A 124,014-nucleotide genomic window follows, 5' to 3' on the forward strand; every position below is an offset into this window, starting at 1 on the left:
GATTGAATGTGGCCCCTATCAAAATTCCAGTGACGATCTTTACTGATGTAGGAAAAAACAGTACTAAAATTCATAGGAAAGCACAAAAGACCTTGAAGAGTCAAATGATTCTAAGTCAACAACTACAGACATACTCAAACATCCATGTTTACAGCTGCTGTATTCACAACAGCTAGGAAATGCAACCAGCCTAGATATCCATTAATAGAGAAATCAGTAAAGGAAATGCATACATATACACAATGCAATTTTATTTAGCCTTAAAGAAATGAAATTATGATATTTACAGGAAATGGAGAGAAAAAGACATCATCATGCTGTGTAAAAGTTCAAAAAGACAAATACAACATTTTCTCTCTTATACAACAAGAAAAAAAATCTATTTTTTTTTTTTTTTGTTGTTGTTTTTGAGACAGGGTTTCTTTGTGTAGCCCTGGCTGTCCTGAAACTCTCTCTGTAGCCCAGGCTGGCCTCATACTCAGTGATCCACCTGCCTCTGCCTGCTGAGTGCTGGGATTAAAGACGTGCACCATCACCACCTGGCCAAAGTCTAGGTTTTTGTATGAGTATGGATGTGTTGGGGTGGGGGACTAAAAGGGGCACTATGAGAAGGGAAGAAGGAACTTTAAGGGGTACAGAAGGCAACAGAACACAGGGGACATGGAAGCAGAAGGGGGTGACTGGGAAGAAGGGGGTCAGCAAGAAGACGGGGACAGAGGTGGGGGGATAGGAAGAGGTTATTGTTGTACCCCTGAAGATGCCATAATAAAGCACATCCCTTTGTCTAACTTACACAAATCAGCAGCACTCCAAAGCCTGGCAAACAAAACACCAGACGGAAGGAAAGAAAAAAGGGAGGAAAAGAAAAACTGGTAAAAGTTAACACTCAGCTCCAGCTTTATTCAAAGAGTAAGACTTTCCTTGTAGAAAACCTACGATTTCTATCAATCAGATAATAGTCTAGTAAGAACAAACACATCTGCACACAGTGGCCGTGCTAAACAGATCAGTGCACATCTAACTCCTGTGCAGGTCTGAACAGGAGAGCCTACTGCTCACTCATTGTGGGTGAACTTCCCACTGTATAAACCAGCCTCTCACAGGAAGTGGTTCTGGGTTTCAGAGTAACTTTAGTGTACATTTCCTGATCGTGGGGGGACAGAACTGCCTTTGTCTGTCACAATGCCTACACTTGTAGCTGTGAGGCATTTTGCAGGTGTTTTTGTCTACCCCAGAGTTAAATACACACGGAGACATAATGAACACAGGTTAATTCCAATCTTGTCAAACTATAATTATTCACTCTTTCTCAAAATCTTCTGTGTTGTGACTCTTTACTACACCCTTTCCCTTTACTTCATCCAGATTTCTACAAAAACATCTGTAGCATTCCAGGGCCATGCACAGGCCCCTTTCTGCTGAGAGAAAGTCTTCCTTGCTATTCTGGCTGCCGTAATCCAGGTTCTCACCCTCTTCAGCCTTCATTGAAAACCTGGCTCTAGTCTTTTTCCTGAGTAATATTATTAAAATATCTGTTTACACGTTTCTGAGTTACCTTCCCTTTAGATTGCCGGCTCCTTAAAGAGCATTCCCATACTGGTTTTCTGTGTTTCTCATAGACCCACACAACACATGCAAGTGTTTTGGTTTTATATGTACGTTAGTATTTACACATTTTCTAGGACCGATCTTTGTTCTTTGTGGAGACGTGGAGCAGGAGGTCTCAGAACTCATCCGCTGACTCAGTGTCCCAGCTGCAGGACAGCAGCTGTTCATCCTGAGGGAACTCAACTTCAACATCATACACAAAGCTGGGGTCATCCTTCCTCTTCTGGTTTTTCTCAAACAGTTCATCCATGATGCTCTTCCTTTTGGCCAGCTCCTTGTCGTCTAGTTTGTTCAGGTCTTCCTCGGGGTCAATGGTTGTTTCCCGTTGAATCTGCTCCATCGTTTCTGCCAAGCTCTGCCCCTGCAAGTAACCGCGTAAAAAGACGAACAGCTTCTCCAGCTGTTTCAGGGACACCTGTTCTAGGTAACTCTTGTGCCGTGGATTATTCTTTAGTTGTTCAGCAGCTCGGGTGCAATCTAGGGGGGAGAAAAGCATACATAGATCACACAGATCATACCTACCACAAACTACTGTAAGGACTAAGACAGACCAAAACCCTGAGATCACTAGCTCCAAGGTAGCCAACTAGCTAAAGAGGTTTATGGAAATCGATTATTATTCTTTAGAATTCTTTTACAAGTAAATTGAGTTTCGTAGGATATAATCATGTTGTTATGTAGCAGTTTATTTATTTATTTTTCTGAGATTAAAACATAACAACCCGGTGTGGGGGGAAGGGGAGGGAAGAGGAAGAAGGGGAAACTGTGGCCGGGATGTAAAATAAATAGATAAACAAATAAAAAAAGAAAGAAAGAAAGCTTAAAAACAAAACAACAACAAAAAACAAAACAAAACAAGCATTCCATCCTATAGGGAAGCTCCTTCAGACAAAAAGACAATGATTCAGAACAACTCCAGGGAATCCCTAAAACTGAGCAGATTCACTCCATCCTTCCTTCCTTAGAATAAACAGGAGTGCCCAGGGCCACTCCTAGGGAGCCAAGCTGCCCGAAAGGCCCTTGAGACCAGCCACACCCCTAAAAGAAACAAAACCCAGCGCAGCTGCCTAAAAGAGGCTCAAGCCAACTGGGTCCACGCAAGAGGACGACGCTCTCCCGCCTGTGGAGCAGCCTGCAGGCTGCGCAGTGAGCGCCAGGTCTGTGAGTGCCAGGTCTGTGAGCGCCAGGTCTGTGAGCGCCAGGTCTGTGAGCTTCAGTCACTCGTGCCGGGTGTGAGGGATGTGGCTGTCTTTGAGTCATTTCTGCTCCTGTGAGCAACCCCTCACCCATATTCCTGTAAGGAACCCTCTAAAGCTCACTGATTCACCAGACTGGACTTCAGTGGTATTTACACTTTGGTCTGTCATGGGCTCCCTATTTGAGATACACATAAATATGCTGTGTCTCCTAGGAAACACTTGTCACACAGCACACACACACACCACGCACCCGCGTGCCTGTAATCCTAGCATTTGGAAGAACTGGGAAGACAGACTGTCTTAGGCTAGCCTGGACTACTTAACTAGATCCTGCCTTATAAACAAAACACACAACTGGATGGTATGGTGGTGCATGTTTATAATTGCTTCTCATCTCAGCATTAGGGAGGCTGAAGCAGGAGGATATTCATGAGTTCATGCCAGCTGAGGTGACAGAGAGATCCTGCCTCAAAAAATACCCCAAATAGCTGGCTGGTGGTGTCACATGCTTTTAATCCCATGCCTTTAATTTTATATGTATGTGTACCATGTGTGTGCAGTACCAGCAGAGGCCACAAGGGGATGTCAGATCACATGGAATTGGAGTTAGAAGATAGCTGTGAGCCACCAGGTGGGTGCTGGGAATTGAACCCAGGTCCTCAGCAAGAGCAGCAAGTGCTTGTAACTGCTGAACCATCTCTCTAGACCCTAAATAAAACATTTTAAATAAGTAAATAAACCTAGCTTTGGTATGGAGAGAGCAATATGGATTTTTTCTTTTTTACTTTCTTAACTAAAAATTACTTTGGGGGATGTTAAAAACTTTCAACTGAAGAAAATGTCAAAGGATGAAAAATGCCATAATTTTTATTTATTTTAGAGACTCACTATGTAGCTTTTTCTGGCCTAGAGATCACTCTGTAGACCAGGTTTGGCCTTGAACTCACAGAGATCCACCTGCCTCTGCCTCCTGGGTGCTGGGATTAAAGGAGTGCATGCCTGGCAAAAAAAATGGCATAGTTTTTAAAAGGCAGCCATGTGACACTAATAAAATGCTGTCTACAAGTAAAAAAACCTTTGGAGAAAGAGAGAAGGAAATTTAGTATTATTAAACAGTAGTATATCATTTAATTTATAACTATTCTAAAATAATAAATCACCAATTCTTTAACTGTTAAAAAGAATAGATTAAGAAACTCTTAGTCAGGGCTTCATGACTGTGATAAAACACCATGACCAAAAGCAAGTTGGAGAGAAAAGGTTTATTTGGCTTACACTTCCATGACATAGTCCATGATTGAAGGAAGTCAGGAAAGAAACTTAAACAGGGCAGGAACCTGGGGGCAGGAGCTGGTGCAGAGGTCACAGAGGAGTGCTGCTTACTGGCTTGCTCCCCATGGCTTGCTCAGCCTTTCTTATTCCACCCAGGACCACCTGCCCAGGGGTGCCCCCCGCCCCAGTGGGCTGGGTCCTCCCACATCAATCACTAACCAAGACAATGCCCTCAGGTTTGTCCACAGGCCAGTCTGTTGGGGACGTTGTCTCAATTGACATTCCCTCTTCCTAAACGACTCTAGCTTGTGTCAGGCTGACATAAAAATACCAGCACAGGAACTGAAGTTTATAAACAATAAGTGATTTCATCAAGGTAACAATCTAGTCCCTGATAAAGTCATGATTTAAACCTAAGTTTAACTCTGAAGAACCTCTCATTCCATTGCACGAAACTAAAAACCTCTCTCTTCTCTCTCCCTCCCTCCCTCCCTCCCTCCCTCTCCTTTTCTCTCTCAGTGGGGACTGCATCCAGGACCCTGCACATGTTAGGTAAGTGCTCTACATTCCATCCCCAACAGAACTTTTATGTATGTATGTATGTATGTATGTATGTATGTATGTATGTATGTATTTTTTGAGACAGATTATCTCAAGTTATCCAGGCTTGAATTTTCAATTTTCCTGTCTCAGCCTCTTTAAAGTGTTTGGATTATAGGTATATGCCACTATACCTGATTATGTCAGGCTATTTTTATTAAGTGATTTAAGAATATTTAAGACAGGAGGCAAGGGCTGGAGAGATGGCTCAATGGTTAGGGGCACTTGCTGTTCTTGCAGGGTTCCCAAGTTCAGTGACCCAATCAGGCAACGCACAGGCTTGTAGCTCCAGCTTCAGGGATCTCATGTCCTCTTCTAGTCCCCGTAGACACCACGTGCATGGCAAACACTCACACAGTCACATATACATAAATACATAAAAATAAAGTTAAAAAGAGAGGCGGCGAGATAAAACAGGGGTACCTGAGAACTTGGAGAAGTTTCGGACCGGCATGATGCGCTGGCGACTCTTTCCTTGGGTTTCGTTGTCATATATTAAGATGATGGCTGGGGGCTGGAACCTAATTCCGCATTTCTTGGCAACACATTTCATTTTCACATAAAATTCAGGGTAAGCTGAAGGAAATCTGATAAAAATGGGATAGCTGTAGAACAAGTTCCAGAAAAAGGCAGGCTGAATGGAGCTGGGTATTGAATATATCTGCCTTCTCCTTCTCCTTCTCCTTCTCCTTCATGGATCTTAGCCCCAGAACTATTGGCCCAGCTAACAAGTTCAAGACTTTGAGGGCCTCCTGGGAAGTTCAGTTTGGCCCAGGCTAGCCTCGTTTGTTGGATCTCTGAGTCTCTGCTTTTTTGGGATGCAGGTCGTTCCCACATGAGTTAGGCAATGCCATTCGGTCTGGACCCCTTAGTGTACTTCATTCTTACCAGAGATTACGCGGGCACCTGAGCCCAGCAGTCGACCTACAGAACCATTTGGATTTTCAGGTAAAGGACGTCTGAATCACCTCTGTCAATAGCAAGGTATTATGGTCCTTCACACTTTCTCCTTTTTTGAGTCAGTGTCTCATCTAGCCCCGACTGGCCTTGAACTTGTTATGTAGTGGAGGATGATCTTGAACTTCTGATCTTCCTGTCTCTACTTTCCCAGTGTTGGAACTATAGGCATGTGCAACCGAGCCTGGTTTCTGGGGTGCTACAAATGGAGCCCAGGGCTTCATGCACACCAGGCAAGCACTCTGCCAGCCAGCTACATCCTCAGCACTTTCTTCTTTTAGATAAACATTTTATACTGAGAGGTTCACTATTGTTGGTTGTTTTTGCTCTTTTGAGGGGGCCGCCACCCAGCTCCCAAATAAATCACACGGAGGCTTATTCTTAATTATGAATGTCTGGCCTTAGCTTGGCTTGTTTTGCTTAATAATTTAGCCAGCTTTACTTAAATTATCCCGTCTACCCTTGGCTTCGGAGCTTTTCCTTTTCTATTCCTGTATACCTTTCTTTGTTTCTTACTCCGTGGCTTGCCATGTAGCTGGGTGGCTGGCCCCTGAGTTCTCCTCCTTCTCTCGTGCTCTTCTCTTCCAGATTTCTCCTTCTATTTATTCTCTCTGCCTGCCAGCCCTACCCATTTCTCTCTCCTACCTTGCTATTGGCCGTTCAGCTCTTTATTAGACCATCAGGTGTTTTAGACAGGCACAGTAACACAGCTTCACAGAGTTAACACATGCAACATAAACAAAAGTAACACACCTTAAAATAATATTCCCCACGACAGTTCACTAGACCAGATCTACCACCCCTTGTACTGTCTTAATTCTTTTCTTCATCAAGAGGTTATTTTTAAAATCATTACTTACCATCTATCTTCCCTGTTAGTCTACTTGCTCTAGGAAGTCAAGAAGTGTGTCCATTTTCATTAAGTTCTTAGCTCATATCTGGAACACAATAAGGGTAATACTTAACGCTGTGTATTAATACAAACTAAGGTTCCTATACATTATCCCGGGGCATTGGGGCAGGAGTTAGGTGCTGTTTGTTACACATTGTGAAATAATATGAAGTACCGTAAGCCGTTACTAGAATTGTTAGTTTTGGGTTGCAGCTTCTTTCTGTGAATGATTGAGACCATGTGGGGCAGTGGTTCCACAGGCCCTTCTCTTACTCCTCATAGCAGCCCCTTTCCTTGTAATTGGACAGACTCAGATTTCCTTCCTTTACTGTTTCTCTGAGGATACTGTAGAAGAACCACAGCGGAAAACAGCCATCATGAGCACTCCAGCCAGCCTGCACAGGCTTTGGAAAGCAAGGGCACACCAGGCCCAAGCCTCAGTGAGTTGTGGTAATCCTATGTTCGCCCAAGCCAGAGGGGCAGTAACCCTGGTGGCTCAGCAGCGGGTCATTAAAAGGCTTTCCAAATGGCCTTTTCCATCCTGCTTTTGATCTTTAGTATTAGCAGACCAGACTGAGCTATCAACACAAAGAAGACATGGTAAAATGGGCACACTCATAGCAGCCTCCTTCCTGGCGGTAGTAGTCGCAGCCCCAAGAAGACAATTGAAGGTTCCAGAGAGTAGGTAACTGTGGTGGTCTGAATAAAAATGGCCCCTAAAGGCCCATAGGGAGCGGCAGGATTAGGAAATGTGGCCTTGTTGGAGTAGGTGTGTCTTTGTTGGAGGAATTATGTCACAGATGTCTTCCTGTTGCCCATGGATCAAGATGTTGAACTCTCAGCCGGGCGGTGGTGGCGCACGCCTTTAATCCCAGCACTCGGGAGGCAGAGCCAGGCGGATCTCTGTGAGTTCCAGGCCAGCCTGGTCTCCAAAGCGAGTTCCAGGAAAGGCGCAAAGGAACACAGAGAAACCCTGTCTCGAAAAACCAAAAAAAAAAAAAAAAAAAAAAAGATGTTGAACTCTCAGCTCCTTCTCCAGAACCTTGTCTGCCTGCATGCTGCCATGCTTCCTGCCATGATAACAGACTAAACCTCTGAACTGTAAGCCAGCCCTAATGAAATGTTTTCTTTTATAAGAGTTGCCAGGGTTGGGGATTTAGCTCAGTGGTAGAGGCGCAAGGCCCTGGGTTCGATCCTCAGCTCAAAAAAAAAAAAAAAAAAAAAAAAAAAAAAGAGTTGCCATGGTCATGGTGTCTCTTCACCGAAATAGAAACCCTAATTAATACAGAAGTTGGAGAGGCAGGTGGATCTCTGTGAGTTCGAGGCCAGCCTGGTCTACAAAGCGAGTTCCAGGAAAGGCGCAAAGCTACACAGAGAAACCATGCCTCAAAAAACCAAAAAAACAAACAAACAAACAAACACACAAAAACCCAGAAGTTGGTACCAGGAGTGGAGTATTACTGTGATCGGCCTGACCAATGCTTTTGTTTGGAGGAATGTGGACTCCAGATTAGAAAAGCAGGTGAAATCTTTAAGTAGGGCTTAATGGGCCATCCTAGTAGGAACATGGAAGACAGTGGTGCTGAGGTGATTTGAACTGTGGGGACCTGACTCAAGAGGTTTCAGAGAAGAATTTTAGTATGTAGCCTAGAGATTGTTCTTGTGATATTTTTGGTGAAGAATGTGGCTGCTTTTTGTCCTTATCTGAAAAATCTGCCTGAGGCTAAACTGAAGAGTTTTGGATTATTTGTGTTAACAGAGGTGTTGGAGCCCATTCGGGTTTCCTGGTGGCTTTACCCTGAAGGTCTGCATAGAGGATGACTGGACCACAGGCCTGGGTGCAGGTGTCTGAGATGTCTGCACTTGGCTGTGCTGGGGGGAGGTCCACCCCTTGGCATTTCTATAAATACCCTAGGGCAGAGACAGGATCTAGGCCCTCCCTAGGCTATCATGTGTTTTCTATCTGTTTCTCTCCCCTCTATCCGTCTAACTAATATTTCCTGCTGCTCCTACTCCAGAGTACCCTGGGGAAAAGTGGGGGTGGGATGGCCCCCCCCACAGAGGAAATATCCAAACAGCCTAGTATTGAACCTGTTGTGTGGTTACTAGTGTTCACTCTTAAGAAGATTTATAATGAAAAGCAGCAAGCTGAGCAAGGAAAAACACAAACTGTACAGTTCCCGGGGAAAAGGGGCACCAGAAAGTGGAGGGAGCTAGGTCCTGTGTTCAAGGAGATGAACAGATTAAAGAAAACCTGATGTTAGATGGGATAAAGGGAGTAGATACCTCAGGGCAAGATGCTACCCAGTTAAACTTCCAACTGGTGAAAAGGAATTAAAGAAAATCTCAGAGCCTGTGTGGTGGTGTGGCACTCCAGAGGCAGAGGCAGGCCGATCTCTGAGTTTGAGACCCTTCTAGTCTACAGAGTGAGTTCCAGGACAGCCAAGCGCAGGCAGACTTCACCAAAACCAGAAGGCTGGTGAAGATGTATTTGAACGAGGGGGTCATGTTTCTGTCCCAGGAAGCAGCAGAGCCTGGCAGCTTCAGCCATGTGGTTCTGGGTCAAGGAAAGAAGAAAGGGGTTATGGAGTCCCCCCACCCCCACAGGACTAAGGAAAGCTGCTGAGGCCAGGCATGTGTCAGGAGTTTCCTTACATGGAGGACCTAGAGGCCGTTGCATGAAGCTGTGAAGGAGAAGCCTGGATTGCCTTCGAGACCCCAAGATGTGGAGATGCCAGAGCTGTGGGACACCTGCCAAGGAGAGCTGCTACCAGGAAGGGGAACCAGCCAGGGAGAAAGAAGTGTGCTGCAGTCAAGAAAGCTGAAAGGAGTTGGAGATCTGAAGAGCGTTTTGTCATCAGATATTGAGATGTAGTTTGGAGTTTGCCCAGCTGGTTTTTGGTCTTGCTTTGGTCCAGTATTTCCTCCCGAGCCTCCCTTTCCTCCATTTTGGAATGGTAATGTATATCCTGTGCCATTATAGGCTGGAAATATGTGATCTGTTTTTTTTATTTTGATTTCATACGGGATTATAGTTAAGAGACTGCATGAATCTCAGAAGAGACTTTGAACTTTGGACTTTTTAAACACTGTTCAAACTGTGATAAACATGGGGACTTTTGAGGTTGGACTAAATGTATTTTGCATTACATTATGGCTACAAGCCTGTGGGGGCCAGGATAGGGAGTAGCACTTTTAGGAGGTGTGGCCTTGTTGGAGTAGGTGTGTCGCTGTTGGAAGAAGTGTCACAGATCTCTTCCTGCTGCCTGCACATCACGGTGTGGAACTCTCAGCTCCCTCTCCAGCACCATGTCTGCCTGCACGCCACCATGCTTAATGCCATGATGATAATGGACTAAACCTCTGAACTGTAAGCCAGCTCCAGTTAAATGTTTTCTTTAAATATTAGAGTTGCTGTGGTTGGGAGGAGGGAGGACAGGGGAAATCTGTGGCTGTTATGTACAATGAATAGAAAATCTCTTATTAATAAAAGAAAAAAGAATTCTGATAATTGAATCAATCTGTACGTATTTGTCAACCAGCACATTTTTTTTTGTTGTTAAAAAAAATCTGTTGATAAAATAAATGTATGAGTCTCTGAGAATATTAAAAGAAAAAAAGAGTTGCTGTGGTCATGGTGTCTCTTCACAGCAATAGAAACCCGAACTAAGACAACAGCTAAAGCAGAAACACAAGAGAGCAGAGACAGCAGAAGCGCTGAGGCCTACGTGCTGAGGAGTTTCAGGGGGTTTCAGGCCTAAGGGCTTAGGGTTCTCCTACCCTAGGCCAACAGCAATAATATGAACCATTGTAGGAATGGAATGGAGAATCTCAAGGCCCCCAAGAGCTGTAACTTAGTTCTGTTGGAGAACTATAGACATACTGTTTAAGAAATTGATATCATTTATATTTGTTCATTATAGAAAAATGGGGACAAAAGGGGAAGAAAACATGAACTATTCACCTAACTTCTTTTTTTCTCTAGCTCTATGTATACACACATACATACGCACACCACAGTGTATTTTTATGTCATAGGATTTCCTGAATTAAAATGCAAATTTTATGGTTGCCAAGTAGATTTGTCATACAGGGCCATAATCTGTATTCTCACCCCTACTGTTAGATGCGAGAATTTTTAACTCTTAGGAGGTTAGTCATAGTAAGAGTTGTTTTTCATACTGCTGTGCTCTGCCTTTGATCCGAGTCAATGACCAGATATTACTCCCAGCTCACCTCATTAAAATATGATGTTAGCATACTTTCTAAAAAGTACTACTAAACACACTATATGGTCCACAAACACAAACCAATGGCCACACTTGTGAATAGAATTGACAATAATGTAGGGCTCTGACTATAGAGTTTTCCTTTTTATTTATTTTTATTTTATTTATTTATTTATTTATTTATTTATTTATTTATTTATTTATTTATTTATTTTTTGAGACAGGATCTCTCTGTGTAACGTCCCTGGCTGTCCTGGAACTTGCTCTGTAGACCAGGCTGGCCTCGAAAGCACAGAGATTCTCCTGGCTCTGCCTCCCGAGTGCTGGGATTAAAGGCGTGCGCCTCCGCCGCCCGACTTACTTTTTCTTTCCGGGGATCAATGACTGTGTTCTCCACAGCATCTAAAGAGGTACGGATTTCCCAGAGCACAGACCCGACTTTCCCTTCCTGATGTCCTCACTAGTGCAAGGCGACCGACCCTTCTTACCCGAGAGGAAGTACAGGAAGTGCACATCTGAACAGCAGTGAAAGGGTTGTTTCCATCCAACCGCATTGCACAGAGGGGCGCTTATATCGACTTTGAGGCGGAGTGGGGCCTGACGCTGCAGGAAGAGGTCACAGCCATTCTCTACAGGGGTAACCATGGGGTGGACTCAGAGGCAGCGGGCACAGTCCGCACGCATCCGGCTGTGGACCGGAAGCGGGCCTGAAGGCGGCGAGTGCGGTCCCAAGACGGCGCGCTTGGTTTCCACGGCAACAGCGCGAGCACGCGGACGGCGCTTGCGCAGCTTCTCGCCCCGCCCCGCCCCGGCTGGGACGGCAAGGGGCGGGGCCGAGTGCGGGCTTCCCGGGGACCTGGGGGTACTCAGTGCGAGCGCTCCGTCGGTCCTTAGGGGACTTGCGCGGGGAGCGCTGCGTCCCAGTCATCGGGCCGGCGGGGGTGCGCGCTGCAGCGGGCGCAGACTCCTTCGGCCACCGCCGCTTGTCCCGCGCGCCCCGCCCGGGCGTCGGCGCTCCGGCGTCCTGGCTGCCGGCGCCCTGGCCTGGCTGCTCCTCTGGGCGGCTGGGCTGGTCGGCAGGCTCGCCGCGGACCTCAGCGATGCCCCCTTCCACTCTGGTAAAGGGCCGGGGGGTGCTGAGGGAGCGCGCGGAGCTGGGGCGGAGGTGGGGAGCACCCGTGGCGTCTCAGCCCCGCGGTTTGCCGAGGTGTTACGGGTACCAGGGGCGGGAGGAGGGTAGCAAGCAACAAAAGCCGCGTGCGTCGCTTCCCTCCCCGTGATCTTTGCTCGGGATTCCATCCCGGAGGTCGGAGCCGGGCTTTGACCTTCCGAGGCGGGACTGGCCACACTGTGACAAAGGTACTAAACAAGTCCAGCCACAAAGTGTCTTGGGATGCTTAGGGTATCCCTGAAGCTGCTTTCTGCTGGCTGAGAGGCCAGGGAACCCTTGGTGTCCCAGGAGGTGTGAGAATGCCCAAACAGTGCGTAAAGGTGAAGCGGTGAGCTGGTGTGTTGAGTGACAGGCTTTTAAGGGAGATGCAACACACACACACACACTCACTCACTCACTCACTCACTCACTCACTCACTCACTCACGTCTACTCCAGAAAGGTAGCCCTTTGTACACAGCTGTTAAGTGATGAACTAGGACCTAGAACCAGACAAGCCAACTCCAGTGACGATATTCTCAACCTCCATGATGTACTACTTACTGAAAATAGATTTATATGTAGCTCAAACTGCTTACATTGAAAAATTTTACCTTGCTGTTAGATCCTTAGATTTTTCTAGCAAGTAAAGTATATTCTAGTAGTTATTTTCTAACTATTTAATGTTTCTTTTAATATGTTTAATTTTTAACATCTTGATTTTTTTGTAGGTATAAGGGCCACTTGTTCTGAAATCATTTTGAGGCAAGAATTTTTGAAAGATGGTTTCCACAGGTAAGTTGCCCATTGATTCCTACTTGTATTAAAATACTGGCTCATAATTTACAGCAAGTAATTGATAGTTGAAATATAGATAAATTGAAAAATTGTTTCCATTTTTGTTTGTTTTGAGAAGGGGTCTCATATAGTCCAGGCTGGCCTCAAATTTGTTATGTAGTTTGGAATAACCTTGACTTCCTTGATCCTCCTCCTCATTCAAGTGCTGGGATTATAGGTGTGTGCCACCAAGCCCAGATGCTGCTGCTGCTGCTGCTGCTGCTGCTGCTGCTGCTGCTCCTCCTCCTCCTCCTCCTTCTTCTTCTTCTTTTTCTTCTTCTTCTTCTTCTTCTTCTTCTTCTTCTTCTCCTTCTCTTCTTCTTCTTCTTCTCTTCTTCTTCTCTCTCTCTCTCTCTTCTCTCTCTTCTTCTCTCTCTCTCTCTCTCTCTGTCTCTCTCTCTCTCTTTCTCTCTCTCCCTCTCTTTCTCTTTCTCTGTAGACCTGGCTGTCCTGGAACTCACTCTGTAGACCAGGCTGGCCTTGAACTCAGAGATTCACCTGCCTCTTCCCCCTTAGTGCTGGGATTAGAGGTGTGCGCCACCACTGCTTGAGACAAAGTATTGCTGTATCGCTCAGGGTGGCTTGGAACTTAAGATGATCCTGCTGACTCAGCCTTCCAACTTGCTGGAGTTATAGGTGTATACTATGATTCCTGGCTTATTTTGCTTTTATTATTATTAATTAATTGTCTTGTTTTTGAAAAAAAATCACTTCTCAGCATTTTGTTTATGATCAAATATATTTTGCATTTTATTTTTCTTTTTGTAGAATTTTGCTCCCGGAAAGCTAATTCCAGACGGATAAGTCCTTTCTCTTCTGGCTTATTCTTGACTTTGTTGTGTGTGTGTGTGTGACCTTTTGCTTTGATAGCCTTTGTCTCCAGTGACTGTATGTGACGTGCCTTGGTGTGGTTGTGTGTGTGCGCGTGTGTGTGTGTGTGTGTGTGTGTGTGTGTGTGTGTATTTCCTGCTTGAGGTTTGAGGTTTGCTGAGCTGCTTGGATTTATGGAATCATGGTTCCAGGGTGGGGAGCGCGCGTATGCCCCCTCTGCGTCCTTCTCTGTCTTCCCTGGGTACCACTGAAGCAGCTCCTAGATTGTACGCTTTATTTCGAGGTCGCTGCTTCAGTTCCTGCTTCCCTGCCAGTCTTTTTTTTTAATTTTTATTTCATGCACATTGGTGGTTTGCCTGCATGTATGTCTGTGTGAGGATGTTGGATCCTCTGGAACTGGAGTTCTGTGAGCTGCCATGTGGGTGCTGGGAATTGAACTCAGGTCCTCTGGAAGAACAGCCAGTGCTCTTAACCACTGGCTCTCTCCAGCCCCCACCTGCCAGTCTTTTCTTTCTGTTTATTTTTCTTTTTTTTTTTTTATTAAGAAATTTTTTTCATTCGTTTTTACACTATTTTTCTTCTTTTTATACTCCAGTTTTCATGTTTTTCTGTGGCTGTCTCCAAGTCATCGGTCTTTTATTACTCAATGTTTAATTGCTTTTAATCACACATTTAAAATTTTTATTTTTACATATTTTGAAGTTACAGTCCAATCTTTAAAAATTAAAAATGAAGTTGGGCTGTTAAATGGCTCAGTGGGGTAGAGGTGCTTGCCACCAAGCCTGATGACCTGAGTGGGAGCCCCGAGACTAACATGGGGGAAGGCGCGAGCTGACCCCCACAAGGTGTCTTCTGACACTCAAAGGTGAGCCATGGCAAATACTTTATAAACACATTAAATGTTTTCATTAGATTTATTCATTTTATTTTAGGATCTTTTGCCTGCATGTATGTATGTGTGTCACTGGATCTCCTGGAACTGTTGTGACCCACCATGTGGGTGCTGGGAATCAAACCCAGGTCCTCTGCAGGAGCAACAAGTGCTCTTAGTCTCTGAGCCATCTCTCCTGTCCCATATAAAGACTTTTAATGGTCACCTGCCATTCCATTTCTTTCTTAACATCATAAAGAAAAAAGGTTTCTTTGGGCTCCTTATTCTGAAGGTATAAGGTTTTAAGTCAGGGTTTCTAGTGCTGTGGTTGAACACTTGAACCAAAAGCAACATAAGGAGGAAAGGGTTGATTCATCCTAACAACTCTCTCAGGTCCCGCTCCATCACCGAGGGAACTCGGGCAGGAACCTGGAGGCAGGAACTGAAGCAGAAACCATAGAGGAGTGCTGCTCACTGGCTTGCTCCACATGGCTTGCTCGTGTGCTCTCTTGTTCTATACCATTGTGGCACCAGCCACAGTGGGCTGGGCCCTCTCACATCAGTAGGTTAAAAACACTCCCCCATAGACTTGGCCTACAGGCCAGTCTCATGTAGGCATTGTCTCAGTCGAAGTTTCCTCCTCCCATCTGACCTTAGCTTGTATTAATTTGACAAAAACAAACAACAACAACAAAAACCCCCAGAAAACCCTAACCAGCCCAAAAGGCCACACCTGCTAGTGGCTTTCTTGCTGACCAAATCTAAAGGTAGCACAGGACATCACATGACAAGGCAGAAAGCAGCAGGTCCACGCTGGCCTCTCTCTGTCGACGTTTTTCTGGTGGTTGCTCATGTTTTCTTGGCTCTTGACGTGTGTAGTCATATTTGATTGATCGCTGAACTCTGACATTTGTAGACTTTGTTTTCTTCCTTTCAAGATTGTTGGGCTCCTCCTGCTGCCAGTAAAGGTTTTCATTGATCAACTTGATCCTATAAACTTGGTGTTTGTTTAGTTCTAAAGTTACAGTGGTCTTTGCTGTGGGGTTAATTTGTCTAAGTCGTCAGTCACCCTGTTGGGGACTTCCCTGATGCTTCTGTTTATGTTTTGTTTGGTCAGAACTCGAATGCTTTCTGATCATGCATGAGATTTGGGAATGTTTTACTTTTCAGCTCCTTGGTCACTTTTTTGTTCATCTTCTGGACTTCCTATTTACATTTAGCATTTGGTAAAAACAAGAAATTTCTAGTTGGATTTTTTTAACTTAAAAAAATGATTTTATTTTTCTCTCATACCATACATCACAACAGCAGCCCCTCCCCCCCCATTTATTTTTAATATATGCTCCTTTCTGGATTTAGTTCTGTGACTTCCTAGCTGCTTCATTCTCTGGCAGCCCATCTTGCTGTTTCCCTAAGCTGTGCTTGGGTCCTCTCTGCACTGTGGTCCAGAATTTGCCTCTGGACAGAGCTGGGGCAGTTACACATTTCATTTCATATCATTGTTTTGTTTGTTTTGCGATAAGATCTCACCAAATAGCCTGAGCTGGCTTTGAACTTGGAGAGATCCTTCTGCATTGGCCTGAGTGCTGAGATTGTAAATGTGTACCGGCTCTCCTAGTTTATAATCTGTTTTAAAATGTGTGTACATGAGTACGGTTGTGTGTGTACCTGTGGGTATGTGTATGTGAGTGCAGGTGTGTGTACCTGTGGTATGTGTATGTGAGTGCAGGTGTGTGTGTACCTGTGGGTATGTGTATGTGAATGCAGGTGTGTGTACCTGTGGTCATTTGTATGTGAATGCAGGTGTGTGTACCTGTGGGTATGTGTATGTGAATGCAGGTGTGTGTGTACCTGTGGGTATGTGTATGTGAATGCAGGTGTGTGTACCTGTGGTCATGTGTATGTGAATGCAGGTGTGTGTACCTGTGGGTACGTGTATGTGATATGTGTATGTGAGTGCAGGTGTGTGTACCTGTGATCTGTGTATGTGAATGAATGCAGGTCCTTGAAGAGAGACATCTGACCCCCTCTAGCTGGAGTTACAGACTGTTGTAAACCACCTGGCATGGGCACTGGAAACTGAACTCAGGTCCTCTCAGAGCAGCAACACTCTCTTAACCGTGGAACCATCTCCAGACCTAAGTTCATTTTTTAGATGATTATGAAGTAATTGCTCTTTTTCGACAGTGCCAGTACCATTGTTGAAAAGACATTGGTTTCCTCTCACATTATATTAATTCTTTTCTTGGAAATGTTAATGCATGTGTGACTACTTTTGGGTTTTATTCCTTTCTATTGATCTCATCTGTGGTGGGTTTTTTTTTTTTTTTTTTCCTAAGACAGGGATTCTCTGTGTAGTTTTGTTGCCTGTCCTGGATCTCTGTAGACCAGGCTGGCCTTGAACTCACAGGAATACGCCTGGCTCTGCCTCCTGAGTGCTGGGATTAAAGACATGCGCTGCTGCCGCCTGGCCTTTATCTGTTTTTACATTAATGCTGTGCTATGACTCCTGACATGAGTTATGAGACATCTAATGGGTGATCTCTTATGGTATACGTATTTCATTTGACATGATAATCTACTTTTGGACAATGAATTTGAAATACAGTATCTGTGCTGTTCTGGATGTAATGTTAATCTATCTTATTTAATAACTGAGTGAAGAGGTTTACTTTAAATGCCCTTATCTTACAGAGACCTGGTAATAAAAGTAAAATTTGGAGAAAGCATTGAGGACTTACAGACTTGCCGGCTCTTAATTAGACATTACATCCCAACAGGACTTTTTGTGGATCCCGTATGAGCTGGCTTCATTACGAGAGAGAAACGTGACACAGGTACAACTATGGGGTATTTAAAGAGAAATTAATACAGGAGTGCTGGGATTGGATTAAGGTAAAATGGTAGATAAGACAACATTGTAGTTTAAATTCTGTTAAAGTTTCTAAGTCCTTTTTTTTTTTTGCAAATGAGTAACGATTGTCAGGATTAAGCCAACTAACCCCAGGTAGTTGAATGCTTTTCATTGGTATCAAGTGACTAAGGAAGTTTGTGTGTGTGTGTGTGTGTGTGTGTGTCTCTCTCTCTCTAAGAAGATTAAGGATTGATAAATAGTGCTCAGCTTTGTTACCAGGAAAGACACGCTGGCTTCTCGCTTTACTTTTTAGTGTGTATGTGTGCTTGCATGTGCCTGTGTACCCTGTACGCGCACGTGCGAAGGCCACAGGTTGACATGGCATGTGTTCCCTCTCGCTCTCCCCATCTTATTTCTTGCGGCTGGGTCTGTATTAGTTACTTTCCTAATGCTGTGATAAAATACCAGACCAGGACAACTTATAAAAGAGATTTTAATTGGGATTATGGTCCCAGATGTTGGAGTCTGTGGCAGCTGCTGGAGCAGCAGCTGAGAACTCATCCATAAGCAGAAGGCAGAGGCACACCGCTGGGGTTGGGTGGAAGCTTTTGAAACGGAACCGCCTACACCAGGGACACACCTCCAGCAGGGACACACCTCCTAACCCTTCCCAGATAGCCACCAACTGTCCCCAGGCTTGTACCACCACGCCCAGCATAACAACATGTTTCTAAAGGAAGTAAAAGATAGCAAATTAAAGAAAAGTGAAAATACGCCCTCACAATTAGTAGGCTGATAAAACTACTTAGGAAGAAATTCATAGCCCTAAGTGACTAAGAAAGTAGAAAGATCTGAAATAAATAATTAAGGATCTGAGCTTGGCAGTGGTGGCGCACGCCCTTTATCCCAGCACTCGGGAGGCAGAGGCAGGCAGATCCCTGTGAGTTCAATGCCAACCTGGACTACAGAGTGAGATCCAGGACTGTTACATAGAGAAACCCTGTCTCCAGAACAAAACGAAAATAACAACAACAACTAAGGGTCTGGAGAGAAGGCTCAGTGGGTAAGAGCACTTGCTATACAAGCATGAGGGCCTGAATTCAAGTCCCACAACCCATTAATCCAGGTGCTGATAGCAAGCGTCGGTAACCCAGTGCCTCTGTGGGGAAAAGAGGGGCAGAGAGGGGAGCATTGAAGGGATGGATGCCCGGAAGCTCCCAAGCCAGCGAAGCCACCATAGCAGTGACCCAAATAAGTTGGGAGGCAAGGACTGATCACACGCACCACACGCACACGCAAGCACGCACGCACGCACGCACGCAGACAAAGAAGACTTCGACTTCCTAAATGCTGGGATTATAGGTATGTGTCACCATGTCTGGCTTTAGTTTTAACACATTGAATTTTTATTTGTCTTCGTTTTTTGAGACAGAGTCTGTGTAGCCCCGGCTAGCCTTGAACTCATAGAAATCTACCTGCTTCTACCTCTCAAGTGCTGGAATTAAAGGCATACACCACCATGCTGATCTCTTAGCACTTTTTAAAAAACACCTAATTTTTATTTTATTTTTTAAAACTTTTATTTTATTTTTAGTTGTGTATACATATGTGTGTGTGTTGTGTGGATATGTGTATGTATGTGTGGGTGCCTATGGAGGCCAAAAGAGGAATTAGATCATCTGGAGCTGGAGTTATAGGCAGTTATGAGCTGACCAACATGGGCACTGAGAACCAAACTCAGGTCCTCCATAAGAACTCTTAACCCCTCACTGAGCCGTCTCTCTTCTCTCTCTCTCTCCCTCCCTCTCTCTCTTTCTCTCCATCCCTCTCTCTCCAGCCCCTATTTTACTTAGTGTTGTGTGCAGGTATGCATGCCACGGCACACATGGAGAGAGCAGAGGACATTTTTTTAAAGATTTGTTTATATTTTTATTATTGATAATTATATATGTGTCTGTGTGAGTGTATGTGTGTGGGTATCCACAGAGTCAAGAAGAGGATGTCGTCAGATCTTTTGGAACTAGAGTTCACAGGCATTTTTAGCTATCCAGTGTGGACACTTGGATTCCAGCATTGGTCTAGAAGATGGAGAAACACACGCTCTTAACCACTGAGCCATCTCTTCAGGCTGGTGGAAAACCTCTGGGAGTCAGCTCTTTCCTCCTACTGTGTGTTCCAGAATTTAAAGACTTGCATGGCAAGTCCTCCTATCTATGGGGCCATCTCTCGGAGGTTTAAAGAAAAAAAAATGTAATTTGTACAGGGCGGTGGCACACACCTTTAATCCCAGCACTTGGGAGGCAGAGCCAGGCAGATCTCTGTGAGTTTGAGGCCAGCCTGGTCTACAGCGCAAGTTCCAGGACAGGCACCAAAACTACACGGAGAAACCCTGTCTCGGGGGTGAGGTGGGTGGGTGGTGGGGGAATGGATGTAATTTGCTGGTTGGGAATGATGGTGGATGGTGCATACCTATAATTTTAGCACTTGGTAGGGCGAGGCAGATTTTCAAGTTTGTGGCCAGCCTGAACTGTAGAGTAAGTTCAAATCCAGCCTTAGCTAAACAGTGAGACACTGTGTGTGTGTGTGTGTGTGTGTGTGTGTCTGTGTGTGTGTTTGTGTGTGTCTGTGTATGTGTGTCTCTGTGTGTGTGTCTGTGTGTGTGTCTGTGTGTGTGTGTCTGTGTGTGTCTATGTGTGTGTGTGTGTGTGTGTGTCTGTCTGTCTGTCTGTGTGTGTGTGATTTGTTTGAAGTGGTTAAGTGTTGTTCAGTGGTAGATCCCTCGCCTAGAGTGCACAAAGCCTGCTTTTGAGCCCCAGCACCACTAGAATGAAGTTGTTTTTCACCTCTCCGTCATATCCCCGCTCTGGAAAGTTGCTGACCTTTGCTTGGCTTCCTGCCCGCCGTGCTCTGTCTTACTCACTACCATTTTACTTCACCAGAGAACAGGAAATGGCCAGGGTGATGCCAGTCATTTTAACCTAACCCAGGCTAAATGGTTTCTGTCCTGGTTGTTCCCTAGTTTACTTTTATTATCCGTGGATCATATCCTGTGTCTTCTGCATACAATTGAGGATGAAAAGGGAATGGAAATAGCCTGTAACGGGAATACACTTGATGTTTCTGCCTATTCATACAGCAGTTTTTGGGTTTTACTTTTGTATTTTATTTTATTTCTTTTTTATTTTTCTTCATTAGTATTTTCTTCTTGATTGATATTTGTTTTCTCTTCAACAGGCAGTGATGGTGTCAGAAAACTTTAATATAGAAGCCCCCAACTATTTGTCCAAAGAATCCGAGGTCCTCATCTATGCACGACAAGATGCACAGTGCATCGATTGCTTCCAGGCCTTTTTGCCTGTGCACTATCGCTATCATCGGCCGCATAGGAAAGATGGAGACACCCTGATTGTGGTCAACAACCCAGAGTTACTGATGTACTGTGACCAAGGTGAGGGTTGAAACGAAGAGTCGAGGTGTGGTGGCAGGCCTTAGTCCAGGACAATACGGCAGAGGCGCCTTCCTCGGTCAACCTGTACTGAACTGTTGTAAGACAGGTACCTCTGAGTACCACCTAGGTTAGGAAGTGGAACTTTACAGGCCTGTAAGGTGGCTCGGCAGCCAAGGCGCTTGCTGGGCCTGACCAGCCGCATGCATGATCCACAGACCCACATGGTGGAGGGAGAGCTCAGCTCCTGCGTGTTGTTCCCTGACCTCCATATGTGCAGGGTGCACATGTGTGTGTGTGTACACACACACACACACACACACACACACACACACAACTGTAACAAAATATTTTAAAAGAAAAACAACTTTTCCACCTACTCTGGCAGCTAGCCCATGCGTTCTGTCTCTATTACAGTCTCCTCTTTCCTTTGTAAGGCTGACTGACTTTCCTGACTTGAACACTTGCTTCCTCTCTGAAGGTTTTTAACATTCTGTGTATGTTTGTGTGTCTCTGTGTGGGTATGTGAATCTGTGAGTACAGTGCCCAGGAGCCAGAAACAGGTGTCATATCTAGAACCAGAATTAAAGGCAGTTGTGAGTCACCCACCATGCATGCTGGGAACCAGGTTCTCAGGTTCTGTGGAAGAGCGAGAAGTGTTTGTGATCTCTCAGCCTTCTTTCCATCCCCAACCCTCACTTCTTTAATGGGCATGATTCTTTTTGGGGGGCAATTTCGAGATAGGGTTTCTTTGTGTATCCTTGGCTGTCCTGGAACTCACTCGGTAGACCAGGCTGGCTTCCAACTCAAGAGATCCACATGCCGAGTGCTGAGATAAAAGGTGTGCTCGGGGCTGGAGAGATGGCTCAGAGGTTAAGAGCACCGGCTGCTTTTCCAGAGGTCCTGAGTTCAATTCCCAGCAACCACATGGTGGCTCACAACCATCTGTAATGAGATCTGGTGCCCTCTTCTGGCTTGCAGGCATACGTGCAAGCAGAACACTGTATACATAATAAATAAATAAATAAATTAAAAAAAAAAAAAGTGTGCGGCAGTACCACCCACCTGGCAGTGAGCATGATTCTTTTTTTTTTTTTTTTTTGGTTTTTCGAGACAGGGTTTCTCTTGTGTAGTTTTGCACCTTTCCTGGAACTCACTTGGTAGCCCAGGCTGACCTCGAACTCACAGAGATCCACCTGGCTCTGCCTCCCGAGTGCTGGGATTAAAGGCGTGCACCACCACCGCCCGGCAAGCATGATTCTTAAATACTATAATTTTAGTCTTGTCCAGAACAACAAGAACAACAAAATGTTGTTTCTATTAAGTCTCTTTAGTTTCAAGTTTCCCTTGTATCTCTCTTTTCTTTGAAATTCTTTTGGAAGGCCCACTGACCTGAAGGTTTCTTTCTTATGGTTTGGGCCTTGGTGATTGCACTCATGTAAAACTCTTTGTTTCCTGGAAGTGACTAATGACTCCAGAGATAGGATCAGATTCATTCATGCTTGGTTCCTTTGGTAAGAACATAGGTCATACTAAGTTCTTTTATGAGTAGACATGTAATATCTGGTCATCTCTCTTTTCAGGGGAAGGGAATGAGAGAGGATCTTCCTGTGTAGGACACTCTTGTCTTAAACTTTCTTTGTAGCTCACAGCCCAGCCTTGAAAGTCTTGATCCTCTTGCCCCATATTCCTGAGTGTTGTCTCCTTTTTATAGTGATCTACCTCCCCTTTGCTTCTTTCTGTTTTGTTTTTAGACTTATTTTATGTATGAGCGTTTGCCTGCATGTATGTATGTGCACCACATATGTGCCTATGGGTGTTTGTGAGCTACCATCTGGGTGTTTGTGAGCCACCATATGGGTGCTGGGCACTAGACTTGGATCCTCTGTAAGAAGAGCAAATGCTCTTGAACTGCAGAGGCCAGTCCCTGCTTTCTGTGTTTAAAACTGGCTTATAGGACTTCGAGAGGCTTGTGCTTTGTTTCTTCCGTCCTGTGCTGGGTTGGTGGGGATACTTGCTCGCCTACACTGGTTGCGGACTTAGTTCATGAGCTTTGGGACTCACTCTGCAGTTCTGTTTTTATGTGGAGATTTGTGTAACTTACAAAACTATTCTTGCTGGGTTTGGTGGTGCACACCTGTAATCCCAGTCCCCTGGTGGCTAAGATAGAAGGATGAAGACTTTGAAGGCATTTGGACTGGGCAGTGAGCCCCTGTCTCAAAAGTACAAGAGGATGTAGAGACGGGAGGGTCAGGAGTTGAAGACCATCCTCGCCCATGCAGGGTGTTCAAGGCCGGTTTAGGTTACGGGAAATGGTTGTCAAACAAGGCTAGAAGTCCTGTTCTTTGACTGTCTCTTCACAGTGTCTCAGAGTTGAGGTCTTTTTTGTAGTTTGAGAAGCTCTTTCAAATTTTGATTCTTCCTAGTCTTTAAATGTGGGTTACTTTTAGAAAAGCTAACAGCATTGTTACAAATAACCAGTAGAGGGAATTTTTAATCTTATGTTGTCACTGGGAAGCCTTTCCTTATGAGAATATTCAAGGCTTTTTCGTTCTATTCACTTTCTTTATCCAGTCATGTTTTCTGTTCCCATTAATGACACCATTACTTGTCCTAAATAAGCTATGAAGAAGTGTTTCTCCTGAGAGAACACAGAGAATTCTGATAGTTTGTTTTGATCTGAGTGTTCTTTGTGTTAATGTTTGATATGAAAATTTATCAGGCTGTGTCCTGAAGATATGTTCATTCTTCTGAATATAATTCATATCCTTCAGAAGAGGTTTTTGAAACAATGTCTTTTTTTTTCTGAAGTGATGCTTCAAAAAAGGTAACATTACATTTTTAATGAAATCTGTTAACAAAATATGTTTCACTTCTGTGATCACGACTGCAATTCCATATTTCTTGGGCATCCACATAAGAAAGGACATCACATACCAGCATATGATGGATGTGGGTTCAAATCATCTGTGCTGTGTGTTTAAATGTTTGAATTCTCATATCCTAGCATGCATGATTCCCGGTGAAGTGCAGGACAAGCTACAGCCTTGAATCCAAATGTGAGTTTTCTGATCTCTTGTTCTTTCCCTTTTTTCAGAGTTCCCTGTTTTGAAATGCTGGGCTCAGTCAAAAGTGGCAGCTCCCTGTGCTTTGAAAAGTGAAGAGGTCTGCCTGTGGAACAGCATGCAATATAAATCAGTAAGATGCTTTATGCTGCTCTAAAGTAGCACTACCTCGATTCCAAGTCTTTCTGTCAAGGGTTAGCGTGCTGTAGTCCAATACAGAGCACTTGTGTTGTTTTAATATTGTTTCTTTGCTACTGATGGCTCCGGTGGGTAAAGTCAGTATTCTTTGAATTGGGAGCTGGTGGTGAGTGAGTCCAGGCCCCATTGGTTCAGAGTGTCCGTGTAGCGGGTATACTTTGTAAAGGTGTGAAATGGCAAAGAAAAACAGTGCAGAGCCATTCAGTTTTCCTTCAGCAGAAGATCAGAAATTTAAGGCCACCCTCAGCTGTATAGTGAGTTTAAGGCCACTCTGGGCATGAAAACCTGTGTCAGAATAACACAAAACCAAAAAAAGAACGTACTGTTTTTAGAAAAGGAGGTCCCAGGATGTAGGTTACTGGTAGAGTGCTTGATAGCATGTGAAAGACACTAGGTTTGTACCTCAAAATATAAAAATTAAAATTTAAAATGGAGAAAAGGCCAAATATGATATAACATGTCTATAATCCCAGCACTCAGGAGGTTATAGCACAAGGAATGTGAGTCCCAGGCCAGCCTGGACTACATAGGGAGTTCGAGGTTAGATCCTGTGTAGGGGACCAGCCCTCACACTTAATTACCCCAGGAACTCTTGAGGAATGAGGGATAAGAGACTTAGTTAGAAATAGAGAGAGATAAAAACACAGGAAAGACTCAGGTGGGCCTGGCTCCTTATCCACCGGCCCAGAACTTTATTCCAAAGATCTGTTTATAACAATGCCAAGGGGTGGAGCAAAAGACCTCCCCCTTGCTAGTTAGACCCTTACAAACACCTGGTAGCCAGGCCTGTGGTCCAATCAACCTCCCATATAGTCCTGCTGGGTACAGTCACTAGGAAACCTAGTGGGTTCCAACAACTCTGTCTCTTTCTTTTTAATTTTCCTTGTTATTTTTGTGTGTGTGTGTGTGTGTGTGTGTGTGTGTGTGTGTGTGTGTGTGTGTGTGTGTGTAGGTCAGAGGACACTTTTAGGAGTTAGTTATCTCTTTCTACCCAGGGTTTCTTTCTCTTGTGGTTTTTTTTTTTGTTTTGTTTTTTTTTTTTTTTTCTGAGACAGGATTTCTCTGTGTAACGTCCCTGGCTGTCCTAGAACTTGCTCTGTAGACCACGCTGGCCTTGATCTCAGATCCGCCTACCTCTGCTCCTAAGTGCTGGGTTAAAGGCGTGCGCTACCATGGCCTGGCATAGCCACCACCACACAGCAAGGGTTCCTTTCACTGTGGGTTTGGAGCTCAAACTCAGGATATCAGACATGGACAGCAAGTACATGCTTTTACCTGATGAGCTATCTTGTCAGCAAGTCCCTGTCTTTTAAGAAAAAAAAAGTTAGAATTAATGTAAACTTTTGAGTTATAAGAATCAAAGAAATAGTCTCACCATGACATATACATTTAAGTGAATGTAAGTTTTCTTGGTTTTTTTGTTTTTTTTTGTTTTTTTCTTTTGAGACAGTGTTTCTCTATGTAGCCCTGGCTGTCCTGGAACAAGTTCTGTAGATCAGACTGGTCTCAAACTAAGAGATCTGCCTGACTTTGTCTCCCAAGTGTTGAGATCAAAGGTAGGAGCCACCACACCTGACTAAGAAAACTTTTAACAATAAAAAATATTCTTTTAAAAAAGAAAAGAAAGCTGGGTGGTGGTGGCACATGCCTTTAATCTCAGTACTCAGAGGCAGGCGGATCTCTTGAGTTTGAGGCCAACCTGGTCTACAGAGCCAGTTCTCGGACAGCCAGGGCTGTTTTACAGAAAAATCCTGTCTTGAAACACACACACACACACACACACATACACACACACACACACACTTCTTTACACAGTGTATATAGATAATATCTATCTACCACTATGCCCCTCCAGCTCCCCTAATGCCACACACCCTCCCAAGTTCATGTCCGTCCGTGCCAGGGCCCCCGATATAGGGTTTCTCTGTGTAGGTTTGAGCCTTTCCTGGAATTCGCTCTGTAGTCCAGACTGGCCTCAAACTCACAGAGATCCCCCTGCCTCTGCCTCCCGAGTGCTGGGATTAAAGGCCTGCACCACAGCCGCCTGGCTTTCATGTCCTCTGTTTAAGAAAATATTTATAGCCTGATGAATCCAGTCAGTGCTGTCCATGTACACATGGATGCATGGCTGTGTGGCCATCCACAGGGGCATGAGCAACCTGCCAGTGACATGTTCCCAAAGGACAGTGACTCTTCCTCCCTTAGCAGCCACCAGCTGCCTATAGCTCCTCCACTAGCAGTGGGGCCTCAGAGTCCCCTCCCCCAACTGTGCTACAGATTTGACTGGCTTGATCTTGCACATGTCTTGTGCATGTAATTCCAGCTGCTGTGAGCTGATACAGGCAACAGCCATGTCCTGTCCAGAAGTATGCATTCAAAGCTGTCTTCCACATATTCTGGCTCTTACATTCTTTCTGCCCTTCTTCTGAGAAGTTCCTAGAGCTTTGAATGGTAGGAGCTTGATGTAGATGACCCGCAGAATTATTAAATGTCTCTGATTTTCTGTTTCTCCCTCTCCACAGATACTGAAGAATTTGACCCTGCAAGTTCCTGTGGGACTGACGATACACACCACTTTAGTGTGTTCTGTGACTCTGCTCATTACCATCCTGTGCTCTACTTTGATCCTGTTAGCTGTTTTCAAATATGGCCATTTTTCCCTGTAAGTTTTATATAGTTAGATGTTTTCTAGGAACCTAATAAATGAGATCTATTACTTTGTGACAAGAATTAACTGGCTATTTTGTCTTCATTTATTGGTAAAATTATGTTTCCAGGCAGGTCTCTGTCAGTTCATGGCCAGCCTGGTCTACATTGTTAGACCCTGTCTATAAAACAAACAACAACAACAAAATTATGTTTCACACAGGAAATTTTGGGTCATTGCTAGCTAATTGCAAAATACAGTGTTCTGTGATGTGAGCCTCAAGTGCTCTTGGGTGGTCTAGTGCAGGAGGCTTCCTCGTGTGAGATAATACTTAGAAGTGGCTGTCTTCATTTGGTATAGAATGAGTTCATTGTTCAGCTAGTTACTTGTATTTTATGTGCATCGATGTTTATGTGTGTCTGTATGAGGGTGTTGGATCCCCCGGAACAGAAGCTGCAGACAGTTGTGAGCTGCTCTCCAGGTGCTGGTAATGAACCCAGGTCCTCTGCAAGAGCAGCCAGTGCTCTTAACTGCTGAGCCACCTCTCCAGCCCCGAGTTCATTATTAGTGTCAAATTGTTCTCATTTGTGAATAGAATCTTTTAATTTACACTAAATACAGAGACACCCTTACAATTAAGAATAAAATAATTTGGGTGAAAATTAAAGTAATTTACAGTTGTTAAGAGCATTTGCTGGCTGGGTGGTGATGGCACACGCCTTCAATCTCAACACTCGGGAGGCAGAGGCAGGCAGATCTCTGAGTTCGAGTCCAGCCTGGTCTACAGAGTGAGATCCAGGACAGCCAAGGCTACACAGAGAAAGCCTGTCTCAAAAGATAAAAACAAAAACAAAAGCATTTACTGATCTTGCAGAGGACCTGGGGTTCAATTCCTGTACTCACTTGGTGGCCCACAAGCATCTTTAACTCCAGTCCCAGAGGACCCAGGACCCTCTTCTGGCTTCCTCAGACACCAGGCACACAAGTGGTGCACGGACAGAACACCCACAGTCTTCAAATTAAAACAGAAATTAAATTTCAATTTCATGAAAATACTAAAGCTACTTATATAGAGTTTCAGAAAAAATAAAGTTGGTAATTAAGTAGTTATTAATATAAGTCGGGCTAGGTGGCACGTGCCGATCCCAGCACTGGGAGGTAGAGGCAGGCAAATGTCTTAAGTTTGAGGCCAGCCTGGGCTACAGCACTGGTCCAGGGCTCTCACCCACTGAGCCATTTCTTAAGCCAATAGTCACTGTATTTCCTTTGACTATACAGATTAGCAGAGGGTTTGGGGAAAGTGAGCACTAGGACTTATCGATGAGTTTGTCAGGTGCCTCAGTTTTAGTTTTTTGAGACAAGAGCTCATGTGTTCCAAACTGGCCTGAAACTGGCTAAGTATATGAAAATGATCTGGAACTCCTGACCCTCTGCCTTTGTCGCTCAAATGTTGTAATTACACATGTTGCCACCACCTCTGGCTCAGATTGTCATTTGAAGAAATATGTTTTGGCTGGAGAGATGGCTCAGCAGTTAAGAGCACTGACTGTTCTTCCAGAGGACCGGGGTTCAATTCCCAGCACCCACATGGCAGCTCACAACTGTCTGTAATTCCAAGATCTGACACCCTCACACAGACATGCATGCAGGCAGGCAGAACACCAATGCACATAAAATAAAAATAAGTAAGTAAATATGTTTTATGAACTTATGTATTTACAAAAAAAGAAATCTTCAGGTGATTTTTTTTTTTTTAATGTGATTTTCTTTTTAAAACAGTTTTGATTTCGTGTTACACTTGGTGGAAACAAAATAGGAACATAAATGCTACAGGCTAATCAACAAACACACTACAGCTAAGGGAGGTGGTTGTCAGTGAAGTGCTCACACGCACGGTGAAGACTGAGTTCACTCCCCAACACCCCTTGAGACACTGTGATGAATGCTTGTCGTTTCAGGCCTGAGGGCAGAGATTCCCACGCCGGCCCAGACTGATTGGTGAGCCCCAGGTCCCAGAGAAGAAATTTGGCTCAAAAAGCAAAAACAAAAGTACTAGGTGGATGGCTCCTGGGGAATATCCACCCAAGATTGACTTCCAGTCTCTACAGACATGGGCGCGCGCACGCACGCGCACACACACACACACACACACACACACACACACACACACACACCTACCCTTTAGAGTAAGAATGTTGACTGGGTGTGGGTTCACACCTTTAATCCCAGCACTTGAGAGGCTGGGATTATTTTTATATTGAGTAATGGGAGATGATTAAGTGTTTATATACATATAATTACTTACTTTTCCAAAGTATTTTAGTGTTTTTATGAGAATAAATCTTTTATAATTTTACACTTATGATTTGATTTGTCATAACAACTCTTATTGAAGTCATATTTGGATTTAAATATTAGAAGAGACAACCCAGTGCTATAAAGTTAGAAAATTAGAACTTTTTTTTTTTCTTAAATTTTGGTTTCTCCTACCCCTGCCTCTGCCTTGCAAGTGCTGGGATTAAAGGTATGTGCCACCACCAGAAATCTATAAAGTTTCAACCCAATCTAGTTCCATACCTGTTTTGTGTTTTTGTGTAAGAATTCCAGGCTGGGTGTGGTAACACCTGACTGTAGTTTTGTGCTAGGGTTCTAAGTCAAAAGAAGGAGCAGGACTTTGAGGGTTAGTTTGGACTACATAGCAAGACTCTTTCATGTATATATGTATTTCATATGTATTTGAAATGCAGATATATATTTGATATAATGTGTATGATATAAAGAAAAGTATTTTTTATAGTGGTTCTTTTCTTTTTTTAAAATTTGTATTTATGTGCATTGGTGTTTTGTCATGTATGTCTGTTTGAGGGTGTAGGTATGAACTGGAATTACGACAGCGTCAGCTGCATGTGGATGCTGGATTGACCAGGTTCTGGAGAACAGTGCTTACTGTGATTTCTTTCTTTTTTACATGTGAATATGAGATTAATAGTGTGACATTGATGGATTACTTTTTTTTTTTTTTGAGTGGGATATGACATTTATTGAGTTTTCTGCTAGAGTGGAAATAATGTTATAAACATCCAAATGTTTGTTACTATACTTCATAACACAATAAATCCAGGTGTTTTCTGCTGGGTGGTGATGGCACACTCCTTTAGTCGCAGCACTCTGGAGCGAGACAGGTGGATGTCTGTGAGTTCAAGGACAGCCAGGTACACAGAGAACTCTTCATGATGCATCAAGTGTTTTGTTTTGTTTTTTTGGTTTTGGAGATAGGGTTTCTCTGTGTAGCTTTTCACCTTTCCTGGAACTCACTCTGTAGACCAGGCTGGCCTCGAACTCACAGAGATCCACCTGCCTCTGCCTCCTGAGTGTTGGGATTAAAGGCTTACTCGACCACCGCCCAGCACAAGTGGTTTTTAAAAAATAGTAAATTCAATCAAACATCTCAATTAGATCTTTCAGAATCAAAGTAAGTTTCTTTTTTTTAATTCACAATAATACTTAAATAGAATTTAAGAATTGAACGCAGAAATTTCATTGGTTGGTTGGTTGGAAAGCTGATTAAACTTCCAGCTTGCTCAAATAAAATCACAAAAAGTCACAACTGTGTCTTGGAAGAGACAGAGTCCACTGGATTTACCAACATTGGACAGCCATCAGGAATTTATAGAGCTAGGCATAGTGGCTCATGCCTCTAGTTCCAGCACTTAGGAGGCAAAGGCAGGTGAATCTCTACGAATTAAAGGCCAGCTTGGTCTGCATAATGAGTTCCAGGACAGCCAGAGTTTTATGTTTTTCTTTAGTGAGTTTGTGTTTAATGAGATCCTGTGTTATATTGTGTGTTTGTGTTTGGTGAGACCCTGTCCCAAGAATCAATCAAACAAACAAACAAAAAAAACAGGCTATTTAGATTGGGAATGGTGTTGGGGTTGATAGCTCCCACCTGTAATCTCAGCACGTAATAGGAGACAAAGATAATCAGGCTTTCAAGACTAGCCTTCACTATATAGCCAATTCAAGGTCAGCCTGGACTACACAAAACCTACTCCCTCCTTAAAAAAAAAAAAAAAAAAAAAAAAAAAAAAAAAAAAAAAAAAAAAGAAAGAAAGAAAAGAAAAAGAAAAAAAAGAGAGAGAGAATTTAGTGTCCTGAGATAATACTTACCAAGCATCCAAGACATTTCCTTTGTTGCCCTTTCTTCCCGGTTACAGATTTGTGAAGGTGTACCATGGTGCCACTGGCCTCGATCAGAGTCCAGTTCCTCATCTCCACCAGTAACAAGTTGCAAGTGATGTGGGGTGCTAGGCCTCACGTTTCAGTCTTTGGTACGTTTCCTGCCGCTTCTGATACCTCTGCAGTGAGGTACTCCAGGACGACTGCAGCTTCTGATACCTCTGCAGTGAGGTACTCCAGGACGACTGGACTGTTCTCAGCAGCAGCTGAGCCTGTCCGCAGATGGTCATTCTAGATACAGGGGTAGGTGAATGGAGGGAATTGCAAGCTGGCTTGCTCTGAGTGGGAAATCATTTTTGTCTTGGTCATTCTAGAGCAGTGTTTTTGTTTTGTTTTGTTTTGTTTGTTTGTTTGTTTGTTTTGGTTTTTCAAGACAGGGTTTCTCTGTGTAGCTTTGGTTCCTGTCCTGGATCTCACTCTGTAGACCAGGCTGGCCTCGAACTCACAGAGATCCGCCTGGCTCTGCCTCCCAGGTGCTGGGATTAAAGGCATGCACCATCAACACCCAGCCTTAGAGCAGTGGTTTTCAACCTATGGGCCTTGACCCCTAAAGACCATCAGAAAACACAGATATTTACATCATTGGATTTATAACAGTAGCAAAATTACAGCTATGAAGTAGCAACGAAGAGGAACTGTATTAGAGGGTCAGAGCATTAGGAAGGTTGAGTCCACTGCTCTAGAGTCTTACCAGGCCTTACCACTATTTCTTTTGTAATCTGAAGCTCTTTAGAAGCAGCGCATGGGACTAGTGAGATGGATTGTAAGTAGAGTCACTTGGGCACAGGCCTAACTCTGCCTGAGTTGAATCCCAGGATCGCCAAAGTGGCAGGAGAGAACTGACTCCTGAGAGAGAGAGAGAGAGAGAGAGAGAGAGAGAGAGAGAGAGAGAGAAGAGAGAGAAAGAGAGAGAGAGAGAGAGAGAGAGAGAGAGAGAGAGAGAGAATACACAAGAAAGGAAGGAAGATTTATTTATGTATGTGAGTGCTCTACTTGCATGCATGCCTGCATGACAAAAGAGTGCATCAGATCCTATTATAGATGGTTGTGGGCCATCATGTGGGTGCTGGGAATTGAACTCCGGTCCTCTGGAAGAACAGCCAGTGCTTTTAACTGCTGAGCCCTCTCTCCTGCCTCTGGAAGGAAGATTTAAAGATAAAAACAAAGCAGAGAGAAAACTAGTCAGATAAAAACCTAGATCCATACTTACCTGGCAGGGGAGATACCATGATCATGAAGGTGGTTTTCCCAGGGCGAGGCTTATCCATTGCACTCCGAATGTGCTGACCCCTGCGATTTCCCCAAATGTGGGAAACTCGACTGCATAATTTGTGGTAGTGGGGGACTGCGTTCGCGCTCTCCCCTAGGGGAAAAAAAACCTAGATCCTACTATTTACTTCTTTATCCTATGGAGAGTCAAACTGCATTAAAACTGTTTCTATTTTATTTTGTTTATATGTCTGAGTGTTTTGCCTGCGTGAATGTATGTGTACCACATGTGTTTGGTACCCATGGAGGCCAGATGAAGGCATCAGATCCCCTGAAATTGGAGTTACAGATGGTTGTGAACTGCCATTTGGGTGCTGGGAGACAACAGATCCTCTGGAAGAACAGCTAGTGTTTCTAATTGCCGAGCTATCTCTCTAGCCTTTCTAAAACCTTTATTTAATAAACTTTACCTTTCCTTAAATATGGATATGCATGTGTGTGTTTGCTCATGAATGTAGGTGTATATGCAAGTATGCATGTGTGTGCATATATATGTGTGTATTTAAGTAAAATATTTGTTTTCTTCAGTTGAACCAAATTTTATCAGTCTTTAAGTATAAAGTTAATGTTTAAGATTGTCTTATTATATAATCGAGTCTTGTGTTCATTTATATGGGTGTCAAGTACACGGAAACATTGAATGACAACACAGATTTTGATATGACTCTCATCGCCTGATCAGTAAATGATGCTACATTTGATATAAGCACATGTCTGCGTTTGGCCTCTGTAGCTAGAGTTTTCCTGCCTTGCCCACAGTCAGGACAAATCTTTGTCACCCGCCAGTCCCACAGCCGCTCAGACCTAACCAAGTAAACACAGAGACTTATATTGCTTACAAACTGTATGGCCGTGGCAGGCTTCTTGCTAACTCTTCTTATAGCTTAAATTAATCCATTTCCATAAGTCTATACCTTGCCACGTGGCTGGTGGCTTGCTGGCGTCTTCACATGCTGCTGGTCATGGCGGCGGCTGCAGTGTCTTCTGCTCAGCTTCTGCTTCCACAATTTCCTCTATCCTTCTCCACCTACTTCCTGCCTGGCCACTGGCCAATCAGTGTTTTATTTATTGACCAATCAGAGCAATTTGACATACAGACCGTCCCACAGCACTTCCCTTTCTTTTTTTTTTTCTTTAAAGGAAGGTTTTAACTTTTACACACCTCCAAAGTCAGGTTGGTATATTTGGGAATTTGGGCGTAGCTTCTCTTACTACTTCCTGCTGGAGGGGGGCGCTGTATCTTATGGGGACACAAAGAAAATTTTAGGATCATGGAGTAGTCCGTGAGACCGTATCGTCTGAGCCAGTTGCCTTGAAACGATTCTGGATGTTGGATCATCTGGGCCATGGTGTCATCAGAGACCTTTCAGGTGGTCTTGGCTGGTCAAACCTGATGTATCTTAATCTGGAACAAATCCATAGCCTCTGGCTTTCTGTGGAAACAAAAGCAGAGCCTCCTTTCCAAAGCAACATATCCTTACATCCACATTTTGAAGTCAAGGTACCTTTAAAATATACATTTTGGCATAACTCAACAGCTTTTGTAATCAAATGTTTTTCTTCAGTTACAAATATCAAAGAGAACATAATCCAGATTCTCTGTGTGGTAGCCATCTTTATGTGGCTTATTTTTTATATTAGCTTGAGCCTATTGCTTTTAATTGAGGCCTATTGCAGCCTTTTAAGCCTGAAACGGCACTGTGGCTGCTGACTCTGCCCACTTCAGCTTCCCAACATGGCAGTGGTACGTTTTCCGCCAGCTCTGGGAGCCATCAGTTTTCAGAAATAGTGGGCCTATGCTTCTTATCAAAGCAGCGTGTAGCCCAGAAACCTCTTTTTGTTTTGTACTAGCAAAAGCTAAATCCACCACGCAGCTTAATGTGCCACTTGCAGAGGCCTCATTCCCGCCATACTGCAGATCGAGCACACACGCCAGGAACCCGCCAGTAACTCAAACCGGCAGCTGCTGCTCATTTGAGAGAGACAATTAGGAAGCTGTTTTAAGCTCCGTTTTAGAATCTTTTCTCAGGTTTTAGGTGGAAACTCTTGCCCTCTCGTTGGCGCCATTTGTAGCTAGAGTTTTCCTGCCTTGCCCACAGTCAGGACAAATCTTTGTCACCCCAGTCCCACAGCCGCTCAGACCTAACCAAGTAAACACAGAGACTTATATTGCTTACAAACTGTATGGCCGTGGCAGGCTTCTTGCTAACTCTTCTTATAGCTTAAATTAATCCATTTCCATAAGTCTATACCTTGCACTGGCTGGTGCTTGCTGGCGTCTTCAATGCTGCTGGTCATGGCGGCTGCAGTGTCTCTCTGCTCAGCTTCTGCTTCCCACAATTCTCCTCTATCCTTCTCCACCTACTTCCTGCCTGGCCACTGGCCAATCAGTGTTTTATTTATTGACCAATCAGAGCAATTTGACATACAGACCGTCCCACAGCAGGCCTCCTTAAATTATCTTCCTTTGATAGATACAAGTAGGTGTTTTATATGTTCAGTCAGTTTTGTAATTCCATGTGTGGTCCTTTTTGTTTCAAGCCAAGAGAATGGATACTGCTGTCTTGTTCATTACGTCCTAGTATTTTTTCCACCTTTATGATTTATTTATCTTAGAGAATTGTGTTAGGTTCTTTTGGATGCAGAAAGCAGAAAGACAGCTCATCCCAACTAGGGGTGGCGGTAGGGATGTGTGTTAATTTGCATCTTATTTTAACTATTTGGGAGAATGCTACATGCTTTAGCAATTCGAATGAGCTTTTGCATCTCTAATGAGTTGGGATACAATGAATTTCAGGATTATTCTAGGGAAGCTACTTAAATGTTTAATGCTATTATATGGAAATGGAATTAGAGTAAAGTGACCAATATCCATGTCCCTCAGACATACATCCTAGCAGGTTCCTAGCAGGTGGCTGAAGTAGGATTTGATAAGCTACAAGAGAGTAAATGCTGTGCACCAAGTGTGCACTTCAGAATTGACCTAAGCAGTGATAGTTTGTAGTTACTCATCTTATTCTTTGCTGTTTTACCTTAATATCCCCCCCTTGGGTGTCATATGGCTCATCTGGTCTCCAACTCACTGTAACTCCTGAACCCCTTATCCTTCCTCTACCTCCCAGGTGCTGGGATTTCCAGCTTGCACCACTATGCCTGGCATGAGTTATGTCTTTCTAGATCTCTGTTGGTAGTGTTTCTGTTTTAGTTTGATGATTTAGCTACATGTGCATTTCTAAGTTTAGTTATTTCCCTCAGTACTTTCAGGTTTTTTTTTTTCCGTTACAGACTGGCACCCATGGTTGCTTGGGAAATAGAAGACTTATTGCCTCTTTGTAACAGGGTCTCATGTTATAGCCCAGGCTGCCTTCAGATTCACAGGTGTGAGTCACTGTGCCCAGAAGAAATCTGGTGTGAATTTAGTAGTTGCTCATTGGTAGAGAACTCTTTGTTTGGGGTTTTTTCCTGGTCGCTTTATCTTTGGTAGTCTATAGCTTCACTCCCCTCTCCATAGTAGCAATAAAACCCTAGAGATTTTCAAGGAAAGCTGGTATTTTAACCTCAACTAACATGGCTTCATTCACTCTGCTTTTCTCTTTGTTTTGGGGGCTGAGCCTGGGGTTTGGAGAACTACCAGAGGGGCATTCTTCTCTAGTGACAACTTACCTATGTTTGTACAAGGGTGTCACATTCCAGCAAGTGCTCATATGTTTGACAGTGAAAGCACTTCAAGTTATCTTGAGTCTTTTTCTCTGCTCTTCATAGCAGTTTTTCTCGAAACAGAGAGCATTTTCTAGAATCCTCTTGGATTCACTCTCCCTAGTTCAGTTCCCTCTCTTTTTTTTGGGGGGGGGGCAGGGTACAAGTGTGGAGGTTAGAGTTCTCTTCTACCGTGTGGATCCTGGGGAATGCAACTCAGGTGCTTAGTCTTGGTGATAAGAACCATTCATTACCTGCTGAGCTATCTAGCTGTCTAGCTGCCTGATAAGTATTTTTGTATCCTTGGCACTAGGTTTCTCTGCTGACGCAATAAACCATATCAAGCCGAATTAAAAGTCCAGGGTTAATGAGCCAAGCACTCTCTCAGGTGACTCTCAAGCCCCTCAGAAGTGAGGGGGGTGGAATCACATGGCAGGTCTATGGACCAGAGCTTAAATACCCTGTAGGCTTGGTCTTGAGCAGCTCTGGGGAGACGAGCCATGGCTTGTCCGGCTTTCAACTAACACTGCTCCGCCCCCCTTTCCTCTTTTTTTTTTTTTTTAAATTGAATTATTATATGTGATCCAGGCTGGTATTGAACATTTCTGCTTTAGCCTCCCAAATGCTGGGATTGCAGGCATGCACCATCGAATCTGACACTCTAATGAGCTTAAAGGGTAACCAGGTAACATTACTCCTCTGCTTAAAATTGTTTAATGGCTTCTTGAAGTAAAGTGCACACTTCTTACCATATCAATCCTGTCTGCAGTGAGGTTTGTTTGCCTTGGTTTTGTTTGTTTTTTGAGATGGGGTCTTGGTTTGTAGTCAGCCCCAAACTCAGATTCCTCATCTTACCTCAGCCCCCCAAGTGCTGGAATTGCAGGTTTTCTCCATCATATCTGTTGTACTCCAGTGCACCGTAATATACCCATCTTGCACCAAACTGCAGCTACACAGATCTTATATATTTTTGTTTGTGAGCCTAACTTTTAATGGCTGAGTCTTCTCTCCATCCCTACATGAAGCTGAGGCCTGAACCCAGGGCCTTGCGCTTGCTAGACAAGCGCTCTACCACTGAGCTCAATCCCCAACCCTATGTGGGTCTTCTTAACTGACCTTGGCATTCCTTTTCCTTCCTACCTGTAATCCTTTCCTTTATGTGTTTCTGGCTCTCTCTTTCTGTTTTCACTTTAAATATCACCTTCTCTGTCCAAAGTAATCTCCCTCAGTTTTTTCCCTTGTAACATATCAATACTTTGATTATTGTTTTCATTATTTATAAACTTTACAAAGACTAGGTAAAGTGTGTCCATCCTTGAATCCCTGGTACCTAAAGGTGTCTTTTATAGGCATTAGACACTGACATAATTGTAGAATAAGAATACATAGATTAACTCCTCCGTTGATAAAATACAGAGGTACTTGTCTACAAATAGGGAAGACCTTATTTAGCAGCATAATCTGGTTTACTTTGTAGGTTAAAAAAAGTTAAGTAGTGAGTGGGTAATTCTCAGAAACAAAGATCCTGTATACACAAACATATATGGATCAGATGTTCTCCGTCAGCATCTTCAGTAGGCAAAACGTTACTGCAGACAATGCAGAATGCTGAATTAAATGAGGGACAAGCTTTCTGTAATCCCAAAACGACCTCCCCGCCCGCCCCTCTCCAGCAAATGACTGGACTACGGTTCCCAGCAGCCCTGTGTGGGCCCGCCCCTCGGGGGGTGACGCCACGGGTGGGGGGCGGGTCCGTGCCCCGGCCCCGCCCCCCGCCCTGCCACCGCCCTCCCCCAGGGTTGTGGCCACGCGCAGCGGCAGCGGTTGTTCCGCTTCCCCTCCGGCCCGGGCCGTCGCCATTGCCGAAGGCTCCTGCCCTCCCCTCCCTGGCCCGCGGGGCTCCGCGCCTCACGGCCCCGGTAGCGACGGCCGCGCCCCGAGCCGCTCCCCTCGGCCCTGCCCTCCTGCCTCTCCGCTGCCCAGCGCAGCGCTCGCCCGCGTCGGCCCGGCAGCCCGCCCCGGGTCGGGCGGAGACCTTCCTTCCCTCTCTGGTAAGTGCGGACTCTCTCGCCCGGGCCGGGCCGCCGCCCTCCTCCCGCCTCCGCGGCCTGGGCCCAGCGGGCCGGGGCGCAGGCACCTGCGAGCGGGCCTCCGGCTGCGGGCGGTGGCTCATTGTCTGCGCCCGGGCTCTCTCCTCTGCTTCGGCCGGGAGGAAGCTCGCCGGGCTGCGGGGACCCCTCTCTGCCCGGCCCCCAGCCCGGCCGCCCTCGCCCTTCTCTGCCGCGGCGCTGCACCGGACAGCTCGGGTTTGTTCCTGGATGGTCCCCTCCTTTACCAGCTGCGTTCACCGCAGCCTTGTGGCTCCGGAGTCCTGCCGCGAGCCCCGTAGGTTCCGTCTGTAAGCTCTTCCTCATTCTCCACATCAGGAGAAAGTTTTGCCGGGCTCCGGGACCCTCTGCTTAAGAAGAGAACTTAAGGATCTTCTCATAGTTTTTGCTTGATCTTCGGCCAGGAGGTGAATATTTGCTTCTTAAGGTTAACTTGGGTTGAGGTTGGCTTTTCACCATGTTTGGCTGTCTGAAACACGCGCGCCCTCCTCACTCACAAAAACGTTGCCGCAAATAACTTAGTGGACGCAACCTTTTGATTAGTTCTTTAGAGATCAAGTCATCCAAGACAGAAGTGTGTGGAATAATGGCTGTTGTGGCTTGATGGGAGGTTCTCCCTTATCCTTTATCTTAATTTAATAGGAATAGGTAGAGTGGGAGAGATTTGTTTCCTCTTTGATTTTAAAAAAAAAAAAAAAAAAAAAAAAAACCAACTCCCATTGATAGCAGCCAGATTCTTCTTTACAAGTGACCTGCAGATCGTCTGTCTTTTCATTTCTAACCATTTAAAGTCAACCAAACCGGTTAGGCCCAGAATTAGACGAACTGTGTTTTGGATGAAGGTTGTGCACGTCACGTTTTTCCCCTGCCGTTTGACTCTTCCGCTCATATAAGTAGGCAGGATATTGAAATAAATACACAAGAATTTGCTCTGGGGATTTTTTTTTTTTTTTGGTAGAGTTATCCGAAAGAATACTATGAATAAAATTAGGTTGGGATGAAGGCAGTGAATAGTAATTTTTAAAGCAGGTTAGGGCATGTCAACTCTGCCAGAAGCTCAGTGGCATTTGTAGAACATTCTTGCCCATCTCTACCCCAGCTTTTCAGTCGGGTGTGTGTGTGTGTGTGTGTGTGTGTGTGTGTGTGTGTGTGTGTGTGTGTGTGTGTAAAAGGGAAGGCCCTCTTCATTTTACACCCATCCTCTGCCTTCTTTCTAGACAGGGCCTCCTCATTCCTGCCCAGCCTGGCCTGACACTTCCTAGGAGGCTCAGCCTTATGTGCTGGGCTTACGGGTGTGAGCGAACCTATTTGGCAGCCTCTGCTTTTAAACCGTTCTAGAGATTAATGAGCCAGGAACATTATTGTACATTTACATCATGGAAACTGAATTTCATGTTGCTTAGATAGCTAGGTAGGTAGGTAGATAATCATTTTAAAGTAACTTTTGGATTTTGGTAAAAGAGGTTGACCTAAATTCAAAATGTTTTGTTGTTTTCACTAAATAGTCTATCATTACCTTTCCCTCTACTAAGCTGTGGGGAAAAACATGGCTTAGTACTCGGTACTGTCATCCATTGGTTCTGTCAGTTGTTCTTGCGTTAATGAGATGTCTTGGCATGAGGGGTTTAGATGTAGAAGTGTCAGGGAATGAAAGTACCTTGAGGTCAGCTTCTGTTTTTTCTCGTTTTTAACCCCTTGTACTGGATTGAACCAAATCCTTCCCTATGATGCTAGGTAAGCACTCTATCACTGAGCTACAACCCCAGCCCTCTTTAACTTTTGAGACAGTCTTGAACTCTGTTCTTCCTGTCTCAACCTCCCTAGTATCTGGGGTTACAAACCTGCACCAGCAGAATGGCTCATTTCTTTCCAAAAGCAGGTGTCTGTTTATTTTTCTTTTGAGATTGGCTCTTTCCATGTTACCCAGGCTTGTTGCAAACTCTTGGACTCAAACGTTTGTCTTGCATCAGGCGTCTAGTAACTGAGATTACAGGTGTGCACCATTGTGGTCGGCAAGCAGACATTAAAAAAAAAAAAAGTATTCTTGGATATTTCACTTCTCTTGGGGTCATGATTCCAAGTTTACCATCAGAGAAAAAGAGATTAATTCTTCTGGACCTTGTGTTATATGATACCAACACTGCAAACCTAAATTCATGAAGTAGTTTTTAGTTGATGTATGTCTGCTAAAGGAGTAGGGCTTCTCATATTTCTTTGATCTTTATCGTAGGCAGGTTTCCAAGTAGACATGATGAAGGGTAGTTTATATTTCAGTTCAATTACATGTTTTAAATGAGGGAACTTAGAACTTGTTCTGGTTAGTTAAGGATAAACTTTGAATTATACTTCCACAGAACTCAAGAGCTTGTATAAGTAGCCAAGTATATAGCAAGTAGGTGTGGTTGAATCCTTACTATCATTACCATTATTGATTATTACAGTAATAATGTTCAGTATGCATTTTTTTTGGCTTTCTGAGATTTCTGGTTTTGGTTTAAATTGGACTGTGGTTCAAGTCTTGAGACTAGATCAGGTTCCCCCACACACACCCACCACTCAAGTGCTTCTAGTTACAGAATTAACTGATTCTTGTCTAATGAGAAGGAGGTTGTTACTTGCAAATTGTACTTCTGAGTTCTTGTTGTATTTGTTTTTTTTTTTTTTTTTTTTAATATTCATTGATGTTTTGTCTGTATGTATGTCTGTGTGAATGTGTCAGAAGTCCTGGAACTGGAGTTACAGATGAACTGTCATGTGGGTGGTGGGAATTGAACCTGGGTCTTCTGGAATAGCAGTACTCTTAACTGCCGAACCATCTCTCCAGACCTCCTTTTTTTATTTGTTTACTTATTTATTTTTAAAGATTTATCTATTTATTATGTATACAGCATGTATGACTGCAGACCAGAAGAGAGCACCAGATCTCATTACAGATGGGTGTGAGCCACCATGTGGGTGCTGGGAATTGAACTCAGGACCTCTGGAAGAGCAGTCAGTGCTCTTAACCTCTGAGCCATCTCTCCAGCCCCCTTTATTTGGTTTTTCAAGACAGGATTTCTCTGTGTTACAGCTCTGGCTGTCCTGGAACTCACTCTGTAGCCCAGGCTGGCCTGGAACTCACAGAGATCTACCTGCCTCTGCCTCCTGAGTGCTGGGATTAAAGTCGGGGACACTACCACCCGGCTCCTTTTATTTTTTAAGAATTGTTTTTGATGTGTATGTGTGTTTTGCCTGCATGTGTATATATGTAGCACATGGATACCAATGAAGGCCAGTAGAGAGCATCAGACCCCTGGAACTGGAATTACAGACAGTTGGGAGCTGCCATGTGGGTGATAATTGATCACCAGTCCTCTGGGAGAACACTCTGTGCTTTTAACCGCTGAGCCATCTCTCCAGTCCCCCATTGCTAACAGTTTTATTTAATAAGAAGCTCGAAGGAAACAGCTATTCAGGGTGTGTTTTTTAGTTGATTTAAATTATTTTGTTTAGTGCTTCTGGGACAGGGTCTCCATATGTAGTGTGGCTGGCCTTGAACTCATTCATGGTGATCCTCTTTCTGAGCCATCCAGGTGCTTGGATTATAAATTGAGCTACCATGACCTGTTTACCTTGATTTTTAAATGGGGCGGGGCGGGGGCGGGGGAGGACCCTTGTGTGTTGATTTCCATATTGTCTCCCTAACAGTGAGGAGGAGTTACTCCATCATGTGGTCCTCTTACTACCTGTGTTCACTGTGGATTTCTAGATCTGAGTGGGAGAGCTTAACCAGAGTCCCTGTAAGATATTTTTGCATGTGTGCATGTTCATGTGCTTTCTCTAAGAGGATCGAATGTTTTTTTAATAAACATTAAAGTAATAAACATTTTTTTTATTTTATTTCATTTTGTGTGTGTTGTGGGGAGGGACATGTGAAGGTCAGAGGGCAACCTGTGGGAGCTGGCTCTCCTTACAGTGGGTTGTATTGAACTTAGGCCAGCAGTCCTGGCAGCAGGCACCATTTACCCACCGAAGCCATTTTCCCAACCACGAGGATTTTTTTTTTTTTTTGGTTTGGTTTGGTTTTTCCAGGCAGAGTTTCTCTGGAACTCACTCTGTAGACCAGGCTGGGCTCAAACTCACAGAGATCCACTTGCCTCTATCTGCTGAGATTAAAGGTGTGTGCCATCACTGCCTGGCTTGATTTTAAATGTGCATTTTAAGGTGTTTGTTTCTGTTTTGTGGCAGTGAGGTAATGGGGGAGATGCTCTCAGATGTCTTTCTTTTGCTGGACTGCTTACACTGGCTTAGAATGCATCAGCCTCTCTTGGTGCTGGGTTTCCAGACCTATGCTGGTACCACACTTGAGTGCATTGCAAGGTGGTTTGTGGTGGGTTGTTAGGTCCTGAGGATTAAACTCTAAGGTAGTTTAAGTTTGGTTGCCTTTACCTATGAGCCATCTTGCCCACCTCAGTCTACATTTTGAGAGCTGGTGAACTGTCCTCTAAAAAGCTCTCACCCATGTAAGTTTCCTTATCTGTCCTCCCTTATTGAATGGGTATTCATGTTTCCGCTGTTGTAAAATCTTGCCTATTACACTTTTACAAAAAAAAAAATCTATATTTTATTTTGAACCTTTAATAATAATTATTTACATATGTGTGTGTATGTATTTGTGTGTGCTTTGAATGAAAATGTCCCCCATGTTTGAATGCTTTTTTTCTCTTATTTCTTTGACCCAAATCTTCAAACAAGTAGATAGGCAATAAGTATGTGTCATTAAGTAAATGTCAATTTCTTAAATATTTTTAATTATTTTAAAATTTAATTTAGTATACTTTATACAGCAATTTTAGGTGCACAGCAAAATAGAACAGAAAATATAGAGTTCTCCCCACCATCAGTAACTGTGCTAGTAAGTAGGTCTTTGATATACTTAGGATGGACCAGCAGTGACATGTTAGTACTACCCAGAGTCCAAGCTTATGTTAGAGTTTACTTGTTATATGTTGTATGGGTTTTCACAAATGTATAATAATGTGTTGAAGAAATACACACAATCATTTTATACACAATCAAAATTTTGTGCTGGCCAGATGTGGTGGTGTAGGTCTTTAATCCTGGCACTTGGGAGGCAGAGGTAGGCCTGGTCTACACAGTGAGTTCTAGTGTAGCCAGGGGTACACAGAGTGACCCTGTCTCAAAAATTATAAAACAAACCAAAAAACATTGTTCTTTCTGTTCATTCCTCTTTCCCTGAGCCGGTAGCAGGGAACTGAACTTGGGCCCTCTGAGAAACTACGAAGCCCTGCTCCTGAGTCGACCCTCTCTTGGTTCTGCCTGCCGTGTGTCCAGATGGTCCTCCTGTCTGTCCCTGCTTCCCGGTCCCCTGAGCTGTGCATGCCACACACAGCGTCTAGCTTTGGTGCTTCTGGGAATCAAACCCAGGCCGTCATCAGGTTTGCGTGGCAAGTGCTTTTACATACTGATCTGTCTTCTCAGCCCAGGACTTTGTTTTCCATTTTGTCATTGTGGTATAAATACACCTGAGGATGCTTACCATCTGTAACGGTCTCTAGGTTTACAGTGCCATGCATCATAGCACCATGGTCACACCACTCTATAGTTCTCTTCATCTTACGAAACCGAAAGTCTGTGCCTGCTAACTAGTCATTCCTTGCTTTACTTTCAGTCTCCATGATTTTGACTATGAAAGTTCATTTTACCTTTGGCTTATTTCACCTAGCCTGATACGCTCAGTGTTCATCCATGTTGTAGCATGTGTTAATGTACCCTTCCTGTTATGGTTGAATACTTCATTCTGTGTATGCACCACATTTTGCTTAACCAAAAGAGCCAAAGACCATTTGAATGGTGCAGTATGGATATCAGTATCTGTACAGCTATTTCTTCAGAAGGTCGTTCTTCCCAGAACTGGAACTGCTGGCTTGTGCTGCAACTACTTTTACTTTTCTGAGGAGCCACTGAACTGTTTGCCATGGTGGATGTATTGTTTTACATTTCTACCAGCAGCCCACAGTCTTCAGTTTCTCCACATCCTTGCCAGGTCTTCATTTTATGTTCTTTGTTTTGTTTTAACAGCAGCCATCTTTCTTGTATGAAGTATCTCGTTGTTGTTGTTGTGTTTTGTTTTTTTTTTCCTGGATTTTTGAGACAGGGTTTCTCTGTGTAGCTTTGTACCTTTCCTGGATCTTGCTCTGTAGACCAGGCTGGCCTCGAACTCACAAAGATCCTCCTGCCTCTGCTTCCTAAGTGCTGGGATTAAAAAGGCATGCACCACCACCGCCCGGCCCTCATTGTTGTTTTGATTTACATTTTTATAATTATTAGTGACATTGAACGTCTTTTTGTGTGTTTGTTGTCATTTATATATCTTATGATAATGTCAGCTAAGGTTCTTTTTTTTTTTTTTTTTTTTTTTTTTTTTCTTTTTTTTGGTTTTTCAAGACAAGGTTTCTCTGTGTAGCTTTGCACCTTTCCTAGAACTCACTCTGTAGCCCAGGCTGGCCTCAAACTCACAGAGAAACACCTGCCTCTGCCTCCCGATCGCTGGGATTAAAGGTATGCACCACCACCGCCCGGTTACAAGTCAGTTTTTCTGAGGACATAACTTTTCTGCTGATGAGGTTAATTTAAGGAGCTGTGTTGTGGCAGTGATATATTTAGTTGCATGAGAAACTTCAGTACTGTTTTTCTAAAAAAAATTCCCCCCCCCCAAACAGGGTTTCTCCATGTAGTTTTGGTGCCTATCCTGGATCTCACTCTGTAGACCAGGCTGGCCTCGAACTCACAGAGATCCACCTGGCTCTGCCTCCCAAGTGCTGAGATTAAAGGTGTGCACCACCACCACCTGGCTATTTTGTTAGTTTTTAATAGTCGTTCATTTTCCTGTTGCTGGGTTATGAGTTCTTTGTGTGTATTTCATGTAGTAGTCTTTTCTATCAGGAACGTTTTTTGTGAGTGTCTCTCCTCGTCTGTAGCTTGGCTTCTCATTCTCCTAACTAATGACTTGGTGTTCTGATGTCAGATTGTTTGGTGACTGAGTTCTGCACTGGTTGATCTTTTTTTTACAGATTGTGTTATCAGTAAAATAATTGTCCTATTCAGTATTTTTTGCACGAAATACTTAATTTTGGTATGTCTGTGATGGGGCACAGGTGCATCAGAGGACGGACTTCCTGCAGAGATCTCCCCATGCAGGTTCAATGGTTGTCAGGCTTGGCAGCAGGGCCTTACCCATCTCACCAGTCTCCCTGTTTTCTGTTTGAGAAGGAGTCTCATGCAGCCCAAGCTGATCTAGAACTCACTGTAGCTGAGGATGAGCTTGAACTCTGATCCTCCTGCCTAACCCCTTACACCTCCCTAAATGCTGGGACAACTGGCGTTACAGGTGTGTGCTATTCTGCCTGGTTATCTTAGGTTTTGTGTTAATATATTGTGTTTGTCTTTTTGATTAAGCTTTGTCTTCCTTTCCAGTTTGGTTTTGTTCTCTCTTTTAATTTACCTGTAGTCTGGTGTGGTAGCACACAGGCCTATAATGCCAGTACTTGGGAGGCTGAGGCAAGAGGATGGAAAGTTGGAACCTAGTTACATACTCATAAGAAAGACCTGTGTACAGTTTAGTCTTATTTTACTCGAAAATGGGTTTTTAAAAGTTTTATGTTTTTTTTTTTAAAGATTTATTTATTATGTATACATTGTTCTGTCTGTACGTATCCCCACAGGCCAGAAGAGGGCACCAAATCTCATTACAGATGGTTGTGAGCCACCATGTGGTTGCTGGGAATTGAACTCAGGACCTTTGGAAGAGCAAGCAGTGCTCTTAACCTCTGAGCCATCTCTCCAGCCCAAAGTTTTATGTTTTATTGTATAGATGATAATAAATGATTGCTTTCTGATGTTTATTTTACTTAATGATTGCCTTGTACTATGAAGTGACTATCTTAACATTTTTGCTTTCATTTTTTATGATACAAAAATAGTTTATTACAAGATGTGTGTGGTGGCTCATGCTTCTAATTCCAGCACTCGGGAGACTGAGGCAGGAGGATCTCTGTGAGTTTGAGATCATCCAGGCCTATGAGTTCCATATCAGCCAGGGCTACATAGTATACCCTATCTAAAAGAAAAAAGTTGCAAAGTAAATGCAACCAAAACATCTAATAATTTACATTGTCACCTGTGCTAACTCCAGACTCCTGTGTCCTTCTTTTCCTGTTAGAATTGGTGGGGGAGGGAGTGCTGTTCTGGTTCCCCAGTTCTGGGAGTAAGGAGGAAATGAGCACCCTCAGTGTGTGAACCATGTTGCCATCTGTTTTTACCCTTTGCTCTTTCGAGAGGCCCACCACCCAGCTCCCTAATAAATCACACACGGAGACTTATTTCTTATAAACGCTGGGCCTTAGCTTGGCTTGTTTTTTGCCAGCTTTTTTTAACTTTAAATTATCCCATCTACCTTTTGCCTCTGGGGCTTTTACCTTACTTACTCTATTTCTGTATACCTTTCTTTCTTTCTTTTTTCTTTCTTATTTGTTTATTTATTTATTTATTTAGTTAGTTAGTTAGTTTTTCAAGACATGGTTTCTCTGTGTAGCTTTGGAGCCTGTCCTGGAACTCACTCTATAGACCAGGCTGGCCTTGAACTCACAGAGATCCACCTGCACCTGCCTACCGATTAGAGGCGTGCACTACCACTTGAACCACTGAGCCATCTCTCCAGCCTTATTCTGGATTTTTAAGACATACTACACTCCGGGTTCGGTAGCACAACCCTGCAGTCTCAGCACTCCCAAGATTGAAGGAGAGATGGGCAGTTCTGGTCTGAAAAGAAAGAGGAAAGGGAAGACATACTGATACTTAGTCAGCTCAGCCTTGACCTTCATCCTTCAGTGAAAAAGTACTTTGTTTAGACTGTGTGGCATTACTTTGATAGGAAAGAAGCATGTTGTCCCAGTTTGCACCTCTTTGCATTGAGTGGAGCTGTGCTTCTCATGTATTTACTGCCCTTTCTGCCCTCTGCTGTGTGTGTGTGTGTGTGTGTGTGTGTGTGTGTGTGTGTGTGTGTTGTTGTCGTTTCCTTTGCCGTTTCGAGTTTGTGACCAAACTTAAGGAAAACTAGATTTCTAGTATTCAGTCCATTGTTTAGTTTTTAGTAATCTTTGTTGCTTGCCTGTTCTCTTTGAGAGCATTTTTTAAGCACAGCACTTCCTTGTTGGTCATGTTTTAGTCTGTAAGTGTGGTGCTTAGGGGGAGGCCAAGGAAAAAAGAAAGTATCACTGTGGATTACAGATTTTCTTTACACTTGCTGTTCCCTCTGAATACCTGGGAAATTCCTTCTTTAGTTTCAAAAGACGGTGTGACTTCTGGCTAATTATGTGTAGAATCAGGAGCCTTTTTCCCACCATGTCTCACTGGCCCCTGGTAGCCTTGTCTTGTTGCAGCACGATGCTATTTTCCCATGGACTGGCGTCAAAACCAGGACTAAATTTTTGCCTTATAGGATCTATCTGGCAAATGTTGTACACTAAATAAATATATTAGTGTTTTGTTCTGTATTTGTTTGTTTATTTATTTTGGTTTTTTTGACACAGGGTTTTTCTTTGTAGCTCTGGCTGTCCTGGGACTCAGAGATCCATCCACCTGCCTATGCCACCACCCAGCTGTTTTGTTTGTTTTTAAAACACAGTCTCACCATGTACCTCTGTCTAGTCTGGAACTCTTTTAGACTGGGAACTGGCCTTGAACTCTCTAAGATCCTCGTGCCTCTGTGCTAGTATTAAAGACATAAGCCACTATGACCAGCTTAAGTAAATATTTGAATGAATGAATGAATGAATGAATGAATGAATGAATAGAGAATCAATAGGAATCTTTATTCTCCAGTAGTGTCATTTAACTTCTAGTGCAAAAATATAAAAAATAGGTTATTTCTGGAAAGTAGGATAATGAGTATTCTTTATTTCAGACTCTATCCTGGGTTGAGAAGGGTTATTTTTGGACAGGTTATTAAAATATTTTAAAATAGGCTTAAGAGACCATTAAGGGAGGGGTCCTCAGGAAGACTTGCCTCAGGACATGTGTGTGGTCTCTAAGAGCATTGTAGGGTTGGGGATTTTGTAATGAATGGCCATATGCTGCTTTTATTTTGAGAATAAAACACTAACTAAAACTAACCCCTCACAAATTTGTAGTGGTTTCCTGTTGCCCAGGAACTGCAGATGTAGCTGTATTTCCTGCCACCCGCGGTGTGCCTTCCGACCTTACTGTTTCGGGAGTTAGCTCACTCCTGTTCCTCTGCCCAAATCCACCTTCTGCTGAGTGCTGCTTGGATGAGTACTTCAGAGCATCTAAGGGCCTGGCTTTGGCTTGAACATGAAGTGGTGAAAGTGTGTGAGGCTCCTGGACCTGTTTGGTTAATTATTAGGATCAAGATAAATGAAAAGTTTTATTGTCTTAGTTTTCTAGAACATGACCTTAAAAAATAGTAATATCTTCTAATATCAGGATCTTTATCATCCTAAAGACCAAAAAAGCCCATTATTCAACTCTAATACCATTGAACATAAAAATCCTTTCATCCACATTCACTGCACAGCTAATTAAATTTTTTTATTATTTTTTGTGTATGTATGTTTGTATGCTTGAGGGTACACATGCCATGGTGCTCATAAATGTCAGTGGGAGTCAGTGCTGTCCTACCAAGTGGGCCTTGGAAGTTGAACTCAGGTTGTCAGACTTGATAAACAGGTGCTTTCACTGGCTTGAGCCATCCGGCCAGCCCAGCAGATACTGTCCATTACTACTGTGGGCCAGGGACAGTGTTCAGTCTGAGTGAACAATCCTGGTAACCAGATGACTCGCTGGATCGCTGCTTGTGGGCTGTACAAGTGGGTGGGGAAGAAACATTCATTCACTGTAGTGAGTATTAAAGTTAGAAGACAATTAATGCCATGGCATAGTGACAAGCCAGTTCTTAGAGTGGGTGCTTACCGGATAGCACTGAGGTAGAGATAATAAATAGGTGATCCTGGTTTGCCCTGAGGCCTCCTTCTGGTTTTAACACTGAACAGTCCTACGACCCAAGAACTCCCTTGGATCTGGGAAGAGGGAATGGTTAGTCACCAAGCAGAAAGCCTTTTTGGGGAGGTCATGGGCAATTGTTTGAGGTGGCTGGTAGAAACACTAAAGATGGAAATACAAAAAGGCTCAAAGAGAGAAACTGAAACGATGTGCATCCATCCGGATAAAGTGACCTGGTCCTGAAGGTATCATTGGGCTTTATCCCAAACCCCTTTGAAAGGCAAATTTTATACAGTGAACCAATACCTTGTGATATTTCTAAAGTTCCTAACTGCCTTGTGAAGGATAGACTCTGGGAACCTGAGAGTGAAAAGTAATCTTGGAGTAATTGGTAGCAATGATTAAATCATAGGCTAGAGTGACTTGAGAAATCTGTTTTGGAAGATGTGGAGAGTTTGGGAATTGAAAATTAGAGCAAGATATGAAAGCTTAATGATTTTTAAAAATCCTCTTCTAAAAATGTTAATTTCTTAAAAATGGAAAAACCTAAATTTTTTTAAACTTTATTTTATGTGCATTGGTGTGAAGGTGTCAGATTCCCCTGGAACTGAAGTTACAGACAGTTGTGAGCTGTCATGTGGTCTCTGGGAATTGAACCTGGGATCTCTGGAAGAGCAGCCAGTGCTCTTCACCGCTGACCCATATCTCCAACCCCTAAATATTCTTACTTTAATTATTTTTGTCACTAAGTTGAATTTTTACTAGAGGAATAAATCTAGATAAACAGTGTCTGCCCACCCCCCACACAGACACTGTACAAAGAACTTCGACAGCCTGGCATGGTAGTCATTACTTTAATCCTAGCACTTGGGAACCAGAGGCAGGTGAATCTCTGTGATTTCAAGGACAGCCAGAGGTACAACGTGAGATCTTGTCTTCAAAAAACAAAAGCAAAGCAATAATGACATAAAATGCAGAAGGATAACATCATGAAAATGACTTTCCCAGAACCTAACAGAATCTGTAAATGGTATTGTCACTTTCTAAAGTGGAAGTACTCAAAAGCTGGGTGATACACCACTGGTGCTCCCATTTCATAATTCAAATCACTTTAGAACTGTTTAAATTGTTCTAGAAACACCTGATATGTTCTGCAGAGACTAGTTATTTTTTCATAAATTAAAAAGAATTTTTATTTTATATGTATGGGTGTTGTGACTGCATGGATGTCTGTGCACTATGTATGTGCCCATGGAGGTCAGAAGAGGGGGCATGTGGTCCCCTTGAAGTGGAGTTATTCATAGGGATGCTGGGACTTGGACCAGCTGCTCTGGGACAGCAACCAGTGTTCTTATCCTCTGAGCCATCTCTAGCACGTGTGCTTGCGTGTGTGTGTGTGTGTGTGTGTGTGTGTGTGTGTGTGTATGTGTGCGTGTGTGCGTGTGTTAGGAGGAGTGGTTTGAGACAGGGTTTCTCTGTGTAGCCATGACTGTCCTGGAACTCACTCTGTAGACCAGACTGGCCCTGAACTCATAGTGTAATACCATTTCAGAATCAGCAGAATGATCATATTGAGAAAAAAACAAACAAAAAAAACCCCAGCACCATGGAGCTAGAGAGTTGGCTCAGCAGTTAAAAGCACTTATTACTCTTGCAGAGGACTGGGGTTCAATTCCCAGCACTCACATGGTAACTTACAAACCTTCTTAACTTCAGGCATATGCGTGGTACACAGACATACATGCAGACAAAACACTCATGCTCATAAAATACTAAAATAAAACGGGCATGATGCTGCACACTTTAATCCCAGCAGTTGGGAGGCAGAAGCAGGTGGATCTCTATGAGTGTGAGGCCAGCCTGGTTTATGTAGTGAGTTCCAGGAGCAGGGTACTAGCAGACGCCTACCACTATTTTGCCTCGTGTTATCTTTCAAACTTGTAGCTGAGAATGGCCTTGAGTTCTGCTTCCCTTTGCCTCCACTCCCCAAATGCCAGAATTCCAGGCATGTGCCACCACTACTGGCTTGGTTAGTCTTCTTAATTATTGCCAGGATAAAGTGGTATCTGCTGGTAGCCTTATTTGCATTGCTGCAGTATCTGAGATTGGCCTTAGTCACATGCTATTTGATTATTATTTATTAGATTCTTATTAAGATTTATTATAATCGCCGGGCTTTGGTGGCGCACGCCTTTAATCCCAGCACTCGGGAGGCAGAGCCAGGCGGATCTCTGTGAGTTCGAGGCCAGCCTGGGCTACCAAGTGAGTTCCAGGAAAGGCGCAAAGCTACACAGAGAAACCCTGTCTTGAAAAACAAAAAAACAAAAACAAAAACAAAAAAATTTATTATAATCACTGTTTCAGAAAGTATGATATATACCACCATCCTCCTGATAGGGGGTAGTTTTCTAGCCCCCATTATTACATGTTTTATATGTCTGCATGAGTTCCTGCATGTATGTGTGAGTACCATGTATGTGCCTGATGACTCAGAAGGTCAGAAGAGGTATTGGATTCCCAGAACTGCAGTCACAGGTAGTCCTGAGCTGCCAGATGGGTGCTGGGAGTCAAACCCAATTTCCTGCAAGTGTTCTTAACTACTGAGCCATCTCTACAGCCCTGTTTATTGGCTTTCTTTGCCTTTTCATTTCTTTATCCAAAGTATATTTTAAAAATCTTTCTTTTAAATATCAGCCAGTTTCCTGCTTTGGTTCTTTTGTGTAGACTGTAGACCTATTTACTAGGACATGCTCTCTGTGTCTTAATACAGTCTCCTATGTAAAGGTGTTCTGTAATAATTTAAAGAATTTTGACTTTCATATTCAGTCTTTAGTTTGAAGTATTTTTGATGTTATGTCTATAAAATAAAGTAGAGCTCTTTCTTTGCCTGGATCCCTCTAGGCAGAAGATGAGGCCAAGGGCTTATGTAACTATACCTTATTAGGAAGTACATTCCCAGAGAACAGAAGTGTAAGGGAAGGGAAGTGAAGCCTGGAAGGAATAGTAAGTAGCCAAAGGGAAGTATAACCATTGGCTCATTGCATTGTCTCATCCAACACAGGGTGAGAAAGAGGAATGACCCACCCACAGTTAATCCCCCGTGCCACCAGATTGCATATGTATGGGTACCACATAATGTGGCAGTGTTGTGAAGTGATCATGTTGTACCTGAATGAAAAAGTTGACCTCAACAAAAAGCTGTTTCTGAGGTAGTAGTAGTTTGAGAAGATGTGCCCAGAGGATCTGAAAAGCTGCAAGTAATGCAATATCAGAAACTAATTTTGCAATGTAAAATGTTTTTCTATTAGGATGAGCTAAATGTATAATTATATATCCATAAAATTATTCTTCCAAAGCGTCCTTACTGTTCCCTTTTGGTCTTCCATATAAATTTTAGAATTGATGTTCTTTTGTTTCACAAAGGCTTCTTGGAATTGATGATGATTGTAATGAATCTATAGATCAGTTTGAGGAAAGTCTGCATCTTTACAATTTTGAGTAAATTCATAAACATCGATATCTTTCTCCACTTAGGGCTTCCCTGTCTTTCAGTATATTTCCCCCCTTTTATACATGGTGTAAGTCCACAGTTTCCAAGCCATGCCAAGACTCTGGCACCCCACTAAGTTCATAGGTACCATGGAGTATTTTTAGACTTTAGAGTTAGTGAACAAAATCTATTGGATTCAGCAGGTTTCTTGTTCTAGGAAGACTAGCTTCAACATTGGGTCATGATCTAGTTGATGTCCACGTAGTGAAGTAGCTATTGAGATGGAGGGATGATAGTCAGTGTGGAGTAAGAAAGTGAGGGTGGATGGTGTCGGAAACTGTGCCAGTGCCCACTAAACGTGATACCCGTTCAGAAATACTTGTAACTCAGAATAAAACAATGTATTGGTCTTTTTTTCAACTTAGATGTGATGCTTGTTCAAGTAAAGACTGCCTTTTTTTGTTTTGTTTGTTTTGTTTTCGAGGCAGAATTTCTCTGTATAACTGCCCTGGCTGTCCTGCAACTCTCTGTAGACCAGGCTGGCCTCGAACCCACAGACCTGCTTCTGTCTCCTGAGTGCTGGATTAGGTAAGTGGGTGTGCCACCACCACTTACCTAGGTACTAACTACCTTCTTAAGACATGAATGCCAATGAAATTGTTTTAACCACTTCACTAAAGGGATACAGTGATTGGACATTTCTTTTGGCCCATGGGCACCTTGAAGTAATTAATCCAAGATAAAAGGAACACTATGAAATGGGAATGTGACCTAGGAACTTTCTGTTTTTGATGCTGTTATGATGATCGTCTCTTTTAACTTTACTTGCATTTTATAGACAATCATTTGTGATCAATAATACTTGTTTATTACAATTTAACAAAACATTGGCGACAAAAGAATTTGGGGATAAGAATTTTAGATGCTGTGATGGTTAACATTGATTGTGACCCTGACAGATTTAGAATAATCATGACAACAAACTTCTGGGTATGTCTGTGAGGGAGTGTCTAGATTAGGTGTATTGTGGGAAGAACCACCCTAACACTGGGCACCACCATTCCATGGGCTGGGATCCCAGACTGAATAAAAAGTAGAAAGAAGCTGGAAACTAGCATTTTACTTCCCTGCCTCCTAAATGTAGCTGCAGTGTGACCAGCCGCCTCATGTTCCCGCCACTATGCCTTGCCCACCGTGATGGACTGTGCTCTCAAACTGTGAGCCAGAATAAGCCCTTCTTCTGAGTTATTTTCTGTTACGTATTTTATTACAACAGCAAGAAAAGGAGCTGATGAAACTCCAAAATACTTTCCATATTTGCCATCTCCCCACCCTACTATGTGAAAGAATACACAATACAGAGTGTTATTCAATTTACTTAGTGATTGAACAAAGGTTGACTTCGTTTTCAAGATCCAACTTGAATGGCAGCAGTTTTTTTTTTTTTTTTTTTTGGTTTTTCGAGACAGGGTTTCTCTGCGTAGCTTTGTGCCTTTCCTGGAACTCACTTGGTAGTCCAGGCTGGCCTCGAACTCACAGAGATCCGCCTGGCTCTGCCTCCCGAGTGCTGGGATTAAAGGCGTGCGCCACCAACGCCCGGCAGCAGTTTGTTTAAATTGGCTAGCATTTATTTGAAAAACATTTTCAGGTTTTATTGCCTGTGTAACACCTTGCTAGGTTCTTTTAGTTAATTCAAAGAAGATATGCCAGGCATGGTGTTACACATGTGTGTAATCCCAGCACTCTGTAGGCTGAAGCAGGCAGATGGAAAGGTCAAGTCCACCCTGGACTATGTAGGGAGCCTCTGTGTCCTTCCCCTGCAAACCTATAAAGTTAGTGTCTTCTCACAAAGAATAGAGTTCAGGAGAGGAAATAAGATACATCATATTAGGTAATGATAGTGGCAGTGTCATAGTCTAGTCAGTATGTTTAATACACAATGCAGAAAGTTCCTGTTGTGGGTGTTATTGTCTGACTGTAATGATGAGAGTTAGCAGTCACTGCTCACAGTTTTATTGAGCCACACACATTTCAGTTCAGCACCCACATGGCAGCTCATAACTGTCTGCAACTTCAGACTCGGGGGATCTGATGCCTTCCTCTGACCTCCAAGCACCAAGCATGTATGTGGCACACATACGTACATGCAGGCAAACACTCATACACAGAAAATAAATCTTAAAAAGTAGCTGTGGTCAAGCACACCTGTAATCCCAGCGTTTGGAAGATAGAAGTTCACAGTTGCCAGCATGATGGCATATGCCTTTAATCCCAGCACCTGACTTCGGGAGCTGCATGGTGAGACTCAAATGTCTCAAAAAAGCTAAGATCATCCTCCATAAATAACAAGTTTGAGGCCAGCCTGGGCTACATCAGACCTGTTGCCGAATGTATATGTCATTGGGTATTAGTTGATAGTTGTTAGGGCTCACATCTCCTAAAAAGGCTTTGTATTGTTATTTTTTTGACTCACCAGAGAGCACTAACAAATGAAGCTATGTCGCATGGGGTGAATGTAGACCACTACAATGCATTTAGAGCTGGGCGTGGTGATTCATTCCTGTAACCTCAGTGTGCAGGAGGGTCACAAGTTCAAGGCCAATTTTGGCTACAGAGCAAGCAAAGGCACAAGCATGGTGAAGTGCTGGGATTTCTCAGTGGTGGTGTTTGCTCCCTTGCACTATGCTGAGACTCACTAGTTAGGTTTTTTCATTCTTTTCTGCCCAGTGAGATTTATTTTGATTTGTCCCTGTAGACTGCAGCCTTTTAGCTCCTAGCTTTATGTGAAAGGGACTTCTATTAGAGTTTTTAAACTTAGGCAGACTGGTTTTGTTTCCTGTCCCTTCTGGCTCCCATCAAAGTAGCTTAGTGGGTTTAGTCAAACACCATTGAGAATAAGTGGGTTAACAAATGGTTTACTCCGAGTAACTTTTCACCTTGTTTGTGGACTCACTAGAATTATCTCTCATTTTATTTACTGGTATCATTTGTGCACTAAACTTTAAAAACTTTGGTTTTTACACTCATTTAATTTGTGTATGAATGTGTGTGAGGGTCAGAGGACAACACTTGAGGGTGTAGATGCCCCTTTCACCCTGTGGATTCTGAGATAGAACCAGGCCGTCAGGCTTGGCAGAAGCTGTCTTGCCCACTGAGCCGTCCCTCAGGCCCCGTGACTTGAGATCTTTGATCAGTCACGCAGACTTGTGTTTCTCTGAACCGATGTAGTCTCATTTCCCTTTGTTCTCCCCTCTTTGCTTTGGAGCTTTGCCACGTTGGCCTGATGATCTGACTGCTGTTCTCATGGGGGGGCGGGTGCACTGCTTCCTCTCCAGGTTGGAGGCCCCTGTCTGTGTGGCAACACCTGCAGGTAGTTTGGGTGTGTCTCCATCTATACGCATGCTTACAGAGGTTCTTAACGGTTGGGGTGCAGTGGTATCAGCGTATGGGGAAATTGTTAGAGTTCTGGTCAGTGTTACTACATTAGTAAGTTACTGAAAATATATAAAATTTAAGTAGAAATTTGAATCAGAATTCCACTTTACCCTGTTTTCCAGTAATGCGTTTTTCACTTGCTGTGCCGCGGTCAGCCGCAGGAGATTATGATAAATTCATTTCCACTAGTTGGACTGACTGGTTCCAGACACCACTTCTTTATTTCTGCTGTGTATTTAACTACCCCTGGTCTTCTTCAGTACACAATTGAGTGATTGTTTGTGTTTGAGGCTTGTCACAGTTAAACAATGGGCCTGTTAAAGAGTACAGTGTGTTTGGGGCACACTTTCTGTTTTGCCTACTTGTTTGTCACTGAAAAGTAGCAAAAAGTGAGCAGATTGGAAAGCGGCACTACTTATTTGCTTTCTTTTTCATGTGTCATTTTTGAGTAGTGGTAGAACAGAATATAGGGTACATTATCATTTTGTCTGTCTGTCTATCTATCTATCTATCTATCTATCTATCTATCTATCTATCTATCTATCTATCTATCTATATCTGGTTTTCGAGACAGGGTTTCTCTGTGTGGTTTTGGTGCCTGTCCTGGATCTTGCTCTGTAGACCAGGCTGGCCTCGAACTCACAGAGATCCACCTGGCTCTGCCTCCTGAGTGCTGGTGGTGTACGCCACCACAGCCCGGCATATTATCATTTTATCATGAAGTTTGTTTTGGCTTGGTTTGATCTCGAGACAGAGTCTCATGTATCTCAGGCTGGCTTCAACTCCTTATGCAGTCAAGGATGACTTTGAACTTCTTGCCTCCAACCTCCCTGTGGTAGGATGCATGCACCCCCTTGTCTGGTTTTATACAGCACTGGGGGTTGTACCCAGCCAGGGCTTCATGCACACTAAGCAAGCACTCTACCAACTAAGCTACGTCTCCAATCCAATGAACTGTTTTTGGATCTATTGTTCTTGTCTAAAATACAAGATGGAGGAATTTCACCAGGCCCTTGTTAGGCACTTGCAGGCACCACTGACCTCTGTCAGTAGAAACAGTGCACAGACAGCTGCTTTGTAGGAAGAGTCCAAGGTCCTAAGTCAGCTGTGAGAGGCAAGCACAAAGCTTTTCAGAGGTAATCCTGCTAACATGGCATGCTTTCTCTGTGTCTAGTGAACTGCTGTGTGAGAAAATGACCACTACATTCAGGAAAGATAGACTTCATCAGGAATAGAATGGTTGACGTAGTCAGTCAGCATTCCTGTCTAAGATACTATGCAAAGCCCTTGCCCTTTGGACTGAGTGAAGTGTCGGGGAAGAAAAGGACATAAATCATGACTAATTGTCACAGTTGTAATTCAGTGCCAAAAGTCATCTAGTTCTGTATTAGCAAAGAGAAAAGCATGAGGAAGGAGCGAGGATACTTGCTTGGATTCTGGTCTTAGTATTCAGTCTGTGTGCAGGTTTTAGGTAAGGCTCTTAATCTTAAGTTTTGGTGGGTTATTTCTTTCACTAATCAAATGTGGCAGGTAATGTATGTCAGAGTGGTGCACCAGAGCAAGCACATTTGTGACATACTCTGAAAGAAATAAAAGCTGTGCGATTCTGAGGGAAATAATAATGTCTGCATCTCAGGTATTCTCAAATTAGAGCTGCTTTTCTCCAAGCCCTAGAATTTGAGCTAAATTGAAGAAATAAAGATTATTTTAAATTTTAATGTGGATGCAGTTGGCTTTTTAATGTAGACAAAAGGTTTCCTCACAAAAGATCAATATCCAATTACCATTCAAAATCTTATTTACTGAGGAGTTACTTGGTTTCCTAACATACATACTTTTATATCAGAATTTATGTAAGGTAGGGATCTTTTACTGTTGTTACCTACTGTTTTAATAAGATAAAAGAGAGCCAGTGAGATGACTCAGCTGCCTCTAAGCCTGATGACCCGAGTCGGATCCTCAGGACCCACACATGGAAAGGAGCAAATTCACTCACTCAAGATGTTCTCGGACCTGCACGAACACCCTCCCTCATGTGCACACTAAATAAATAAATAAAAATTTGAAAACAAAAGTAGGGCTGGAGAGATGGTTCTGTAGGTGCAGCACTTGCCAAACTAATGTTGGGACCTGAGTTTGGATCCCCAGAACCCACGTAGAGCCAGGCATAGTGGCACACATTCCTGGTCTTCCTGCAACAAGCTGGGAGACAGAGACAGGAGAGTTCCCCGGAAGCTAGTGAGCCAGAGGGCCTGGCATGCGCAGCAGTAAATGGGACACTGACTGCTCCAGAGATGGCGGGAAGCAAGGGCCCTACCTGAAGTTGCCCAGTGACCTCACGTGCACACATATGCACACTCTCAGGAAGATGAAAGCAAAGGCGAGGAGACTTGGAGAGGCAGCTTCAGCAGCTGTCGTCAGGAGGATCGAGTTCAGACTCCAGGTTCTTCAGTGCAAGGGGGTCAGACACCTACTTTTGGCCTCCTCAGGCACCCACACACAGAATACACTCACACATGACTTTTTAAATATAAAGGACATCCTGTATATCTATACTTGTATGTAAATGAGGCTAACATTTTCACTAAGTTAGCTATGATATGTCATCTGTGTGTAACACAAATTGCTAACTGGTCTTTTTATAAAAAACAGAGCCTAATATTGGGGTGAATGCTCAAAGATCAGAGAGACAAAGGAACAAGCCACCTCTTATGTCTAGGACTCCTCAGCCTGAAAAGCTTTCCTCAGCCAAAAGACTTTAGTTCCTGTCTCTTCACACCTTTACCTGTGTATCTGAGCAGGGCGTTGCAAGGTGACAGATGGAGTCTTGGCATTACAGCCACACTGATTCTTGGGCATGCTATACATTTACCTTTATCACTGTACTTGGATCATTCAGGTCCCAAGTGTCAGATTTTCAGAGACTGACTCTTGCGTCCATAGCACACAAGTTGTTGTGCAAGTGTATATTGTATTTGAACCCTTGACTCCCTAGAATGCCGTGCTCCCTTTTCCTTGCCTATCCCATTAGTTCCCTCTGCCATTCAGACACTTTGATGCCTATGTCTTTGCCGTAGTGTAGCTCCGGAATAGTGCTGTGGTGAGCACTGGCCTTCAAGTGCCTCTGTGACATACTGACTTGGAGTCCGTTGGTAAAACCGTCAGTGATGTCACTGGGTCTTAACAGAAGTTCTTGTTCTGGTTTTGGGAGAAACCTCCACGGTTACTTTCATAATGGCTGGACAGTCCACACTCCCACCAGTAATAATCCTCAAGGGCTCCATTTGGACTCTTTGATAGCATTTATTGTTGTTTTCTAATGACTGCCATTCTAATTACTGATATTGGAATCTCAGCCTAGCTTTAATTTGTGTTTCCCTGATGGTTTATTGAGGTTGGATATTCTTTATATGTCTATTGCTGTTTGTATTTCAGATTTATTTTGTGTGCAAGTGTTTGTGAATGCAGCAGTGCCAAAGGACATGTTTGGAATTCAGTTTGTTTCCTGTCAGCTTATAGGGTTCTATCAAAATGTGGTCAGACCTGGATGCAAGCACCTCCACCTACTGAGCCACCCCACTGCTCCTGGATTTTGTTTTTTGAGAACTGTTAATTTCATTAGCCTACTTATTGATCAGGCTGATTGGTTTCTTGTTATTTAGGGTTTTTTGTTTTGTTTTGTTTTGTTTTTTAGTTGTTTGTATAGTCTGTCAGGCATGTCTGTAGCAGGAATCTTAAAAGTTCTTATTAATAAAATCAAACCTGAGGCGAGTTATTGGGGTCCATGCTGGTAGATCAGAGAGACAGAATAAGCCACAGCTATCTCACCTCCGCCGGATCCTCATCTGGTCTTGTCTCCTCAGACTGGAGGCTTCTGTGTCCTCATCCGGAATGGGTCTCAGCTGAATTACTGCTCAAAAGCCTGAAGCTTAACCAGCCACATGCTTAACCAGTCAAATGCTTAACCAGCCAAATGCTTCTAGTTTCTGGTCCTCACGCCTTATATATCTTCAGCTTTCTACCATCACTCTCTGGGATTAAAGGCTGGCTTTCTGGGATTAAAGGCGTGTCACCATGCTTGGCTATTTCTAATGTGGCCTTGAACTCACAGAGATCCAGAGGGATTTCTATCTCTGGAATGCTAGGATTAAAGGTGTGAGTGCCACCATTTTCTAGCCTTTGTATCTAGTGGCTGTCTGTTCTCTGACCCCAGATAAATTTATTAGAGTACACAATATTTTGGGGAACACAATACCACCACACATGTCCAACCTGCAGTTCATGGGCCACATGGGTAGAAAGAGACCCAAAACAAAAGTATTAAACTTAGTTAAAATATTAGGAGGGGTATGTATATGTGTGTGTATGTGTGTGTGTGTGTGTGTCCATTCGTCCCTGGCTGTTCTGGAACTCGCTCTGTAGCCCAGGCTGGCCTCACAGAGATCCACTTGCCTCTGCCTCCCAAGTGTTGGGATTAAAGGTGTGTGCCACCCCCGCCAGGTTTATTTTTCCTATTTTTGTGAAAAGTGGCATTGGAATTTTGATGATTGCCTTGAATCAGTAGATTGCTTTTGGTAAGGTGGCCATTTTTGTAATATAGTATAAATTATATTTAGTCTATTATCAAGGAAAGTCAGGCAGGAGCCTGACCATGTGGGATGCTGCTTATTGACTTGTTCCCCGTGGCTTGCAGAGCTTGCTTTCCTCTGACCCAGGATCTACCCATGGGGGAGCTGCACAGGGGGCTGGGCCCTCCCACCTCAGTCATCAGCTAAGGAGCCACCCACAGACCTGCCCACAGGCCTGTCTGATGGAGGCAGTTCTTGACTTACTTCCCTCTTCCCAGGTGACTGGTTTGTATCGTGTTGACCAAAATGAGGCAACACGCAAACAGGTCCGTTTTTATTTTGGATCATCTCAGAGCCGTTGGTTAGTTAAATCGCTTGTGATGTGTTAGTGTGAACATGTTCTTCAAGCATTTCTGTGTCTATGTAGTGGAGATTGGTTTTATTGAGACAGCTTTGTTTTATCTTTTATCATTTGTTTATCCGAATTTTGCTAATGTCCCTAACGGAGTCACATCTTCTCATTTGCAGCTGTGGTGGGGGTAATTACTGTCTGTGTTGTCGTTAACCTTGGTATTAACTGAGTGTTTGGGGGTTGCTCTCTTGCAGGCCATTTCGTAATTCTGAATCATGTCTGATAACGGAGAACTAGAAGACAAGCCCCCAGCACCTCCTGTGCGAATGAGCAGTACCATTTTTAGCACTGGAGGAAAAGATCCTTTATCGGCCAATCACAGTTTGAAACCTTTGCCTTCTGTTCCAGAGGAAAAAAAACCCAGGAACAAAATCATCTCCATATTCTCAGGCACAGAAAAAGGTAAGCAGCTGCTATAATTTCAGAAGCTTCACATTTGCTTATGATATGTTTCCCATCTTGATATCTTCTGTGGTGAATAATAAACAGACCTACGAAAACACTTTCGAGCTGGAGAGATGGCCCAGTAGTAAGGATCACTTGCTGCTCTTGGAGAGGTGACCCAGGTTTGATTCCCAACAGCCATGGCAGTTTCCCAGGGAATCTAACACCCTTTTCTGGACTCCAGCCTCCACCCACAGCAGGCATACATATGGTGCACATACATACACACAGGCCAACACCCATACACATAAAATAAAATAAATAAACCTTTTTAAAAAAGGCTGATAATAGGCACCATTAAACAGACTCTCATGGGCTTGATGGCCCAAACCCTTACTGAGTACAGGAGGATCACTTGAACTCAGGGATTCAAAGCCAGCCTAGAGGAGAACACAAACAAACAGGACTTACTCATTCATGCAACGTCTTACTGTGTAGTCCGAGCTTTTGGTCCTTCTGCCTGCAGGGTGTGCTGTCGTGCCTAGCAAAACTCCCTGGTGAGTGCAGTTGCTGGTTCAGTCTGCTTGCTACAGACAGCGTGTTTCCATTTGTGCCTTCATTTCCTGAGACCTTTATACAGCTTCCTGACATAGTGAGATTTGTGATTGCCTTAGTCTGTTTTGTGTGGCTTCAACAAAGTACCTGAGACTGGGCACTTTATGTAGGCCTGGTGGCACACACCTATAATCCCAGCACTCAGGAGGTAGAAGCAAGTGGTTCTCGATGAGTTTGAGGCCAGCCTGGTCTACATATTAAGTTCCAGTGATCTAAGACTATATAGTGAACTGTCTCAGTTCTCACCCCACTCCCTGAAAAGGTTTATTTTATCTATGCTTCTGGTGGCTAGAAACTCCAAACAGCACAACCCTAGTGTCTGATGAGGTCAGTGAAGATGGTGAAGATTCAGAAGAGGAGCCAGCCGCTTATGGGAATGTTCAAGATCCAGAAGCAGAAGAGTCAGGAGGGGCCAGTCACCCTTGGTGGGAACCTGCTTCCTGGGAAATCATTGTGCTCTGACAGCATTAATCTCTTCTGAAGGTTGTCATTGCCTCCTATAAGGTCCTTCTTAAAGTTCCAACTACTTTTCTGTACTATTTTTATTGTTGTTTGGTTGATTTTTTTGTTTTTCCTTGTGTTTAGACATTCTCTTAGAGTTGAGGCTGGCCTCAAACTCATGGAGAGACAGGCCTTCTGACTGCTGATCCTCCTGCCTCCACCTCCTAAAGAACATGAATGATTACAGGCATGCAGAACCATGCCCTGCTCAGAACCATGTACTGCTGACTGAGGATCAAGCCTCCAAGATATGAACTATTAGAGAACAAGCCATATCTAAACCATAGCAATGACATTTTTGAGGTCCATGCTCATGATGGTTAATCTCAGTTGTCAGCTTGATCTAGAACCGAGATGGAAACACCTGCCCCCTGTGGGCTGCACTGTTCCCTGCCTGGGATCCTGGACTGTATAAGTGGGAAAAGGGAGCTGAGCCGAAGGAAGCGTTCATCCTTTTTGGTTTCTGGTTGTAGTTACAACATGACAGTAAAAGAAAATGAAACTGAGACAGTGCTGGTGTAAGAATGGCAATATAGAAGCCTGAGTTCAAGTCCCAGCACCCACATAATGAAGAGAACAAACTCCCACACCACATGCACGCGTACATTAAAAGAAAACAAAGAGGCCGTGTGGGATGGAATCAGTGGGCAAAGTCCTTGTGCAAGTGTGAAGGTCTGAGTTCTGTCCTCAGCACCACATAAAAGGCCAGGTGTGCAGTGTGTGCCTGTAACCCCAGCATTGGGAGAGGGGGAGAGGGGAGGGACAGGAGGGACAGGCAGTCCAGTCAGTCCAGTCAGTCCAGTCAGTCTAGCTGGCTGATGAGCACAGTGTGTAGACCTCTGGCCTCCAAGCTATGCTCACATACACATAAAAAAGATGGACAATATAGGAGGTCACAGTCTTCTGAAATCTTTACTCAGCTGTGATTTGAAATTAAGAATGTTTCTTATTTTTCAGTGGTGATGTACCATTTTGTCCTATGTTCTGTCGTAGTCAGAAGTAACTAATGCAGCTTCCACATGTCTTTTAAGCATGTCTGTCAGGACTGAAAGTTGTGGCACACACCCTTAGTCTCATAGTGCCAGCACTGAGAGGCAGAGACAGGCAGGTCTCTGTGAGTTCCAGGCCAGCCAAAGCAAAACAATCAAACAAAATCCCAAACAGTCTGTTCAGATCATCTGTCCATTTGGTTTTTTTTTTTTTTTTTTTTTTTTTTTTTTTATTGTTGAGTTCCTCGTATACTCTGAATATTGATCCCTTGTTGATTAAATAGTTTGAATATTTTCTCCCATTCGGCAGGTTGTTTCCTCACTCTGTTGACTGTTTTCTTTGTGTTGGAAAAGCTTGTCAGTTTGATATAATCCCCTGGAATTATACCTTTTATAACAAATTCACTGAAGGGATCCCTTTTTCTTGCCTTTTTTTTTTTTTTTTTTAAATAATTGAGTAAAACTGAAATTTATTATAAGCCACAGTCATCCTAGGGACCTCCATGCTATATATATAGCCTCCATGGTTCTATGGGTTGTGGTCTGATTGTTCTTTATTTTATATCTAGAATCCACCTATAAGTGAGTACATACCATAACTGTCTTTCTGGGTTTGGGTTACCTCACTCAGGATGATTTTTTCTAGTTCCATCCATTTGCCTGCAAATTTCATGCTTTCATTGTTTTTCTCTGCTGAGTAGTACTCCATTGTGTATATGTACCACATTTTTTTCATCCATTCTTCCGTTGATGGGCATCTAGGTTGTTTCCAGGTTCTGGCTATTACAAATAGTGCTGCTATGAACATAGCTGAGCATGTATCTTTATGGTATGAATCAGCATTCCTTGGGTATATGCCCAAGAGTGGGATTCTTGCCTATTTTTTTGCTCTGTGTGAATCACCAGGAATTAAATGATAAGCAAAGCAGATGGTGTCCCTACCCTTACAACACTAGTCCAAAAGCTCGTGGAGCTGGGACTAGAACTTGTGGGTGGTGCACTTGCCTAGCATGTTGTGAGGCCCGAGGTTCATTTTGGGTGATGGATGGAGTGTCCTGTAGCATGTAATTGAATTGTGAAAGCTGACACAGTGGTAGTGTAAGATGTCTAACTAATTTGGAGTGTTTAGGAAGGCTTCCTTTTTTTTAAATATTTATTTTATGTATATGAATGACTTGTCTTCATGCACACCAGAAGAGGGAATCGGATCCTATTATCGTGTGGTTGCTGGGAATTGAACTTAGGACCTCTGGAAGAGCAACCAGTGTTCTTAACCGCTGAGCCATCTCTCCAGCCCCCTAGGAAGGGCTTTCTAAGGACATGAAAACAGAGCTTAAAAGTAAAAGGTTAGAATGAAGCAATGGTTAAAGTGTAGTCTATGCCTAGAAAAGAATCATCAGTGGCCCGGCCACAGGGTCATGGTATACTCATGGGACTGAATACAGGCCAATGTGATTTAAAAACAGAGAGGGCATGTGATAATTACAGGCAAGTGTGATGTTCACATGGAACTGCACACAGCAGAAACTGAAAAAGTGGGAAAAGATCTGGTCACAAAGGGCCTTCTGTGATACAGCCGGGCGGTGGTGGCACACGCCTTTCATCTCAGCACTGGGGAGCAGAGCCAGGCAGATCTTTGTGAGTTCGAGGCCAGCCTGGTCTACAGAGTGAGATCCAGAACAGACACCGAAACTACAGAGGAATCCTGTCTCAAAAAACCAAAAAAAAAAAACCTCAGATTTTTCTTGTTTCCTGAGGAACCATTGCAGAATGTAAACCAGGACAAGAGCTGGCCACATTTCTGTTTGAGGTACAAGAGACTGGTAGCCATACAGAAGTCAGGTTTTCTTGGAGGTCTGAGACTACTGTGGAAACTGTCAGGCTTTTGCAGGAAACTTTAGCCAATTTAGTAGTTTTAATAATGAAAATGACTTATTATAGGCTCTAGTCTATAGATAATATAGATATCTAGTGTTGAGTTGTAGTGTTCATCAGTGGAGTCAGTTTACACCCAATAATTCAGCCTGTGTGCACTTTTTATATCCGATGGGTTATGAAGATGATATGTAAACATCCTTTCTTGTCCAGAAGTTCAGTATTAATATTAATACTTGAGAATAAAGACACTTCTGTGTGATGGAACAAGTTTACTTTCACTGATTTGGAGATTCCATCACTGGTTGTTAGACTAGAAACTGAGGAGTCTTCCATTTAAGTAGATAATTGTTCTTTCTTCCTCTTTTCTGTTCTGGAATGCACAGAAGTCTCGTGCCTCATTCTGCTAAGTGCTGGGGTCGTAGGCATGAGCCCCCGGGCCCGGTCTCACATGAGGCCGTTCTTATTTGTGACTCCGGCTGGGTCAAATGAGAAAAAGGCGGTGGCCCTAAGATCCCATGTCAGCATGTGGCTCAGAATTTTACTTCCCTCCGTCCTGCAGTTACTGTTTTTAATAGGTTTAATTTAATAGGTTTCAGAAGTGATTCAAAGAAGTTTCCGTGGTCCATTATTTCCCATCAAGTGATCTGCTGTCTGTAGACATCTTAGATTATTATGTTTGACAAGCAAAAGTGGGAAGTTGACTTATTTTTTAAACATGAGTAGATTTCTTCTCCAAAGCTAGGGTGTCTTGCATAATTATTAATTTCTTCCCAATGTTGGCATCTAGAGTTGCAGCCAATCTGTAGAGCAGGTTTGTCTAGTACATGTTCATTTTGAGGCTTTCTTTCATATGTTTCAGGTGCTGTTTCTAAAACTTCGATCCTCACCCAGATGCTACTAAAATATGGCTTGTGAAAAAACAAGTCGATTAAATAGATTTTAGTTTTAGGATATCGTGTCATTCTCTTTTTTTAATTAAAAAAAATAAACACAAACAAAAGGGTGTAGTGGCCCATGCTTTAATCCCAGCACTCAGGAGGCAGAGGCAAGTGGATCTCTCTGTGAGTTTGAGGCCAGCCTGTTCTACATAGTGAGTTCTGGGACGGCCAGAACTACACAGAGAAACACTTTCTCAAAAAAAAAAAAAAAAAAAAAAAAAATTATTATAATTAAGCCAGGTGACACATGTCTCTAATTCTTGCACTTAGGAGGTAGAGGCCAGCAGATCTCTTGAGTTTGACGACAGCCATGGCTATATATAGAGAGACCCTGCCTCAAAAAACAAACAAAGATTTGTATTTATTGTGGGTGTCTGTATGCATGTACCTGCAGACTGTGGTGCATGTGTAGGGGTCAGAGGACACTTTGTGAGAGTTGTCTGTCTCCTTCCATGATGCGTGGAGATGGAGCTCAGTTATCAGGGCTGGCAGCAGGCATCTTTACCACTGAGCCACCTGGTTTCCACCGTTTTCCTTTGAGTGGACTCATATATCTAGGTACATCTCTTAGCTGCTTAATTATGTTCATGTCTTCCTATAACTTTTTGTTCTACATCACTAACATTTATGAAATGTTCTTTCATATTTTTTTTTTATTCTTCAAATCCCAAAACTGGCTGGACTTTAGATACAACAAGACCCAGGGATGTTTTTGCTTTCCTCTTCCCCGTACTTGTTTGCTGTCCTTGGCTGATTTAGACTGGACTTTTTCCTTGTGTTAGGAAAGGGAGCTTTCAACACCAGCTGGCCTTCCTTATAATCTGGTCACTGGAGCCACGATGATTTTCTGTAAGTCTGGCATAGCTCAGTCACCCTGTGATGTAGTTGGCTGGAATGTTAGATGGGGGACTGGGGCTAATGTGGCCTGAAGTTGATGCCCACCTTGGATTAGGCATCTGTCATCTTAGGTCATCTAAGGAAATGGCATTTTTTCCGGTCATACAATACACATTGGGAAATAGTGAAGAAATTCATCAGGTAACAGGAAAAAAGCCTCTGCAACTGACTTTTTAAAAAGAAGAAGCAGATATTTTCATAATACACAGGGTTTTGTTTCTCTGTCATCTTTACAAAAATGATATACAAAGTAAACTATTAGTTCATAGCCAACAAATGCTTTCTCCTGTTTGCAGTATAATGAGTTAGAAGCCCAGGGACATAAAGAGAACTAGAGGTCCTGACCTCAGATTACTCAAGTCAGTCTGGTGGAAAATGAAAGGTTGCTTATGATAGATGTAATTATGTGTTGTAGTAAAGACAACACAATTTTATGTGAGCTTAATAATTGCCTTTCCTTCTGCTCCTTTCCACAATGGATATGACCTGTCTTCTTGCCACAACTCTTGTTGGTAAATATATACACCTGGAGAATCTAGAGGAAGCATGGACATTTTGCAGAATTGTGTCAATATTAGTCAAAAAATGGTATTGTTTCCTGTGAGTGCTAGGTTAGTAGTGTCTTAATGAGCAAAGAAAAGCATGTGCTAGTGTGTCTATGGACAGATTTATCAAACAGCAGTGCAGTAGGATCTTTTTGGTTAAACATGGCATATTAACCACATTCTTAATTACTCAGATTCTTTTTAAAAAAAAAAAAAAAAAAAACACTTTGCTCTTTCCCCTGAGACTACTAAAATACAGCAAGTACTTGTGAGAAACAAGTGGAGTCAAACAGATTTGGGTTTTAAGATATTGCAATATTTTATTTTTTTATTTTAAAATATTTGCATTGTGTCTACATGCATATGCCAAACCTCAAAATCCAACTAAAGTGTCAGTTGAAAAGTCATTTGTCTTTAAAGTCACTGTGAGGGTAAAGGACAGGGGAATCGGCAGCCATGTCCAGGAGTTGTTAACAGGCGCTTAGAGGATTGCAGTGGAAAGGGACGTGCCTGCCTAAGTGGACAGAGAGACGGAGATTGCAGAGTGGCCTGTAGGAGAGAAGGGACCCCTTTCCTCTAGGAGTCTCGGTGACTCTGGATTGGAGACTGCAGGGAGGGGAGAATGGGACAGCCAGGGTAAACGAGGGGGATTGCTCAAATCTACATAGGAAGTTATCCATTGATCACACTGTTTCACTCCAGAGAGCCGGCCATACAGGTATTTTCATTGCAGATCCTGAAAGTTGAAGCATCAGAATAAAAAATGCGGATTTGGTCCAAATCATCACACAAAACTCCTTTCCTCTACTTTGTGAATGTACAGAGTACTTTTTGCCTGTCCTGGCCCTCAGACCAGACACTGGGAGGCTTTCTTCTGGATAAACAGAATGTTCTGGGGGAAAATACTTTAGATGCCCTGAGCCTCATCCTCATCTTTGATCTAGCTTGTCTCCCAGTTAGTTGTGTAATGTTTTTCTGTAAGAATGAACAGCAGAGGGTCACCAGACATCTGAAGAAAACACTTAGACATTAGAGCCCAGAACAATGGGAAGTACCAGATGGCACATGCCTGTGAGGCCTACCTGGATAACTCAGTGAAATCAAGGCCAGCCGTGGCCAGATAGCAAGACCCTGCCTCCAAGAATCAGGTAATTTTTATTAAACAAGTTTAGAAGAAGCATTCCACTTCAGGAGAAAACCAACAAACCAGAAAATCCATCTGCCAGCAAACATGTATATACAGCATAATCTTTGAGGAAAGAAGACAAATTCATGAAATAAAAGAATTTTCAGAGGAAAAAAAGTGTTCAATTTTCAGAGGGAAAAAAATGATCAAAAAATGACGAGAAATAATTCTTGGAAAATCACTATTTAAAATTAACAGAATAAATGTGATATCAATAGAAGGGTGAAAGGATTATCAAGAAAATTCTCCCAAAACAAAAAAACACTCAGATAGGAAATGTAAACAAAAACAATTATAATGTTGCAAATAATGGACAAATTAAATAGAATTCAGGAAATACATAATGAGAAACCCAGGGGCTGGAGAGGTGGCTTAGTGTTTAAGAGCACTTGCTCCTCCTGCAAAGACCTGGGGTTGGTTCTTTTTGGTTCCTACCCACAGGATGGTTCCCAACCATCTGAAACTCCAGTTCTAGGGATATCCAGTGCTATTTTTGACCCCGTGGACACTTCACATAGGTGGTGCACTTAGCCTGCATGTGTAAAACACTAGTGCACACTAAGGAAGGCTGAAGAGGTGAGCCTGCAGTTGAGAGCACTGAACACTGCTGTTCTTGCAGAGGACCTAGGTTTGGTTACCAGCATCACATCTACCTGTTACTCTGATGTCTTCTTTTGGCCTTTGAGGTTACCTGCACACTTACACATAAAACTAAATACGATACTGAGAAGATTATTATTTGATGAAGGGTTACAATAAAACAGGAGTAGAATAAGGAATAATTACTAATGGATACAAGGTTTCTTCAGGGGATGATGAAAATATGCTAGTTACATGGTGATAATATCTATGGAATTCTGAATATACTAAAATTCATTGGATTGTACAATTTAAACAGGTAAACATGACACAGGAGATGAAGGAGAATAATAAAACTTGATTCAAACGATTGTAATAAAAACATCAGTAAAGCAGGTGAAACTACATCCTCAAGGAAATCCACTTCGTTTCTGTATGAACTTGCATGTTAGGTTAGATTCAAAGGTTTGCTGGGGTTGGGGGTAAAAGTCAGGGTAGAACGTATGAGTTCCAGGTTCATTCTCCACTGAGAAGACAGAGGTAATATTGTGTACAGGTATATACTGACAGAGTTTCTCTGTGTAGTCCTGGCTGTCCTGGAACACTCTCTGGAGTCTGTAGACCAGGCTGGCCTCGAACTCACAGAGATCTACCTGCCTCTGCCTCTGCCTCCCACTTGCTGGGATTAAAGGCGTGAGCAACTACCACCCCACTGAAATTTCTTTCCTTAAGATACAGATTTCCAAAGCTTACTTTAAAAAAAAAAAAAAAAAAAAAAAAAAAAAAAAAAAGATTACCCGGGCAGTAGTGGCACATGCCTTTAATTCCAGTACTCAGGAGGCAGAAGCAGGTGGATCTCTGTGAGTTTGAGGCCAGCCCGGGCTACAGAATGAGTTCCAGAAAAGGCTCCAAAGCCACACAGAGAAGCCCTGTCTCAAAAAACCAAAAAAGAGAAAGAGCTATACATTTCTTGAACATAGACAGTCTTGGCAAAGTCTTAATAGTGGTAATCCAACAGTGTATAAAAAAGGCAATAGATCCCAGGACTGCAAGCCTAAACATTTGAAAATTGGTGTAACTTAGGATAAGCAATATGATCATTTAAGTAGATGCAGAAAAGACATTTGACATAATCCAATATTCATTTCTGATGTAAGTGTTGAGCAAACTTGTATTTGAAGGAAATGTACTAAATTTGATAAGGGCATGTTAGAAACATTGACTGTTGATACTAAACTAAAAAACAGTGACTGTTTTTACTCTCTGGATCAGTAAAACACAAAAGTTCCTGTTACCACCTTTATTGAACCATGTTGTAGACTACAGACTAGCCAGTTCAATAAAGTTAAGTAAAATACAAAAAAAAAAAAAAATTAGCCAGAGCAGCAGCAGAGGCAGGCAGAGACGTGGTCATAATAAAGACCAGAAACTGAGCTTTTACCTGCTGAGGAGTTAGTGAAAACATGGAGATTAAGAGTTTGGGACAGGGACGCCTTTAATCCCAGCTCCCGGGGAAGGAGCCATCTCAGTGGGGGACGCTACCAGAACAGATCCGAACATTCTGCCTGAGGCCAACCCAGGGCCCAGCTGCTGATCTTTCAAAACCCAACAACTTGGAGGTGTTGGTGAGATTGCCCTACTGAACAACCTGCTCAGCTGAGATTCATTCGGGAGAGGTTTCAGAAGCCTACAATCTACAGTCTGAGGAAACAAGATCAGCCGAGGAGTTGACGAATGAGCAAAAACACGACCTGAGAACACAAAAGAAGGTGCCGCCCAGCCACTGAACCAGATCACCAGAATCATAAGCCTACCCTACACAAACTGGGAACAGGTAAGCCCCCATCTCCAGACCGGCAGATCAGGTCTCTAGCCCCTAGGCCCTACCCATCAGAGTCCCAGGGACCAGACAGCTACCTTTCCCTGCTCCCCCACCAACAACAACAACAAAAAAATCAACCCCTGTGAACCTAACAACCACTGGAACCATAAGCACACCATGTACCAATTGGGAACAACTGCTCCCTGAAACAGGACACACTAACACTGATTGGACTAAGCTGCTCCGGAAGAAACAGAGCCTAACAGCACTGATTTAACTAAGAACTCCTAGTGGACCAAGACTAAAAATTAGAGCAAGAGAGGCACCTCCAGACATAGACACTGCTTACACCAAGCGGAGGAAGAGATGAGTAGACGCCAGTGCAAAAATACAGGCAACAACATAAAGACCTATATGACACCATCAGAACCTAGTGATTCTACACCTGCAAGACCTGAACATACCAAGGCAGAAGCAGCAGAAGAAATCAATCCTAAAAATGACTTTAAGAAGATGATAGAGGCCCTTAAAGAGGAAATGAAAAACTCCCTTAAAGAGAAAATAAAAAATTCTCTTAAAGAAATGGAAGGAAAAAAATAAAATTATCCAAATTAGGAAGGACATGCAAGCCTTTCCTTAGTTTACCACAGAATATTACTTTATAGAAAATCCTGTGATGCCTCAAAGCTGGGGGGTGGGGGGTGGGGAGTGGCACACACCTTTAATCCCAGCACTTGGGATGCAGTGGTAGGGGGATCTCTGTGAGTTCGAGGCCAGCCTGGTCTACAGAGTGAGTTCCAGGACAGCCAGGACTTTCACAGAGAAACCCCAGGGGCGGGGTTAAAAGTAAGTAGAAAAGATCAGTCCTGAATAAGTTTTATTTTGTATTTCCTGGTGGGGCTGATCCAGAATGCAAGCATGCTAGATGAGCACAAGCAACCTCTGAGCTGCATCCCAAACCCCAAAACTACCATTTTTAGTAGCATCAAAAATTAATAGGTCTTCCTGTGCAGAAGTATGATAAAGTAGTGGCAGGATCTGTATTCTGTCTCCCTGTACCAGCAAACATTGCTGAGAGAAATTAAAGACCTAATTTATGGAGATTTGCTGTTGGTCAAGGATCAGAAGGCAAGGTGTCAATAAACTCTAAATTGATTTATAGATTAAATGCAATTCCTGTCACAGCCCTAGAAGGCTTTTTGTAGAAATTTAAAATATTGTTAATTTCATATAGTAATGTAAAGAACCTGAAATAATTCCAGCAGATTTGAAAAAAGGAAGAAAAGAAAAAAAAAAAGGACTTAGACTGTACTTTCAGTGTTTGTATAAAGATGACAGTAATCAAGGTACCCGGGTTGGCATAATGATAGACATGATTTGAAGAGAGCAGAGCATCCAGGAATAGAGCCACAGGTTTAGGAGCTGTAGGTTAGAGGAGGAGGAGGGCTGGGGAGGAAAGGCATTGGTGTGTTTGAATTTGCACAAGATGTTATAGTGATGCAGCAAGAGTGTTGAAAAAAATTTTTTTGCAGTGGAACCATAGGAAAGTTGGGTAATTTAAAGATGTTATATTTACAAACTATAATAAAAAGGAAAGTGTAAGCCATGTGTGGTGGCTTGTGCGTTTTACCTTAATATCTATAGGTTGATACAGAAGAATTATCGTGAATTTGAGGCCAGTGTAGACTGGAGAATAAGGCCCTGTCTCAGAAAAGCAAGTTGGAGGAGGGAGAGAAGGAGGACTTCAGTTTGCTCAAGTGGCCTCTATAAATGTGGAGGCCCCTCCAGCAGGATGCAGGCTGTGTGTGTGTGTGTGTGTGTGTGTGTGTGTGTGTATGCGCGCGCACCAGTGTCCTATCATCCACTGCTCCCAGTGGAAGATTCTTCTGCAATAGTTTCCTTCCTCATCAATTTCAGGAAAAATACAAACACAATAACAAATGCCATAATTAGCTTTGTTTAAAGAGATTATTTTCTCTCCCTTCCCCCATGCCCTCTAGGAAGTAAAAAGAAAGAAAAAGAACGGCCAGAGATTTCTCCTCCATCTGATTTTGAACACACCATCCATGTTGGCTTTGACGCTGTTACTGGAGAGTTCACTGTAAGTTGACCTGAGTGGGGTTTGTTTGTGACAATAGAACAGTGCTGAAGGGTTGCAGGGATTGTTCAGTGATAGAAGCACTCACTGTACAAGTGTGAGGACCCAAGTTTAAATCCCCAGAATGTACACAACACAGAATACAGAAGTAATTGTAGTACTCCTACAGTATGATAGGAGACTAGAGAATCTGAAGGCTCATGGTGCAGCTAGTGTGGTATATAAGTTGTAAAAACAAGAGACCTTGTCTCCGGGTGGAAGACAGTGATGTCTGAGATGACATTTTTAGTATTTAAGTTTGAAATCAGTTTTTCTCTCTGGTTTTTTGAGACAGGATTTTTATGTAGCCCAGGTTGGCCTCCTGTGAACTCATTTTATTTTTGAGACTGGTCTTGAACTCAGTTGCTGTGGGATGGTCTGTATGTCAAATTGCTCTGATTGGTCAATAAATAAAACACTGATTGGCCAGTGGCTAGGCAGGAAGTATAGGCGGGACTAACAGAGAGGAGAAAAGAGAGAACGGAAGGCAGAGAGAGACACTGTCAGCCACCGCCAGGACAAGCAGCATATGAAGACACTGGTGAGCCACGTGGCAAGGTATAGATCAATAGAAATGGTTTGATTTAAAATATAAGAACAGTTAGCAAGAAGCCTGCCACAGCCATACAGTTTGTAAGAAAAATAAGTCTCTGTGTTTACTTGGTTGGGTCTGAGTGGCTGTGGGACTGGCGGGTGACAGATTTGTCCTACTGTGGGCCGGGCAGGAAAACTCTAGCTACGCTCAGCCCTCCTGTTTCTGCCTCCCATGTGCTGGGGTGATAGCTGTGGGCTAACGTGACTGGTGTTGAGCTTTTCTATCCCATGTGATTATTAGTTTTTATTTTTTCCTTTGTTGTTGTTTGTTTAAAGCAAATTCTTGCTATGATCCCAGTAAAGCCTAGAACTCTGAATCCTCCTGAGAGTGTGGGGTTACATGCTGACTGTTATAACTAGCATTAGTTGTCTGTTCTTACTGTTTTATGTTTATCATAAAAATATTAGTAATTGGGGCTGGAGAGGTGGTTCAGAACTACATAAATGCAGGCAAAACATTCATATACATAAAATAACCTTTAGCTGTGTGGTGGTGGCGCACGCCTTTAATCCCAGCACTCAGGAGGCAGAGCCAGGAGGATCTCTGTGAGTTCAAGGTCAGCCTGGTCTACAGAGTGAGATCCAGGACAGGCACCAAAACTACATGGAGAAACCCTGTCTCGAAAATAATAATAATAATAATAACCTTTAAATAAATTAGTAGTTGGATGACCTTTTTCTCTAGAGAGCTGAGCCTATCAATTATAGTTACAAAAAAACAGATACAGAGAAATGGACTTTTAGGGCTGAGTAATGGCTCAGTTCACTCAGTTGACCTGAATTCAGGTCCCTAAAACTCAAAAAGCCCGATGTTGTGCTGTGATCCTGCACTCCCAGCCTGCTTGTAACATTCTAGGTCAGTTGAAGACCCTATCTCAAACAAAAGTGGAAGCCACCTGAGGGCCACACTAGAGTCTGTTCTTTGACCACATAGTCCTTTTAAAAAAAATTATACTTTTGGCAGGATGTGGTGGTGTACACCTTTAATCCCAGCATTTAGGAGGCAGAGGCAGGCCTATCTCTGAATTGGAGGCCAGCCTAATGTACAGAGTGAGTTCCAGGACAACCAGAGCTACATGGAGAAATCCTATCTCAAAAAAACTATATCTTTATAATTCCAGTACCAAGGCACCTAAGGGAAGTATTGTGAATTCCAGGCCAGGAGGAGCTATATAGTTAAAACTTTGTTTAAAAACTAAATTAGGGTGGTGGTGCCGCTCGCCTTTAATCCCAGCACTTGGGAGGCAGAAGCAGGCGGATCTCTGTGAATTTGAGACCAGCCTGGTCTACAGAGTGAGTTCCAGGAAAGGCACCAAAGCTACACAGAGAAACCCTGTCTCGAAAAAACAAAACAAAACAAAAAACTAAATTAAATAGGGGCTGTAGAGCTGCTCAGTAGTTAAGAGCACTTATTCTTGCAGAGGAGGTGGGTCCAATTCCTACACTCACATCAAAGTTCACAACCATCCATGACATGTGCTGTATAGACCGACATATATGTGGGCAAAACATTCATACATAAATCCAAAAAAGAATAATACATTTTTTTTTTAGAAAACTTTTTTTTAGCGAAGCCTACAATGTATGTGTATTGGTTGGTTATCATTGGTCTATGAAAATGTTCTTTATCAGAGCAATTCACATCATAACTGACTTAAAAATTTCTTCTCATTAGGGCATGCCAGAACAGTGGGCGAGGCTGCTGCAGACCTCCAACATCACCAAGCTGGAGCAGAAGAAGAACCCTCAGGCCGTGCTGGACGTCCTGAAGTTCTACGACTCGAACACTGTGAAGCAGAAGTACCTGAGCTTCACTCCCCCTGGTGAGATGGCAGACAGCGGGGAGGAGGAGACGGGACAGCTGCTGTCCTCCTCTCCTGCCTTCAGAGAGTGAGGACGGGGTCTGCAGGGCACAGGGACCTCATCGCTTGCCAGAAATGGAGTAGGATGTTCTGGCTCTGTTCATTCAGTCTTTCCCTCTTTGGTGCTTTTAAATGACTGCCAGTGATAGAAGGCGCAAAAGGTCTGAATTTATAGACAAGCTCATGCTGGAGATGGCTATTGTTAGTGGGATAAAATGAAAGTTTTTATATAAATAAATGGCAGGCTTTGAAATGAAAAGTGTTTTTCTACTCAGCTGGGTGTGCTGAAAAACACCCTTAATCCCATCTGGGTGGCAGAGATAGGCAGATCTCTGTGAGTTCAAGGCCACTCTGGTCTACATTTTGAGCTCCACAACACCCTAAGATCCTGTACAAAAAAAATGCTTTTCTATTAAAAAATGGAAACTTTCTGCACTGGGAAAATGGCTCAGGGATTAAGAGCACCTGTTCTTAGAAGACCCAGGTTCAGTTCTCAGCATCCACACAGTGGCTTAAACCATTCCTAACTCTAGTTCCAAGAAATCCAGTGCCTTCTTCTGACCTCTGGGGGCACCAGACACGTGTGGTGCACATACCTGCATGAAGGCAAAACACTGGTGTACACAAAATAAATAAAATCTACGTGTGGGGTGGAGAGAAAGCAAGAACGACTAGCAGGGACCATATGGCAAATACCAGGCCAGCCGGAGCTACATACCAAAACCCTCTCTGCCTTTTGTGTTGTTCTGGTGTCTGTTTGTTTTTTGGGCTTTTTGCTGGTCATATCCTGGTTTTCTCTTTCAAATTGGTAATATCTTTTCTGTTTCACATTTAGAGAAAGATGGCTTTCCTTCTGGAACACCAGCAGTAAGTTAATAATTTATTAGTTTATGTTCTAATCTTTTTATTTTGCTTGCTAAAATATAAAAGTTAGATGTGATAGCCCATGTCTCTAACCTCATCACTCAAGAAGCCAAAGTGGTGAACTCACTGTGAGTTTGAAGGACCATGTCTCCAAAGACATAAAATTAGCCATCAGATAAATACCTATGTAGTTTTTGTTTTTGTTTTAAGTTAGCTACTTGGTTAGTTGAAGGACAGAAGCCATATTGAGTAAATAGGGTTTTGGCGGGCACTCTAAAGCAACTAAACTTTGTAAAGCCCTCCAGAGCCATGTAGCCACTTCTCCAGTGTTGCAGTTTGGAACTTGAATATGGTGACCTGGGTGGCTTACTCTCTTCTCCCCAAACCACCTATCAGTACCATTCTGAGTATGGTAAACTGTGGCACATTCTAAGTAGCTGAAACATGTCCGCTCCTTTTCTTGCTTTATTAACCTGGATCTTTAATGCCTCGAAGTGAGGTTTGTGTCTACAGCATCCGAGGGCCTTTGCTTTTGTTCTGTGAGTAGATTGCTTCCTTACAGAGCACTGTGTGTGCTTCTGTAAAAGGCAGGAATAGTACTCCAGTATACTTGAGAGCCATGGATGTAGCTCAGTGGTAGAGCAGTTGCACCATACACAGGCCTTGGGTTCAAGCCTTAGCAGAGCCGCCTCCCCACTAAAAATGATACTCACTGTATGTATTCATTTACTTTGTGATTGGTTGTATCAGATCCAGTGAAATTTATATGTTTTTAAATGAACTGTTGAAGAAAGAAACTTTTAAAATTATTTTTAAAGGGGCATCACATTTTAACCTTTTAATTTTTTTGGCTTATCCTCCTTTTTTGCTCCTGTGATGAGTGCAGCTGAATACCAAGGGATCAGAAACATCAGCAGCAGTGACAGAGGAAGATGACGATGATGAAGATGCTGCTCCTCCTGTCATTGCCCCTCGGCCAGATCATACGAAATCAGTGAGTGACTGATGACCTGCACTGGATGTTTTAAAACGTAGTCAAGATGCTTAAAGGCCCTCAAGCTTAAAATATTGTAGTATGGGCTGGGCGGTGGTGGCGCACGCCTTTAATCTCTGCACTCAGGAGGCAGGTGCAGGTGGATCTACAGAGCGAGATCCAGGACAGGCTCCAAAACTACAGAAAGAAACCCTGTCTCCAAATATATATATATATATTGTAGTGTGGAGAAACTTGGTTATTTATCAAAATGTACTTTTTGGAGCTGATGGAGTGACTCAGCAGGTAAAGGTGTTTACTACCAAGCCTGACAGCGTACATTCAATCCCCAGGACCCACATGGTAGAGGGAGAAGTAACTCCTACCAGTTGCCCTCTGACCGCCTGCTGCACATTATGGTGCATGTGCATATACACACAATAAGTAAATTAAAACTAATAAAAACTACTCAGAAAAGTAATATCTTGAGTAGGCGTGGTGGTGCCTATCCTTAATCCCAGCATGATAGTTGGATCTCTGGGAGCTGGAGGCCACATTTTAGTGAGTTCCAGGCCAACTAGAGCTGCATACTAAGGCCCTGAACCTCATCTTTAAAAGCAACAAAAAAGACAATTAACAGCTTAAAGTTAAAAGTACTTAGCCCACTGGGTTTTCCTATATTTTTTCCTCTGTTCTAAAGATCTATTTCTTTAGCTTTCTCAATATAGATAGCTATTATATCTCAAACTAAATCATTGCTGCCCCCTGGGTTATATATTTGACCTTGCTCTCAAAGACTGTATGTTTATTCAAGAGGCATTTAGTAGTGAAATTACTGACTAAGAGAATTTTAAGAGTCGGAGGAGCCTTAGTGGTGCCAGCAGTGAGAACCCGCTCCCGTACTGTCCTTCCTGCTGTGATGAGGTAGAATGTAGGATGGTGCTTGTGCTGCCCCGGGACTCCACCCCACTCAGCAGACAGAACTGAGACTGATGCAGTGGGAGAGGGCTGTTTTCTCTGAGTCAGAACTGGCTTGCTGAGAGGAAATGATCAATGTCGAGTTTGTGTGGAACTCACCGAGGGGATGTGGTTCTAGTTATTTCAACACCAAGACTATTCTTTTCTGTTACTAAGGTGTGCTTTTTATTTATTTATTATTTTTATTTTATGTGTGTGGATATTTTCCTGGGTGTACATCTGTGCACCAAATTGTACCTGTTGCCTATGGAGGTCAGATCAGGGCATCAAATCCTCTGGAACTGAGTTAAAGATAGTTATGAGCAGTCATGTGGGTATTGGGAATTGAACCTGGGTCCTTTGGAGAAGTAACTAGTGCTTTTAATCACTCAGCCATCTCTCCATCCCCACGAGTGTACTTCTTTTCATTACATTGTTCTCAGTACTTTAGATATAGTCACACTGGAATTTCATAGACCTGTATTTTGCTAGATACTTTCAAAACACATACATGCTGTGACAAAAAAAAGTTAAACATTGTTTTCCTGGTTACATGTTGTGGGGAGGTAAAAGGGTCTGTCCTTTGACTTCCTGTATCTGCCTCCTGAGTGCTAGGATTACAGACATGCGTCAGTATGCCTGGCAGTTATGTGTTTGTTGTGTGAATATACTGTCCCATTCTTCAAAACAGTGGGAAAGGTAACTTAGTTTTGCTATTTAAAAAAAAAAAAAAGAACGCATTTTCTGCTACTAGACCATCTGAAAATGTTTTTTTCTCAAGTCTCAACAGTGAACTATATTTCTACAGATTTACACGCGGTCTGTTATCGACCCTATTCCTGCTCCAGTTGGTGATTCTAATGTTGATGGTGGTGCCAAGTCTTCAGACAAACAGAAAAAGAAAGCCAAGATGACAGATGAAGAGATTATGGAGAAATTAAGTATGTAGTCTATATTTTCCCAAAAACATTTGGCCCAAAGCTGGGAATAATTGCTGCCCAGGGGAAGCATTTGCTTAGTGTGTGTAAGACCCTTGGTCCCTGCCAGCCACATCCAAAGGACATAGTTTAAAACCCTTTCAAAGGGCCTTGTGTGTAGCTTCTCAATACAAACCTATAAAAATGTCCCTTGTGTGCTGGTGAGATGGCTCAGTGGGAATGACACTTGCCACCAAGCCTGATGACTGAGTTCAGTCCCTAGCATCCACAAGGAGGAAGGAGAGAAACGACCCCCCCCCCAATTTTCTGACTCGTGTGTGTGCAGACATGTGCATGCACCCACACATGTACATACATACGAAACAAAAAAGAAACATAAAATGTTCTAAAGAGTGTGACTTTCTGTAATATGTTTCAGCATACAGTATAGGGGGTTCTTTTTCTTTGCTTATAGTCCACCATTGTTGGCTTAGGTCAAGCATTAAAAGGTAACAAGAGTATCTGTTGACAAATCTACAGCAGCTTCACAGAGCACTGACCTAGGAGTCAAGGAAAGATTCCCTGTAGCTAGTGTTGAAATCGTGGTGTAGCTCTAGTTACTGCTTTTATTCCTCCACACTTTCAAGTATGAACCTGCCTTTACCCCGGCAGTTTGTGGAATACATAATATCCTTCTCTTGGGCAAGCTGCTCCTTTCGAACCCTAGACCAGGACCGTGGCTGCCACCATTTAGTCATGACCTCCAGTTACTGCGCCCCCCTTTGCCGCAGTTCTTTTTCCAGTGTCTCACTGGGGGCCTTGGCTTTGTGTTTATAGCTTGGAGCGGTGCAGTACTTAGGTAGATTATAACTTTGCTTCATATAGTCATGTCTTACCTTAAGCAACTGACAATGCTGAGTCATTTTCTCCTGTTTTGACTTAGTAGTAAATATGAGTTTAAATTAAGATTTTTTTTCAATTTCTTGAATTTAATATTTATTTCTTAGTATATTGAAGTTTTTTTCAAAATACTCAGTTTTTCTGGGCGGTGGTGGTGCAAGCCTTTAATCCCAGCATTCTGAGAGGCAGAGGCAGGGGAATCAACCAGCCTGGTCTAGAGAATGAGTTCCAGGACAGCCAGGGCTACACAGAGAAACCCTGTCTTTAAAACAAAACAAAACAAATGGTGAAAGATGGACTGGAAGAGTTTGAAAGGCCACATAAGGGTTATTCAGTTAGCGTTTACTCATTTATTATTTCTGACAGTAAGTCATTCCACAGCTCATCACAGTCATAGGCAGTCATGGTGGCTTTTACCTGTCATCTCAGCATTTAGGAAGCTGAGCCAGGAGTACTGGTGTGAGTTCAAAGCTAGCCTGGACCACAGAATAGGTTCTGGGTTAGCCAAGGCTATCTCAAACAATTAAGAAAAGGGCTGGGGTGGAGCTGAGCTGGTAGAGTGCTTACCTAGCATGCCCTGTTGTATAACTGGGTTCACTGAGGCACCTGAAGGATGAACTTTGATCCTTTCCAGCTGCAGGGTGAATTCGCCCCTCAGGACTGAATCACCCTTGTTCAGCAAAGGACCCTTTTTTTGTTACACAAATCACAACTTTAACAAGTCAATATCCATATACCAAAGTCTTTGATCTAAGCCCCCCAGAGGGATAATGCCAGATGCAAATTCTGGGTTGTTAGTAAGTTTTCTGGGTTGTTAGTAAGTTTGCATAGGAAAATTCTCAGATAAGACTTCAAACAGAAGGTGTGGAGCTGGGGTAGCAATCACAAAAGGCAGATCAAAGCCAGGTACTAACACTCCAGTTTCAAACTGGTTATAGCTTTGTGGGAATTCTCCCATCAATGCCCTAAGATGTTTGATATCCAGCACTACATAAATGGGACAGGATGATGCATACTTGCATCCCAGCATCTGTGAGGTAGAAGTAAGAGGGTCAGAAGTTTAAGATCATCCTCAACTACTTAGTGAGTTCAAGACTAGCCTGTGATACATGAGCCTGGGTTTTGTTTTTGTCTTTACACACACACACACACACACACACACACACACACACACACACACACACACACACACACACACACACACTATACCCCCTGCATCCTGAGAACCCCATGAGTTCCAGGCTGACTAAGATAGTTGGTTATACTAAAATGTCTTTTTTTGTTTGTTTTTGTTTTTTGAGATAGGATTTCTCTGTGTAGTCCTGGCTGTTCTGGCACTCAGTCCTCAGACCTCAGAGATTTGCCTGCCTCTGCCTCCCGAGTGCTGGGTTTAAAGGCGTGCGCCACCACTGCCTGGCAAATGACATGATTTTTTTTTTTGGCGGTGGGGGGGTGGGGTGTCTTTGGAGTCTGTCCTGGAACTTGCTCTGTAGCCCAGGCTGGCCTCAAACTCACAGAGATCCGCCTGCCTCTGCCTCCTGAGTGCTGGGATTAAAGGTGTGCGTCACCACCACCTGGCTAAATGTCGTGATTTTTAAGAAACTGATTAAAATGTCTAACATGGTCTAACCAGTGGTGGCAAACATCTTTAATCTCAGCACTCAGGAGGCAGAGGCAGGTGGATCTCTGAATCCTAGGCCAGCCTGGTGTACAGAAGTGAGTTCCAGGACGGCCAGAGCTCCACAGAGAAACTTTGTGTGTGTGTGTGTGTGTGTGTGTGTGTGTGTGTGTGTGTGTGTGTTGGGAGGGGGTGTAGGGGTGTCGGTCAGGTCTAACCCAATGGAGAAGAGAAGAGTGTCACCACCTTTTATTGCTTATTTTTCTTGGTTTCTTTTCAACTTTAAAATTTTATGTGTATTGAGTGTTTTGCTTATATGTATATATGTGCATCACGTGTATGCCTTAGTGTCAGCAGCGGTCAGGAGTGGATATTGGATCCCTGGAGTTATGGGTGTATGTAAGCTATTATGTGGGTGCTGGAAACTGAACCCAAGTCCTGTGGTTTTAACTGTTGAGACATTTCTCCAGCCCCTGCTTATTTTTCTTTAGTGTTGATTGTTTAAAGCAAATTATTTTTGAAACTTGGTGTATGGAAAAGCACCTTTATAATCAGTGCAGATTATTAAAAGGAATAATTACCAAATTTTATTTACATTTAGTTTGCTTGACTGGCTTCTAATTTTTGTTTGTTTAAAATAGGAACTATTGTGAGCATAGGTGACCCTAAGAAAAAATACACAAGATATGAAAAAATTGGACAAGGGTAAGTTTGAGTCTGTTGGTTTCATATTTAGTCCTCCTAGGTATACAGAATCTTCCCTCAGACACTGAGTACTTAACTGTTCTGGGTGTTACCTTGGGAGCTTGTGTAAATACATAACACAGTGTGTAGAGATGTTAAAGCAGAACTGTATTTCTGAGTTGGGTATAATGATACATACTTGTAACCCTATCACTTGAAGCTGGGGCAGGATTGCTACAGATTGGAGGCTAGCCTGAGCCCATAGCAAGACCCTGTCTCAAAAAATAAAAGTAACCCAGCACTGGTAAATAGTAACTTTATGTTGCCTCTCCTCCCTCCTCCTCTTTCTCTCAACCTGTTCTCCTCCCCTTCACTTCCTCCATCACCTTCTTCAATAGGGAACTATGTAGCCCAGGCTGGCCCCACACTCACTGTGTAATCCAAGTCTTAGTGATCCTCCGTCCTTAGCTTCCCTGGTGCTAGGACTAAAAGTGTGTGTTACCATGTGTGGCTTTCATTGCTTTTTCCCGTAGGTGATGAGGGATCAGATAGGTAGAAAAATTACATATATAATGTATTTTAAAGATAATTAAAATATTTATTGCAGGCTATTGGCAGTAAAAAAAAATCTTTAAATCAAGTATTGAATTTTTGTTTTTTTTTGTTTTGTTTCCTCTTCCAATCTTAATTTAACATGGATTTTAGTAACAAAAAATTGGAAGTCACTGTTTTCAGTGCTGGAGATTAAACCTAGAACCTTGTGCCTGCCAGGCAAGGGTTCTGCTACTGAGCTCCATCTCCAGCCTTTTTTATGTTTGTACTTTTGAATAACAATAAATAATTAATTACATAGTAATGATGGTGAATAAATAAGAATAATACTTATACATATGAATGACAATCACAAATCTAGTGTTGAAATTGAAGAGAAATCCTTGACACAAAACTTTGTCAAGTTTAAAAATGAAGTATATTTTCTTCAGAAACATATCCATGTCTTTTTGTGATTAGAAGTTCAGAAACGTGTTTAGGAATGGTACATATCAAACCCAGAATACACACAGAACGTAGGCCAGTAGGTCCTGTTACAAAGGATAGAGAGGCAGCCTTCAAGTTTTGTCATAGTTTATTGTTTGATTTTGTTGTTTGGTTTGAATTTTGCTTTCTTGAGACAAACTCTTTGAAGCCCAAACTAGCACTGAGCCAGCATCACCCTCCTGCCTTAATCTCCTGAGTGGGGGCTCATAGACATATACACCCTGGCTTACTTGTTCATGGGGGTGGTGTTTGTTGTTTTTCACTTGGGGGTTTTTGTTTGTTTAGTTGGTTGGTTGGTTTTTGTGTTATTTTGGTTTGGTTTGGTTTTTTTGTTTTGTTTTGTTTTTGTTTTTTTGTATGACAGGATCTCTCTACATAGCCCTGGCTGTCCTGGAACTCACTCTGTAGTCCAGGCTGGCCTCAAACCCACAGAGATCCGCCTGACTCTGCCTCCCAAGTGCTGGGATTGAAGGTGTGGGCCGTCATGCCCTGCCACTTCTTAGTTTCTTAAGCATAGAAGTAGATTTGTGAGTGTGTGCTGTTTTCTTCTTTTTCTTCCCTTAGAGTTTCATAGTTCTGAAATATTTCTTGGGTAAGTTTTAGCCACAAGGATTACCTCATTGTTTTTCCCCTCTTTTTGTTTTAGAAGTCTTGAGTCTTAAGATGTTAAATAATTTTTCACTTGTTCACAGTGTTGGAATAGTGTGAAGGGTGTAACTCAAGAACTTAATTCTGCTCCGTCTTTTCTCCTCCAGGGCTTCTGGCACCGTTTTTACTGCGACTGATGTGGCACTGGGACAAGAGGTAGCCACTGTTCCATCAGCTCTTTGTGTAGGGAGAACCATGCTGTGGGTACATGGGGCTGTGTGCTTTCGTGTGCATAAATGTGTAGCAGCCAGAGGCTGTCCTCACCAAATAAGTGAGGCTGGCTGACCAGGGAACTAGGGGTCTGCCTATGTGGACTTCCCAAGCACTGGATTTATAAATGCATGCCCCCACAGCAGGTTTGGGGACCGAAGGAACTCAGATCTTTGTACTTGGAAGTGCTTTAGTAGCTGAGCTGTCGGCCCAGCCCTAGAATGTATTCTAAGAGTTGATCTGTCAGTCTTAGCAACAGTTATTATGTTAGGGAATATTTCAAAAATATTTGCCAGTTTAGAATTTTAAAAAATAATTCCTTGTATAGACTGACCTTAGTTGGTTAGTAAACTTGAAGATAAATCTAGGGTCAGTGAGATAGCTCATCAGGTAAAGTCACTCACCACCCTGAGTTCATTCCCTCTGGTTTCAGCATGTGCAACATGGCACATGCATAACGACACACATAAAACAAACAGAATGGCATTTTAAAAACAAATTCAAATATAATTTAGAATCTGTATCACAAAACATTGTGCATAGGCAATAAACATGTAAAAACATCATGTATGAGTAAATTACAGTCTCACTGTGTGAGGTATACTTATTTAACTAGCCAATTGGTGCTTGTAACTTTGTCAGAGAATTAGGATTGCTGTTTTGATGTTTCAAATATGTTTTTATTATAGGTTGCTATTAAGCAGATTAATTTACAGAAACAACCAAAGAAGGAATTGATCATTAATGAAATTCTGGTGATGAAAGAATTAAAGAATCCCAACATAGTCAACTTCTTGGACAGGTAAATACGAATGTGTTCTTTAAAATTGAGATCTCCGAGAGTCTAATTAGTGAGAAAGAGGAGGATCTATATGAGCGAGAATTGTTGAAACCAAGGTTGGAAAAAGCACAGGGACAAATAGCCAAACAAATGGAAACACATGAACTATGAACCAAAGGCTGAGGGGCCCCCAACTGGATCAGGCCCTCTGAATAGGTGAGACAGTTGATTGGCTTGATCTGTTTGAGAGGCAACTAGGCAGTGGTACCAGGTCCTGTGCTCATTGCATGAGTTGGCTGTTTGAAACCTGGGGCTTATGCAGGGACTCTGGAAGGAGGGGACTGGACTTGCCTGGACTGAGTCTACCAGGTCGATCTCAGTCCTCGGGGGAGGCTCTGCCCTAGAGGAGGTAGGAATGGGGAGTGGGCTGGGGGGAAGGGGAGGGGGCAGGAGGGGGGAGAACAAGGGAATCCGTGGCTGATATGTAGAACTCTGAATGGTATTGGAAAATAAAATAAAAGGAAAAAAAAATAAAATAAAATTGAGATCAACTTGGGTAGTGATTCATGGCTGTGATTCCAGCATTGGAGAGCTAAGACAGGAGGATGGAAGGGTGGAGGGCAAGCCTAATTAGGCCCTGCCCTAAAAGGAGAGTGAAGAAAGAAAGAAACGAGAAAAGGAGGCTAGAGAAATGATTTGTGCTCTTGCTGAGCACTTACTGTTCTTGGGGAGGACCCAGCACCCACATGGTAACTTAGAGCTGCCTATAACTCCACTTCAGAGGATCCATGCCCTGTTTTGGCCTCTGTTAGCACTCACATAGTGCACATAAACTCACTGTGGCAAACATACACAGATAAATTACATAGATAAATCTTAAAACATAAAGAATTAATGAGCAAAGACACAAAGATACACTGGGATAAAAGTGTGGACATTTAGGGCTGGAGAGAGGGCTGAACAATTAAGAGCTCTTGCTGCCTTCTAGAGGACCCACATAATGGTTCATACCCACTGTGACTCTGGTCTAGGGCAGTCAGCTCCCTCTTCCAGACTCTATACATACAGCATTTTAGACTGAAATCCCAATGCTGAAAAGGAAGCCCGAGGAGGAGGGGAAGAAAGGTGAAAACCGCACACTACAGAGAGGGTCTTTTCTGAAAGGATCTCACTGGGCAGGGGAGAGGACATCTCAGTGAAGGGTTGCTGGTGGAGCTTGTCCTCACTGAAATGAGCAGAGCAGAAACATTAGGAAATGGCTGGCTGCAATTCGTGCTGTGATCTACCTCAGAGATGACTAGCCATAGGTTTTCAACTGTGAGATTAGTTTTTATTTTATGTAACCCAGGAGGAAAGCCTCAAGCCTGCGGTGGGCCTGCTTTGGACTCTCAGGAAGCTGGGGCCAGAGCATGTGTCACCACGGCCAGACAGTTTTTGTTTGTTTTTGATTTTTCGAGACAGGGTTTCTCTGTGTAGCTTTGCACCTTTTCTGTCTCGCTCTGTAGACCAGGCTGGCCTCGAACTCACAGAGATCTGCCTGCCTCTGCTTCCCAAGTGCTTGGATTAAAGGAGTGCGCCACCACGTCCAGCAAGACAGTTTTTATTACAGGTGTTACTTTTCATGTTTCCATTTCAGGTTGCTGTCAAAAGATCTCTGAGCTTAGCTGTTGTGCTAAACAACAAATAAAGGGCAAAATATAAAATTGTGTATGTTACACCTGGTTTTCTTTACAGATTCATTTATTTTTATGTGCATTGGTGTTTTGCCTACATGTATGTCTGTGAGGGTGCCAGATCCCCTGGAACTGGAGTTAAAGACAGCTGCCATTCGGATGCAGGGAATGAACCTGGGTCCTGGAAGAGCAGCCAGTGCTCTTAACCACTGAGCCATCTCTCTGGCCCTACAACTGATTTTTTTTTTTTTAAAAAAAAAGGAATCTCATTTACTTGAGTGAATGACCACGTAGGTTGTATTAGATAGTAAGACTTTAGTGAATGATAACAGATTGTATTAGATATAATCTTTAGTGAATGATAGCATGGGTTGCATTAGATATGATAGATTGCAGATGATTTTGTTCTACATTTAAATTTGCTTAGAATAGGAGACTTTGACCCTTATTTGTAAGGACTTTATTCAAAGAAACAAAATTTTCAGATCCATTTCCTTGCTTGCTTTTTGAAATCTTTTTTGTTTTTTGAAATTATGATTATATTACCTATGTCTTCTCCTTTTAAGAATTTTTTTTTACTTATGTGAATGTGTGTGCCTGCTTGTTTGTGTGCACTGCTTCGAATGATGATGTCTAGAGAGGCCAGAAGAGGGTCAGAGCCTAGAACTGGGTAGAGTGGTTTTGAGCCTCCAGGTGTGAGTCCTCTGGAAAGACAGCTTCTCTTAACACTCCAGCCACCCATTTTTGCTTTTTTGAACTATCAATTTCACAGACCTGGAGAGATTGCTCAGTGGTTAGGATCACTGGCTGCTCTTCCAGAGGACCTGGGTTCAGTTCTCAGCACCCTCTTCTTGCCTCTAGGCATGCTGATTGGTACTCACACACATATACAGACAAAACACCCATATGCATAAATTAATTTAAATTTTTTTAAAAATAAAATATTGTTCCCCATCAGCACAGCATGAAAGCTTAGACAAAGCCTAGGCTTTGGGGTTACTGGTTGACTTGGCTGAGGATATGTCAATATCTATATGTGTGACCTCGGATGAGTTACTGAACATTTCCAGATCTCCCCCTTGTTCATTCCCCTTCTCACACACATACGGGGGCTGGTGGGGTCTTGTTTTTTCTTTTTGTTTGTTTGTTTTTTGTTTTCTGAGACAGGGTTTTGAACTTGCAGCTCCCTCCCTCAGTGGCTACCATGCCTAGCTTGCCCCAGTGAAATGATTCTTTTTTTTAAAGCAATTATATTGGGTTATTCTAATTGCAGTAACATTTATATACTCTAACAATGTGGGAAAACTATAACTTTAAAATGATTCTGAGACATTTTTGTTTTCTGGCTTTCATTTGTTTTGTTTGAGACCGAGTCTTATCTATAACTCCTCCAGTTCAGGGCCATCTTCCTAACTGCTTCTTGAGTGTTGGGATTGTAGATTGCTATCAGCTAAGGACATCTTAATTTTTTGTTTGTTTGTTTTGTTTTTTTCATATGGGGTCTCGTTATGTAGCTCTGGCTGTTCAGAAACCCACTATGTAGACGAGGCTGGCCTCAAACTCACAGAGATCCAGTGCTGGGACTAAAGGTGTGCACCACTCCGCCCAGCTGAGAACATCTAAATCTGTGCTGCTGTACCTATCTAGTGCTCTTCCTAGTTCTCAAACTGTTGGCTCTTTGCTTTTGTTGTTAATATGCTTGGCATTTTAATTCCTCAGTGCAGAGAGCCATGTTCTTAGAAAAAAATAAAAACCCACATGTATTTTGTATGTTCTGTTTTCAGTTACCTGGTAGGAGATGAGTTGTTTGTGGTAATGGAGTACCTTGCTGGTGGGTCCCTCACTGATGTTGTAACAGAAACCTGCATGGACGAAGCACAAATTGCAGCTGTGTGCAGAGAGGTGGGTCTGCGTCCTTTGGATGTTAGAGTGTGTACTTAGCAAGGATGAAGAAAGAAAGATTTTTTTGTGTGTGTGTGCAGAGACTTTTTCTCTGTATACATTTTGTGTATTCTTTTTTTGCAAGTTTTTCCTCTATTATTTCACCCCAGATAAGAGCTTCAATCCTGCTGGGCATGGGGATGCATAGGGAGAGCTCTATAAATGTGAGGCCAGCCAGGACTGCATAGTGAGACCCTGTCTCCAATAAAAACAAAAAGGAAAGGAAAAAAAAAAGAACTTTAGCCCTTTCCTTCCTGTGGAAGATAATTTGGGGACAAAACATGGTCCTGTGAGGTATAGAAGTCACAGGCAGACTTTAGCAGTGTGATCATCTAGATAGGAAAATGGAATACCATTAAACGTGTGTGAATCAAAGCTGGGCAGTGGTGGTGCATGCTTTTAATCCCAGTACTCGGGAGGCAGAGCCAGGCGGATCTCTGTGAGCTCGAGGCAAGCCTGGGCTACAGAGTAAGATCTAGGACAGACACCAAAACTACACAGAGAAACCCTATCTCCAAACACAAAAACAGACAAAAATGTATGAGTCAGTAGTAGTAGAAACTAGAACCAATGTGACAAGATGTATATGCTTAAATATCTGCAATGCCCTTGGCTTTATTTAGTAAGACCACTGAAGGTGATGAAACTAGTTATTTTCTTATATACATATATTTTAAATTTTTATTACATTTTTACTTGTATGTGTATGCGTATGTGTGGGCATGTGCATACCATGACACATACATGGAAGTCAGAGGACAACTTGTGGAGGTTTGGGCTAAGTTCATAGGACTATTTTGTGCTCTCTGTGGTTTGTCTTTAGCCTTCAGCAATGTACAGTGATACAAATGTGAACAGGAAAGATTGCATATAGGAGGTCTTTCTTTATCAGCTTTAACCAAAGGTATTTAAAACCCAATTCTTAGAAAATATCAACTGGCTGCTCTGTGAGATAGGGCCTCCTGTGGTCCTGGCTGGCCTCAAGCAATATGCAGGAGGATGACTTCATTGTGGTACTCCTAGGTGCTGGAATTACAGGCGTGTACCACTGTGCCTGGTGTCACACGGAGCTCTTCAATAGTTCCAAATAGCACACATCCCTTAAAGAGTACATTGTGCCACCTAAAAGCTGGCTAAAATTTACAAATTTGTGTTCCATTGGTTTTTCTAGCAGTTCTGCTCAGTTGACCTAACAGTTTTAGAAGTTCTATTATCTACCTGGAGAGACTGCTCAGCAGTTAAGAGCACTGGCTGCTCTTCCTCAGGTCCTGAGTTCAATTCCCAGTAACCACTTGGTGGCTCACAACCATCTGTTGCCCTCTTCTGGTCTGCAGGCATATACATGCAGACAGAACACTGTATACATAATAAAAAAAAATAAAAGTTTTGTTACCCATTCATTTTGATTTTCTTTCTGTGCCAGAATTTTACAACTATGACAAATTTGTAAATGACAAATTTGTAAATTTGTATAAATATTTCCCTACCCTTTATTCTTCCCAAGAACCTGATTAAGTGTACTGACAAAGATCTCTCTCCCCCACTTAAATGAACAGTTCATAACCAGGCATGATGATACACCTTTAATCCCAGCACTTGGGAGGCAGAGGCAGGTGGATCTCTAAGTACAAGGACAGCCAGGGCTACACAAGAGACCCTGTCTCAAAAAGCCAAAAAAAAGGGGGGGACGCCCCCCCCGGGGGGGGCGGTAGTTGAGATTTTGGAATAAGATTTTTAGTTGTTGTAAATGGTATACAATTTTTGACCTACTCTGATGGGAATAATAAAAAATACAACTGAGTTTTCTCAGATTTACAGTTCGGTCTCCTTTTATATTTAAAAACACTAGATCAGAGTTTGTTTGAGATTTTGTGTATTGTATTTTGTGTGTGGGGGGGTGTTTTGTCTGTGCAGTGCATGCATGCAGTACCCGAGGAGGCCAGGAGAGGGCATTGGGATTGGAGTTAGAGTTATGAGCTACTGTGACCCAGGTTCTCTGGAAAAGTGGCTAGTGCTTTTAGTGACTGAGCCATCTCTCTGATCCCCGAAAATATCATTTTCTGTTTAAGGAAGGGAGAAACTTAGTCTTTTTACTCAATGCTTTCTGGTATGAGGCATCAGAGGAAAAGTGGTTTTTTTTTTGTTTTTTTTTTTAAATTTATTTATTTTTACTTTTATGTGCATTGGTTTTTGCCTGCATGTATGTCTGTATGTCTGTGTGAGGATATTGGATCCTGGAGTTACAGACACTTGTGGGCTGCTATGTGGGTGCTGGGAACTGAACCTGGGTCCTCTAGAAGAGCAGTCAGTGCTCTTAACTGCTGAGCCATCTCTACAGTCTCGGAAAGTGACTCTTTTATACTAAGGATTCTTTATTTTGTTTTTGGGGTGCTGGCATTGAACCTCAGAGCCTCATGCATGCTGGTGCTGTGCCACTGAGCCCTGCCACCGCCCTCTCCTTCCACCAGGCTGTGGATGAAGTTTGATAGGAGCTCCCCCATGACAGTATGAGGACGTCAGCTTAGACCACATTGAAGCCCTGCACAAATCCTAACTACTTATTCTGTAGTTAAAACCAAGACTCTGGGCTGGCTCAGGTTCTAGTAGGAGTAATCACAAATAAACTGTGTGTGTGAGAAAGAGAGAGAGAGAAAATCAGTGGGAAGTGGAGCTTGGAAAGATGGCTCAGTGGTTAAAAATGCTAGGCCGGGTGGTAGTGGCGCACGCCTTTAATCCCAGCACTCGGGAGGCAGAGGCAGGCAGATCTCTGTGAGTTCAAGGCCAGCCTGGGCTACCAAGTGAGTTCCAGGAAAGGCTCAAGGCTATACAGAGAAACCCTGTCGAGAGAGAGAGAGAGAGAGAGAGAGAGAGAGAGAGAGAGAGAGAGAGAGAGAGAGAGAGAGAGAATGCTTCCTGCTCTTCTGCTCTTCCAGGGAACTGGAGTTTAGTTTCCAACACCAATGTCTGGCAACTTTCAGCTGCCTGTAATTCCTGCTTCAGGGGATCCCATTCCCTCTCTGGCCTCCAAAAGCATTGAACCCAGGTACACAGCTATCCCCACACATAATCAGAGGTCAGCGGGGAGACTCAGTCTCCAGGTACGGTGCTTTGCACCTGAGTCCTCGTCCTTTGTGAGACTGGGGCAGCAGGTTTATGAGGAGCTCCCAGCCAACATGGGGTACAGAACAAAAACCCTCCCACTCCCCCCAGGAAAAGCAGTGACCAAGCAAACAGATGAGGCATTAGTTAATAAACCTAACACAATGGCCCATCCCTGTAATCCCAGCACTGTGGAAGTAGAGGAGGAGGATCAGGAGTTCTGATCATTTTTTGCTATACAATAGCATTCAAGGGTAGACAATGGAAGAATATCTTGGGTTGTTTTGTTTGTTTGTTTGTTTTTTAGGCTATGTATTTATTGGTCAGAGGCAGGGTTTCTCTGTGTAGCCCTAGCTGTCCTGGAACTCTGTAGACCGGGCTGGACTCAATTCAGAGCTCATCTACCTACGCCTGCTGAGTGCTTGATTAAAGGCGTGCGCCACCACCCTTTTTAAAGCAGTGTTGCTTTGTACAACCAGCTTGGGCTGTCTTGGAGCGCTCCATTCTTCTCCTTCAGCCTGCCAGTGTGAGAAGACAGGCGTGTGTCATGCCCAGCAGGAGTCGAAGCTTTTGTTTGTTTTTCTTGACTTTGCAGGTGAAAGGATATCTTTTCTCTCCAGATGTTAAATCTTGGAGGGCCTCCTACTGGGGAGAGCAGTGCTCAGACCCTTGCACTGTGTGTGACCTCCCTTGGACTTGTTGGGATGTTTTATTGATAGGTGTTCTCTGTATTCAGTGTTTACAGGCCTTGGAGTTTTTACATGCTAATCAAGTGATCCACAGAGACATCAAAAGTGACAACGTGCTCTTGGGAATGGAAGGCTCAGTTAAACTTAGTGAGTAGCAATGAAGTGACGTTTTAATATATCTGGTTTACTGTGTGAAGGGTGGGACTTGTTAAATGTGCATTGTGAACTGACAACCTGTGTGTATCTTACTACTTGATGAGTATTTTGCGTAAATTACTTGATATGTCTTTGTTCTTTGTTTTGTTTTGTTTGTTCATATGAACAATAGGGAAAATACTAATGTTGGGAATTATTTTTGGAGATTAAAATAAAACAAAATGATATGCAGAGGACTGGTATCTGGGCTACCCTGATAGGATTCTGCTTTGTAGGAAATGTGACTGGGTGTAATTGTTTGGCGTATTTTTCTCAGCCTGCCCCTTCACCCTTATAGAGTTTTTGGAGACAGCCTAATCAGAGAAAGACTGTGATCTTGACCTCAGAGTGACATGGAATAGTCTCCCTTCCTAAAACCTTATCTGTCAGACACAGGAAGTCATGAACCAGCCAGACTTTTTCCAGGGCCACAGTCCCAACTACATCCCCTGGAGGACCACTTTCAAAACTTCAAAGCATTATCTTGAATCAAGAAACCAAAAGCTTTTTTATTTTAAATCTCATCTGCTAAAAGGGCCTTCTCCCCTCCCCACCCCCTTAGCCATACTCTCTGAAATGTTGTTTGATAATCAGATGGTGGAAACACTTGTTATTCTTGTGCAGTGGGGCTTGCTCTGTAGCCTGGACTGGCCGTAAAGTCACTACATAGCCCAGGCTGACTGAACCTGCAGAAGCCCTGCCTCTTGCTTCCCGTGCTGAGGGTACGAGTGTGCCACCACACCCAGTATTATGCAGTTTAGGATTAAACCCAGAGTACCAAACTGTGCCTCCCCCACACCCCATGTTTTTGAGACAATATCATGTATCTCATCTGGCCTCAAGCTATATATGTATTCATCTTATAAATATGAGACTCTATCTTCACAAAGCCAGAAATAAAGCCAGGTGTGATGACACAACCTTTTTTTCCAGTGAGTTCCAGGCCAGTCTTGTCTATACTGTAAGACTGTATCCCAACACTCCTTTAATCCCAGCACTCAGGAGGAAGAGGTAGTCGGATTTCTTGAGTTCAAGGCCAGCCTGGTCTACAAAGCAAGTTCCAGGACAGCCTGGACTGTTACACAGAGAAACCCTGTTTTTGTTTTGTTTTGTTTTAAAAAGTTATAAACTGCCGGGCGGTGGTGGCGCACGCCTGTAATCCCAGCACTCGGGAGGCAGAGCCAAGAGGATCTCTGTGAGTTCGAGGCCAGCCTGGGCTACCAAGTGAGTTTCAGGAAAGGCGCAAAGCTACACAGAGAAACCCTGTCTCAAAAACGGAAAAAAAAAAAAAAATGCTAAAAAAGTTATAAACTAAAAAAAAAAAAAAAAAAAAAAGCAAAAACTATCTTTGATAGTTTTTATACATAGTAACAGTAAAGTCTCAGGGTAACAAGGCCTCTTGCTAACAGGTTATGTAAGGAGTCACATGGTAGTGTGCATCCCTATCATCTCAGCACTCAGAAGGCTGTTAGGAGTCTCACAAATTCATTTGGGGGGATTTGTTGTTGATGTTGTTGTGAGACAGGATCTCACTACTTAGCTGTGACTGTCCTGGCACTCACTATATAAACAGGCTAGCCTCAAACTCACAGAGGTAGATTTGCCTCTGGCTCCCTATTGATTGCTGTGATTGAAAGGCATGCACCACCTTGACTGGCCTTCAAGGTCATTCCTGACTACATCTTGAGTTCAAAGCCAGCCTAGGCTACATGAAACCCTATCTGAATAAAATCCAAAAAATTAGGAGTTAAATGGGCTTAACAACAGAAGGAAAGAAACAAAGTTATAAATTCTCATCCCAGCTAGTGTAGTATCAGGTGCTACAGCAGGCATCTTGTTCTTTGAGCGTAATGAGACAGCTAGAGCACCTTCCCCGTGCAGTTACAGTTAAGTGTGGACTTTTTCTAGGCCTTCTGCCGAGTTGGATGCATAATGATTCTAGCTCTGGCTGTTTTATTAAAATTTCAATTCCTGCTGGCCAGGTGGTTCAGCCAGTAAAGGTGTTTGCTACCAAGCATGACACCCTGAGTTCAGTTCCCAGAACCCACATGGTGAGAGAAAGGGAACTCTCAAATATTGTCCTCTGAACTCCCACATGCTCTATGACGCATGCACCCTACATACACAAAATAAATGTTAAAAGAAAGTATTAAGAAGCTGGGCAGTGGTGGTGCACGCCTTTAATCCCAGCACTCGGGAGGCAGAGCCAGGAGGATCTCTGTGAGTTCGAGGCCAGCCTGGGCTACCAAGTGAGCTCCAGGAAAGGCGCAAAGCTACACAGAGAAACCCTGTCTCGAAAAAACCAAAAAAAAGAAAAAAGAAAAAAAAAAAAAAAAAAGAAAAACCAAAAAAAAAAAAGAAGAAAAGAAAAAGAAAGTATTAAGAAACAGTAGCCGACCAAAAAAAGAAAGAAATGTAGTTTCCATGTCTTGAACATTGCCAGGTTTAATCACTGCATTTAGGTTTTTGGATTTGTTTGTTTTGGATTTTCGAGACAGGTTTTCTCTGTGTATCCCTAGCTGTCCTGGAACTCACCCTGTAGACCAGGCTGGCCACAAACTCAGATCCCCCTGCCTCTGCCCCCTGAGTGCTGGGTTAAACTGCATGTGCCACCACCATCTGGCTCACTGCATTTAGTTTTATTGTTCACTTTGGATAATTTTTTTTTTACCACTTTCAATTTTAACTCTGTAGAAAAGAATTAGTTATTCAGAAGAAAAAGACCTGATACTGTATATGTTGTTGTCAAAAGTAAATGTGAAAATTATTAGTAAATAACATCCTTAAGGTTTAAACTTGCTGTTTTGCTTTATTTTCAAACTCTTTGCAAAGAGGAAGGTGGATGGTGAGGGTGCAGCCGCGCCTGCTGAGGTGAACAGGATGGAAGCTTCCGTTGAAGCCAATAAATAACCTTGGTGCTTTGCTTTCTTCTGTAGCTGACTTTGGCTTCTGTGCCCAGATCACCCCTGAGCAGAGCAAACGCAGTACTATGGTTGGAACGCCATACTGGATGGCACCAGAGGTGGTTACACGAAAAGCCTATGGCCCCAAAGTTGACATCTGGTCTCTGGGCATCATGGCTATCGAGATGGTTGAGGGAGAGCCTCCATACCTCAATGAAAATCCTCTGAGGGTAAGACCAGCGAGACGCTAGCCTTATTGTAAGGATAGACTGTTTTGCATTTCTTTCTTTCTTTGAGTGGGGGAGTGTGTGCGTGTGGTGTGCGCGTGTGCGCGTGCGCGCCACAGTGCACGTTGGAGGTGAGAGGACAACTGGTGGGATGGGTTCTCCCCTAACTCCGGCTGTCAGACTTGGCAGGAGTGTCTTACATGGAGCCATCACTTAGGGCCAGGGAGAGTCCTTTTCTTCATAACACACTGTGTACTTGGCTTATGTCAACCATTGGACAAAAATTTAGAATACGGTTGATGAGATCTAATCTCTCTGTATCTAAAAATTGTATTGCCTCTGAGTTACAGAGTAGAGTTCAAAAGTCTGTAGATTTGGGGTAGTAAGTCATACAGTTTTGTTAATGTGAATGGAATTGCTTTTCTACAGAGTTGAAGTACCCTAGATAGTTGGTTTTTCCCTTGTTGTTGGGGGGGGGGGCTGCTTTGTAGCTGAAGATGACCACGAGTTTCTGATTTTCCTGCCTCTACCTCCCAAACACTAGACATGCAGGTGTGTACCACTACCACCCAGTTTTATGTGGTGCTGAGAACTGAACCCATGGCATCATGCATGCTAAACACTATCGACTGAGCCATATCCCCAGCCCATTAGGTGCCTTTTCCTACACATTTAGGTGCCCTGGGTATTGCAAGGTTATCTATCACCAATGACTCTTGGCTCCTAAGTCCCAAGGATGAGGAAAGTTAGTTCTCTGAGGTAAGATGCCTAAATGGTAATGTTAAAGCCTCTGTATTCAGACAAAAGAGCAGACTGCACTGAGTGCTCCAGCAGCTAAGGGGATGACTCTACCCCTCTCTCCAACCTTTAAATTTCCTAACAGTAGCTCAGGCCTGTAATGTGGTATCAAGAGGCTGAGGCAGGAGGAGAGCCACAAGTTTGAAGCCAGGCTCAGCTGTATATTGAGTAGCCAGAGCTAAAGGCCAAGGTCCTGTCTCAAGAGACAGAGAGAGGGTCAGGAGAGGTGGCTCAGCGGTCCATAGGACCTTTACTTTAGTCCCAGCACTCGTGAGGCAGAGGCAGGTGGATCTTTGAGTTCAAGTCTGCCTGGTCTACAGAGTGAGATCCAGGACAGCCAGGGTTATACAGAGAAACTCTGTCTCAAAACCTCCCCCTAAACCCCAAGATAAATAACAGGAGGGAGAATAAATGGAGTAGGGGGGTCTTGTTTGGAAGATTCTTGATTGGAAGCACTAAGAACCTCTATGGGGTAGTAAGTGGTGTTTTTACTTTATTTGGGTTGTTTTGTGTGTCCAGCCTGGCGTAGAACTTGCTATGCATAGACCAAGTAAACCTCTGCCTCTGCATCTGGAATGCTGAGATTCTATGCCCAGTATAAGCAGTTGTCAGGTTTAAGGGATGTCAGCCGGAATGGTTTTGCCTTTTCTTTTTTGGTTTTCAAAAACAGTGTTTCTCTGTGTAATAGCCCTAACTGTCCTGGAACTCGAGTCCAGGTTGGCCCCCACAGCAAAGCGCTTGTCTAACAAGCACGAGGCCCTGGGTTCTATCCCCACTGTGCACCCCACACACACAAAAAGGGCATGATGGACACTGGAAAGATCAGTGGAACCTGGGTTAGAATTGCTGGCATTGGCTGGGCGGTGGCGGTGCACATCTTTAATCCCAGCACACGGGAGACAGAGACAGGCGGATCTCTGTGAGTTCCAGGCCAGCCTGGCACCAAAACTACACGGAAAAACCCTGTCTCGAAAAAGATAGATAGATAGATAGATAGATAGATAGATAGATAGATAGATAGATAGATAGATAGATAGATAGATAGATAGATAGAGATATGAATGAATGAATGAATGAATGAATGAATGAATGAATGAATGAATAGTTGCTGGTGTTGGGGTACTAAGAGTGAAAAAGACAAGCTGTCAAGTAAATGAGTTAGTGCAGTTACTAGTCCTGGTGAAGAGAGTGTGTGCCCATAAACATACATCTGAGGAAGCGTCAGGGGAGAAAGGGTCGGGGAATGGGATGTGCTTCTCTGGCTACAGAAATCACCACAGGTTAGGAGCAACATTGGCGATTGCAGTGTAAAGAGCTATAGTGAAGACGTGAGGAGGAGGAGGAGGCGCCTGGAGTCCCTGGATGTTGAAACAAAGATCTGTGCACCATCAGAGCATGAGTTAGGAGTGGATGGTGAAGGTCTCAGAGCAGGGAGGAGCCGAAAGCCCCCAGCCTCTCGTGCCTGAGCTGTGGGAAAGAAGAAAGCTGCTGCCCTGGAGAGCCAGGGCGACTGGCCAGAGCATGAAGCTTGGTGCAGTGTCATTTTGTGAGTGACTTCAATATGCCAAATCTTCTGTGTTTTAGGCTTTGTACCTGATAGCAACAAATGGAACTCCTGAACTTCAGAATCCAGAAAAACTTTCCCCAATATTTCGGGATTTCTTAAATCGGTGTTTGGAGATGGATGTGGAGAAAAGGGGTTCAGCCAAAGAACTGCTACAGGTAAATCTGCTGAAGGCCACTTTGGGGGTGAACTTCATAGCGTTGGCGTCTCCCTATTCACTGGCTACATGTCCGGCAGTCCCTCCACTGCAGGCTTTCATTTCCAGCAATGAAGTTTTTTAAAAACTTAACTGTGATGGCGCATGCCTTTACTCCCAGAGGCAGTGGGTCTCCGTGAGTTTGAGGTCAGCCTGGTCTACAGAGTGAGTTCCAGGACAGCCAGGGCTACACAGAGAAACCCTGTCTCGAAAAACAAAGTATTTAATGTGTGCGTGTCTGTCTGTCTGTCTGTCTCGTGTGCGCACATTTGTATATGTAGACAGACATTATGGAGGTCAGAGGAAACTTGCAAGAGTTGGTTCTCTCTTTCCACCAAGTAGGTCTCAGGGGTCGGTACAGGCCATTAGACTTGCCAGCAAGTGCCTTTACCTGCTGAACCATCTCTTCAGCCCTTAAAAAACAATTTTTAATTGCATGAAGTTTTAATCATAACAGTAAGTTTTCTATACTAATCAAATCTTGGACCTGTTCATTGCTGTCATAAGTATATTTATGGGTCTTAACTCTGTAGAACTATTTTATGTCTTTATTCATTTATGTATATATGGCCCAGGCTGGCCTACAGCTCACCAATGTGGCTGAAGATGGACAGTGATCTTGAGCCTCCCAAGTACTGGATTACAGAGATGTACCACCATCCTCCTGAGCAGTGCTAGGAGCTGAACCTGGGGCTTTCTGCATGGAAGGCAGGCACTCTGCCTTCTGAGCTGTACTCCTGACCCTGAAATCCGTAGATGTTATGCAATTAGGAAAACTTATTGGGGGTGATGACATGGCTCTCTTGGTAAAAGTACTTTCCATCAAGCCTGAATACCTAAGTTCTATCTCTAGACAGACACACACACACACAGACACACACACACACACAGACACACACACACACACACAATGTAATTTAAGGGGGGTGGAGGACAGGCTGGAGAGATGGCTCAGTGGTTAAGAGCATTGGTGCTCTTCCAGAAGTCCTGAGTTCAATTCCCAGCAACCACTTGGTAGCTCACAACCATCTCTAGTGAGATCTGATGCCCTACTCTGGCAAAAAGGTGTACATACAGATCGCACTCATAGACATAAAATAAATTTTTTTAAAAAAAGAGAGCTAGGCATGAGAGTTCCCGCCTTTAATCCCAGCATTCAGAGGATCTCTAAGTGAAGAGGACAGCCAGGGCTACACTGAAACCTCGTCTCTAAAAGCCAAAAAGAGAAGGGAAGGGAGCAACTTCTTGGGGAGTCGGGAGATGTCTGTGTGTCTGTACACTTTATATGTCCGCACACTCCAGTGCTGGTGAAACAGACAGATCCCTGGAGCTTGTAGCCAATCAGTGGACACCAGAGTCAGTGAAGGACACAAGGAAAAGGGATAGAGGAGGGCTCCTGACATTGAACTCTGGCCTCCACACATACACACAAATATGAAAACAACGTACAGACACAAACAAGCTCATGCATACACACAAACCAACTCTCCTTGGAGGTGTAAAAGTGATGCACTGAGTGAGAATTTTAGGAATCAAAGTACATGTTTAGTTTATTAAATAATGATCCATAGGTAACTTGGGGGGCTTTAGTTTCTGAGTAACATGTCTGCACTTCCTTTTCCCTCCTCCTCACAGCATCCCTTCCTGAAACTGGCCAAACCATTGTCTAGCTTGACGCCACTCATCCTGGCGGCTAAAGAAGCAATGAAGAGCAACCGCTAACGTTGTCACCGAGGCCTCGTATTCTTCTGTCCATTTTCTAAAACATGAAATTGTTACTCTGAGGGGTGTAAAGAGACAGTCTGCATCACATGGAGAAAACAAGCAAACTACTATTTTCTAAAGATGACCAAGAGAAAATTGCAGTGAGAGAATTACGACTTCAGATGAGCCCCTGCTGTAGAGTCCAAAAGGAATTGTGGACTGCATCGCTAGCCTTACATTTCCAGCAGACAGCGCTTGACGTTTGCATACTGTTCTGATGACTGCCACTACAGTAGATCCTGTCTGTTGTCTCCTTTGGGGTATTTCCATACTTGAATGGCAGATTCGAGTTGTCTGAGTATTTCATCTGCTGGTCTTCTCTCGCCCTCCTCTGTAGCCTTCCCTTCTCTGACCCGTTCCTTTTGAGTTGCTTTGAGTTTTTCTCGTGCCTAAATTCAAGGCAAGTGTGATAGGAATTATGTAGCTCTTTATATTGGCAAAGGAGCTTGACATGATTTAACTTTGTATAGCAGTTAGGACCAGTGTTGTACATGTAGTAGTTCAGTTTAGAGCTTAAACTGAAAGGGGGAAAGTATGTGATTTTTACCTTTTTTAACAAATGTGAAAGAGTCAACTTTAGAAATCTCATGGTAGTGAGTTTGACATTTGTTACATGTATAGAAAGAGGACTAATAATCTATATTTATAACTAAATCATTGATACAGAGAAAATCCCACTGACTGTATGTTCTTACCATTTTTGTCTTCTTTTCTGCCTGTTTGTCCAGATTTGGCTTTAGGAACCAAAGTGATTTGTTGTTCTTCCGCTCCGGCTTTATGCCAGCCTCTGGTGCCGCCCCTTCCCTCTCTTCCCTTGGAAATGAGTGTCTGTATATGTTGTGATTCTAGGTGTCGGTTTTTGTTTGAATCAGCCCTTATTTCATATACACCCCTCCACCCTCTAGGGCAAGTAATAACCATTGAATTTTCAGAATTTAAAAGTTAAGAACTTTTTTCTATTTAAAAGGAAAAGTATTTGGGAGTAGCAAACACCAAGAACGATTTGAACCTTGCTAAGTTCTAGGCTAGTTGTAATAATGAAATGTTAATATTGTAGAGATGAGGCTCACGGCAGTAACCTGTAAAGATTCATCTGGTTTACAGTGTTCCCAACCCATTATCAATGTTTTACTGTGAGAGATGAAACTGCAAAGCATGTGGCGGGTCATTTGAGGTGTTGGGGGTACTTGAGTTTTTGTTCTTCCGGATGAGTAGAGTATTGATGTAAAAAACTGGAGAAAGAAAACCGCAATGTGCGCATTGATAGTACTACTTTTATTTTAAAGATTTAATGAAAGGTCTGCGACCTGTAGCATTAGCTGTTAGCCTGCCCTCCCCTCCAGTCTTTCCTTTGCCTCTCCTTATTGCGTTGTTGTTTGGCCTGTGGAGGAGAAATTGTCCGTTCCGCGTTCCTGGGGCCACAGAAGAGAAAGCAGTGTGGTTGGTTCAGATGCCTGTCCCCACCGTTCCCTTTCAAAGAACTTGACACATGCTCACCACTCTGCACAATACAGATCATGATTGAATAAGTTTGCTCTTGGGGATACTTGGGAAAAGGGTCAGAGTTTCATTTCCTGTTGTGCCCATTAAGATACAGGGAAAAGCTGGGTGGTGGTGGCACACGGCTTTAATCCTAGCACTTGGGAGGCAGAGGCAGGCAGATCTCAGTGAGTTCAAGGCCAGCCTGGGCTACAAGTGAGTCCCAGGACAGCCAAGACTGTTACACAGAGAAACCCTGTCTCGAAAAACCAAAAAAAAAAAAAAAAAAAAAAAACAGGGATAAGAAGAGGTCTCTGGGGTTTTCATAACGAAAAGGTTTTTAGTGAAACTCAACATCTAGAGCACTTAATGACCTGCTTTCCATGTGATTTCATTTTTCTCTGGACTATATTTGGCCTTCTACAACTGTCACTAAATTGCAGAAACAAACTGGTTGATTTCTGGTGGGATGCTGTGGTGCCTCTTGAGTTCCAGATGTGAGTATTATTTGTGAACAGTTGTCTGGATGGATGATGATGGGGATGCTGCCCACAAAGGAGATGATGGAACTGGTTGTCTGTCTCAGGACTGCTCAGGAAGGCACTCCATTCCTAAGTCACAGAGACCCCGTGTGGCACATGCCAATGCCCCACCTTATGCTGGGACTCCACAGGGCCTTCCCTCAACAGAAGCAGTTGGGGTTTGTAGTTACAGTTTCTTGGGTGGTTATCTGCATGTCCATTGCTGGCGACGGACTCTGTCACTCAGACCTGACTCCGAGGTTAAGGGAGCTGCACTGCTTTTATTCTCTCCTGACCTGGACAGACTAACCTGTACTAGTTAATAGTAATGGTTCATTTGAGATGTGTCATTTTTAAACAGATAATCTTTAAAGCAATAGAGAATTGTGATTTATTAGTTAATTTTAAATTAAAATGTTGAGATCTTGTTGAAAGACAATTGTATGAATTGAGATTCATATTTTTTAATAATTCCCTTCTGTACTCCCCTCTCGTCATCTCTGAGAGGAAGAAGCCCCATTGAACCTGCTTTAGTGGGTAGGTCATCCTCTGCCCTTTTCTTGTCTGTGGTCTTAGTTGGTGGTGGTCCCACGGTGTCTTCTCTTGTTCCCTTTGCTGCCCTTACAGAACATGGTGTCCTACCTAGAACAGTAAGAGTGACTGCGGTGTTCCACACATGACCAGCACAGCTCTGCCTTCCTTCATGGGTTGAGTTCCTGGAACAAAGTAGGAAAATAGTAAGCTGCTTGAAATGTATCCTAAACATGCTGGGTTGACAGGCAACTTGAAGCTGCCTAGAAGTATTTCTTCATGAGCTCCTGTGTATGCACTCTGTTCTTATCAGAATGCTGCTAGGCCTTATCAGACCATGGTTAGAGTTAGCAGGCAGGTAGGTGTTTAAACAGCGTGCATCTGGTTTTGAATATGAAAATGTTTGAAGTAAACTGAGATCTGTAGTCAATAAACTGTCAATGTTATGGGGCCAGCAAGCAGTGGCTAAGGACGTTTTCTGCTGAGCCTAGCCACTAGGATTTGAGAGAACTGACTCCTGGGAGTTGGTGTCTGACCTCTACACACACACACAGTGTCACATGGGTAAATGTAATTGTTCTTTCCTTTTTGAGACAGGGTCTCACTATATAGGCCTGGCTAGCTTAGAACTCATGTAGGCTGGGCGGTGGTGGCGCACGCCTTTAATCCCAGCACTCGGGAGGCAGAGGCAGGAGGATCTTTGTGAGTTCGAGGCCAGCCTGGGCTACCAAGTGAGTTCCAGGAAAGGCGCAAAGCTATACAGAGAAACCCTGTCTCAAAAAAAAAAAAAAAAAAGAAAAAAGAACAACAACAACAACAACTCATGTAGATGAGGCTGGTCTCAAACTCACAGAGATCACCTGCTTCTACCTTCCAAGTAGTGGGATGAAAGGCGTGCGCCACCATGTCCTACACTTAAACAGTTTCTAATGTAATTTCAGACTGTAGTTAATGGGACTGGAGGTGTAGCTCAGTGGTAGCTTACTTGCCTACCATGCACAAAGCTCCAGGCTTGATTCCCTAGCTCCAATAAAAACAGAATCTAGGCCACTATTTGACATTATTGCATAATTTCAAATATAAAAAATATTAATTATTGCTAAAATCCAGTTAAACACTTGTATTTGGTTTTTCTGACAGAATCTCGTAGCGCTATACAAAACAGATGGGTCTTCGGTGCCACCCCTGTCCTGTGATAGATATTCCAGGGGTCTTCTGTAGCCTCTGTAAGGAAACTCCACACTTGCTTACCCCCTTGTCAGTCCATTCGTCGACCACTCTGGCAAAGATGCTGTTAGGTGATGCTGGAGTTAGGGGCAGAATCAAGCACTGGCTTGCCCTTGTAAGAGCTCAAGTCTTTCTCCTTCCCTGCTCTGTGTTACCCAAAGAGCAGAAGAAAAGACACAGAACCTTGTCAAACGTGTTCATTCTGCGTCAAAAAAAAAAAAAAAAAGGCTGAAATTCCAAACTTTTGCTTGGAAAATAATCACTTTTTTTATTTTTTGTTTTCTTGTTATGGTAGGTAGAAATTGAGTTGGATAAAAAAAAGTAACCTGTTTCTATTGTTTTTTGTTTTGGTTTTTTTGTTTGTTTGTTTTTCGAGACAGGGTTTCTCTGTGTAGTTTTGCGCCTTTCTTGGAACTCACTTTGTAGACCAGGCTGGCCTCGAACTCACAGAGATCCTCCTGCCTCTGCCTCCTGAGTGCTGGGATTAAAGTCGTCGCCACCACTGCCCGGAGTCTTCAAATTTTATGTTGCCTTCTATTTTTAATTTAATCCCACATAATTAACTGTACTTTGCTATTAACTGCTGTATCTCATGGAAGAATAATTTTGCTCTTTCAGGGCTAGAAATAAAATTTCATGTCCATTTTTTCTTTTCTTAAATATCCACTTTTTGTCAGAATAGCATCAAAGAATATTTAAAAGTCTTAATAGGTTTCCAGCCAAGCAGTGGTGGCGCACACCTTTAAATCCAGCTCTCGGGAGGCAAAGGCAGGCAGATCTCTGAGTTTAAGGCCAGCCTGATCTACAGAGTGAGTTCCAGGACAGCCAAGGCTATACAGAGAAATCCTGTCTCAAAAAAACAAAAAGAAAAAAAAAGGTTTTCAGAGAAAATATTAGCATTTTGAAGGGGGGGGCAGAGTTTCACATAGCCCAGGCTGTCTTCAAACTTGCTGTGTAGCCTAGGATGACAAACTTCCCCTCCCTCCTGTTCCCAAGTGCTGAGATTACAGGCATATACCACCACATTCAATTTCACACAGTGCAAGGAATTTGTACTATGCTAACAAGTACTTGACTCTACCAAAGCTCCACATTAGGAAGAGTCTTTAGAGCTTGAGCAGGGGACTGGAGAGACGTCCAGGGATGAAGAGTACTTAATCCTGTAGAGCATTCTCACAACCATCTGTAACTCCACATCCAGAGGAATTGATGCCGCCTTCTGACTTCCCTGGCCACCAGGCGTGCACATAGTATACATACATTCATGCAAGCCAAACACTCATGAACATACAATTTTAAAAAATAAACTACGGTTAGACAGAAAACACAGTCCTTCTCTGTTCTAAATCTGATTCAGAATAAACTTCTTAAAAATAGTTGTAGCCCAGCTAGTCAGTAGAGTGCTTTACTTTAGTCGGTAAAGCGCTTGCCAAACAAGCATGGGGATGGAATTCTGGCACCCACAAAAAGGGCTGTGTGTGTGTGGGGGGGGGGTGCCCTGTCCTTAAAATCCTAGGGCTGAAGATGGTGTGGAGATGGGCAGGTCCCTAGGGCTCTCTGGCAGCCGCGCTAGCCAATCCGTAAGCCACAGATGCAGTGAGTGCTAGACAGACTACCTCAAAATACAAGGCAAAGAGTAGCTGAGAGAGACATCTTACATCAACCTCTGGCCTCCTAGTGCACATGTGGACACATGACCCACTGTCCTGGCTGCTGGGGGAAGCATTTTTGATGTGCTTGAGTACCTTAGAAACTAATGTTTACCTGAGTGTGGTACTAAGGATCTGGCCAGAATTTCTGTTGTGCACCAAGAACCTCCTTAAGAGTATATTACTTAAGACATGTCATTTGTAATGGATAGTATAACTTGAGTGTAACACCTGTAACACAAAAAGTCCACTATGAAAAAGCAGAAAATGTGCATTGTTTTAGGCTGGGGTACAAGGTATAAGCAATGATTACTTATGGTGTGCTTATCACACTATTGGGTTTGTTCTATTCTAACATTATATACATTTTGGGGATGGGAACTTAGATGAATTAATGCATGTTCTTAACATATGTTATAACTTTATTTGTGCATGTGTTTCTTTAAAGTTTTGTTAGCATATATTATACATAATGGATTTTGTGATATTTCCTTACTCTAGATAATGTCCCTGGTCCTAGTCACACACGCCTCACACCTCTCATGTCACTAGTCCCTGTTCTACTTCAGGTTTGGTTTTATCTTGGGGAAAAGACCCTAATGAACTTAATTATGGTTGCTTATAGACACCTTACCAGTGACTAACCATGAAGAAAATGTCTCTCTACCCCCAGCAGACATTAACTGCCTGCAAGTCCTGGGGGTGGGGTGCTAATAAGCCACATTTACATACACTCATGAGTGCATGCATATTTTTGTTTTAGTGGCCTTGCAGCAAGGTCTTTTCTGTGCTCCCCAGACTGACCTTAAGCTCCTAGAACTAAGTAGCGCCCTTACCTCAGCTTCCCAAGTAGCCAGGGCCATAGGCACAGACGTCTAACTTTACAGCTCTCAAAGCATTTGCCTAAGAAAGGTTAAAAAGTGCCTCAGTGGGTGATACCAACTGTGGCTTACTGTGTGCTTCTCCGTGATGTCTCTGACATTTCCCCTCTATCTCAGCAAAACCACACTAGCCAACATCACCAGTTAGCTCCTAGTTAAGCTTACCAGCCCTTTGTTGTTGTTTTGTGTGTGCACACCATCAGGAAGCCAGACAACAACTTGCAGGAGTCAGTTCTCCTTCCACTGCGGGTTCTGAGATTGAACTCGGGTCTTGAGGTTTGAGCATCAGAGCATTTACCATTGAGCCATCTCCCTGGCCCTTCACCAGCTCTCTTCAGTCTTTCTGAGTGACTTCTGTCACACTGGGCATAGCTGACTGACTCAAAAAAAAAGATTAAAGCTGTTGCTGGGTAGGAGAGATGGGCCAGTGGGTTAAAGTGAGCATGGCCTGAGTTCAGATACCCAGAACCCACATAAAGGCCAGATGTGTAGCCAGGCAGCGGTGGCGCACGCCTTTAATCCCAGCACTCAGGAGGCAGAGGCAGGCAGATCTCTCTGAGTTCCAGGACAGCCAGGGCTACACAGAGAAATCCTGTGGTGTGGGGGGAGAAGGGGGGGTCTGGAAGTGTAAGCAGGAGCATTTGTAATCCCAGCATGCCATGTGCAGGTGGGAGGTAGAGACAAGATTATCCCAGAAGTTAATGGCGCTTGCTGGTCTGGTGTACACAGCAGAAAAGGACACCCTGTCTCAAGTAAAGATGGTTGGTGGTTTTGTTTTGGAGACAGGGTTTCTCTGTGTAGCGCTGGCTGTCCTGGAACTTGCTCTGTAGTGCAGGCTGGCCTTGAACTCACAGAAATCCACCAGCCTCTGCCTCCCGAGTGCTGGGGCTAAAGGTGTGCGGCACCACTGCCTGGCAAGAAGTTTTTGTTTTCTTTGGAGAGAAAGACTGTCTGAAGGCAGAAGTTGACCAGCACCTGATGTTGTCCTCAGACCACCTGCTCACTGTGAAGTATGTGCCACCTTTACAACTACTCAACACAACACACATGGTGTACCAGCGCAGATTGTGTGAGACAAAGACTCTACATAGCCCTGGCTGTCCTGGAACTGGGTGTGTACACCGCCTGCCTCCGCCACCCAAGTCCTGAGTAAAGCCATGCATGACTGCCCGGCGTGCACAACTTAAAAGGGGGAGCAGGAGAGAAGTTTGGAGAAATGGCTCAGTCAGTAAAAACTTGAAAAGGCTGTAAAACCAGAAATGGTGGCGCATGCCTTTAATCCCAGCACTTAAAAGGCAGAGACACTCAGATCTCTAAGTTCAACGCTAGCCAAGGATCCATAGACACAGTCTTCATAAATAAATAGTTCTTGGCCCCCCCCCTCTCCTTTTTACACTCTTCTCTCCCTCTCTTGCCTTCCACCCCTCTCTCATGGTCCAGTTCAGACATCTGATGTTTCATATATACCTTACACACATGTAGTCTACAGGGAATTTTATGTGATACTTTTAGTACACCCGTGTCTGTGACGTGTCACATGAGAGCCAGGTGTGAGGTTTTGTGGTGCCACGTCAGTGCTCAAAACAGTTTTGGATTTGGGCCATTCTGGATTTCTGATTGGGGCTGCTTAACCCGTTCCCCAAAGCTGCCTGTCCGTCACCGTCACCTGCTGTCCCTTTGCCTGGTTCTGTTCCATGGCAAGTGAGATCATTTCCTGCTCTGCCGCCTTCTGAAAATGCAAACAGGAAGACTGCCCTGCACACTTAGTGTCTTCACGCTTAGGTTCGGTTTTGCTTTTGAGACAGGGTCTCACTGTGTTGCCTTCAACTTAAGAGCCTCCTGCCTCTGGCTCCAGAATGGTCGAATTACATTTGTGCCCTCTTATGTGACCTGCACACTCATGACACACAACACAGACACATAAATAATCTTTTTTTAAAAATGCATAGCTCTGCCCAGCAAGATCTAGCTCAGTGGGTTTTAAAAAAACTGCCATGGATGCTGATTTGTTCTTTGTCAAGTTGGTAGTCATCTGGAAAGAGAGAACTGCAATTGAGAAAATCCCTCCATCAGATTAGTCTGTAGACAAGACTGGGGCATTTTCTTGATTAATGGCTGGTGAGAGAGCCCAGCCTCCTGGGGGCAGCGCCACTCCCAGGCGGGTGGTCCTCTGTTGTATACAGCAAACTGAGAACGCCATGGGGAGCAAGTCAGTAATCAGATCCATCCATGGCCTCTGTTTCTCCCTGGCCTCTCTTCATGATGGATTATAAACTGTGAGATGAAATAAGCCCTCTCTTCCCCGAGTTATTTGGCCATAGTGTTTATCCCAGCAGGAGAAAGCACACTAGAACACCATTTGAGGCTAAAGACCTGAATTCAGTTCCCTAAATCTACAGCGGAGAAGACTCCTTTCCTGAGAAAGCCGACGTGATTTCCACGTTCGCCATGGCGCAGGTACACCTGCTTGCTCTCACACACAGTGCCCATGGTTCACCTCCCGCCCTCCCCCACTTCTCTCCCTTCCACATCTCTCTAAACAAAACATTTAAAAATGCATTGCCAGCTGGGCGGGGTTGCAGAAAGCAGTATTATGAAAGCAGAGGTAGACAGATGTTCTGTGAGTCCAAAGCTAGCCTGCTCTGCACAGTGAGTTCCAGTCCAGCCAGAGCTACATGGTGAGACACTGTCAACAACAACAAAATGCAAAAAAATAAAAAAAAAAAAAAGTGTGGGTTTATTATTTTCGTTTTGAAACAGGGCCTCTTTATGTAGCCCTGGCTAGCTTGCAACTAGACCAAGCAGACATTGAACTCAAGAGATCCACCTTTCTCTGCTCTGGAGTGCTGGGATTAAAGGCGTGTTGCCATTATGCCTGGCCTCTTTGGTTTTTTGGACGTAGTCTCACTGTGTATCTAAAATGGTCTCAAGCTCTCAGCAATCCTGTTATGGGCTCCTTCCTGAGTGCTGGGATTATAGGCATGGCACCCCACCCACATTGCAGGCTTTCTCAGTTCCCTTGTTTGCGTTTACATTTATTTACTAAGTATGGGCATGAGTCTGCCACAGCACACAAGTGGAGATCACAGGACGGCTTTTGGGAGTCCATTCTCTCCTTCCATCAGGTAGGCTGTGGGGATTAAACTCAATTTGCCTTGGCGACAAGCTCCTTAACACACTGAGCCATCTTGCTGACCCCTCAGTTTCTTCACTTCCTCTTCCTATATTTAAAAACCCCTCAGTTTTAAAAAAAAATTAAATTAAAAAAAAAGTGCACCCTTTTCAAAAACTGCTTAAAGCCAGGCATAGTGGCTCGTGCCTGTAATCTCAGTATTGAGGGGGTTGAAACAGGAGCTTTGCTGCAGGTCTGAGGCCAGCCTGGACTACTGATTGAGACCAGAGAGACAGATCACCATCTTATCTCAACAAAACCATGTGGGCCTTATATAAGATCAAGGGTTGCCTAGCTGGGCATAGTGGTGCATGCCTGTAATCATAGCAGTAAAGGAAGGTCAAGAGTTGAAGGTCTGGTGATGGCACATAACTTTAATCCCAGAACTCGGGAGGCAGAGGCCAGACTCGTCTACAGAGGGAGTTCCAGGACAGCCAGGGTTACACAGAGAAATCCTATCTGAAAAACCAGAAAAGAGGAGGAGGAAGAAGAAAGGAGAAGAAAAAGAAGGAAGAAGAAAAAGAGTTCTGAGTTCTAGTTTTAGGCCAGAGAGACGGCTCAGTGGTCAAGAATACTGGCTGCTCTTCCAGAGGACCCAGGCTCAATACCCAGCACCCACATGGCAGCTCACAGCTGCCTACAACTACAGTCTCAGAGGATCTGACACCCTCTCTGGCTTCTTCAGGCACCAGGCATGCATGTGGTGCACAGACATACATGCAGGCAAGACACCCATACATACAAAAATTAAAATGTTTAAGAGTTCAAGGTCACCATCAGGTGCATAGGAAGTTTGAGGCCAGCCTGGCTACATTTGAGTCTGTCTCAAAAGCAGTTCCCAGACAGCCAGGGCTACACTGAGAAACCCTGTCTCAGGAAATAGAAGGACAGTGGGGGAGGGAAGGAAGTAGAGGAAAGGAGAAGGCCCAGGGTGGGAGTCAGTGATGCGGCGACCAGACCATATGAAGAACCAATGAGACAGAAGAGTTGGCTCTTTAGAAAAGACCCACAAACGCTGGCCAAGAGAAGAGGACAACCCAGAGGCATGTGACTGGGGCCTCACCTACCTCTGGGTGCTGAGCAGCTGCGTGCGGTGTGCAGCTCCCCGCACAGTGCGGTGTACCCCCCTTTTCCTTTGCCTCTGCGCAGTCTTAGCTGTGGGGATAGTGTTTTCTTATTCCTGGGACGAAATTTGGAGCGAGAAGTCAAGCAGTTTTACTATCAAGTGGTGCAAATACTCAAAGGAAAAGCCATTACAGTCCTGCCAAACTAGTTCAGAATATGCGGGGGCGGAGGGGACACCCCACATTCTGATACGAGCAAAGCCATATAGGCAAGGGAGAATTGTGAGGCAACTGCCCCCAACAACAGATCACTAATGAGCCAATTCTAGCAGTTTGTTTAAAAGATAGTATAGAATATCTCGAGTGAAGCAGGATTGTGCAAAGTTCATGACATTTGAAAAAAGAGTTCATAATTTCATTCATAAAAAATAATAAAATTTAAACTCAATTACAACTTAAAATATATATTTAAGCAGACTGGAGGGAACCTCAATTAAGAAAATACCTCCATAACATTGGGCTGTAGGCATGCCTGTAGGGCTTTTTTTTTTTTTTTCTTTTTTTTTTTTTTTTTTTCTTTTTTTTTTTTTTTTTTTTTTTTTTTTGGTTTTTTGAGACGGGTTTCTCTGTGTAGCTTTGCGCCTTTCCTGGAACTCGCTCTGTAGCCCAGGCTGGTCTCGAACTCACAGAGATCCGCCTGGCTCTGCCTCCCAAGTGCTGGGATTAAAGGCGTGCGCCGCCACCCCACCACCGCCCGGCCTTCTTTTGTCTTTTTATGAACATTTGACCTTACGTATGTCTGTGTGAGGGTGTCGGGTCCCCTGGAACTGGCGTTACAGATAGTTGTGAGCTGCCATGTGGGTGCTGGGAATTGAACCCGGGTCCTTTACAAGAGCCATCTCTCCAGCCCCATAGGGCATTTTCTTAATTAGGGATTGATCTGGGAGGACCCAGCCCATTGTGAATGATGCCATCCCTGGTGGTCCTGGGTTCTATAAGAAAGCAGGCTGAGCAAACCATGAGGAGCAAGCTGTGGAGGCAATACAGACTCCATCTTAGAGAAGGGCCCCCATCTTAGACCACCTGCTGTACTCAGTTGCAGGAAGGATCTCAGGAATGTGCCAGGACAACTCTAACAGATACAGGGCAGTACGCTCCTGCAGACATTCTGTCTGCGCGGTTTATGGCCCTTGAAGATATCTAGATAATCCTGCTGAGCAGCCCAGATAACCCTGCTTGGCAAGTTGTGATTCTCCACCAAAAATCCAACCCAATAGCTTCAAATGTGGTTTTGCACCAAAAGTCTAGACCAATAGTTTCAAAAAATCACCTTGCCCCATATCCCTTCTACCCAATCCCAAATTGCCAAAGCATGTAATTCCTGGCTTGTGGGTTTTCCCTGTAAAAACTCTGTACCCCTGGGCCCGCCACAGCTGCCACATTTCCCTCCACCTGCCTTGCAGTGACCCAGGTTCAAACCTGACAATAAAAGGACCCTTATGTGCTTGCATTGGAAACGGCTCCTTGGCGGTCTCTGGGGGTTTCAACGAACGTGTACAACACAAGCCAGTAAGCAACACACATCCGTGGCCTCTGCACCAGCTCCTCCAGGTGCTTGCCCTGTTTAAGTTCCTGTCCTGACTTCCTTGGATGATGAACAGTGGTATGGAAGTGTAAACCAAATAAACCCTTTCCTCCCCAACTTGCTTTTGGTCACGGTGTTTCATCGCAGCAATAGAAACCCAAACTAAGACACTTGGCTACATAGATTGAGACCAGCCTGGGATACAAGGGATCCTAGCTCAGAAAGAAAAGAAAAAAGGGAGGGAGGGAGAGAGAGAGAGAAGGGAAGGGAAGGGCGGAAGAAAAAATGTCCGGCCTCGATTCTGTCACACATCTAGAAGGCAATAGCAGAAGTACGCGCCCAGCCTGTCTGACCATTCCTTGGCCAGCTCCTCAGGCCTCTTAGTACTCTGTCCATCCCAGTCTGAAAGTTCAGCTGAGGCACAGAAGGAAACAGAAGCCTGGATTCTGTTACCTTTAAAGATGTTGTCACGTAACTGTAACCATGGTACCAGAGTGTTCGTGGCCTGTCAGCACAGTGAGCAGAGACAGGCATTGAATCCTTGAGCTGGTCCTCGATTCCAGAGAGCTGGCCGTGTGAGAAGGTGACACACTAACATCTTTAAACCACCGCTCCATCTCGGGCTGTAGCTTAGTGGGTGGGGTGCTCTCACGGGAGAGATGAGGCTCTGGATTGGCTCATTAGCAACTACCAAATATGCCAGGTGCAGTGGTACACACCCGGATGTAATCCCAGAATCTGGAAAGTGGAGGCAGGAGGATCAGGAGTTCAAGGTCATAGTCGGCTATGTGGTGTGTTCAAGGCCACCTGGGCTCTGTGAGGCTGCCTCCAAAACGAAACAAACAAAAACATGCTGAGTTTTATAAGGATGGGAGCCAAGGCAGCCAGTCATTCCAAAGTTTGCCTCTCTGGTCAGGTAGTAAGCCTTGTCTCTGAGATTCCTGGTGGTGGTGTCTCTCATTATTATCTCCTACGCCCTTCCTCTCGCGATGGTCTCTGCCGTAGAGCTTGCCTGCTCCCACAGCCGCTGAGACTTAGCATCCTTCGGAGGCATCACCTGGGTTCAGTCAGCACAGACAAACGGTTAGAGGGTGCCCATGCCGAGTCATTTACAGTGTGGAAGTGAAGGGCCCTTCCGACAAATGTGTGTCTTTAGAAGACAGAGGTGGGTGAGATGGCTCAGCGGATAAGGGCTTTCATTGTCCAGCCTAACTTCCTGAGTTCAATTCCTAAGACCCATATGATGGAAGGAGAGAACTGACTCCCACAGCTGTCTCTGACCACCACACACATGCTCTGGAATCTATCCCTCCCTAAGTAAGTATAATAAGTTATAAAATAACTCTTCTAATGAATTTCTCATGAAAAAAGAAAACTCAGCACCTCAGTGTCCCTCTTGAACCCCAAACCAGGACGTTTCTTCTAATTTTTAAAAAATTAGCTAGGCAGTGGTGATGCACCTTTAATCCCAGCACTTGGGAGGCAGAGGCAGTCGGATCTCTGAGTTTAATGCCAGAGAGTTCCAGGACTGCCAAAGCTACACAAAGAAACCCTGTCTTGAAACAACAAAGAATTTAAAAATTACATGCATTGCCAGGCATAGTGGCACATGTCTTTAATCCTAGCACTCTAGAAGCAGAGGCAGGCAGATCTCTATGAGTTCAAGACTAGTCTGAGCTACATAGTGAGTTCCAGGACAACCAGAGCTAAATAGTGAAACCCTGTCTCACAAACAAACAAAAACATGACATGTATTGTGTGTGTGTGTGTGTGTGTGTGGGTGTGTGTGGGTGTGTTTCTGGTTCCCTTGCTGTTGCTGTGATAAAACACTCTGACCAAAAGTAGCCTACGGAAGGAAGAGGGTTTATTTCATGTTAGACTTGAGGTCACAGTCTGTCACTGAAGGAAGTCAGGGCAGGAACTCCAAGTGGCTGAAGGCAGGACTTCTTGCAGTTCCATTCAGCATGACCTCTGACCAGGGCACTCACATGCAGGAAGTGCAGTAGAAACTATCCAGGAACACTGCTTGCTGGCTCACTCATGCTCTGCTAGCTTTCTTATACAACCCGGGACCACTTGCTAAGGGATGGCGCCACTCGGGGTGGATTGTGCCCTCCTTCATCCATCAGCAGTTCAGACGACCCCCATAGCTGAATCTGATCAAGGCAATTCCTTAGCTGAGGCTTCTCTCTTCAATGACTCTAGGCTGCGTCAAGTTAACAATGCTAACCAGGTCAGTGTGTGTGTGTGTGTGTGTGTGTGTGTGTGTGTGTGTGTGCACATGTGTTGTGTGATAATATTCCCAGGGAGATGTCAACAAGCATCTACTCCCTCCAGATAGATAACCATGGACAGATGAAAGTAAGGGTACCACCCAAGTCTAGTTCAACGAACCAAGTTCGGCCCCACCCTCCCCAAGCGTATATAAGCAGCGAGGACTGAGATCAGAGATGCTCTCAGAGCAGCTGAGCTTCCTGAGGAGAGACGCTCTCCACTCTGTCCAGCTGCCTGCAGGCTGTGCAGTGTGCTCCAGGTTCCCAGCTTTGTGAGCTGCCATTCCTGCTGGGGGCGGGGAGGTACTCCGGTGATACAGTGTCTGAATCATTTCTGTTCCTGTAAGTGATCCCTCCCCCACACTCCTGGAGGTGACTCCTCCCCCACACTCCTGGAGGTGACTCCTCACCCACACTCCTGGAGGTGACTCCACCCCCACACTCCTGGAGGTGACCCCTCACCCACACTCCTGGAGGTGACTCCTCACCCACACTCCTGGAGGTGATCCCTCACCCACACTCCTGGAGGTGATCCCTCACCCACACTCCTGGAGGTGACTCCTCACCCACACTCCTGGAGGTGACTCCTCACCCACACTCCTGGAGGTGACTCCTCACCCACACTCCTGGAGGTGATCCCTCCCCCACACTCCTGGAGGTGATCCCTCACCCACATTCCTGGAGGTGACTCCTCCACACTCCTGGAGGTGACTCCTCACCCACATTCCTGGAGGTGACTCTTCCACACTCCTGGAGGTGACTCCTCCACACTCCTGGAGGTGACTCCTCCACACTCCTGGAGGTGACTCCCCCACACTCCTGGAGGTGACTCCCCCACACTCCTGGAGGTGACTCCTCACCCACACTCCTGGAGGTGATCCCTCCCCCACACTCCTGGAGGTGACCCCAATACACTCAATCTTTACTCTTGCTCTTATTCTCTCCTTTCTCTTTCCTTTTTAGAGGGGGTGTTATGTAGCCCAGGCCAGACTTAAACTCCAGATCTTTCTACTTCCATATAGTTCCCAAGGGCTGGGATTACAGGTGTGCACCATCATGCCTGTCTTCCTTCCTTCCTTCCTTCCTTCCTTCCTTCCTTCCTTCCTTCCTCCTCCTCCCTCCCCCTCCCTCCTCCCTCTCTCTCTCTCTCTCTCTCTCTCTTTCTTTTCTTTTCTTTTTCCCTTCAAGACAGGGTTTCTCTGTGTAGCACTGGCTGTCCAGGAAATCACTCTGTAGACCAGGCTGGCCTCGAACTCACAGAGATCCGCCTGCCTCTGCCTCCCATGTGCTGGGATTGAAAGTGTGTGTCAGTCTGTCTTTTTCCTTCCTTCCTTCCTTCCTTCCTTCCTTCCTTCCTTCCTCCTCCTTCTCCTCCTCCTTTTTTTTTTTTTTTTGTTTTCTTTTCTTTTTTGGTTTTCCGAGCAGAATTTTACTATATGTAGCCCTGGCTGTTCTGGAACTTGCTTTGTAGACCAGGCTGGCCCTGAACTCAGAGATCCATCTGCCTTTGGCCACCAAGTGCCGGGATTAAAGGCTTGTGCCCCCACTGCCCAGCATCTTTCTTAAATTCCAATAAAATTGTCCTTCCTGAGTTTCCTTCTGAGTATTTTTTGTCTACAAAACAAAGATCTCATAAAAGAGGTTGAAGTTTCTTAGGGCAAAATTTTGCCTGAACAGCCGTCGGAAGCCAGGCTCTGCTTCCTGTCTCTTGGACACCAATTCCAGAGATGTGTGATGGTGAAAAGCAGAGAGCAGACTGCTCTCATTGTGGTCTCAGCGAGAAGGGGGAATGAGTGGAGCCCAGTGGTTCCACATCTGTATTGAGAGTCCAGTGTTCGTCTCCCAGGCTCTGATATGAAATCGAGTGGTGTGCCTAATTAAACGGTCCTGGTTAAGATGGAGTCCCGGCCACCCCAGAGCTGTTATCAGTTCCGGGCCTTCCTGCCTGCAGGGTGCTAGGATACATTGTTAAATTGCTTGTCAATCTGAGAGGGGACAGTGCTAACCGCATAAATCAGTGGTTCTCGCAGGGCGGTGGTGGCGCACACCTTTAATCCCAGCACTCGAGAGGCAGAGCCAGGCGGATCTCTGTGAGTTCGAGGCCAGCCTGGTCTCCAAAGCAGTTCCAGGAAAGGCGCAAAGCTATACAGAGAAACCCTGTCTCAAAACAAACAAACAAACAAAAACAAACAAAAATCAGTGGTTCTCAACCTGTGGGTTGTGACTCCCTTGGGGGTCAAATGACCCTTTCACAGGGGTCACCTCAGACCACTGGTGAAAATACAGATATTTACATTACAATTGGTAACAGTAGCAAAATGGCAGTTATTAAGTAGCAATAGAAATCATTTTATGGCTGGCGTCACCACAATGTGAGGAACTGTATTAAAGGGTGGAAGGAACCCTGGGAAGGTTGAGAAGCACCTAGTCTCCACGTAGGGGTGGGGATGGGCTCTGTTCTGTAAGGTTTTGTTCTTCTTAGAATTCAAGTTTTAAGGAGAAACTTACCACTGTGCCTCCCATCAGAATCCAGACCAAAATGAAGGCAGAAGACGGCAAACTTAACTTCAGCTTTTCCGTACATTTTTGGTACAAGCTAGTAACCAATGCTGCATGGCAAAAGCTTGTAAATGCTTGCTTCAGGACCCTGCCATTGGTGACAAAATGGCTTGTGAAGGCCTAGATTTGACTCTACAGACCCATTTTAGGGAAAGGGCCACCATCTCAGACCACCTGCTGGACTCAGTTTCAGGAAGGACCTCAGGAATGACAACTGGAACAGATACAGAGCAGTATCCTCCTGCAGACATCCTGTCTGCGGTTTATGGCCCTTGGAGCTATCTAGATAATCCTGCTGAGCAGCCCAGATAATCCTGCTCAGCGGGTCGTGGTTCCCCGCCAACAGTCTAACCCAATGGTTTCAAATGTGGTTTTGCGTGGAAAGTCTAGACCAATAGTTTCAAAAAATCATCTTGCCCCATGTCCCTTCTGCCCAATCCCAAATTGCCAATTCCCGGCTTGTGGTTTTTCCCTATAAAAACCCTCTACACCTGGACTCACGTCCGCTGTCACATTTCCTTCCATCTGCAGTGTGTGCGGCCCAGGTTGAACCTGAATAAAAGGATCCTTATGTGCTTGCATTGGAAACCGGCTCCTGGGTGGTCTCTGGGGTTTTCAAGAAATGGGTATAACAGGCTAAGAAATCATTGACAAAGAAAATTTAATCTCTCTATCTCTCTGTTTCTGTCTCTGTCCGCCCCCCCCCCCGTGTGTGTGTGTGTGTGTGTGTGTGTGTGTGTGTGTGTGTGTGTAAAAATGTATGTATGTTCACCATGACAATGCCATTTTGTAAACTGTCTCCATTTTGGTTAAATAATGACAGTTCCCAAAACTAAAGTAACTCGTTTGTCTAGATTCTTCCCCCAGTGATGGTTGCCCAAGGGAGATGTTTGTCTATCACTTGACATTCTTTAACCTGCTGCTCATCTTGTTTCCCTAGATACCCCTAGTAACGACCAACCATGGGCCAAAAAGAGAAAATTGTGGTCTTCTTCCCATTCCTGTGTCTCTGCTCTGTAACGAGGGCCTGGCTCCCTGTCACACCCTAGAGACCCAGTGAGTTTTGAGATTTTTCTCTCTTCTCTGAAAACTGACATTCTGATCATCAGGTAGACTTCCCAGAATCCTTGGTGCCAGACAGAGCTTCCCCTTGACCATGCTATTCCTGTCACGGAGACCAGTGGACACGGCCCTCTTCCTCTACATGGGCATCTCACTGAGCAGAGTGTCTAACTTGGGAGGATGCCCTTGCTTTTTTGCCCACTTCAGGCCAGGAAAAAATTTCCTTTCTAACCCGTCCTCGTAGCCACAGACCAAAATCCCTCCAGTGTGCTGAGGAACTCTCTGGAGTGTCTCCTCACAGATTTCCCTACCCTGGGCCCAAAAGGCTCTACGATGACAACCTATCTCAAGTTCTATTTTAACACTTCACGGCCACAGTACACATTCTTGCCAATGGCCACTGCTGCTCAGAGGAGGTAAATCTGGCTTCCAAATTCAAAGGGCCCCTGAACATGTTCTACAGCGGGAAATCTGAGCCTTTGTTTATCTCAGATGATAATACAGCCTTTTCAGTTTCTCCACGAAAATCCCCACCAGTCTCTCAAATCAACCCTCTCTGCTCTAGTTAGTTTTCTGCTGTTGTGATAAACATAGAAACCAAAAGAAACTTGGGGGAGGAAAGGGTTTATTTCATCTTACAGCTCCCAGGCCATCTTGGAGGGGAGTCAGGACAGGAACCCGAAGGCAGGAGCTGAAGCAGAGCCAGTGGAGGGGTGCTGCTTACCGCACTGTTCTCTGTAGCTCACTTAGCTTGTGGTGGTATTTGTTCTTTGGCTCTTTTGGGGGGCCTGCCACCCAGCTTCCAAATAGATCACACACAGAGGCTTATTCCTAATTATGAATGCCCAGCTTTAGCTTGGCTTGTTTCTTTCTTTTTCTTTCTTTCTTTCTTTCTTTCTTTCTTTCTTTCTTTCTTTCTTTCTTTTTTTTTTTGTTTTTGTTTTTCGAGACAGGGTTTCTCTGTGTGCTTTGCACTTTCCTGAACTCACTTGTAGCCCAGGCTGGCCTGAACTCACAGAGATCCGCCTGTCTCTGCCTTCCAAGTGCTGGGATTAAAGGCATGCACCACCACCACCGCCTGGCTAGCTTGGCTTGTTTCTTACCAGCTTTTCTTAACTTTAAACTAACCCATCTGTCTTTTGCCTCTGGGCTTTTACCTTTCTCTATTTTTGTGTGCCTTTCTTTCTTACTCCATTGCTGGCTGCATAGCTGATTGGCCAGTAGCCAGACAGGAAGTATAGGCGGGACAAAGAGAGAGGAGAGGTCTGGGAAGTGGAAGGCTGAGGCAGAGAGGTACTGGCCAGCAGCTGCCATGAGAAGATGTTAAGATACTGGTAAGCCACAAGCCACGTGACAAAGTATAGATTAATAGAAATGGGTTAATTTAAGATATAAGAGCAGCTGGCTAGAAGCCTGAGCCATTAGGCCAAACAATTTAAATAATATAAGCCTCTGTGTGTTTATTTTATAAGTGGGCTGCAGGACTGCCGGGACCCGGAGAGAAACTCTCCAGCTACAACTTCTCTCCTTTTTTTTCTCCCAGATTTCTCCTTCCATATCTTCTTTCTGCCTATTCTTTCTCCTACCTTGTTTTTATTCAGCTATTTCACGACTTTTTTACATCTGTACTACATTTTTAGGTCAATATATTTGTTTTTTCCAAGTTAAGCTTGAAAAATTGCAATTATGCGGCCTATACCTGGAAGTGGGCCACGACGCAGCTGATGTGATACCAGCCTCAGGCAGGCTCAAAAATTCAGTAAGGCTTTTTAAATAATGTACGTGCCTTTTGTGACCAGTAGGGTTACTGGCAGGCACTCCAAGAGGATTTGTCTGTGAAGGCCACAAGCCCTTGACATCTTAGTTTTGATGGTAATTTGTTATAGACAGCGGCAAAGCTACTATTTGTATGTCAAACCAGTAAGGTGTTTTAGACAGGCACATTAACACAGCTTCAAATGCAATGTAAACAAAAGTAACAAAACCTTAAAATAATATTCTGCAACATTTCCCCCTTTTTATCTAAATAAAAATGAAAGGGTTCTAATTTAAACATAATAAGACTATATACAATAACAATTATCAAGTAAGGATTACATTCACAATATTCTGTCCATTTGTAGTTAGCATATTCAGAGAAAATAATTCATTATCTATCCTATCTTAGTGAATCCAAAATTTTACGCCTAATTTACTCTCTGTCATAACTAAGGAAAACTGCAACTATAACTATCTAGTCTTCAACTCCACTAAAGGTCCCCCAAAAGATATGATATTATTTGAATAATTAAAAAGTGCATTGTAAACAACTTCCAAAACTCTAGCAATGACAGAGACCTATGACTGCCTGGACAGTGACCCAAAGTTCCTCTGCAACTTTGGGGTATACTTCAGCCTACAGGCACGGAATACCTGGCAAACTTTTCAGTGAAGCAGGAAATTTTAAGGACTGTCCTGCCTTGTGTTGGCAAAGTTCATCAGTCACTTTCCTCCGTGTCCTGAAGAACAACTGGCACTCTTCTGTGAAGCAGGACTTTTTTTTTTTTTTTTTTTTTTGAGACAGGATTTCTTTGTGTAGCTTTAGACCCTGTGCTGGGACTCACTCTTTAGATCAGGCTGGCCTCGAACTCACAGAAATCCACCTGCCTCTGCCTCCTGAGTGCTGGGATAAAAGGCGTGCGCCACCACTGCCCGCTGAAGCAGGAATTTTGAAAGACTGTCCTGATTTGTTTTGGCAAATTTGAACAGTTTTTTTTTTCCTGTGTGCCCTGCATGTCCAGACTGCACAGCAAATTGTCAGCAATAAAAAGAAAGAGCAGTTTCTTTGCCCAGTGGCTAACCTTGCCACAGTGAAAGCAAACTCCATCAGGAGTTTCTTCAATGCCCACCTGCTAGGAGCCAATGTGTCTCATTGTCATAAAAAACCTTAAGTTAATAAAACATTTTATTTATTCAATTAATTTTTGGTTTTTCAAGACAGGTTTTCTCTGTGTAGTTTTGGTGCCTTTCATAGTACTCGCTCTGTAGACCAGGCTGGCCTCAAACTCACAGAGATCCGCCTGGCTCTGCCTCCTGAGTGCCAGGATTAAAGGCGTGGGCCACCACCCGGCAACAAAACATTTTAAATGTCATATTCTATAGGTCTTTGAAGTATTTGAAGACCATCTACCTAAAATATATCTATTTAACCTAGAAAACAGACCTAACATATCTACAAATTTGATTGTTATAAAGAACTAACTACTGACCTATGCTTCTTTATTGTCCTATATAGTTTATAATAGCTTTCAAAAACTAGAACTTTACCTTACTTTTGTTTTGTTTTGGTTTGGTTTTTTTGTGCGGGGGCGGGGGGGGGGTGTCAGGGTTTCTCTGCGTGGCTTTGGAGCCTGTCCTGGATCTCGATCTGTAGACCAGGCTGGACTCGAACTCACAGAGATCCAGCTGGCTCTGCCTCCTGAGTGCTGGGATTAAAAGCATTCGTCACCACACCCAGCGGAGGCCAGTTATTGATTCCTGCCATTTTGTTGAGCTGATAGAGTTTGGGTTTTTGCTCTCCCCTTCTTCCTTAACTATTCTTCTGATATGGGCTATTCTTTCCTGTGGCCTCATGGATGGATTTGTTATTTTTTTCCTTCAGTCCTAAGGATCCACTCAACTATCTTCTGTAGGTAGAACTGGTATTGTGCTATACCTCCCTTTAGTCTACTCTTATGGTGAAAAGTTATTTTTCTTCAGTTATGACAGTTTTGCTGGTTTTAGTGTTCTAGGTTAGCAGTCGTTAGTTTCCTTATTAAATTTTTTTTTTAGATTTAGTTATCTCATTATTTTATGTGTATGAGTATTTTGTCTGCATGTATGTGTGTGCATCACAGGAGTACCTGGTAACTGAGGTCAGAAGAGTTGCAGATGGTTGTGAGCCTTCACGTGGGTGCTAGAAATTGAAGCTGGGTCCTCTGCAACAGCAACATGTGGTATTAACCACTGAGCCAACTCCCCAGCCCCAGTTTCTAGCTTTCAGAACTTGAAATAGGTCATTCCAAGTTCTTCTTGAGCTTGTCGTGAATTGATCTTTTCTCTTGCCATTTCCGTACATTTTCTTTGTTCTGTATATTTGATGTTTTAATTGTAGTATTTTGAAGGGAAGTTCTATTCTGATCTTGTCTGTTTGGTGTACTAAATACCTCCTGTATCTGGATTGGCACCGTGTTTCTTAACTCTGGGAAATTTTCTATGATTCTTTTGAAAATATTTTCCAGGCTGGCCTGGAACTCACTATGTAGATTAGACTGGCCAGGAACTCAAGAGATCCATCTGTCTCTTCCTCTTGAGTGCTGGGATTAAAAGCATATGACTATGACAACACTCCTTCCTAGCTGTTTTTATTTTTGTTTTTTTTCCTCTGTGTTGTTTTGGTGCCTGTCCTGGATCTCGCTCTGTAGACCAGGCTGGCCTCGAATTTACAGAGCTCCACCTGCCTCTGCCTCCTGAGTGCTGGGATTAAAGGTGTGCGCCACCACCGCCCGGCTACCTGTTTATTAATCCCATTAAGTTCACAATTGAAATTATCATCAGTCTCACTTGGTAGACCAGGCTAGCCCTCAATTTCATGGCAATCCTCCTACTTCAGCCCTTTGACTATGGGATTACAGTTATGTGAGACCACACTGGACTTAAAAATGAAAAATAGTTTTGAAATAGAATAAGGTAAAAAGACCAATTATTAGATATGTATTTGTTGGTTAACTAGTGATTTACTATTTGTAGTGCTAATTTGCCGAGCATGACTTTACTCCTAAGGGAAACAGAACGACCTGCTGAAACAACAGTTTGTTGTTGCTCTAAACTACCTAACTGCCAGGTACTCTTACACAAAACCTTGCTTGCTTGCCACCTTGTGGTTTTAGAGTATATACAAACTGGACCTGAGATTGAACCTGTCTGGAGCAGTCCTGGCTTAGGTTTCCCGGGATACCTCCCTCTCTTCCTCTTCTCATTAGTATTGGACTGCTTGTTCTAGAAAGATTTCCGCAACCATTTCATTGAGTTGAATGTAGTGGTGCACACCGGTAATTAATCCCAGCACTTAGGAGGCTGAGGCAGGAGGATCCAAATCCCAGGCTAGTCAGTGCTGCATAGTGAGACTGTCTTTAAAGAAACAGTCTTTTGGGTGATGGGTGAATGCCGAAGCACCCTATCAGAAAGAGAAGTTTTATTGTAGACTTCCTGAGTTCTGGTAGGCCAATTACCATGAAGCTGGAGGCCCTGCCCTCCTGGGGAAATGTTAAAGTTACATTACTAAGGGGTAAGATCAACATGGGAAAGTAGAATGGCTGGGAAAGGCAGCCGGGGCCAGTCCAGAGCACGAGTGTGAGGGCTCAGTGGATAATACATCGGCTGTGGTCTATTTCAGCTTTCTTTCTTTCTTTCTTTTTTCCTTCTGTTTTTTCGAGACAGGGTTTCTCTATGAAATAGTTCTGGCTGTCCTGGAACTCGCTTTGCAGACCAGGCTGACCTCGAACTCACTGAGATTTGCCTGCCTCTGCCTCCTGAGTGCT

General features: G+C 43.6%; 3 protein-coding genes and 1 non-coding gene across 5 annotated transcripts; 3 read left to right on the forward strand and 1 right to left on the reverse strand.

Moving 5' to 3' along the window:
• Nucleotides 1–873: 873 nt before the first annotated feature.
• On the reverse strand, nucleotides 874–11,488 carry Cep19 (centrosomal protein 19). Of its 2 annotated transcripts, none has more exons than XM_028894108.2 (4): nucleotides 11,246–11,488; nucleotides 6,497–6,574; nucleotides 5,103–5,284; nucleotides 874–2,085 (listed from the first exon to the last, which is right to left on the reverse strand). In XM_028894108.2, exons 3-4 carry the CDS (start codon nucleotides 5,230–5,232, stop codon nucleotides 1,724–1,726), a joined length of 492 nt encoding a protein of 163 aa, XP_028749941.1. In that variant the 5' UTR covers nucleotides 5,233–5,284; nucleotides 6,497–6,574; nucleotides 11,246–11,488; the 3' UTR covers nucleotides 874–1,723. The 2 variants fall into 2 exon arrangements, with proteins under 2 accessions (XP_028749941.1, XP_028749939.1); XM_028894106.2 differs by having other exon boundaries at nucleotides 5,103–5,266; nucleotides 11,246–11,487.
• On the forward strand, nucleotides 11,401–26,737 carry Pigx (phosphatidylinositol glycan anchor biosynthesis class X). The gene is given in 7 exon segments (XM_028894076.2): nucleotides 11,401–11,875; nucleotides 12,638–12,701; nucleotides 17,140–17,239; nucleotides 17,241–17,282; nucleotides 20,534–20,747; nucleotides 23,842–23,942; nucleotides 26,530–26,737. Coding segments are annotated over 7 exon segments (1,140 nt in total). The 3' UTR covers nucleotides 26,674–26,737.
• A 5,355-nt stretch (nucleotides 26,738–32,092) lies between these two features.
• Nucleotides 32,093–32,256, forward strand: LOC114710049. The gene has a single exon (XR_003737009.1). It is a non-coding gene; the product is annotated as a U1 spliceosomal RNA (small nuclear RNA).
• A 5,411-nt stretch (nucleotides 32,257–37,667) lies between these two features.
• Nucleotides 37,668–101,705, forward strand: Pak2 (p21 (RAC1) activated kinase 2). Its single transcript, XM_028894084.2, has 15 exons — nucleotides 37,668–37,906; nucleotides 61,082–61,289; nucleotides 73,222–73,322; nucleotides 75,628–75,775; nucleotides 76,650–76,681; nucleotides 77,565–77,672; nucleotides 79,417–79,549; nucleotides 82,685–82,748; nucleotides 84,521–84,569; nucleotides 85,313–85,425; nucleotides 88,862–88,979; nucleotides 92,854–92,953; nucleotides 95,938–96,134; nucleotides 98,514–98,651; nucleotides 100,325–101,705. The coding sequence occupies exons 2-15, from the start codon at nucleotides 61,103–61,105 to the stop codon at nucleotides 100,409–100,411; spliced, it is 1,575 nt and encodes a 524-aa protein (XP_028749917.1). The 5' UTR covers nucleotides 37,668–37,906; nucleotides 61,082–61,102; the 3' UTR covers nucleotides 100,412–101,705.
• Nucleotides 101,706–124,014: the final 22,309 nt, after the last annotated feature.

The sequence above is a fragment of the Peromyscus leucopus genome, chromosome 12 (assembly GCF_004664715.2).
Source record: "Peromyscus leucopus breed LL Stock chromosome 12, UCI_PerLeu_2.1, whole genome shotgun sequence".
NCBI lineage: Eukaryota > Metazoa > Chordata > Mammalia > Rodentia > Cricetidae > Peromyscus > Peromyscus leucopus.

Coding starts and splice junctions, on each gene's coding strand:
- Pak2 (XM_028894084.2), top strand. CDS start 61,103: ATGTCTGATAACGGAGAACTAGAAGACAAGCCCCCAGCACCTCCTGTG. Junction 84,570..85,312: donor ATGTGGCACTGGGACAAGAG/GTAGCCACTGTT, acceptor TTTTTATTATAG/GTTGCTATTAAGCAGATTAA. Junction 98,652..100,324: donor CAGCCAAAGAACTGCTACAG/GTAAATCTGCTG, acceptor TCCTCCTCACAG/CATCCCTTCCTGAAACTGGC.
- Cep19 (XM_028894108.2), bottom strand. CDS start 5,232: ATGAAATGTGTTGCCAAGAAATGCGGAATTAGGTTCCAGCCCCCAGCC. Junction 2,086..5,102: donor AAACTTCTCCAAGTTCTCAG/GTACCCCTGTTT, acceptor TCTCCCCCCTAG/ATTGCACCCGAGCTGCTGAA.